Below are 129,695 nucleotides of genomic sequence, written 5' to 3'. Positions count from 1 at the left end.
ACAGAGACCGATGTTTCCTGCAGGCGTGTGGCAGAAGGAGGGGGTCACGAGGGTAACGCAGTGGCTGAGGAACTGTACCCTTCCTAACCCGTTACCGTTGGAGGGCCAATAAGGGAAGCACTGAATTACACCAGACATCAGTTAACATATTCATCTGGGACTGCTGTTGCAGTGAAAGACACCTATGCTCTCATGTCGTCACAGGGTTTTAGAGGGAAAAAAACAAAAACATCTCTTCTAGTAACTTCTGGGTCTTTGTGTCGACATCTCCAATTGGCTGATTTGCTGAGACGGTTGTAAAATTTCCTCCTCCCTAATTCTAGTTCCTATATTTTGAAACCACCCACTACAGCTCCCACCCACAAACTGATGCAATTTGGTGTCATATTCTGAGCTGAGGAGACGACTTGCTGTATAGAAGGACACACCCCCATCCCCCCTTTCCAATTTGGAGACGGGAAATCTAAACTCCACAAGATTCTCCCTGTGATAGTTACAGACTCTCCCAGTGGGACTTCGGTCTTTGCACACATTCATGGACTTACTCCAACTGTGACCTTAATCTATGTCACAAAAATAAGAGCACATGAGTTTAGGGCATATCCTTTTAGAGCCATATAGAATTATAACAGTCTGGGATAATTATAAGCACGTCAAAATTCAGTGTCGTGACAAATCTGAATACTGCGCACAAAGAAGCTGCAAAGATTTCTTCAATAGATGTCATGTAAGAAATCTCTGGGGGGGAAAAAAAGAGCAGCGTAAATGACTAAATAATTACCTTAAATTATGTTTTGCTCCGAGATCAATGCTTTCTGCCCAATTACAAATAACCAGAATGACTTTGGCTTTTGTCATTATCCCTTTGTATGATATCCCCATTTATGCTGTTGGTAAGAAACTCACTTTAATGGTTATCTAGAATTTCATGTTCAGGGAATAATGGTTTAATTTTGTGATACTTTTCCCCAGCAGTCATTCCCACAATTAGTCCTGGGCAGCTGTCAAAGACAGATGCTCTCACGACTTCCTAATTTTGAATTGCTAATCAGGCAAAGAGGAGGAGAACAAAAGTTTAGTCATCTCACTCTTATGCAATCCCACTTAGTCCCATCACGTCTGAGTTTCGGAGCACGAGCCACAACCATCGCATCCAACACAGCCCCACAGGTCGCATCCTCCCATTATGCTCACTCTTACAGGAGATGATAAATCTAACAAACTGGATGAATATAAAAAATGTTTAATTGAAAAAAGAAAAAAAGCTGCCACCACATGAATTATCGGCCCCAACTGTGCGCCACGTCATCTCACATTTGGGTGGTTGCTAAGGAGAATTTGGTACCATCTGAGGACAAATTACAGTGGCTATACAAAAGTAGTATTCACCATCCCTCTAGTTTAGCATTTTGTTTTTGAGACTCAAAACTAAAATCACAATGGTGTATTATTTTCATATTAATTGGAGAGGACCAATCAATGCCAAAGTGAAAACAATGCTCCACAATAGTTAAGGACGAGAGCAAAACAAAATGGATTGGTTGCGCAGGTTCTAACCCCATTTTCCGTTATGTAAATGGCCATTGATGTGGGCAGCTGCACTGTAATCAAGGTGTCAAGGAAAAGAGGAGCATTCAAGGCAAGCCAAATTTAGGCTCGTCTTCAACACAACGATTACACAATTAAATTCATCTGAAAGCCCTAATTGCTTTCCGAGAGGTGCTTCTGCTACATATTGAACAGGTAAACACACATGTAACCTGCAGGATAAATGGGATTTCAGTATGGGTTATCTGCATGAAGCATCTCACAGCCCGAGTTGGTTTTTGAGGCTCTTTACATCTTTGAATCATCAGCATTCACGATTGCGTCCATTCTTTGGCAACGTCTCACTCAATTTTTCAACAGATTGACATTAAATGGGGAAAAAAAAATATTGCATCACAGTTCTTTCGGAACAAACAAAAAGTCAAGTCCATTGCAATTTCAGTGATTTATTTGTACAATAGGAATTTCAATGTACAAATACCCCAGCTCAGATGTAAAGGCAAGAACATAAGAGCATCCATTCTGCCTGACCTGAACATCCCTCAAACTTCACTGTGAGGTTTAGACCCATGAAAACAAGAAAAAAAAAAAAAATTAAAAAAGAAAACCGCTTAAAAAAAAATAAAAACGGCTACCTGCCATACACACAGGGCTAGGAGACACTTTCTATAGGTCAAAACATAATGAAAGCAATGAAGTTTTAAAAAAAAAAAAAAAAGAAAAAGAAATAAAAACTCAAACCAAATATTTTGTCCAACCTGTACGGCAGTGGAGTGGTTATGGCCTCAGTTTCAATGGCATGTAAAAAATGGAATTCATGTTGGACACGTACACTAAAGGCATATGGTGATATCGCTATCAAGTCCATGTGCCTATGCCACTTACACACCATCCACGGACAATGTTGCGAGCTTTTACACAGTCGACAGGACACTGGTTTTAAAAAAAAAAAAGAAAAGAAAAAATGGTGGATGTAGTTTCTCTCTCCAAGCAATATCAGTTTACATTCACTCATAACGCCCATTGGCAATTCCCTAATATTACCATGGTAACTCAAAATGTTGTATAAAAATATAACAGACTGAAAACTGATGCACTCAACAAAAATATATCTACACAGTCTCAAATGTAGGAGGGGGGCTGAGCAACATGGCCAAGAACAGCTCAAATTTCCAACTGATCATTTCATTTCTGCATAATGAGCCACAAATCAAGTCTGAGTCGCAGCACTCTTTCCCCTCTCAGCAACAGTGATGCTGTGAAAGCCACGGGTCCCATCGGGACCCCGTGGCAGCCTCATTACTCCTGGCGGCAGCCCGTCGGCATTCTGGATCTTTCTACCCAGCATGGGGCTGCCGACTGGACTGCTCTCCTGAGATGCCACCTGTTTGCGCCGCTGAACCCACGGGCTCCCTGAAGGGGTGAGGCTACTGTCTGAGGAGTAGTCTGCCCAGCGACGCCCAGGCTCAGGGCTCAGTCTGCCCTCACTGGCTAATGGAGACTTGTGGGAATGGGGTGATTTGCGCTGCTGGCAAGGACTGGCACGGGGGCTTGACCACGGGCTGTTTCTCGGGGACATACCAGGGCTTAGGTGATTGTTCTGGAAGCTGATGCCGGCAGTGGTGGGGCTGAGCTTGTTGCAGGATTGGGACTTTCTAGCCAGCCTAGGTGACGTGGGGGTGCTTTCCGTGTCCGAGGAGCTGCAGGCCGAGTCATCCCCGTGGTACTGAAGCTCTCGTACTCTGCTGTTGAGAGAGCGACTTTTGCGCATGCCTCCCTCCTCACGAGGTCTCTCTTTGGGTACCTTCCTCTTTGGCGGCTTGGTTCCAATCAGGACAACTTTCAAACCGAGCGAACCGGTTCCCCCATCCTCGCTCCCCACAGCTTCATTTGCTTTAACAGCAGCCTCCACCTCCTCGAACTCCACAATGGCACATTCCTCAACGCCTAGCTGTGTATAGCGCCCACTCAGCCTCTTGAGGTCTGCCGGCAGGTCCTTCCCTGGCTTCAGGACTCGAACAGAAGCAATGGTGCCATACGTTCCAAACGCATTCAACAACAGCTTCATCAGCTGCTCCTGCTGTGTGGGTCCTCCCTCACCATTTCCATTCTCTTTAGTGAGAGCAGCCAGCTCCGGCCATTTCTGCAAGTCGCTTAACAGCAGCATCCGGCTGGGCAGCGACTCGCTGGCAAAGACCGGCACTGCCAGTTTACGCCGCACCTTGCGCCCTTCATCGTTCAGCTCAAGTATCTTTGAGTGTTTCAAGGCATAAGCAGTTGTTCTCCAGTCACGGGTTAAGTGTTTCACCTGCAACGAAACAAAGCTGTGTCACTATGGTGACAAACAAAGCCTTTTAAGAGGACTAATCCATGACCATGAGGTCAGTAACTTAATTCAGGTTAAAAACAAACAAACATACGATTAATTACAAGTACTGTGTTCCTGAATCATTGTGGCAACTCAAATGGAGCCAAACATCTTGGTTTAATTTGCTCATTTTAATGACAAGTTCACATTTGAATTCTTGTTTAGATCAAAAATCACCATGTTTGGAAAGATTTGTAACTGTGGTGCAAACAGATGCAAATAAAAAAAAAAAATAAAAAAACCCAAAAACAAATCACAAGCATACAAATCTGCATGCATGAGCCTGAAGTAGCACCTGCTGTTGTGAATCAATGTGAGAACATCTTCACACAGCAACAGCTAGTCATTCTGACACTAGAAACATCCAGTCATTGCTATTCTAATCTCATAAACCTCCACGTCACAGGGAATTACACCGATTTATCAAGGTTCTCATGTTAAAACTTTGTTTCCCCCCAGAATAGATTTAGATTTATTTGTTCACAAATTCAAATGGTGCCTGGACAATGAGCTCAGCTGAATAGCTGCCCGAGATTATCACACCGTATCATTATAAGCCTACACAATAAGCCTTCTGCGGACTACTCAGCGTGTGGTATGTGCACTATATTTTAGCTAATTACAGCAGAGACTGTAGGCAATTTACCTTTGCAGGTCAGCTAACAATGTGTTGCAGTGTTTCTAGACAGTAACCAAGTGAGTTGCAGCCATGGTTACCTTTTTGAATGATGTGAGCAACTTGACGCTGACAAACCCGAGTTTGTTGCGCCTGACATGTTTTAGCAGGAAGGCGTCGTGCTCCAGGTTCTCGTCCGACAGGTAGTACTCAATCTGGGCGACCAGCTTCTGGGTGAGCTCCGGATCTGGGGGCTGCCAGCTCTCCTCTTCCAACTCTCCTCCGCTGGTGCCCGCACCACTACGCGTGTGTGGGAAGACAATGCGGTTCATGGTCAGCAGAGACTTCTCTAGTAGTTAAAAGGCTGAATGTTTCATATTTTAAGCCATCAACATTGCATAACAGTTGCACGTTTCACTCTCATTAATACAATAAGCCAGGGGCTTCCAAGCTGTTGGCAGAGAAACACCGGAGTCCTGGCACTTCACAAAGCACAACGATTGACCTGCTTGCTTCCCCTCCTTTCAGATTTTCCTCGCAGCTGTCAACAGGCTGGGTGTGCAGCCACAGTCACTTTGCCTAAGTGTCCAAATCGTCCTGAAACTGCCAAGACATCTCCATCTGAAAAGCACAGACCCTTCCTCCCACAGAGAATATGGTGGCCAACCAAAACCCAACACAATTAAAAAAAAAATAAAATAATAAAACTTCTCCCTACACTTCATCTGAGGAGTTCAGGCTCAGGTTGACAGACCTGTGAGGCAGCGCACTCAAACGGGTAGCTTTGCAGATAGGAGTGTGGGTCTGAATGAAATTTTAGTGGATGACTCATCACCTCCTCCCACACTCAACAGCTTTCCAGCCGGCTGACCACACAGCTGGCACAAGCCCAAATCATCCCCAGGAGGTCTGACAGATACAACAACGGGCAATGCGAAGAGCACACCGCCATTCCTCGTGTGTAACAAAAGTTTATACCCCATTTACCTTTTGGGTATATGCCCTTTGAAAATAAATTTTAAAATGTTGAGTAGCTACTACGCGCAGACTTGACCCTCTAAGCTCCAAGAGTGCTTCCGACATGTTTAGGAGCATTAAAAACGTGCTAAGAGTTGTCACAGAAGCCCTTTAGTTGTCACCTACAAGGAAAACAAACGCTCAGTTTGAAGAGATTTGTTTCCCCTTTATCACTGACTCACGCTGTGCTCGCGTAGTCCGACCAGGGACCTCAGAGGCCAGAGGATAAAAATAGCCCGCCGTGACGCAGGGGAATTAGATTAAAAGAGAGTGCCGTCCTTCGCTCGTCTCAGGTGTCTGGTTTTTCAAGCCCCGGTGCTGCATACAGGTGGTTAAACACATCCCACCCACACCAGAAGAATATCTCTCGCGTGTCTGTGTGTGCGCGTGGACACACTCGCAGTCGTTAGCATCTATTGGCAGCCTCGCGCATTCCAGCGTTGTTTAGAGCCCTTTGTGATCACAGGGATAGGCAGCACCTGTCGGAATTTACCTTCCTTTTAGCTAGTGGGCCATTATGCGAGTGAAACAGACACAAATATCCTAGTGTATCTGCTGCTAATGTTCTGCCACTTCACCGGTTTGTGGTAATTAGCCAGCAATGAAGAGAGGGGTGGGCTAAAAGCTAACATTAAGAGGGGACGTTTATTTCACCTACAGCTTCAATTAACGTGGGGTTTTTTTTTCGGTGGGGAAGGACCCACGAGGGAAAAAGTTCGTGCTGTTTTTATATTTTTAAACTGCCTAAATTCCTTCATATGCCCCAGTCACGCCGCCGGCTGTTCAGACAATCTAAAAGTAGCAAATAACGCACCTTGATTTGTCGTGTCTTCCGACATCGTCCTCGCTACAGCTGCCTCCGAGGAAGATCATATTATTGGAGGACACATCCTCCGGTTCTTCGTCCTCCGCCGCCTGAATGGCCACAGTTATCGTCACCGTCCCCATCTCCTGCAAGTGCTGGTCCACGGTGATGACTTCATCGATGCCCTGGTCCGCTGACGCATCCGAGGCGCACTCCGCCGGGTTCAAATCGGGCATCTCCTCGGACATTCCACTCATGATCCTCGAATAAGTCAAGGTGGCCCCACCTGGTCCCTTCCAGCCCTTGGTTACAGCAGCAGCAGCAGCGCCGCCCTGGAAGCTTTTAGTCTGGCTCGACTCGAAGGTACGGACAGGATACGGGGTGCGCAAAGCTGCTTGCTTCTTCGGGCACCAGTGGTGGCGGAGAATGACCCAGGGGGCTCCGAAGACGCGCTCCACGGCTCGCCAGAGACCCCCGATCCAGATTCGACCCGACGGAGGGTCCTGAGGAGCGGCGGGGGTTGTAGCGGCCAGCGAGACACAGCCTGGACCTGGTGAGACCGACGGACTGGGACCTCCTTGTGCTTCTGCTGCCGCTACTGCTGCTACTTCCTCATATGTAAGAGGCTTTGTGCTTTTGAAACGAGCTCTGGGATTGGGCCGCTGCAGCGTCTCCTCGCAGTCATTCCCAACCCACAAGCAAAATCTGACACAAAGCCAAGAAGGGGGCAAGAGAAAGGAGAGGCAGCGCATGAAGGCGTTTACTAAAGCGTGCATATTTCTGGCTTTCTTGTTTCTCGCACAGACCTTTTACACACAGGGTGTCGTCTTTTTCTGCGAAGACACGAATACCCCATTTGCTCGTCTCTAAGTAGGGGAGCGAATTCACGTGTTCCTTTCTAATTGGGAAACTGCTGTGCCAAGGACGACCCCTTGGCTAACGCCTCTAATTGGATAATAGGCTTCCAGCTCCTGATAGTAAGCAGGAGGCAAGTGGCGCATATATATGCCAAAACAATTTTATTTTACTATAAAAAAAAAATAGATCCATCGTTTGAATTTTTAGTTAACTTTTATATTTTGCAAGCTAAGTTTTTTATTCATAAACAAAAATGGCATAAAAATCAGCCTTTCTTTAATGTTTTTGTGTTAGAAATGTCCGCTCTTTTCAAGTCTCTTAAGTTTGTAAATAATAAGAAAAATGAAAGACTTTTGAATGTTCTTTAATGTATTCCTCTAGTTTTGTTTATTGTTTGTTTTTCTTTTAGTTGTTTAATGTAGCCTAACCTAATCTAAATTGTCCTTTACATTGTTATATCCTTGTTTTGCCTTATTGTCATACCATGTCTCTGTCATTGTTCTTTAATTGCAATAAAAAAATATTAAAAAAAAAAATATGCCAAAACAAGGAAGAAACACAACCAAACCGAAGGTAGTCTATTTATTATTGTCAAATCAGAGATTGTTCACCGTTGATAGAGTTTTAAAACTCTGTCTTAATTTGACTTTTCTGTGAGTTAGTTCAATCAAATTAAGGTGTACTCAAGTGAGGACTTGATATTGTTGTCGCTAAGTTCTCTCGTGTGGATATTAAAAATCCTGAGGGCCTTCCATTATCCCGTATTTTGTCTTTCGGTTTGTGTCAAGCTTTTTAAAAGGTACTTTATTTAAACTGAGTAACCCAGAACAATATAATTTTTTTTTTTAATCAGCCCAATAAAAAGTTTCCAGGTGCAATTTTTGTGCAATTTAAATACTAGACTCGCTTTTAGGTGAGATCATGCACCCAGAGTACTAACCAGTGGCTTTGAACCTGCTTTTGGTGTGAAAATGGGCCAGTGAAAACATGATGAAGTAGTTTTTCTGAGAATTAATATCCCTAATCACTAAATTTCTTGATGTTTATTTGTAGCCCAAATGCATGTGAGTGCGATTTGAACACTTCCCTGTAGACGATACCTCAATTCCAATTCTGCAGTTTGGCATTGGCCTCCATCCTAATACCCCTGTAAATCACCCACACCGATGTAGTTGGATGTTGCCAGCCCTGTGTGAAATATCTTTTCCCCATTGGCAAGGCAGGCTCACAGCTGGTGGGCAGTCTGACTCATTTTCTTCACCACATGCCATACAGTGCTTCAGTCTGTGTACAATGCAACATAGGGAGAAAGAAAGAGGGAAAGAAAGGGGGAGTGAGGCACTGCCAGTGAATAATCTGAAGGATTTCAGTAGTTTATCATACTTATCCTCTTAACCAAGTGACAGACTGCCAGCTTGTTTGAAGACTCTTCTAGCATCACTTCTCGTGTCTTGTACTGTTTAGCTGGATTAATGTAAAAGGAACCAGCAGAATCACTATGATGATTGTGATGAAACTGAAAGGGAACTTGGGCAGCGCTGTCACAGTGGCACCAGGAACCTGTCAAAAAATCTTGCAGGCCACTTCCTCTGATCAGTGGTTGTTGTCTGTTCATCTGACCGCAACGAGTTACATAAATACTATCCAAAAATGTGCAGATAATATGTACTGAAAGGTGTGTTTCCTTCCGTTTTATTCACCCTTTTGAATTTGGCTGGCGGGTCACATGAGATAAAAGTACAGGATGATGCAATACAGTTCACCTCAGTCAGAATGTTTTGTTTTACAAGTCTGTTGGATTGGATTGGATTTTCATGACCTTAGTTAGTTAGACTGTGGTTAATATGCTTTACAGGTCCATTCTGAAATCGTAGCATTTTTCCCGAACTGCACCTCACCTCGTTCCTCTTTTTTTTTAACAGTTATCGTTTGACATTTATTGCAATATGCAATTTTCAAGGAGAGCTTTCTTGAAATCGCCTCTCTTATGGGTTCCTCTTCACAGCTTGTTCCGGTTTTTCTTTCTTCCTTATTTTCCACCTTATGAGTTAAACCTCTTATACAGACAGTCTGTGAAGCCTGTGGCTGTGCAGATGTCCAAGGACTTGTTTGCAGAACAAAGGTGACGTCATGCTAAACTGAAAAACACTCACAAATATGGTCGAAGATCAATTATGACCAGAATGTTAAGACCACTTTCTGTTTGGTCAAATATTCCGATTTTTGGGTGGATTGTCATTCGGTTTCTTACAAACATGGTTCCCACATGATTCCAAATGACTTGATTTTTCAACTTTTTTGTCTGCGAACACAGTGCTGCTAGTTTTGAGTGAAGTGTCTCAAATACTGTCTGAATTCAGTACTTTGGTTTGTGAGTAAAAACTTTGAAAACTGATGACGTTCTCATCAACCTCTACTGTCTATAGCTGTGTGTTGCTGGCATGCTAAATTCATTTGCATAACATTTACGGCAAAGGATAAAATTACATTTTATTGGTGTAAAAAGTGGACAGTAACCATAGAAATAACTGATAGAAAACCATGAATGAAACATAGTGCCATGCTTACTTATGAAATCAAACCCATTTCACATCCCAACAAGGGCTTTTATTTGTGGAGTTTTCATGTTCTCCCAGTGTGGGTTCTCTCCATGTACTCAGGGCCTCCTCCGACAGTCCATAAACATGCATGTTAGGTTCGTTGGTGACTCTAAATTGACCATAGAAATTCAGACTTCTTACATCTTTCTGACTAAATAGGTCAGAAGTTTGACTTAGTGTGTCATTATTCTGATCTATTATCTTAAAATCCCGACTTCTGACATGGTACGTCAAAATCCTGATTTCTGACACGGTTTCTCAGTTTTCCGACTTACTATCTCAAAAGTCTGATACACTCTTGATATACTAAATTCTAAATTTGAATCGGAACATTTTGTGACTCTGAAGTCCAAATTCTGAGTAAGAGGACATATATTTTGAAACACAGTAGCAGAAATCGTCACGATTGTAACTAATATGTGAGATCAGAATAGCTTAAGATAGCTTCATAAGAGAGCTGTATGAAGACATTAAATCAAAATCTGTTACACAAAAGTGGAAATTTTTCAGCTGTACACAATCCAGTTTCCTGACAAATAGACAAATAGTGAAATGATATACCAATTCAAACACTATGAATCACTGTGGTTTCAAGGTTTTTCTAAATTAAAGTCTGCAGAGACGAGGTCCGTATTTGACAGCATTTTGAGAGTTTCTAATGTGTGAGCAGTTCTTATATAAAGGAGAAGTAAGAAGTTCCATAGGTTAAGAGCAGCCACTGCAATCTTAAAAATATCTAAAAGCATGTGATTAGTTGACCTCAGTGTTGTATAATAACATCAATTTTCCCTTTTTCTAGGGTGGAGCAAGACAATTTTAAAGCCATAAAAACCAGCCATTAAATCTTACATCAATTCCATAATGAACCCAACAGAAGAAACCAGTAGAGTGAGGGCAACACCGGTGTTATATGATAAAACGTTCTTTTTCCTGCTGAAATTTGAGTCTCTGGGCTTAATGCAGTGTGGGTGAGTTTGAGGCGAGGATTAAACGAGCATTTTGCTTTTTTGCATTGATCTCATTCTTGCATCCATATATCGCCATGTAGACTCCCAGGTCCTTCCAGCTCCTGCTTGATGAAGTCAACAGCTTGCCCACTGTCGATACTGTTTGAATTTTGAATGTCTCTTACTAACCGTGACATTGTGCTTAGCTGCAAAACATTACAGGATGATTATAACTAATGCCAAGATTAAATAAAATGAGATTCGGTCAAACGTAATAGCACCTCATGCGTGTTATGTTACAGCCATGGAGGTTGCCCAATGTTGTGTGTGCAACAAAATCAGCCATCCACAATTTAGCATCCCATGGCCACGCTTTAATGATCTCATTCCCATGCATGAGTAACACATGGCCGCACAATATTTCTCCCACCAGACGAGCTTAATGCCTATTTTGTGGGACTCTGAACTTGCTATTGAATAAACCATACATTTTGTCAGTGTGTAGAGAAAATCAGCACAGTTTTTGAAGAAATCAATGATCATTCGTTTTCTTCAATACACAACGGTTTGCATAAATAAATAACTGAAGCTTGAAATCATTAACCCAAAGCTGTCAAGTGAGTTGTTTTCTTTCAGAGTATGACGCGGCATAAATCTTTTCAACTCATGTGGGGCGACAAAAAGCTCCATGACTGACAGGAAAAACCACAGCTCGCTCCCTCCCTCTATGTTTCCATCATTTCCAAAGACATCACACAGATTTTTTAAATTTCTTGGAGACTAAGCGTAACCATTAACCTCTCATCAGACGAGCCTTTTCTTGACCTCAGAAGATTTGCTTCGTCTCTCCCAAACTGGACGCCTATCCCAACAATGGGACTGTATATGTTTATTTGTGGCCATATAGCGTGAGTCATACAAGCAAACTCACATCAAGTCAGGCACATGTTTCAGCAATTTGGCTTTTTATTTTTCACTTTTGAATATGTTTATAAATATTGTTCTAATTTCTACACCTAAATTACTGCAATCAGACATGGCGAGGACCCGGCTGGGCTGTTGCCAACAAATCACTCCTGCCGGTGCTATTAGAGCGTATTTATATTTACAGTCCTATGATGAAAAAGAAGTCCTTGCGTGTATAGTCTTATTTTTCCAGCAGGAATTTGTATATCACTGGGTCTGAAAATGTGTTGCATGATACTCATATTGTTTGGCTCTGCAATACTGTAATATGGCGCCAAAGATAAGAATTATGAAAATTCACAGGAGATAAGATTATAGAGATATTATAAAGACATAATCTCGGAGGGGCAACAAAGGAAACCTCATACAATTAAAAGGTGACAATTACTGGATTAACACCTTTTATTGGCTCTATATCTGTTTTGGAAAGAGCTGTATGAAATAAAATGTAAAATATCTGAATAAATTGACTGGAATTTACATTTCACTTTATTAACATGCCCTGTCACTCAAACTGTTGATGATCACCTCCCATCATATGTGTCAGCCTGTGCTTCACGAATAGACTGTGACAGGCAGTGTGTGGGATGTCCCTTTGATGGATCTGCACTTGTCTTTTCTCAGCAACTGCTTATTACTGCCAGGGTAAAAAAAAGGCTGGAAATACACTACACAATTCATCTTATCATATTTAGTGCTCCGTGGGGCTGTTGTCTGATCATCACCTGGGGGACAGAGTCTTTAGAGAAGAGAAAGGGAACCAAAAATGTGGAAACGGATCAGGTCCAGCGACATTGTGTAATAATTTTCTGATTATTTTAGAATGCATTAATGCACATTCTTGACATTAGGCCTTTAGACATACTGCATAAAGTGCCACTGAAGGTTAAGAAATTTGGACAGTAATACATCCACAGGTAGACTGAATTTGACATTCAAACGTCAAAAAATGCTCAGTGTGCATTTCAAGTTATAGGGTACAGGAAGCTAATTGCTGAGATGAATCTGCATTTGGAGAAGTTCCAGAAGTGCAATTGACTCACTGTTGTGAGTTACTGTAAGACCTGACTAAACCAGAGCTGTCATCACCTTTTCCCTGTGATGCCAAAATCTCCACTCTTGGAAATCAGTGTACTTTTGGTCATTATCATAGCCATTTCTTTCCTTAGGAAAGCATACATTTTATCAGATTTGCAGAAAACTGTCATTATAAATGAGTCATTCAAATTTAGTTCCATGTTTGTTTGTTTTTTTTTTAATTTTAATTCATATTGTAGAATGTTTGAAGTTACAATGCTAAAAGTTCATACAATACTCCACCAATTTGTTCTGTTCACATTCCCACTAATACTGAAAATTACACCAGTTGGTCAATGGATTTTGGGATTAGGATTTTTCTGACCATAATGTTTTTTTCCGACTTTTCAATAAATGGCTACTTGTTTAGCCTTTTTAACATGCTTATAAATCCTAATATGGTAAAAAAAAAAAAAAAAAAAGTGAAATGTGCCAGGCATAGGCAGCTAATGGTGCGAGAATGTGTTATTTGTTTTGTTTGCTCTGAAATAGATTTATTGTTGGAGGACACAGCTGATTCTCACACCTCCTCATCGGTCCCAATGCTTGATGTTGTGTGTATGTTTTTGCTTTTTTTGTACTGAGGTTTTTTGCAATCTCAGACTCCTAGTAAGGGTAAAGTGTGAAATATGATTTTTTTTCTCCTCCTCTCACCTAACGTGGTACCTTTTTCTTGGCAGCGCTCTTCAATGAGCTGCATGGCCTCGGTCACCTGTCTCCCTTGTTTTTGTTTTTTATGTTGTCTGTCTGGATGGGTGTACTGGAACTGCTTGTAATTTCCCCCTCGGGGATTAATAAAGTATTTTGAATTTAATTGAATTGAATTGATTGGCTGAAATCTACCTTTGGTCTGTTTAAATAAGAATGATCCTCAGTGTGGAGGAAAATACAGTGCCATATAGTGCCTTTACACCCCTCTGGGAAAATGCTAACAAGACTCAGTGCTTTGTAAACACAGATAGCCTACCGACAATGACCTGTGGGCCCCTTTTGACCCTCATTCTGCTTATCTTATGGACGTTCAATAGAAAGCTTATCACATTAACCACACTGAAGAAGTCCAGAACCAAACTAGGCAGCATAAAGAGGCTGTGTTACAATGACATATCAGTTATCTTGTGGGTTTACGTCAAATAACAAAATATTCAAGTTATATGGTATTGACATAATGACCCTATTCTTCAAAGCAACGCCACACTCTTAAGCTGTAATAACTGATAACTAATAAAACAACAAAACCGTGAAAACACCAATTACGAAAATGGCTTGTTTCCCTACGGAGCGCTTTAAAGTGACACAGGAAGTCTGTGTCGCTAAGCAACGCCGTCGTTGCCATAGTAATAGCGCCTACCCCCGAGGAAGTTTGTAGCTCCTGAAGAAGATGGGCAGCGGTTTTAACGAGCAATAAATCTAAGCTGGACGACACTGTAGCGGTTGAGTACACATATTTATTTTAGGATATTATTCAGATAGATTTGAATACTAAAACAGAGGTTTTCTCCTATTTTTTCTTACTTGTTAACTTTAGGATACGTTGTCTAAATGGAGTCGGAGCAAACTGAGGGTAAAAGCGCGAGCTCTAACAAACGCCACACCAGTCTCGGCAATAAATGGGAGGTTCTTGCCCCGATGGTAAATACTACATTTAACACCTTTACCACATTCAATGATAGATATAAAGCGGCACGAGATCCGTTTGGTGTCTGACTCAAATCTCATATCCTTACTCTTAAGTAATGTAACACAGTCGACCTTTTCTGTAGATCAACAGCTGTAAATTGCACCTTGCGACTGTGAAGTCAGTGGTGCCCGGGAGAATGCAAACAACGGTGAGTCTTGCCAGAATACCAGTGAAAGAATAGCCTACCATGCACATTTCTTGTCAGAATTTCTGTGTTAACAACATCACAAATAAATGTTATGATAAATGTAAAAAATGTAATTTTATAAATTACAAAACTTGTTTGACAACAACAAAATGAGACTTCACATGGTGAAATAAACAAAAACAAAGACCGAGAATCAGAAAACGAATGCCAGATGACGTTATTCTCACAGTTGGAATTAATTTGAATTAGGAATCCAAAAGGAAAACATCCCCCTGCCTCCCAACAGTATCAAATGCTGTTGGTTTTATCATGCTGTAGGGCTGTTTTGCTGCCTTTGTCACTTGAGACACTAACATCATATCAATTAGGAAATCATTAGGAATTTAGAAGGTTAAGAATATTTAGTCAAAGGTAAGAGAACTGGGTTTGCGGCATACATATTTCAGCCATCTCTGTCAAGACACATCTAACAGCACAGAATAATTGTTGGAAAGGAAACAGCAGATTTTTAAACATGAATCTTGACCTAAAGATTCATGTTTCACTAAAGTTTTTTTTTTCTTCCAGTGAGAAGCCTCTAGATTTGGTGCCAAGAATTGTGACTTGGGTGTGAACTTCACTTTAATTGAGTTTCATATGCTTTCATGCCAGCTTTATAAAAGCATTTTTGTTGTTTTTCTTCCATGACTTTAGACATTTTCTAGAGACATTTTGATCATACAAAACTGGCTTATGTGCATTCATTTCTGATGTGTACAACCGTAATTAATTGCTGGCTTCTGGTGCGTGCTTCACTTATTATACTTCCTGTTTATAGATTGACTCTCGAGACTTCATGAAGGAAACCAGCGTAAAGATCACCCAAACAACGAATAATTCTAACCCAGGTATGCTTGAGCCACTTCACTCAATCTCTCACCTGCCAATTGCCTAAGAGGATTTTGTGTGATTCAGCATTGTGTTGTACAATAATGGCTATCTATGGTGTGCCAACAATTTCACGTTGGGTTTGCACGGATTGTTCCATTATACCATATCATCTGTAGAAAGCAGGTTGCGTGCATGCAGTCGGACCAGAGTTGCCAGTGACAACCGTGCAGATTTTTCTGCAGAGAGTGTAGTACTACTAGCAGGTGGTGCTCCAGTTTCACAAGCTGCAAGTGAAACTGGAGACAAACCAAGGAGACCAACTCACAGTGCAGGGGCCTCGTATCGTCATGCTGCTTTGAAAACTCCTAAACCAGCAGGTAAATATGGTAATATCAATATTGTGGAACAGACAAAATGATTTTAATGCTTATCTTGAGATTCCCAGTTTGTAAACTGCTAACATGGTGTTCATTTTCATGCTGGAATACTTTGTGCATCAGGTTGTAATTTCTGTGTTAGGTGGCTCTGCTGGATATAACCATCATGCTGCAGCTGGCTTCTCCTTCACTCGGTTGCCTTTTTCTTCCACTTTTCAGCGAATTGACTTGGACAGGTACCCTTTGTTTTCTTATTCATTCTCCAACAGATTTGAAGTGAATCTGTTGCACTGCAGAATATGGAGTTTTAGCTAAAAGTCACTAAAAGACACATCACATGTCTCTGCGGTTGTATGTGTCATTGCCAGCAATTCTTTCTTATTCTTGTTCCATCCCCATCATTCCTGAATTTTATAAGCACAGCCTGACCTGCATGTCATTTGCAGTAGAAATGAAGAGGCGGTCAACCAAAAAGGCAAATATTCTAAATGTCCACCAGGGAGCAGCAAAGGGTCTTTGAATACCCAGCCCTTGCCTTAAGCAAGGAGTTACGCTGACAAAGAATTCATCTGATCAGTGTGTACTTAGCAGAAGTTTTTCAATCAATACATACAGAGAGACACTATATTAATCATTTGAATGTTTCAAATTAAATGAGTGGGAGTTAAATTGAGTTGTTAGTTCATGAAAATTTGAACCTCATGTATAAATCCATTTGAAACCTTTCAAAATGTTTCTTTCAACTTTCCAGACGCTCTCTGGAGGAATTCCCCCAGCTGGACGTCATTAAAGAGCTGCAGTTTCTTAACCTCCAGCACAATCTGATCACAAGGATCCAGCATCTGTCACAGCTGCAGCAGCTCATCCTTTTGAACTTACATGACAATTGCATCTCTGATATGACTGGCATTGAGGCTCTAAGGTCTCTAAGAATTCTCATGCTTGGGAAGAACAGGTTTGTTGTCACAAGCAAACAAATATTACTCTACCTGAATTTTTTTATGGCTAGATAGTACTGTTACTTTCATATTTGTGCGAGTATGGTATAACCTTGTTAATTTAAAATCTTTCATGGAGATCTGTGGTTTGATGTGAAAAGCAACTGATGCTGTTTGGTTGTGCAGAATCTCTTGGTTACATTTAGTGTGTGGCACTTTTTGTCCACTTGGTGTTGCTACGTTGTAAGCTTCAGAGGTCTGTGCTTTCAAAGCCCAGGGTTATTAGAAAATCTCTCATCACAGAGTGATTCTTACTTTAAAAGGTCAGCAGGAAGAAGATTAATGTCACAACTTTGTGGATGACATTAAGATCTTACAGCTGAACTTTCTTTGCTCCAACTTCTGTGAAGCATGACATTTGCTTTTTTAGATCTACTGTATGTCTCAGGTCAAGTATAGTTTCAGAAAATTGATGAATACCTCTCATCCACTTTCATCCAAAAGTGTAATCTGATCCAAATATGTCCAATTGTGAATAAGACACTTGTATGTCTTCTGTCGCAGTTCAGTGGAATTTTAAAAACGTCTTAAGATTTTCTTCAAAACCTCTTTTAGTATTAGTGAACGCTTTTTTGAAATAATCTGCATCAGCGTCTGTAATTCCACTCCCCTTATCAGTCGACCACTAATTAATGCATTAAGAAATTGACGAAAATATCTTCAGAATTATTAGAATATTTTGTGACAATTTACATGTCATGCTTATTTCATGATGTAATGTCGCTTTTATCTCACCTCTTTATGATCATTTTCAGAATCCAGAAAATTTGCTGCCTGGAAAACTTGTCCAAACTGAACATCCTGGATCTGCACGGCAATCAGGTGCTCCTCCTTTACTGTCCTTGGACCTACAACGTGTGTACTTGACAAGTCAGCAAAGTTCAGCCGGGGTTTGGTTTATGTGAGCTTTGAAAAAGGCTGGAGTCAAGCAGACATGACCACAGAAGGCTTGGCATGTTAACTCAGGCTCATTCTGAACCCTGTAACATGACCAAATGATGCATATTCTGGACAGAAAATGGAGCTCTACTTTTAATGGTCAAAAAAAAAAGAAGAGAAAGAACACAATTTCAAAAACAGATTTGAATACAATATTTGAACAAAAAACATTTTCCCTTTTCAATCAAAGAAAATGGTGTTTTTAAAGGACTGTTAACTTAAGTATTTGTCTATGTTAACAGTGGTCTTAGGCAACAAATAATTAGACCATCAGAATTCTCTTGTTTCGGATCTACTCCTACGTTCATTTTCTCAGTGATCTGGGCACAATAGATTCTGCAGGCATGCCTTTTTCCGTGTTTTCAGCATCGGTACTGGCTTTGAGCCGCCACATGTTATAGTCTTTCATCTATTAATTTAGCTCTCAGGCTGTTATTGGTTACTGTTTGTGCAGCTTCCACAGGAGAGCCCGGCTCACTTACACTAAAAGCCTGAGAAATAAAATTATGTCAGATGAGAATTTAAACAGCTCCTGGAAAAGGAAGAGAGAACAGAAAGGCATCCCTTGGTCAAATTAGCATTTTGCCAGCGCAACGCCCACACTCCTCCTCAGAGAGCTACTCCAGAGCTCTGGTAGGACTTCCTCCCTTCCTGGTGTTGGCTGCTCTTTACATGAGCAGGCATCCCAATTAGTGTTCAATGACTGCGAGAGTGTTGTATTATTTCTCCTGACAGAGAATGCTTTGTTGTCTCAGGCCCTGCCGACTTGTGTGTCCTAATTAAATCTCTGCAGTACATTTGAGCAGTTTTTATAAAGGTAATATTGAATAGGCAACTTTAGAATTGATGAATGAATGGACTCTTTTGTTCTATTCCTGTTGGTAATAAGAGCACATTACATTCAGACATCGCTATTTGTTGGCGGACATGTATTGTGGAGCAGATGAAAAATCTATTGTTCTCACCAGACCTCGTGTGCTTTTAGTCAGCCACAGGCCTCAAATCCTCCTATTTTGTGCATTCAAATTGCTGTTCATCACAATAATTAGGCATCTTTCAAACTGAGTGCTCAAATGTAATTTGAATTGCTGCTCAGGAGCTGATAGAAGTTTATGAATCGAGCCATAAAACATTAGTTGCTGGTGCTCTTTTCATCTGTAAGGGATGCTTTGAACCCGGATCTGTACATCCCCGTCATCTTTTCTTCCTCCCTTGAGCGGGGGCTCACACGGCAATGAAACTACATATTGCCCATTTGTTTTAATTTAGCAAAATGTAGTTTCATTTCAACTTTGCTGGAATTTTTCAAAAGGCTATACTCTCTTTGGGAGTGTGCATCCAACCCACACTCTGTAACCAAGTGTTGGGGTTAGTATGTGACATTGTTGAGTAACCAACACTTCATTCAGGCTCTGATGTGTTCCACTTGAACGATCTAACTTAGATGCTCTTAGGAAATAATCAAGAATGCCTTACAGGTTCTGTGAGCTGATGAAATTATGAAATGGAATCATCCAGTGAAATAGGGTTTCGGGTAAAGTTCAGGAAGGGACTCCCCACAAGAATGCTCTTGGCTTTTTGCGTGTCTGATGATACTGTACGGCTCACGTTCTTTCCTTTATATTGTTTACAAGGAACATGCCAAGAGCTGATGTTACGGCACCATCTTCCCTTTAGGCTTCTGTTCTGTCTTGTGCTGAAAAAGAAATATTGACATTTCATAATGTCATTATGACATATTCTACACGCTCATACCTCAGTAATGATGGTAAGCGGCATATCATGGTTGAGCCATTTTACCCCTTTCATGCTACTAACCAACTCCACAGCTGCTTACTGTCTAAGGTAGATGCTTTTAAATGTTGTGTGATTTTGTCATATAAATCACCAGGTAAGACTGCCACACGGGCTGTGTTTTGATGGACTAAATGCATGTGGTTTATTGTTATTTCCCTTTACACAGTGGTTAATTTAAACACATTGTGAAACCACTTGACAGTGGCCACAGACACTCCATGGAGAAGCTGGTACTCAGATCAGATAAACCTTTATTTGTCCCACTCATTTGTCACATTCATATCATTAGTAATAGTCAATATATATAATATATGCAATATATGTAGCCATAATTGTTCAGTGAGCGTGTTGGGGTTACATACAACACACAACTGACACTTGTAGTGCAGAGCATGCGCTGCCTTTTGTGCACTTAACCAGGCTAACCCTGCCAGAAAAGTCTCCTTCAATTAGAAATGACACATTTTGGACCATGTTTTTGGGCTTTTTATGCTGATTTAAACTGTTTTTCCTTTTGTTTTGTTTTTTAAATTCCATGTTATCTACTATATATTCTTAGTTTTGTCAAATGACAAAGAGTGTGTTACTGGTAAATTTAACATTTGGCTGTCTGAGGTTCTTAGGTTAAGAGAAATACCAGTTTTTGTGAAAATGCTTGATCATTTTATAAACATTGTCTCAATGAGTTACAAGTTGCAGAATGAGTTCCTCTCTGTGCAGCTCTGGTCTGCACTCCCAAAAAGAGTGGAAGCGGGAAAGCATAGTATTACTGCTCCCCCTTCTGTGTTTCTTTGTAGGTTTGTGTATGGTTCTTTTTAAAATCTTTTTATTTTAATATATGTGAACTATTTATGGAAGTGCCATATTTAACGATCCAAAGACTAGAAACTTTCACAGAAACAATTTTCCAAAACAATTTCATACCTTTTCAGTTTATGTTTTTTAAACTTCAGCTAACCCACCCCCCCGTCCTTAAGTTTAAGTATCTTGTACTTGTTAATGCAGCTGCAATAATCTTAAGGCTTTGTGTTTTGACAGAATCGTTGAACTCTCGATGCCCCTTTAACTAGTTCCTCACATGTACTGGTGCACTGTAGGGAGCAAACACATCATCTCACAGTAACAGCCACTGGGTATTACAGTGAAGTATTTAAAATGTCACAGGTACTCCTAAATATTATTTCCCAGACACAGAGGGTGGAGAAGCAGCATAAGATTTCACCATTGACTCTCCCTTAGCTACACGTTTGTTTTTATAATTTGTAGGTTCAAACAGGAGTCACGGGGTGATAAACAGTAGCTGGCCCACAATAAGTTATTTGAAACGTTCAACAGTGGTACAAGTTGTTGCTTCGTTATAATTGGCTCTGCGGTTACATGGGAGATATGAAAATGCCAATGGTTATTTCTCTTCCGTGACATCTGACAGGAAGAAGAAAATGGAGTGCACCACTTTTTGGGCCTTTTTGCACCCACAAGATATTTCTCTGTCCATAGTCTAAGGTATTCTAAATGGCTTTAAGACATCTGGTGATCATTAGATACACCACTTCAGTGCAAGAGTGAGCTCTGAATGTGTGGCTCATCCAGTCTCTTTCTGCATTTCTCTGTATGGTCAAAACCTTTAGTCCAGAGGATACATCATCCATTATATCCAAAAAGGATTTTAAATCTGGATTAATCTGACCAAATAACCTTTTTTCACTCAATGGAGTCCATTGTGACATTTTTTTATGAGCTTTGGCCCAGAGAAGATGATGGCTTCTTCTTTACATCATAGAGCTTCAACCAGCATTTGTGTATGTCACAGTGAAAGGTGTTCACAAACAATGATTTCTGGCAGTGTTTCTGAGCCAATGCAGTGATTTCCAGGACAGAATCATGTACATCATGGGCACAGAGATATCTCCAGATTCATTCAGTCTTTTGATGATATTATTTAATGTAGATGATGGACTATTCCAAGTCTTCTCAATGTTATGTTGAAGAACAATATTATGCAATTTAGTTACTTTTCCAGCCTTTTGTTGCCCTGAAAAAACTTTTTTTTAGATGTTGCTGCCATCAAAGTCAAGATGAGCTAATATCATCTATGTAGTAGGAAAATGTCTCACTTACAATATTTCATACATTTTTTATGTTCCATCAGGAATAAAATATTGTTTTTAAACATTTACAAATCATTGCATTGTGTTTTATTTACATTACATACTGCTTCCCAACCTTTTTTTAATTGGGGTTGTAGAATTTGATTAACTTTATCGCTGCTTTACTTTATCGCTGCTTTATTTTTTTTGTAATGTCTTCCTCTCACTGTGCTTTCATTTAGATCTGCAGGATCGAGAACATCTCTCACCTGAGCGAGCTTCGAGTGTTGAACCTGTCAGGAAACTCCATCGCAAAAGTGGAAAACCTGCAGGGACTGAGCTCTTTGACTGAACTTAACCTGCAGCACAACTGCATCTCCGCTTTGGTGAGCAGCCCCTTTGACAATGAGCGACAGCTTTCAGTGTTTAGCTCACTGCATGTCTGCTATTCTCCTCCTGCAGGTAAAAGGAAAGTCACCATCTGTTCACAGTGAAAAAAAAAAATTTTTTGATGAACAGTGAGGTTTTTGTCCTTACCTTTTTTTTATTTTTTATATTCAGTCTACTTTTGTTTATAACATTTTGAAAGTGGGGAAAAAGGTTCCCAACACCTTACAAGATGGAGCTTTTTTTTCTCTTGCAACAACTTGAAAGGTAAAAGTTGAAAGGGCTGTTAATTATACTTAGGACAGCTGCAGAGTCGGGAGGTTTCCGGCAGCTCTCATAGCTGAGTATAGCTGGTTTGCTGCAGCTTTGCTGTGTCTGATCCGTAGACCTTTGTTTACTGCCGCATGCAGATGTGTTGACTCAGGGCTGTAATTACCCCAACCTGGTTCCACACTGTGAACACAACAACTACCATATGAGTTTTTAAAGGTTCCTGCAGCTACTGAAGAAAATAAACAGTATTTTGATCAACAACAATAAAAAAAAGAAACAACAGAGACATCTTTCTTTTTTAGGAGATATGAATGCTTTTAACACTATGAAGGGGCTTGTAGCATCCTTCATCTTTCATGTTCATGTCCCTGCTTTTGGAACCCTCAGACGGATTCAGTTTTCTCTGCTCTGATCACACGTAGCACTTTTTTTTTTTACCGTTACAAGATAACAAACACAGAAATTGTATCAATAGAATCTTTGTAAGACAGTCCATGCTGAAACATATCTTGTTTGTGTTACCCAGGGAGACATAGCTCATTACCCATAACCTCCCACTGACTCTCCGCCATACTGAGAGAGAAACTGGATATTCTAAACATGGAAATTCACTTCCCCCTTTTATATAGTTTTAATCTGATAAACAGAGCAGTGCATGCCAAAACAGGCCCTCTCATTTGTATGCAAATCCCCTAAGACCTTCCCTGCTTTTTGGGGTAGAAAATAAATAAAAAAAACAACACCGACCCTGTGATTCAACTGAAAGCCTTTCCCATCAGTCACCCTGCCCTCTGCCTGCAAGCCCTGAGCTCCTAATTATTGGATGTTGGCTAATGTTTTATTTGACACACAGGAGAGAAAGAAATGCTACCCATCAGCAGTTTCTCTATCTCTGTCATTAGTGGTTCTCACTGCCAAGCATTTCTAACAGACAGAGTAAATAACCAGCTTCCAGGTGCTCATTTTTGTCCCTTTTTTTTTCTTAAAAAAAAGAAAAAAGAAAATGGCTACCGTTGGCTTCGAAAACGAGTTGCAGACTTGATAACTTGGACTCAATTGTCCAGTACTTATCAGCTTTATTGTTGTGTAATTCATGTAGGTGTTCACATTATTGGCGCACGGGCAGGCATTCTGTCTCGGTTTGGGGGGGACACTGTAGCATCATTAGCTTGATCATCATTCAGTGTGCTCTTGATAAAACTTATCAGAAACTCTCTACCTCTCTCTGACTGTCCCACCTCTGCTCTCTGTGTTGCTTTCTCCTGATGGCACAGTTCTTCACTCCCTTCATAGACTCCCTTCAGAGACAATTCACTTTCTAACCATTTTGGTGCCAGATGTTTATTTTTGTTTTCTCTGATAAGTCAGATGAACTGGCTGAACAAATGCACATTCCAAAAAAAAAAAAAGACATTCAGAGACACGAAAAGCAACATTTTTATCAGAGCTACAACAAATCTCTATTTTTTTTGTAAAGGTTCAGAACATTAAGAAACAAACCTTATGTAGTATTTTTGTCACTAAGATTTTTTTGAGATTGTCTTTCATGGGAGTATTTATTTCATAATTCATAAACAAAATAACAGAATGGCATAAAATGCAATAAGAAAAAATAATGTGCTTAAAACCTGAAAATTAAGGGTAAGTTGATGTAAAGATTATGCGAGAGAAATATTATTATCATCGTCAGTGAAATACAAAGTTTTGGGATTGAAAACACACGTTTGATTCAACCAAACATGCAATATCGTAGATAAAAGTCTGGCTTTTCTAACCAAGTGAAAATACGGATGACACATTCTTTGTCTTAACTTGGTCTTTACAAAGTAGCTACTTACAGCTGGAAATGGTTGAGGCTGAGCAGCAGAGATGGAGCTGCAGGAGGAGTGGGGAGTGGAACAAACTACAGAAATACTACAATCACAATATCTGCATTTGAAATGGAACATCTTGTAATCGAATACCAGATGCTCATGTATTTCAAATGAACTCTTTCTGGTTTGGTAAACTCTACAGCTGCAGTCTCAGTCTTTTTTTAAACGCATTTTTTAAAAGTGTTGCTAATTAAATCTACCACATCTAATTTCTCTTATAAGAGATACCACAGTTATGATTTATCCTTTTGTCATTTATGGTTTTCTTTTTACACTTCCTCTTAGATGCGCCTTTCTTTTGTGCCAACCTTTGTCAATGAGTAAGTGCAGCAATTTTTGGCAGCAGCAGCTATGATTTGTTTCCAAGAGAGGAGCGGTTTGCATTAAAGTTTGCGATGGGCTTGTCTTTGTCTTAAGGGCTTAATAGCATCAGAGAGGGGAATGTAAAACCATCTGAAATGCACTTTTGGTAGTCTTATTATAAATCGATTAGTTCAAAACATGTGTTAGGTCAGCTTTAAAGTAACCTAAAGTGCCCGATTCACATTTATCTAGGCCTCTAAAATGGATTAAATCAAAATGTTGAAGTGTGACTTTGTAACTGTTGATTGTTACAGAGAGAAACCGCACTTCAAAAGCACACAGAAGATCACAATCCCTGCACAGATTATTTAGACAATAGCAAAACATTTCAACTGACATGTGAAATGAAGTGCAAAAATTGTAATGTGCATTTAATGCTAGAGCATCTGCAGTCCCAGTGTACAATAGTGGAGGCCAGATATGTGCCAGCAAAGATCACACTTCAAGTCCACTCAACTGAAAGAAATACCACAAAACTCAACAGCTTCCAGTCAGAGAAAACCCATCAGTGTTCACATGTCTGTGTTTACTTGAGTAGCTTTCACACCCCGATGTGGTGTCCATTGTTGCATGCGACACAGAAAGCTTTGATGAGAGCTTTTTCTGTGTTTTTTAAGTAATGCCTTTGCTGGAGCTCAACGTGAGTGTGAAAAATTGAAGACACGCAAGCTGTCAGTGAGAAGAGGGCGGGGCTGGGATAAAGAGGTGAAGGCACGGGCACAAAGATAAATACACACCCGCAGGCATTCTTGCGCAAACACACACACAGAAGCAGCAGCAGCAGCACAGCTGCATCCGGCCTCACAACAAATCCTGATTGGTTCTGATCGATCAGGTTGTCCCAAAAAGAGACCACATTGGTTGGCGATTGTTATGTAGCTCATCAGCTCAGTGATGACATCATTCTGTCTGAGACAGGGGTGCTATATTTAGACTAAGACTGTGTGCAGTGGCTGCTGTGATGCAGCATCCATACAGAGGTCTCTGGGAATGTGGTAGATTGTCAGTACTGGTTAACAATGGATTTCGTGACTTGCAGGTTTTTCGGAATCCTGTCTCTGTAATGCGACAAAGAACAGGAATCAAAATATGAAATACACACATTCTTCAATTGAAGGCTTTTGGCTTTTTGATATAGGTAGGCTGTTCTCATAAATAATAATAATAAAAAATAATAAATAACAAAAAAAAAGATGTTGAGGGTTTTGAGGGCTGAAGCCTATCACACTGACATAATGGAGGTTATTTGTTGAAATCTAACTTCAAATATAGACTTGATATATATTTATATATAAAACAGATATATGGCGCACTTTCCCTCTTGTATTTTTGTTTTTCTTGTCCCCTTTTTGACATTTCATTATGTCACAGAGGAAGGAGTGCAATAGAACTAATGTAAATTGCAAAAAAACCTTTTCGACTATTTCACCGTAACAGATTACCTTCAGAAAAAAAGGGAAAGAAGTACCTTAAAGGAGTTTTGACACAGAAAAAATTTGCTTAACTGACAAAGATCTGAGACTTTCATTAGGTTTTTGCAGCTGTGGTATGTTTACGGTCATTGTCAAGAAAGACCAGGTGGTGCAAATTACAAAGCATTATAAGTCCTCAGATTCCTTAAAGTTTCACCTTGCAGGATTAAATTGGCTCTTCTCCACAGCTGCTTAGAACTATGGTCATTTGAATAATTGATCCCCACAAAGCAGGAGATGGCTATAAGAAGATAACAAAGCATTTTCTTTAGTTTGCAATGTGATAAAGAAATAGGATTGCTAGATAGGTAAATCAAAAAGCCATGTCTGACAGGGAAAAACCTCCAGGGAGTTCTAGCTTGAATATCTGGATATGACCTTGCATGTCCTGCGTCCTCCTCTCAAAATCCAATGTCAGAAGTATGTGAATGAACATTTAAACAATCCTTTTTATACTATGGAAACACTCCTCCAATTGTTAAACACAGAGGTGGGTCGATCATGCTATGGGCTTGTGTGGCACCTAGTGGTACTGCAAACCTTTTACTGATAGGAAATATGTACTCTTTTAAATATTTGTAAACAAACAAAGCTAAATATGGAAAAAAGAATGACTCTAACAAAAATGATAAAAGCTGTGTGGACCTGAAGCATTATTATAGACTCTGTTATGGCTGTGTTGCAGTGGATGGACTGCTACCCGTCCTACACTGAGAAATTTAACACAGCGTCCTACTTTCCTCTGAAAAGCTGACATTTCTGATATTTTGTATTGTCAGGTTATTAGTCTTCCTAGCTAATAATCAGGATGATCTCACTTGTAAAATTAATTTATTTACCAAATTTCATTATTGATTTCATTATTGAGCACCAGTGTTACACTTCCAAACATAAATCTGCCACTGTTTCTGTGTAGATACTCACTCAAACACATATGGCGAGACAAGCACTGCTTCTGATGCTTACTGTGCAATAGTACAAGTAGAAATATGGTAAACTTGTTGGAAATGACAACACAAAGTTGGTTATATGTCTATGCTATACTTCTATTTCTATGGATGTGGGCTGTGTGGATTTTTCAGAAATACGATACGGTATTGTTTTCTGCAGAGGAGCTAGCACAACCTAAATGCTAATGTGTTATTCAAGCAGAGACTGGCAGAAACACTGAAGGAGGATGCAAGGCGTTGGCTGCAATATGGGTGGATGCTGACGCAGCTCATTCAGACTGCTGCTGGGTGGGTCCTCTTTGCTTCCAGCATGTGCAACACTGGCCACTCACACAAACACACGCACGGCCCAGATCTTGATGTAACTGAACTTAATATACCCCTACTCTGGCATATGATTAGTTGCTATGGTTATGACATTGTCTTTGTCCCTGTGTGTCCAGCTGGCCAGCTGCTGCTCTTCACCCCACCCCCTCACTGAAGTCTGCATTGATTTTGAAGCTGAGTTCGTCTGCTGCTAAAAGCTTTCCCTCACTCCAGTACGATTTACCCCAGCTAGCGTTCTTGCTTGATGAGCTGTAGCACTGTGGCTATCTGCTTGCTGTTTGTGCTGCTGGATGTGTTTGTGTTCCGGTTAGCATTTGAAGTTAGCCTCCTGCTGCAGGATATCACTGCATTAGCGCAGCACACACTCTGTGCTCGCCCTCCCCTCCCCCTGATCTCCTCATGCTCTCTCTCTCCCATATTCTCTCTCTCTCTGTTGCCCCTCCTCTCCATGTGCAGAAAAGGCAGCGTGCAGTGTGTGTGTGTGTGTGTGTGTGTGCATGCACAGGGTGGATGGGGATGCTGAATGCTGGAGCAGAGAGCTGCAAGGTGACTGAGGGAATGGAGAGGGATCCAGAGCTGTGACGATGCAGTGGCCTCTTCCTGAGCATCTTCTTCTCTTCACATCCATCTCTCTATTTTTCCTCTCCCTCTTTGCAGACTGAGGTGGACCACCTGCCCTGCTTGCAGCGCCTGTTTCTCAGCTGCAACAACATCATCAGGTAAGAGTTTTTACTGCTTAACTCCCTCCTTCCCGCAGGGCAGGGACAGGGAGGTGGCAGGACAGTGCCACGTCCCCTCCTCTGGGTATTGGCAGCTTCTGGCACAACAGGCGGAACACACACAAACACTTACAGACACACACACAGACAGATTTGCTAGCGTGGGCAGTCTCTGTAACCTAGAAAACACCAACCTGATGGGTTCTTTGCTGTCAGTATTTAACATGTTGTTATGAATGTTATGAAAACGTAATATTGGTATTAATTACATAATTGAAGGCTTAATTCATGGGCTGCCAAGCTAGGCAAGTGTGCATTTTGTTTGAGTACAAATATTAACCAGCTTTACACATTTTTTCCTAAATCTACTCTGTATTTTTTCATTGCTTTCTTCTCTCTTAGCCTAGCAATAGAAATGTCATAGAGTTAATTTGTTAAAGCAGAACTGCCTCCTCACTGAGTAAAACTAGGTGAGATTTAGGGTGATACAGCCCCCATGCCCATGGTCACCTTGTGCTGTGATAGATCTGACCTGACATTTTATGCCAGCCTCCCTGTTCAAGTGTCTGTGTGATTTTGCATCTGATGCACCATCACACACAGAATTGTGAGGAAAAATAAACGGCATCAAATGATCATTTTGCCTTTTGCTTTTGAACTCTCCAGAACTTTACAGCGTAGCATCTAGCTCCAAGTGTAATATTCATCAAGCTTGTTGTCATCATTTGTTTGTGTTTATTCTTTATTCTAAACTACTCTTCTGAATGTCTGCCCTCGATAGCAATTTAGAAAGCTTGGTACATTTATCTGTTCAGTGTAGTCAGCTTATCCAGCAGAGGACCTTGGAGTAAAACTCCCCTGTGAAATATTAGTTTAACAAACCATGAGAATGCATTTTCAGGATTCCTGTCTGAATCAAGTTAGACATCTATAAGATAGAAGCTAAACAGTACGAGTAGTGAGAAGTTGCAGTGAGTTGTGGCACCACATGATTAAGCTATGCAATTTTCAACCACATCCCAGCCTGTACTCGCAGCTCACATATGGCCTTTACATTTACTTCGTATTGGAACTTTTCATCCTGGGAAAGTTTGATGTCCACTTATAATTACTGTATTATTGCACACCTTTATTATGGTAACCATATCCAAGAGGGTGCTGGTCATTGTAAATAGCAGATGATAGATAGTGTCAAATGCCTTTCTTTATTATTTCTTGCATACATTTGTCTCTATTCTCAGTTGTTATACGATGAGAATTCATAAAAAAAACTGTGTTAGAATTTAAGCCTCATGGTATCTACTCAAAGCCATTAACTCCACATGATGACTGTCACTTTTAGGTGGGGAACTTGCTCTAATCTGAAAAAGAGAAAACTAAATGCGACCATTTCCAAGGCGAACTGTAAACATTTGCTCTAACTGTGTTCACACTGAGCCTCCCTACCATTCAAAGAAATCTCAGGCTAATAGCAGACGCAGTGTGGTGGGTCCACATGTATTTGCAGGCAACTGATTAATCAAGGTTATTATTACAAATTAGTAATGATACAATCTTCTCTGCCTCACCTGCCATTGCTCTGCTTTTTCTCCTGTTGCCCAGGGGGATGTCATAAAAGCGTAGAAGATTTTTTTTCTGTCTTATTGCCCCAGGAGCAATTGTAGGCGGTTAAATTGCCAGATAAATTACCAGTTTATCAGGGCTTCCTTTGGCTCAAGTAGCTCAATTCTTTTTTCAGCACAAGTCTGGGCAAAAGGGTGAGACTGTCTTATGATTGATTTGTGGAATGACTTTGACATCAGAGTACTTCATCATAATGTATTATTGTGAAGCATGCAGTTTAGTTGAATGAAAATGCATAGCTTTAAATCACAAGTTCCTCCGCAATGCTGTTTTTTTTTTTTTTTGGTCTAGTTTTGATCAGCTAGCCTGCCTTGGAGAGTCACGCTCCCTTTCTGAGCTCACCCTGGATGGGAATTCTGTAGCCCTGGAGACATGGTACAAGCAGGCCGTCCTGCGCTGTGTGCTTCATCTGAGACAGCTGGACATGAAGCGCATCACGGTAAGACAAGCCTACTTAAGTTTGTCTGTGTGAGTTTTAAATAGATACATTTGCCACTGGCCAAATGCGGCCAAAATTGATTTTTCTGGGGATTTTATGTGAAAAACCTACAAGAAATAGTCCAAATTGGAAAAGTGAAAAAAAAAAACATGTATCTTAAAAAATTCTAAAAAGTAAAAAAAAGAAAAAGTGGTATGTGCATTTGTATTCACTCACGTTACTATGAAGCCCCTAAATATGATCTGGTGCTACCAGTTACCTTCAGAAATCACATAAGGTCACATCAAGGTCAACCTGATATCTGTTGATCACCAGTATTGTTACTAATCCGCAACAGAAATCAGGTGAAGCACATGAACAGAAGTAAAACTCAACAGAAAAAAATAAAGGGGGAAACCCTTCAAAACAAATCAAGAAGCCACCAAAACACAAAAAAAAATCCAAGATCATGACAGGAAAGGCTTAGTTACAGCCAATACCTCAATCCAATTAAGGGTTAGGGTTCGGGTTATCTGTTATGTTAGCTAATCTGTGGCGTGACCTATAGATTGTTGTACTCTATCAGAGCACCATCCAACTTGAAGGAGCTGGTGCAGGTTTATTTTAATTGCTGCAAAAGGTGGCTGTTACAAAGTAGTGACTTTTTCTTTTTTTCAGAAAATTCTTGGAGTGTTTTTTTCTATATTTTTTGACATAACTCCCCCAGCTGCTGACATTTCTTTTCATTGTGCTTTATCTGAGATGAGGAATCAAGTCATATAATAGTCATATATTTGTCCTCTGTTAACGAAACAAACCAGCTTTACATGTCCCTATGTAAAACAGCGTTACATAGAGACTAACTGTTAGCCGGAGTAATCTCAAGTTAAATGAAGTCTTTATTTGTGGTAACAAATGGAGTATATCAGCGCTGGACCCAGTATGACAGACCTCTCGCAGGAAATCCGTCAGACAGAGCCCCGATTTCCGGTAACATTTTGTATTTATATGCCTCATTGTTTCACATAGGTTGGACTCATTGTCGACCAAAAATGATTGGATATGAGTAGGTTCAACATGCTTCGTCATATTCTCTGAATAAGCCAAATAATGTGTGTGTGAATCTTGCACCTGCTTTCCCAGGCTATTCCTGGATCACTTAAGGTCATGTATCGTGTCCATCGTGGAAAAGTATAGCATTTAACAAAGCCAATTTTAACACTAACCTATGACAACAAGATGAGCATTTGCATTATACATGATCTGAATGAAATTTGACAAGACAGTGATTTTGACAATGAACACATGAGGTCATTGTTTTTGAATGGTGTGTGCTGCAGTTAAATATCAGCATGCTTTCAGAAGCTGTCAAGCAGGGAGCACCCAGGTCTGAGCTTGTATTTTAAAGGAATCTCTGAGTACCACACACCTTGCCCCCAAAACATAGTTCTGATATGGTGAAAAAAAAATTTCCACTCCAATTTCAGCCATATTTCATGTTTTTACTTGATAATCAACACCCATGTGATCAGGTTTCAGGTTTTGCAGGTTTCTTGATCTTCAGGGTCTGTTTAAAGGTAGGGTAGGAGATCCTGGATTTTGAGTTCAGCGAAGCTGCATTTTGAAAATACACAGGTCAAAAGTCCCAACCCTTTTCTTCACTTTACCCCCGAAGCCACGCCTCTAGAGTACATGAACACGCACGAGCACGAAGGTGCACGAGCGCTGTTCTTACACCAAGCATCGATCGTTGCCGTATTTAGTATTTAGTATATGCTAACTATACGTTTAATAATGCTAGGTGCTAGCCAAGCTGGCTCTAGTTTAGCTTCCTGCCAAGCTTCTGGACGCGTAATTCGTTCACGGAGCAGGGTACGCGCACAGGGGGAAGGAGGGGGAGGGAGGAGCAGATTGCAGTTTGATAGACGGCATCAGAATCCAATCATCGTTAACGGTCCGTTCAGTATGATTGGATAGTGTTTTTCCTAGATTGTACTAGAGGCCACTAAAACTTTTCATTTTTGTGTCAAAACTTTTAATTAATTGGTTGCAATGGGGGTGTAAAGAGTATTTCAAGCAATATGTAAAAAAATGCTCCAGAAAAAGAACCCCTACCCCACCTTTAACCTCCTCAGCTGTTGTTGTTGTTGTTTTTTTTTGTCCACTGACCTTTTTATCAAGGGCGTACTTGCCTTTGGAGCTATACCTCTTGTAGAACTTTGCATGTTTGAAATTAACTAAGCTGAAAGTACTTTAGTTGCTTAAAACCTTCAATGACAAAAAAAAAAAAGGAAGTAAATCTATGTAAATCTCTCCCATCTAAGTGAAATCATTGCATTCAATCCAGTGTGGCTCGCATTTAGTCTCTGTTGATCTGACTGAAGCATCGTCTCTGATAGCTCGTCACAGACAGCTGAATGTCCCCCTGTGCTTAGCCGGCATATGCAGATTGTGTTGGCAGCATTGCATTCTGGGAGTTATGGCTTTCACCAACAGCTGGGCTCAGTTTATCTGAGACTGAAAATCAGACCGTTAATCCTGTGATGCAGCTAGCTGGTGTGAGAATCTCTCCCAGCCTCTGCAGTGGTCGATTCCTGGCTAAGAGAGAAGTCATCCAGACAGCCTCTTTTGTTGCCCCCCCCCCCCCCCCCCCCTCTCGATTGAATAATTCAGAACTCATGAATGGAGCAACACTCTGATTGCATCAGCTATCCTTTTCAGGACGAGGATCGGCGCATGGCAGGTGTACAAGCTCGAAAAGAGGAGGAAAAGAAGAAGGAGAGTTACAAGCAGACCATTCATAAGGTACCACTCGGATCTGCTTTGCTTTGGTTGTCTTTGTCTGCCTGGATGCAGTAAACACGACACAGTAAATAATGAATAGACATCACCGCCTACATTTCAGATGAATAAGTGGGAACAAAAAAGCATCAGAGCCTTTTTTAAAAGCTGCAGCTGACATATTTAAGTTGTTTTTTTTGAAGACTGAGTAAGTTGTCGGAGAGATTCAAACTACTTGATGGAGCTTTGATAACATCACGTGCTCGAATATTCCAAAGTCACAACATATTTGTAATTAGATCTGATTTGTGTTAAATCTTGCTTATGATTTCAATCCAGTTGATATTACAGCATTTGGCACTGATTATGATGGTATCCAGGTTCAGGGGTGTTTATTTGGAAAGCCACTAACATTTTTTGGCCTCTTGACAGTGAACGATGTTCCACATTTATTTTCCTTTGTTTTGTTCGACTTGCTGTAAAATATTAATGTAAAACTTAAGAGTTTTTTATTTCAACTTTTGTGTTTTATTGGGTCATTAAATATACTTTTTGAATGCTTCACAGACCCATTTTTTTTATTTTTTTATTATTAATGTATCATCAAGTCTACATTACAAAGCAGCCCTTTGGGAAGAAGGCACCAGGGAGGGGTAATCTGTCTACAGGGGCACTCTATATGTATATGTGTCCATAAATTTATTTCTTTAAGTGCTTTAGGATATTTTGTCTTGCACATGCATCTGTTTTGCAGGATGTGTGATATCATATGTGTGCCAAAGCACCTGCTGTGTCTTTTACTGAGAGATGTACGGAGCTCATTGTCCCTTAGTAACCTAACTCTTGCTAATCCCCTGTGCTGAGAAAATGTTATATTGAATGTCTTAACCATGGGTTCATGAAGGTAAAGGCTCTCACTATTAATTGATACTGACTCAGCTCTGTATCGAGGAGTGGCGCATTCCATAGTTAAGCATATCGAAACTACACCTGAGCCAAAAAAATAAATAAATCATAGAAATACAGCTCAAACGAAGAAATGTTCTCTCTTGTGGAGTAGTTTAATTAGTAACTACTGTTATTAATGTAGAAAAAGGAGCTAATGAATTATAAAATACAATATACAGTTTCAGATTATATATTTGCATATGTTAGTAAAGATCTATTAGTTAGCTTTCATACTATCTCTGTTTTCCTGTGGCGACGTCAAAACACACATAGAGATCCTATTTGCTTATTTTAAACTCTCTCTGTGTGTGCATGTGTTCTTTCCATCAAGGAGAAGCGGCGTTTAGCAATCCGTAATGCAGCACAGCAGTGGGAGGGCGTCAGGGCCAGCTTGGAGCTGCCACAGACAAATGGCACCAAGGAGGATGTCAGTCCAGAGAACAGCCCTGCTCACAGCCCCGCACAGACCAATGGCCTTGCGCAGGAGCCTTCTCCAGATGAACCAAGGTACACACCACATGACCCCTGAGTTATATGTCGCATTTTTGTGAACACTTGTGGAGCCACGATTTGGCCAAAGCAAATTGTAATCCAGGGCTGATGGGGTTGTATGAGAGCTGTATAATCTGGTTTATATGGCATGGCTTTAGACGTTGTAGCAGCTTATCTCTGGGGAGGGGAATGCCTTGTTTTGGTGCAGAGGCAAATATCAAACAAGGAGGAAATGCCATGAATGAGCGTCTAAATTTCTTTAAAAATAAATTCAAATAAAATGGGATTTTATCAGTTTGATTCTAGTTAATACAAAACGTTTTGGCTTTATAGGCTATATTTTTTCTCCATGTGCAAGCTTTGTGAAAGGAATGATTTGTATTGCTGCTGAGGACTTTTGTATGTTTTTAACAGACGGGTAAGCCCAGGTTCAGGACCGGAGCGACCATCAGGGGGAACGGAGAACAGACTTCGCACCAACAGCCGTCCAAACAGCCCACGAGATCCCAAGTAAGGCAAAATGCTCTAATGGTCCACTCTGTCCGTTAGATCAGAGGTTCTTGCTGCACGCAGTAGATTCTCATTATGTCATAAAGTGTTTGGTTCCACTCCCACCTGCTCAAGAGACATTTTATCTCCACTCATGCAGTATTTCTAGCAGCTTCATTTCTCTTTTGATTTCTCAACAGATGTTAGAATGGTCGAGATAAAACATGTTGTGAGATCATCCCAGTAAGAGACTCAGCCCCTGCAACAGCTCATCTTGAAATATTCTTGAGCAACACAGTGACCTCTTTACATACTTCAGGGGCCTGGGCATTAATTGCTCATTCTGTGAGCTCTCTGATAAGCGGCACATGCATGTCTGAGATGTCTGGCGACAGTTTTGATCTGCCAGGGTTTATAACAAGATGTTGGAAGGGCTCTATTTTGAACTTCTAGGTCTGATATTCTCTCCTACACAAATTGTGATCCAGGTCTGGATGAGTAATGAGAGAGAGGGCTGAGATAAAAATGTGGGCTGTGTCAAGAACTATTATTATATGTTTAAAAGATGGCTTTTCCTTCCTGCACCAGGATATGAAAACTGGCCCGAAAAAAAATCCTTCAGTGGCAATAGCTTTCCTTTAGAGGTCCTATTGTAACTACAGTGCTGTTGCTTAACAGGTTGAGGTGAAAAACGAGGATTCAGTCCAGTACTCTCTAATGATTTGTAAGTTTTATTACTTTGGCTTGTATTGTATGACAAAATACCGGGTGACTTTACAATGCTTGGCAGCACTAACTTGAAATAGAAGCAAGATCTTTGACTGAAAGGTCAAAGGGTTAAATTCTAAAAGTGATCAGTGGGTGGGAAATGTAGAAGTTGTTTTGTTGAACAGTGTGTGGGTTTATAGGACGGTTGTAACACTTGCACAGTGTTGTCCAACTCAGATGGCTGCTGAAGTACTATATGCAAGGAGAAATTGCACCATTTTCCCCCATAGAGAGCATAAAGGGTGATGATATATGAACTTTTCTCTTTTTTGAGTTCATCGTTCTTTGTTGATGATCTCACAGCATTGAACGTCAGTGGCCAGATGCATTAAACTGTGTGTAGTTTCCTGACTAAGACTGTGTATGCACACAGGCAGAAATTTGCATACATATTCTTTTTGCTCGAGTTATAAAGCTTTGTGTGAGTATGGGTCCCTTTTATTCATCTCAATAATCGGGAATTATACACATTGTGAGCATATTGTGATATTGTTGTCTCACAACTAAATAGGCATGATTTATGCATCTGTCCATCCATTTTCTATACCTGCTTAATACAATTCAGGGTTGCGGGGGCGGTGTCAGTGTCAATTTTATTTGGTTAAAATGTGCATCACCTCCCGACAACTCCTGTTTTATCTGCAGCAAACGAGCACGCAGCCTGTACACTATACAGTCTGTGTGGGGATGAACAGGAGGGAGACAAAGATGTATAGATGGATTATGGTTTGTCTGCTGTCTTCTTAAGCAGCCCTGTGGAAGCCTATGGGACAATCTTGTGCCTGAGTGATCTCTAAATATTTGTTTTCTTCCTAAAATCTCATGAGGGAGGTCTTCCACAGCTATTAGGCACGATGCACAGGTGCAGTTATTTACAGCAAGAATTGACAATGATAAACAAAATCAGAGTTCACCATTATAATGAGCTGTTTTGTTTTTATGGTAAATTAAATGGCCTCTTTCTCATATCAGGGTTAAAGAAAATCATCCGTGTCACAAGTGGGTAAAAAAGAGTTAGCGCTAAATGTAGGTCACAGCTTTGTGCAGAATGCTAGAAATAGTACTGGTTCACAACAACGTTTAAAATGATGAGGAATGGAGGAAAATGTGTTTAAATAAAGTCAGTTTTCAGAAAACGTGATATCAGCCGCTCTGAACTGTGTCTGTTTGAAGTTACATCCCTGGCTGGTGTTTTACTATTACACCACATTACAGTTATTGTATTGTGTTACACTTACCTGGTTTCATGTTAAAACTCGTAATATTGGCGAAGTTTACCACCTTTCAGTTTCAGTTTGACAACTCAAACATTGCATGTCACTTTGGACGGGAGGAAACAGACTTTTGTGATTTCATGTTTCTTGCGTGGGTATTTCTTTCCCATTTCTATTTTTGCTCCGTTACTCTTTTCCACAACTAAGCGATCAACCCTCTGCCCCCATTTTACCGTGGAACATGCAGGCCCAGTGTACGCAAATAGTCAGGTTTTCAAGCTTTTTACTTTAGACAGAAACTTAAACTTTTCTGGAAGGAAGTTTATTTCTTTAAAAAAACTTCTAGAAAATGAAAACTGTATTAATGCTCAGCTTCCATTGAAAGGAATCGCAGGATTTATTGCTTTGGTGTCTCTGTATAGAGAAAAAACATGATGTCATCTCTGCTTGATATTAGCAGCCGCAGCTTGCTAACCAATTGGAATGAGAGTGAAGTCAATGTTTACGCCAATTTAAGCTCGCTGAAGTTTCTTTGTTCCTAAAGATTAATGGGATCATAACTTGTGCCATTGCCAAGGTGTGACTGCGATGCAGATCCAAGTTAATCCATTCACAAGCAATTAATTTAACCTTACATCCTTTCGAGATTCAAGAGGGGATGCACAGCAGTAGAAGAGCAATTAACCAGAAACCCAATACTGGTATTGGTCACCATGTGAGGAGATGGACTGGCCTTTTATACTTAAGTAAAGAGAGACTTGCTTACTTGGTTTTCAGGCAAATACATTCTGAGCACTGGTGAGAAATAAATAAAACATGAAATCCAAAACCAACACAGGGTGTAGAAACACTTCATATTTACAGTCTACAGGGTTCTGCACTCGTTTTCACTTTTAATGAAATGATGGAATGCTGTGTTGTAACGACAGCTCAGACAGTGTGACTGCCTCACATTGTTTAGGCAATTGTAGACATGTGCACAAACTATGTCCTTGGGGGGGGGGGGAATTAAGTTTTTGAGAGATGACAGATGTCATTTATAATTGCCCTGTAGGATTAAGTAAGATATTCCTCACTGAATTACATTCATAGGCTGATGCTGCCAGAGCAAGATCCCTATAGCTGTGGCAGATTCCTCACTTCATCATCCCCACCTTGTTCCCGTCTTCTTTCAGCACTTGTTGGTGGGCTCGTGCCTTAATGGAGTTGAGGGCTGCCTGGTAACCTTTCAGCTCTAATTATGGAGGAACAATATGTGTCACGCTACAGAGTGCATTGATGGCACAGTTCCAGGCGCAGAAATTGCTCTCATTCTTTATGTGACTTATCTCCATCTCCTGCACCACTCTCCACCTCCTTCTGATTTACTACCTTTGACAATTCTTTATCTTGGAGGCATGGCATATCCTGACTTTTTAAGTGCCTCTCAGTGTCTGCCGGTCTTGTTCCAGGTTTTTGTTCGCGTGTGGACACACTTGGGCTCGGCAGCTCAGAAATGTATTCACAGCCAGGTGAAGAATTTAAACTTTAAGGAACTTCCTTGTTGTCAGTCTGTGCCGTTTCCATTTCAACGCATTTGGACTTCACATCAGTTGCTACTCTCACTTTTGTGAAGTCAGTTGTAGCTGCGTTCACAAAAATAATCTTGTGTTCTTAGTGCGTTGCCTTGTCTTTCAGTGTCCGCTTCGATTTTATGACAGTACCAAGGAACAAGACTAGTACTTGATCTTGTTGTTGTTTCAGGTAACCTGTCTGCACTGCACACTGGGTGTTTATGTTATAATTATGATCTTTAGATAAATGCTTAGTTCCTTCAGGCATCAGCAGTTGGTAAAAAAATACGCTTTATATCGGATCCTTTATACTTCCGATAATATTCTGAAGAACATGTGTCTGCCCCCAAGCTCTGCAAACCACTTGTGATTGAAAAGTGATTTATAAATCTAGTTGCTGAGTTGTCTGAATAAACAAAATGACTTTGTCTAATCTTTCATCAGACCAAAATTAACCGAAGACCAGACCTGATTCCCTTTATTCAAGAATGATGTAGAATCCCCAAGTTGGGGCTGTGAAACTATATCTGATTCACCATCTGGGAAATCCAACTTGTTCAGGTGTTTTCTTTGATTTTTCTCCAGTGGGAGATCAGATATTTCAAATACAGCCCCACCCCAACCCAATTCTTGTTTTAACCCTCTAAACAACCACATGCAGGTCATATACAGATGGCCATGTCTAAGGGGTGAGAACAGCTCATTGGTTTTTCAAAATACCCTCTTGTATTGAGAAACACTAAAAAGTTCTGCTGTCTCATTGTGTGGCCCTGTGATGGACAGGCGACCTGTTCAGGGTGTACCCAGCCTCTCGCCCAATGACAGCTGGGGTAGGCTCCAGCCCCCCCTAAATTGGAATAAGTGGATATAGAAAATGGATGGATGGGTGAAAAGTTCTGCACATCACTGAGCTGTTTGTTGTAAAGTTTTCAGGCCAGTTAGATGAATAATTTGTTTGTTGTGTTTTACTGAAAAGCGTAATGTGTGGTTAATGTTTGTAAGAAAACAGGAGAACCTTGACCCTAATCTTCTAGAGCACACGCACCATTTACTTAAAGAGACCACACACAGAAAATTTCCCACTTTATGGTCTAACCTTGTCGTGCACTTTGCCATCTCCCGAGGCACATTGACCATCCACATTTTTAGACAAGAATGAATATGTTAGAATAAGTTGAGGCCAATCCAGTACCCATAACCACAGTTTACACATGTGTTGTGGTCTGGTGGAATATTCCATAAGGATCACTGGTGAGTGAGCACACAAGCCATCAATGTCCTTATTTATCAAAACAGTCAGTTGGTTGCTCTGTTATTAAAGTTCTCAATCATTTATTTCTTTTTTTCTCCACATGAGTTTGGATCTTGGACATAAAAATGTGTTTAGTTCTACAAGTCTTTGATTGGCTTTTTGCCAGAAAGAAACCTTTTCTGCAGGACCCTACAGTGTTTAGTGTGCTTGTCCTCTGCGCCTGGTTCACTCATTCAAGCAGACACGCTCTCAAAATCAGTTTCAACAAGAATCTTAGATTAAACTTCTGTAATCAAAGGATTAGTCTTCTAACCATTTTGGTTTTCAGTTACAGAGGGATTGGGTGAGTTTGAAATATGAATAGGGGTAATAACTTTGTTGGTGGGAAGTTAAGTAGCGTGCAGCCAGTTGCCATCTGATGCCCTGCTATGCTTAAAAGTCCCCTGAGTGTCAGCAGACCAAGAAGGCTGGGCACATGGGCTCAAGCAGGGAGATTATGTCTCCTTGAGGCTTTCCTAGTTTCTCTACTCTCACGACTCTCTTATCAGGAAAGGGCACTTCAGCTGTTGTGTAGGAGAATAGAGAGAAACAATTAGGCAAGGCAGACAGGACACTGACTGGGCCCGTGACTGTTCTCTACCTTTTCTTTCAAGCAGCTGTATGCTCAGCACTTATGGCTCAAGTCTTCAAGTTTCACAAGACAACAATTTCTGTGCATTCAAGACTTACCTACACGTGTGTTTTTGTGTGAACGTGTGCTCGCTTTTCAGGCTGGTGGAGTCAGGGAGCAGCAGTGTTCAGAGCTTGTCCTTGTCTGACAATCACCTGGCAGAGCTGGATGGAGACACCTTGCGTTTATTCGGACTTGGAGCCCTGGAGGCCCTGGAGAGGGGCTGGGGTGTTCAAACCGCCAGTGCCGTAACTATCATAACCTTTCGCTACATCAACTATGACGCCATTGTACCTACACTGCCGAGAATAAGGGTCAAGTTCCCAAATCTGTCGGTGAGGCCCAGTGATAACATAAATTCATCCAAAAGCAAGTTATATTTTTCATTTAAAGGGCAGGGTACTGTTTAAAATCCTCAGTGATTTTAGGTGCAGAAACATGTACCAAGAACTAGGTGTGAAAAAATCTTTTTATACCGTATATTGACTCAGAATAACCATAAGACTTGTTTTAGTGCCAGAGTTTTGTACATGTTAAACAACACAGCTTGAGTTTTGGGTAGGATGAGAGAGCAGCCATGCGAGGGCTAGTTTGAAAATAGAAAATATAGATCCCCAATACCTTGTCAGCCTTGTCCTTTGTAAGTCTTTGTATTTGCCTAATCAATAGTGACTCACAGGCATAAAGAGTTATAGCTTGATGTACCTGGACTACAACTTGTTACTTTCTCTGTAGCATCTGATTTTCCTGGAAACCAACATCAGCCGTCTCCTGCAGCTGGCGGCCCTGGCTCAGGTGAGGCGTCTGGACCAGCTGACCGTCCACCCAGAGGGCAACCCCGTGGTCAGTCTGGCTCTGTGGCGCTCATTTGTCATCTACCGCCTCTATCACTTTAACCTCCAGAGGATCAACGGCCAGGAGGTGTGGACCAGTTTAACTTTTAATGCAACCTCCTACTGTGTTATGTACTATGTAGTGAATTGCACTTGTTGTCACAAGTTGTAAGATGACACAGAGTTTGTTTGGTGGCTGGGGGTGGCAGGTGCTCATATATTTGCTGGAATGTATTCATTTAAGATGAGAGGATGGATACTTCTCTCCTGGCCTGAGTGCAACAGGTTATCTTAGCTCACTTTAGAAACGACAAGGGAAAAAGAAACAACTCGTAAAATTCTCCTATTAGATTCCCAAAAATGTCAACTTAAGTATATTTTAAATGCACATTATAAAGTAGTAAGTCATATATGACTTGCAGACATATATTAGATTTTTACTTATTAGATCACTTTTTTTGTCTAATTCAACTCAAGAAAGTTAAAGTATGTACTCCTCAGAGTTCCTACAATTTGACATACAGTCTGTGTATCCTGGAATGTCTTACTTGGAGATATTAATCAGAATATGACCTTAATAACTATTAAGGTACCTAAACATAAAAACAAGTTGAGGATGTATTACATTGAACTTTACGTACATCTTACATGAGTACTGTATATTTTAACATGGCAGAAAACACATTATAATGGATATAAACAGCAACTCTAAGAAGGAAATGTTATCACTAATATTTACAGTAGGACTTTAATCCTCTATCAATCTCGACCAACAAACAATATTTTGTGTTTTGGTTTTGGAAAGCTCCTATTGTGCATAATCTCTATATGCAGAAAGCCACTCTTCATAATGAGACGATGCATGCAGGGGTTTCCAACGATAAGCTAGCTCTTATGGCTGCTTTGAAACCAGCAGGCATTAGAAGTTTGTCATTTGTGTTTAGCTCCAAGGAGGATGTATCATTATGTAACATCATATATGGTGTGTAAGGATAAGCTCTCTGAGTCATGTTAAATATAATACTACAGACTTTTTGCCTTATTATTATCATCCTTATTTTACAGTAGATCATTTTGTGGATTGAGAGATATATACAGTACATTAGATCATACAACAAAGAATTCCTTTTAGACTTGAAAAGGGATCTTTAGATTAGCTCAGACCTGCTGTCAGCTTATGTTTTAGTGCCTTAATCCTACTTGTTTCTGTTAAATGTCCCTAAAACACCACAGGAGACACAGTTTCACACTTTTGGCTCTTGTGTTGAGATCCACTTGAAAAAGCAGCTATCAGTAAAGTATCCTGTGCTGTGTGTGTGTGTCTGTGCCTGTTTATGTGTCGATCCTCAGGTGACCATGAACGACGTGATCGCAGCAGAGCGAGTGTTTGGGACTCTTGGCCACATAGCAGCCACCGAAACTCCACGTTGCCGGCTCCTCCTGCTGCTGGAGGAGTCCAGGTGAGAACTCGATCGTGCTCAGTGTCAGCTGTGTTTTGGACTGCGTGTGGTGTTTGTTTAGATGTATCAAGAATGTTCCACCTTCTGAATATGTAGGCTTCTGTACATGTGTTTGCTTGCCTGTGTGCAGCATTGTGCGTGTATACATTTGTGTGTGGAACACTGAGACAGAGCCTGGCACCGAGGAGCCAAGGGAATTAGACTGTGTTTCAGGTTAAGGGTGGGTACTTGGCACTTGGACACAAACATTCCTCTGACTCCCCAAGCCAAAAAAACTCTAGCGATCTGTCACTCTGGGTCATTAAAAAAAAGAAAAGAAAAAAATTCGTACAAAGCAAAAGTCAGCTGAACTTGTCACGCACAAGACAAGACAATTTTCTGGCTATAAAGAACCCCTTTGTAAAAGACAAAGACAAAATTCCTTTTACCATATTGTAAACACGAATGATCGGACTCATCACAAACACTGGACTGTGCATCTCTGGTCTGTTCGATTAGGATGAGTGAAAGAAATTAACTGCTCTGCAGAAATTATTCAGTTATTTCCATGTCACGTGGACACTGACAGTACTGTGTAGATGTAAATTAGGCCAAACTTTAGTGGAGTGGAATAAAGTGAATCTTTAATGAAAAAAAATCCCCAAAATCTCTGAAGAACTTTTCGGTTAGCACTATAGCGTTATGTCCACATGTCTGTGGGTCATCCTAAGGTTCCCTTTCAGAGTTATTTTGAAAATGAACTACATCTGGCTCTGAGCTGCATCCCATCCTTTTATTCGTGCACATCCCGTTAAGGAGAGATAATACCAAACTGCCCAAGGCCTGTCATTATTTTCATATCATCATCACCGAAACACTATTATCTGGATTTAGAATCTTTACTGCATGCATCATTTGCACCCATTTGTTACAGCAAATGGTAGGCTTGAGGTCTGATTTCAGAAAACCTCAGTGCTGTAGATGGTATTTCACACAGTAAAGAGTATTCAGGTTGTTTTTTGTCTGTCTTTTTTTTGCACAAGTGCTTAAAAAGAATCACTGTGAAAAAGAAATCTCAGTAGGCCACCACAATGAATAGAATATGACAAAGTCTTGAAGAGTTCATGTTCCATGTTTCTATTTTTGGCGTGGTGTGCTTCTGCATTGTTTAGTGGGTTGAAACCTTGTTGAGGTGTCAAGTTTCCTGCACAGGTCAGTGAGTAGAGAAAGGCCACAACATTCCCATGGTTCCCACTGGGATACAACTACTGCAAGGTGTCCTGGATATTGCCCAGTCTGTGGCTGCTGTTAAAAGCTTCCACAATTTAAAATTGATAATCTAGTTAAATTATTTTAGATTAGACAAATGAACACAATCATCTTTAAAAACTGAACATTATGTCTGCGAGATCTTTCCTTCTGTGTCTTGTGTCAGACTGGCTGAATGTCGGAGGGGCACTACCACCAGTCAGTGTAAAGTATGTTCTTCATTTTAAAACACGTTAAAATCCTCCCTTCATTCCCCTTGTTTCTCCTCTCGCTCCACCTGCAAGACTGTATATTACTTGCCACCAGCATTAAGCATTTTGTGCAGCTTATGAGGTGTTTATAGGATACGGATATAACTGATGTTACTCATCTACTTTCATAGACTGTATATTTACAATCTTGAATTGTTCCCGAGATGCCTGCTGGGAAAAGTTTCTCTTCGTAACTTTTAAAAAGTTTTGTATCTTAAAATGTATTTGCTCTGTGGGATTTTAAATAGACGTTGTTGGTCCTTTAATGGTGAAACTACATCATAAGCTAAAGCAGTGTTTCCCAACCGGGGGTACGCGTACCCCTAGTGGTACGCGGAAGTACTGCAGGGGGTACGCGGCGCAAGGGGAGTTTTTTTTATTTTTATTTTTTTTTATTTATTAAGGCGTCACACTTTTATGGAGGACTGTTTATGAAGGAGACTCCAGTTTTGTGATGAATGTTACATGAGTTAGGCCTGTTAATGTATTCTTAAAAAAAAGAGAAATGTTACTTGTTTAAGTTAGATAACAAAGGAAGATTATTTTGATTTAGTATTTATACTATTTTGGTTAATTATTTATATTTCAAGAAAATGTTTTTTATTCTTATTTTGAATTCAACTGAGGTTAAAAAAAGAGAGAGAAAGCCTGAGAATTTTATGTTCAGGTTAAGGATATTAAATAAAATGATTTTCATGTAATAACCACTGTGTTGCTCTACTTTTGGAGAATCATCGCACGCGTTGTATGTGTGAGGGGGTACTCAGGCCAAAAAAGGTTGGGAAACACTGAGCTAAAGGATCATGTTAACTTTTGGCACAAACCCAAAATATTGACATGTGTTTTTCCTCATTTTCTTGTACAATAACCATTATGCTCACTTTGGCTTCTGCTAAACATTTTTACTTTAATCTCTCAAATAATTTTTACACGCAATATTTTTCATCAAATCCATTTTTTAAAATTTTGCTGTTACAAACATTCACACACACACACACACACGTCTTCACAAACGACATCATCGTGTGTGGAATGTTTGCCTCCAGCCTCCTCCAGCATCCTGGCACTGACCTGTTGAACATGTTGATGCAGAAGTGTATCACTTCTTACTGATAGGCAGCTACATTTGAGGTAGTTTACATCACTTTTAAAGACTCACATTTTGCTTGTGTGATACAAGAATTAAACCAAAAACCATATTAACAATTGGGCTGATAGAAGTTTGAGAGCAGTTTCTGCTGTCAATAACAATGGGTTTCTCAGAATTGAGTTGCTATTATGTCTCAATTTAATAATAATAAGGAGACTTATTAATTAAGTGTTTTTTGATGGATTGGACATTGGCTTCACCCACTTGCTGCCCATGTTTCTTCACTCTGCCACACTCACTCTTCTCTCCTCTCTGTTCTCACCCCGAAGGAAGCGGCAGCTGCAGTTTCTGTTGGAAGGGCGTGGCCGGCGGGCAGGGCTGAGTCCAGAGGAGCTGCGAGATAATGGGAAGCTCCTGGGCGAAAGCCTGAGCAGAGCACTGTTTAACTACCCAAGCAAGGACTGCAGTGCAGAGAGCCCCGAGGTTAGTCCTGTTTGCTTCACAAAGGTTCTCCGACACCACCGTTGTTTGATTAAACTTAATCTAAGTTTGAATGACACTTCGAACGTCAGCATCTGTCTTCAGACAGCCAGCAAGACCTTGTTGAGCTGCAGAGTATGTGCTCACTGTATTTTAGCTGTGTGGTGTGTCATATTATATACTGCCGGTTGCAAAAAGAGGGCTAAAACAAAACACATGCAGTAATCAGAGAAGGAATCAGGTTCTGGTACTGATTAATTCCACGAACACACAGGCCATCAGACACTGTCAGAGAGGATTCATCACATAACATCTACTCTCACAGTTGGAGTAGTGGCACTGGATCTCAAAGGTGTTACCGTGTGTGTTGTGTGATGTTTTGTGAAATGAGCGATGTCAAGACAACATGTGACCTGATTTTCTACTATAGTGGGATTTCTAGTAAAAAAAAAAAGAAGCTTTTCTTCACCGCAGTGAAGTGTACCCGAGTTCATGTGTTCATTGCTAAATGAGACCTAAATCTACATTCATATATACTTTGCATATAGGAGAGGTAGCTCTTTAAGTTCAGCCTGTGCTGGTACCACGTGCATTAACAGAGAGTTAATGTGTGTTTACTGCATGGCATGTAGTATAAACCCCACATTACATCTGAAATATTTTGGGGTTCACCCTCTTTCTGGAACGCAACTAAGATGATTACAGTTGGACTTACGCATTACTTAAATCTTTGCTCACTCATTAATTCAACAGTAATAAATAAATGGGATTGGATGTGACAGCTCACTCTGGAGCTGAGAGGATAAATCTTATAGCTACTGTGAAAAAATGATACTAATGCAGTTTCATCCTGTTCCATATGGAGGCAAACTGACTTCCATCCTCTGTGGATGGAATGGAGCAACTGATGAGTTCATGCAGATGGGACACTAGTTTCCGTTGTGACATGAGATCCGTTGCTTTCGCCGTACTTCCCCCTGTTCAGGTCTCCTCTTACACTTTGATTACTTGCTTTCACCAAGTTGTGAGTGCACATATTTTAAATGATAGACTTTTTGAGCCACGTAAAAGACCAAAATCTATTTAAATCAGGGGGTCAGGATGGGATTCTTTGATCCCTTTTTCCAATAGACCATAAAAATAGACCATATAAACCATATACATTATTATATGCTAGTATCAAGTAGTGTTTGTGTAATAGAACCCTGAGAAACACAATATGCTGTGCAATAAACTTTGTGCCCCCTAAACTGATTATGCAGCTGGCTGACAGACTTTGAAATTGCTGTGAAGGTGGAAAGATTTTGTTCATGAAGATGCACAGCAGATACATCATGGCTGGAGATATTGACAACTCCAAAATTAGTTTTTCCCTCTATTTGTCAAATATAAAAGCAGTGATGAGCAACATGACAATTGCTAGCATTTATGTGAAAATTTGTGATAAAAATCTTTGTTAGATAAATGAATGACAATCCGTTTTAACTGACTACACACTTAATGTTGCCTTGCTTTTGCCCATATTAAATGCAATCAAATGTCAACAGGAAAAGGTATGTGAGTCCTCAACTAATGGCATCAACAAAAGCTAACTGGAGTAAGTCCAAGATGACAGTAAGCCTGAACTAAACCTGCTAAAGGAGGACTTTGGAAAAGGACAGACTACCTTTCAGAGTGGCTCAGTCAGAGTCCAGACCATGATCCATAGAGCTAGGAAGGAATGAGCTCAAGAGAGCTTTGCATACCACACATCTTAACAGTGTGGCAGAGTTGAAGCAGTTGTAGTTAGAAGAAAGGTACAGAACTCCATGAGAAGATTTCACTGACGTTTTTCTATAAGCAATATAAAAATGTAATGATTGCGTTGCTACTTTTGACTTAACATCAATACGATTCTGTTATCTTTGCAGGAGGGCTCTGAAGAGTCATCAGAGCGTGCTACCACGATAGAGCAGTACCTCCAGGAGTTGGTCCAAAGGGCATCAGACACCAATCTGAAGGGCGAGGCTTTACACAAACTCTGGCCGTCCATGTTTGCAGAGATGGTGAGAGACTGTGTGCTGGAGATGAAGGACCAAGCGGCCTTCCGCCAAGCCAGTCTAGCAAAGCTCTCTGAGGCCAAATGAAAAGGACCAAAGGTTCGCTCATAGACCACACACACATGCACACACGTGGATCCTGCTTACCACTGCTTTTTCCATTCAAAGCTCCATCTATAACATCATCACCAAGAGATTTGATCAGTGGAGGCGCTTTCTTGAGATGGATCTAGACTATTTTAAAGATGTCTGAGGAATTGTCATGACAAGACATCTTGACTGAATGTAGATTTTCACTGAAAACACACAGTTTGATTCTTCAGAGCTTGGACCTGTCGTACTTTATCAAAGTTAAAGGGACTTATTGACTTGTGGTGCGTTGTCATCGCTAGGGATCATCCTCTGCACTTTAAAAGCCTTTCGATTAACTCCTTCTAATGTCTCTATCATCAGCCCAAAATGACCAGTGTCTCTTTTCTGGTCTCTTTTTGTTTACCACTGATTTTCTGTATTGTACTTAGTATTAAAAGATTCTGCATTAACACAGTGTTGGTGTGCATTGTTTGAATGATTCTTTTCTTTGGTAATGTTGCTGCAGGAGTAAAGGTGTCTTGTCTTTCAGGTTGTTTTCATCTAATGCACAAACATTCTCCTGTCAATGAACATGAATCCACCTCTTAAGTCTGTCGTGTCCTTAAGGCGGCCTACAGTCCGACATGGAAGACAGCATTATCCACGCCTCATAGATCGCAGCTCCTCTGTAAGGCAGAGGCTGTGTGTGTGTGTGTGTGTGTGTGTGTGTGTGTGTGTGTGTGTGTGTGTGTGTGTGTGTGTGTGTGTGTGTGTGTGTGTGTGTGTGTGAGTGTGTGTGTGTGCTTAGAAGGGCCTGAAAGCTATGAAGGGTCCTCTGGGTGGTGTGAACTCTGAAGACTGGAATGCCCCTGGAGGTGTAGATGCTTCACCTGTTTTCTCACATGTTTCTGCTCCCCTTTCTAAAACCATTTCACAAAAATGGTTTTAACCCTTATTTGATTAGGCACATCGGCAGAGAACACAGAACCAGCCCAGAGGAGTGACTGCAGGAGGACGGAGTGTCAGACGGCTCTGCAAACACACCAAGGACTTGACAGGTACTGCTGTCTCATGCCATCCATCCCACTGGAAATCAGAACGTTGCTCACCTTGCTCAACATTTGGCTTGAAGTCGACACAAACATCAGGTTATACTCTAAATGAGCTTTTATGTTCTCAGTGAGTTGTTGTTTCCTTATTTTCAGCAGATCTGCTGACCAGTAGCTACGGGAGGATTTTTATTACTGTCTGTCTGTGAATGTAAATGAGAATCGAATACAATCATCACTCTGGTACAGTTATTCTGATCTTTACTTCTACCTAAAGTACAATTAAATATCTACACCAATCTGCAATTTAAACTGAATTAGAACACAAATGTCTAAACATGTTGTGCAGGAAGTGTTGTTTTCTTTCTTTTAGGGGGGCTATTTACCCTAAGTATCTCATGTGAAAGACTCGCATTTTCCTTTGACAGGAAACCACTCGGTGCAAACGTCTGCTGTGAGAAAGCTTCAGCTGGTTTCTTTTCGACAACTCTGATAACACCACTGCTTTGTGCTGACACACTTTGACTGTTTATGGGACTACAGCTGCCAACACTACAAGAGACGTTTCGTCCCAAAGGACTGACAGAACTTCAGGACTAGTGACAGCATGCAGACACACAGACTGAGCACCAGCTATGTCTCATTCCACACAGAGCACTCATTACTCATCTCCATGCGCCTGACGCAGCTAAAGCCATTAACGAGAAGTCAGAATGTCTTGGTCATTACTAACACATAATAAGTCAACTGCTACAAAGAAAAGAAGACTGTGGGAAAATAGTTCAGCAGTTTTTTAAAAATAACATTTCTCAAAATAAAACTGCAAAGATTAGAAGGATAGGGGTTAGTGAGTATTCATCACGTTGCAAATAGCAATTTAAGCCTCCAGACTTCACTTCATTATCGGATGGAAAACATTACTAAAAAAAACAAACAAATAAATTGTCAGTAAACACAGTTCATCTCCATCCACAAATGGATACATACACGATTTTTTTGTGATCTGCAAAATCAAAAATGGAAGATATAAAGCAGCACAGTGGTTGATATTTAACTGTCCCAACTCTTTCAAAGTTTAATGCTTGCATCAAACCCCATAATGAACATTTCTTAAAACAGATGATTAAATTCAACAATTGGTATCTTTGTGGTACGTTTTACAAAATGTTTGGCAATGCAGTCACCGCAGTATGTTTTTGCTTTTTTTTTTTTAATCCTGTACACAAGATTTGCAACAGTGCACAATGACATCCACAGTTGTACTTGGTTTTTGTAGCTTGTTACTGACTTGGCGCAGGTTAGCAGCAAAAAAGGGAGAATCCACAAACTGATGAATTTAGAAAGCCAATTTGTGTTTTATTTTCAATCACAAAACAAACTGGGATGGGATGTGGACATGTAGAACATCAGCAGTCGACTGCACATGTGAATGGTTGTAAGTGCGTGTGAAAAATGTTATATATAAATACTAAAACAACAAACTAACAAACTGTTTTACCTGCGTGAAGGAGAGAGAGCAATCTGATTAAGCTGGTTTTTAAAACAGTAACTCCTGCCTCCTCTCATGTGCAGCCACATATTTACAATCCAAGGTTATTTTCAAGGAAAGCAGGGCAAGAGCTATTGAGAGCTATCTGAGCTATTGCCAGAAAAGTAGTACATTTGACTGTTCTCTGAAATGAAACCATATTAGTATAATTACTTTATACCCAAAATCTGGTGGGGCAGCAGCATCAGAGCCAGAGACTCAAAGAAACTGAAGGAACTGTTACAGAAGGCTGGCTCTGTGTGGAGGATTGCTCCGGAGCCTGTGGAGCTAATTTGCAAAAGTTGCTCAACTTCATGGACAATTCTGCACACACTCCACATAACATAGTGATCAAACAACAAAGTGGGTTCAGTCAGTACACAATGTCTTTTGTTTATAATTACAGATGACTAATGATTATTTTTTATTATTTTCTGAGAATAATAAAGAGTTATTCATTTCACTTTTATTCAAGTTCTTTACGTATTGAGGGAATTTTTTTTATGTTAAACTTTGTGAATGGGATAGAAATTTCACCTGTTTATAAGTGACTGTAAATTGTAAATGACTTCCTGTAGTGTATGTCAACAAACTGTATTTAATCTCACTGAGCAAACTAAACTCTAAGATCTCAGTTTAGAGTAACATGGTAAATCGAAACTGTCTTTTTAAAAATCTTTTTTTAATGTCACAGTTGCTGCACACAGCCAGGATCATCCAGGAAGGCCTCAGGTAATGAAAAGGAAAATATTTCAAGTGTTGGTGTGAATAATAAGCTACATATTTGTCGGATGCACTTTCTTTAGGTCAGCTTTATCCCTGTCTCAGTTAGTCAACATTACCCAGAATGCTTCTTGCCCCTGGGCTACATGTGAACTCAGCCGTAAACTTTACAGTTGTTTGATTATAAGTGGAATGTAACTGTATTTCTGAGCATACAGAGGAGCTTAAAGTGTTTCCAGAAAGTTTCAGTGGTGTGAGAGTGAACTTGCTGACAAAAATCATGCAACATTAGCGACACAATCTGCGTTTGGGTGAATGGTGGGCAATAAAGAGTTAGGGTAAAGCACTGTTTTTGGAGGCTGCAGTGTCGATGTGCCCAACCCTCTGATGGATTTGTGTGTTCTCTGAAGAAATGGTTGCCAATTCGTTCCACCTCACAGGAGCAGCTATTACTTTCTCCTGGAATGAACTGAGTGTATTGTTTATTGTTAGCCATGTCCTGCAAAGAGGCATTTTTTAAATGACAATGATTATTCTTGTTGGTGAATCAACCAGACTTGGGAGTTACAGTTAATCGGTTTACGATGATTTAAATGAGTTTTTCCAGTGAGGTGTATCTTCAGAGGAAAGTCATTGCAGGTTTCTGTCGCGTGTGAGACAGCAGTGGCTACATTCTTTACACTTCATGTCCAGGGAGGTCATCAGTCGGTGATCTGGTTCACTAATGCTAAGGCTTGTTTGCCTTCAAAAAGTTTGGAAACTGAGTTAAAGGAAAATTCTTGAGCAGTATCAGCTTCTCCATCCCAGTGAGAAAAGTAAGTGGGGCAACAACAAAACTGGTATCCCATACTGTAAAGACATGGAGTACTATATAAACTCACGTAAAGTGGAATAGCGCATTGATGAGAACAACCACGCTAAAGACAACATCTCACCAGAATTTTCACTTGATAGATATCAGAAGTTCAGCAATTTCAAAACTCTTCTCTGTCTTTGTTTTGGAGTGCAGAGGGTACTTTTTGACTCTGTTGTGGCCTCAGCCATTTGTTTATCGTCACAGAGTACTCTGCAGGTGGTGAGAGACAGGAGGCTGCTGGACAGGGGTGATGCCCCTGTCTCTCACCCCTTGCATGGCATCATAATAGACCAGGAAAGCTCCTTCAATCAGAGGCTGCTGCACCCTAAATGTGTTAAGGAGTGATATCGCAGGTCATTCCTTCCTGCGACTCTTTTGCAGTTTTACAGCCAAAATGACTACATGCACACTAAAAAAGACTTCAGCCGCTTTACATCCCATTGCACAACATACATTTACTGTTTAGCCAACAATTGCTCATAGTATTAGTATTAGTATTCCTTTTGTTTGCCATCTGTCGTTTTCCTGCCATGAGACTAAAGGCTTACCTTACTTATTGTATGCTTTAAACGTTCAAAAAGCTTCATGAAAAATCATGAAACCATTGACCATTGAAATCATTGGCTGAAATATTTGATAGTATTTGATTTTTGAAGTGAAAGAGTTTGTTTTAAGTGTGACAGCAGGAGCAAGAACATTCATCTGGCTTTCTGGGTTTCTGATGCTTTTTTTTTTTAAATTTTGGTGCCTTTCGTCTGAGTTTATCAGCTTCTCTCTCCAGCATGTTGACAGAGCGCCACTGTGCCGTAGCTTAAGAAAAACTTCACATCCTCTCTTTCTCTTTCACGCCCAGGCAAACCCAAGCGCGCCAACACCACACACGGAGTGGGGAGAAAGGAGGAGACTTTCACCTCCATTCTTACATGACAGCCCACGCGTAAAGTCAAAGCGGAGTGGTTGCTGCAGGGGGTGCGCAGCAGAGGGTGTTTTCCGTCTGTCGTGTCGATTCTCGGCTCCTTCTCATTTGCAGTGTTTACGCGTAAAAGCAAAAACCGTCTGAATCACCATGCGGAGCAGGGAGTGTTGCGGTTGATTCACAACTATGGGTAAGGATTCACTGATTTCCATGGCTCAGTATCAACTCACCAGAGGGAAACCCCACATTTCTACCTGGATTCATATTTCGACCATGCGGATACGTGCGCTTGGATAGGATACCCTGTTAAGAACCACAGTGAAGCAGCAAACACTTCACCATATCTACATTAGTGACCTACAGGTACGTAGACTTGAGGAAATGTGTGCTCTCATTGTTTGTACTATTTATCCTCTCACCGTTGCGGCATTAATGACAATTCTATTCACATGCTAATTTAAGAAGTTTGCTGGTAATAATCCCCTGCTTTCCCCAAAATAAGAGTTTTCTTTTTCTGACCACCCTGTTTGGTTCAATGAATTTCATTTAGGCAAGGTGCAAAGTGGGACAGTGTTATGTGGTACCGGGTGAAAGGTGAAACCATTTCTCGAGCTGGACCTCAGACCTGCTGTCTATTAGGGAGGGGGGTTCACGGGGGCTGCCTCATTAAGGGCCAAGGAGGTCAAAGGTCAACTCACATGGTCAAGTGGGTAGAAGTCTTAACTTTTTTTGATCAGGTCAGTGTCTGAGACTGTCAGGCAGAGTACTTTTGCCAAAAAAAAAAAAAAAAGGTTGAGTTTTAACATTTGGGTATTTATCAGTAAAGTAATATATCAGCATTTCTTAAAAATGAAATAAATGTTTTTCACTTAGGGAAGTCTGCATTTATTTCATGGCAAAGATGAGTTAACGATGGTAACACACACAGCAGTATTATAAATGTTACCGTCATTCAGTTGTATGCATGATAAGTCTCTCTCTTTACACTCAAAGTAACTGTGAGGAGCTGGTGGCCATGCAGCGAGCCTGTTTCTGGATTGTCAGGTAATTTCAAAGTTTGTGCATTGGTTTGGGGTTAAAATTCAGATTCATACACTGCCTGGCCAATAAGAAAGAAAGTCACTATCAGGATTTAACTCAGCATTGAGATTAAGGGAGGCTAAGCAGTATCTCTTTCCTTTTAAGAACGTGTTAGAAGACACATCCTGTGGTTGTTGGAAAGATGTTACTCTGTATTTAAGGATCCAGCACAAAGAACAACAAAGGAGATTGCTGAAACTTATATTGAGTTAGAAACCGTTTGTAGAGTTTCTGGTGTCGAGCCATCCTTTTCAAGGAAGATTTGTGGTTGGATTTAAATCTTGAATGATCCAGATTGGAGATCACTTAGAAGTCTGTTGAAACCAAAACAAAGAAAATCATGCACGATGCCAAATTAACTTGATAGATGCCTTAAAAAAAAAAAACTGATCTGTGTGGCTAATTTAAAAAAAGGCTTACATATTGCTAGATAGCATAAATATTGGACTCTGGAGTATTGGAAAAAGGTAATCAGGATTCATTTGGCTGAAATAACAAAAGAGAGGTGCTGGGAGCACGAGACTTAATTTCACACAGGGATTGGCCACCACAGAGTCCAGACCGTGACAGCATTAAGAGCCTTTGGGATGTGCTTGAAAAGTCTTTACCCAGCAGTCACAATCTTGGCAAAAGATGAGTGCAAGTCTGGGCAGAAATGAATGTTGGGACATTGCATAAGATTATCAAAACAATGCCACGGTGAATGCGATTAAAGTTAAAGGTGGTCCAACAACATATTAGAGTGTGTGACTCATTGTGGCCAGGCAGTGTATGCTTTCTTTTCTGTGTATGTCTGGTTCATTCTCTGACCCAATGAATATTTGAGTAGCATCACTATATTCTAATTTATTACCAGATAACTCCATAACCAGTAACCTTCTCTCCCTGTTGTCTGCAGAGTTTCTGTTCTGCTGCTGCTTTGGTCACACCCGCTGAACAGCCAGCACGCAACAGACCATAGGAAGGTGAGCAGCAGGTGGTGCAGCCTGAAATTGAAAACCTGCGTTCTGATATGATATCCTCGCTCTCACAATGGCTCAGATATTTCTAGGCATATTTATTTTAGTTTTTTTGTCACTTTAATTGCTTATTCGGTGCAGGCAAGAGGAATTCTCACCCCAAAGATGGCTTCTGTGATTGTGTCAGGTCAGCTTAGTCGAATGCCACCCTGAGCAGCAAATGAGAGTATTCCCAGGGGGGGGAGCCTGACCAGGGTGATAATCCGTGAACTTGTGGTGAGGTAGAGTGAAAGCTTCTGATGAGTGCAGCAAAACAGAGAGGGCGGATGTCAGCTGCCAGCAAACTACCACTTGAACCTTGCAACCACAGGAGCCACATGGAAGAAACTTGTGGATGAGGCTGAGTGACAGATAAACAACCCTCCTCTGTTAGACAGGGGGTCGCTGTGAGTTGGCTCCACGTGTTTCCACTTGGAGTCCAGCTGTGTGACCTGTTGCTGACCCGGAGATGACAGTGGCATTGAGTTACAAAAGCTGGAGCAGTAGAGGAGGCCAGGGGGAGGTCTGAGGTCTCTCTGAATAGCTGCCCGGGCTGATTGACAGCAGAGGAGCTCCATGCCAAACTGTCCCCACTGCTTCTGTATTCTCTTTCCATCCGCCAACACTCAACGACAGCTGAGTTTTTACTACGGCCATGTGTTTGCCCAGAGAGGTTGCTATGAACGGAGACAAAGTGCTTCTTAAAGAGCAGGATTTCCACGCGGCTCCACGGATAAAGCCAGCTTGGCACGGGGCTGCTGTTGGCAGGTTCCTCAAGCAAAGAGTGCCGGGATTTCTGCAAAGATGTCCCTGCTGCAGTTGCACAGAGGGGCAGAGTCAACAGTGAGAAATTCATGTAGCCAATGGGGGACAGGCTACTAACAGACACAGAATAATCAGCCAAAAGAGGCTTTACTGTGAACAGAGGTTTGTTTCATGAAAAGTGGAAGAGTGGCTGTGATGGGATGAGGTCACTGACTTAGGCTTTTATACAAAGCAATGATCTGTGGAGATTAAAGTCTCGTTAATAGAGGCTTTCCATCAGTCCTCGGCATTCATATTTAATAGCACCATCCAACGTTTTGCTCCTGTAGCATTGCCAATCCAGGCTGCTTTATCTCCATGCAGGTTCCTCAGAGGGTAGAGCCTCAACAGGATCTTAGGGTTGGACAAGGAGAAGTCCAGGGCTCCTGGGGCACCTGGGGAGCCTGGTCTTCCTGCTCCAGAACCTGTGGAAAAGGAGTACAAGAAAAGACCAGGCCCTGTCTGCCTGTGTACACTCAGTATCCCTCCAATGGAGCTGGTGTTCAGCCTCAGCAGCCTGGCCATGTAGTTTCAGCCCTGAGGCCTTCAGCTTCTCGACTCGATAATGGAGTCAGAGGCTTCAACAGCAGCAGCAGGGGAGAGCTGAGGAGGGAGAAGCAGACCAGGCCTGGTGGACGCAGGTACAGTACGCACTGGATGGAGGTGTCATCCTGGACACAGTTATGGATTTAGCAGCGAGCCTAAAAAAATCTGCTGCCTGCATTAATCATTTAAATTTTATTGGAGGTTTAAGAAACCCTGCTGAAGAAACAGATGACTGAAAAGAGAAAAAGCCTGATTAACTAAGAGAAATATCAGTGTGAATATCAGACTGCAGGATGCAGGAGGCTATAGCTGCCTGATGCGAGACCATTCACAGATGAAACAGTGCTCAGCAGATGTTGGCTTTACTCCTCGTAGTATGTCACAGTGAAAAAGTTGGGGGATCAAAAAGTGTTTTCACTGATCAGCTCCAACTTATATAGAAAATATAAACAAATTTAAAATCTTACAAGGTCATGATTTGTCCTGCTTGTGCAGCCACTTACCTTTCTGTAAAGGTTACCTTAGCAGAAGTCTCTGCATCAATGGTATATTCATACTTATACAAGCCATCCAAATGATGTAAATATATGCACCACCATGTCATCACAAACAATGTTCTCATGTTCGGCACATAAATATGGAGGACTGAAACGGTCATAATCGGAAATAAATGCAACTATATATAAATACTCAAAAAATTGTATTTTAATGAAGTAATTTTTCTATTATTTTCCATTTATTTGTTCTATTTAGATTTATCTTCTTTTGTTTTCACATTCTTGAATTAACACAAAACTGAAGCTGAAAAATACATACATTTGATATTCAGTTAATTGTTTTTGCATGAATATGTTTAGCTTGATTACAGCAGCATATATCAGCATATTGATTTATTTATTGGGCCATCAATGGATTTTTCTATTTATTTTTGATTTTGACAGTTTCAGCCACTGAACACTACAAAAACCTGTGTTGTCTCTGGCACCTTGTTGATCAACCATGTGCATCACACAAATTGTGAAACATCAAAGGGAAGTTTGCCATGAATTTATGACACACTGACATTATGATTGCCTAATGTGAGACTCTTAAATGAAATAAGTGTAAAAAAGTATTTTTATGGAACTTCACAGATTAAATTTAAGAACTTAAAAATATTGTCAGAAACCTTTTTAAAAATGTAGATAATTTTACATTTTTCTTTCAACACGAGGAGCATTTAGTATTTTTTTTCCATTTTGTAGCTCTTGCCTTTGTCGAGAAATGTGCTGCATGCTGAGCTGCCTGATGTAAAAGTGACTCCTTGGAGCCATCACTGTGGGCCATCTGACTGCCCTCCAGTCTTTTATGGTTGGAGTCAAAGGCTCGGCTTGTGCTTGGCAGCTCTGTGACCTCCTTCCTGTTGTGCTTTCCTTAAAACAAATAGAACTGACAGTTGAGCGTTTGGCGGGGGGGTGGAGTGGGAGGGGGTGTTTGAGTTGGACTTAAAGGAGCCAAATAACAACAAAAGTTCCCAGAATTCTGCTGCTGGCATACTTGTATATCTCAAAAGCTGTAGCTCAGATGAAAGACCATTAAAGTTTCCTTGTTTAATAAGTAAATTGACCTAAAAGCATGCTAAATAAAAAAGAAACAAATCCGTTTATACCGAATGCCCCATTATGAATAGCTGGGGTTGTTTTTTGTTGGCATCTAAATAGTATTTTTCGTTATAATGGATGACTGGATTAATTTTTGTGCCACTTTTCAGTGACATGTCATCTGGAGATGGTGAAGATAATTACTGTTCACTGTGAGTGTCAGTCTCTGCATGTTTGTGTTTCCAGGAGGGTCTCTCACATTGTCCCAGGGAGGTATGGCTATGGGAGAGCGCCTTATGTTGCTCCATTGCAGACAGATACCGGCCGGGGTTCGAAGACACCTCGCCTCCGCAGGCAGAGACGGTCAGCTGCAGCTGTTTCCCACTACCCCACTGCTAGAGTCCATAGTGCTCAAAGGTCAAACAACCTGGACACCTTGAACAACGTTCATCGCTTCAGCAAACCGTACATACATCCCAGTTTACCACATACCAGAAACAACCAAGTCTGGGCCCCCCTTTACCAGCCTACTTCTACTAACCAGGCTGAGCCCCAGCAGGAGATGGCATCAAGCAGCCAGACCTACGGCCATCCGCTGCATCAAGAGAGACCTTACGACCCGCTGCCCTCCTCCTCCTGCACAGGCGAGCATGCTTACTACAGGATCTGCAACAGTAATGTACGCAAGTTTGTATTTTTTTCTCCTTACTCTCAGTCGTTGTTGCTTCAACAATTTCATATGATCCAACTACAACATTGTCCTTACATTTTTTTTTAAATTGACAAATCAAATCTGAAATAAACCTGAGAAAATACAAGTTATTTCTGATGAATTCATGGGTGTTCTTACCATGGCGCCATCATTTGAGTTGGAGAAACATCCCATCGTGAGGTAGCACCCAACTTCATTGGCTTAACATGGAGTCATCAGACATCGTATTGACCAATTTTATACGTTTCGATGCCATTTTATGTTTATTAGTTTTGATAAAAAACTAGTTTGTGTTGTCTATTGTAGTGTGATGATTGTATCAAATTTGGGTGGAATTGTACGAACTGCAATCTACAAAAGAAAATACTTTCGGCCAAAATTGTGTAACTACATCCTTAGACAACCAACAGATGACATATTACACTGTGTCATTATTAATTTAATGAAAACTAAATGCAGAACCACTGAGTGAAAAACAGTGCAATCTGTTTCATTAGGAATTAAGGTGCTGCTAATTAAATGTACTGTACCTCTATAGACACAAACACATCTATAAAAGTAGAAGTTTTGCTGGTCTGGAACATTAAGCTGTGACAATGTCCTTTGGACCGACCAAGTGAAGATGTTTGGTCATAATGCCCAGCACTACATTTGGAGAAAACCAAACACAGTATATCAGCACAAACACCTCATACCAACTGTCAAGCACGGTGGTGGACGGCTGATGATTTCGGCCTGTTTTGCAGCCACAGAACCTGAGCACCTTGCAGTCGTTGAGTTGAAGTCCTCTGTAAACCTAAGTATTCCAGAGTCAAATACGAGGCCACCTATCTAAAAGCTTAAGCTTGCTTGAAATTAGTTCATACAACAGGACAATGAACACAAACACAGCAGCAAATCTACAACAGAATGTCATTATGAAAAAAAAATCAATATCTTGCAACGACCCAGTCAAAGACCAAACCTCAACACGATTATAAAGCTGTGGGGAGACCTTAAGAAATCCATGCAGAAATGCCCGCAAACCTCAATAGACTGAAGCAATGTTGTAAATAAGAGCGAGCCAAATTCCTCCACAGTGATGTGAGAGGCTGATAACGCCATCCAGAAAGCCATTACTTTAAGTTATTGCTTCTAAAGGTAGTCCTGGAAACCATTGAATCACAGTTTTTCACTCACTGGTTCTGCATTGTGGATTATTTTTTTATTTAAATAGATAATGACACAGTTTGATATGTCGTGTCGTTGCTCATCTGAGCTTCTATTTACCTTATTAAAGTCACATGACAGTACATTCTAATTCTAACAGCGTACAGTTTTAACAACATACTGTACAAAGCATATTAAATGCTTACGTGGGAAATCAAGAAAATGTATAAGATGTAAAAGAGTGAACTGAAACTTCAATTTGACGGACACCATTTGTTTGTTTAACATGATCCCAGTTTCTTCTGTGGGTTTCCAGCTGTGAGCAGCATCTCTGTTTCCTTTGTTCATTGACTGGTTTGACTATATTTCATTTTGTCACTATTCCAGTCTGAACTGCACCCTCACAGTGCGTGTTGAGGGGCCTTTCTAGTTCAAGCCAAGTGTACCTGAACCTGTGTGTTTTTAACCAACATTTTTCCTCTCAGCTCACCGTTCTGCACTTAATCATCCATCGTAAATAACACCAGTCAAGTAAGCTGTCTACAGAAGCTTTTGGGATATTTTTTCTTCTTCTTTTTTTTTCGGCTCATATCATGACAGAGCCAGAGTTATGCTCAAACCTTATATTAGACTCTTAACTTCCTATTCAGCCTCTGGACATATGGCTAAACATTTTGCTATGAAATCAAAGCCCACTCCAGTGCTGCAGCTCACCAATCTGCCAGTGTTCCTGCTGCTCAGGCTGCTGCAAAGCAAAGAAAATGTGCCGTTATCCAGCTACATATTAGTCAGCTTTGTAATTAGAAGGAGAAATATTTACTTTTCAAGGCCCAGAAGGAAAGTTGGAAGACTTTCTTTGATTATTATTGGATAAGGGTAATTAAAAGGTGGGTTAAATTACCTTAGGTGTGGTTTAATCTGCTCTCCTGAATAGACATATGCTTGTTTGAGCTTTCTTTGCTAGAGCCAACGTTATAGAATCGTTTCTGTGCATTAAAAATAACAAAGTGTCCGGGGCTGTATATTATCTCCCTGGTGAGCAAAGATATTCATGCAAAGCCAAGCAGACCAGAGGCTTGTTTAGACAAAGGATATATGAAGAGACTTCAGCGTGGTTGGGTTTCACTGGAGAGACTTTACAACTACTGAAATCTAACTCCTTCTGTCACGAAAAGGATGACTTCAAGTTGAGTGGCGGAAGCCGTTAAAGCATCAAGGGTTGACTGCAGCAGTCATTCAGCGGCTAGAAAGCATGACAGCTGGAGTCTGCTGTGGTTCCAGACAAAAATGTTGTGTTTGGTTCTGTGTTTTGATGGAAATAAATGTGTGTGTTTGTGTTTCTCTGGTCCGTCCCCAGGCCTGTCCTCCAAACAGCAGACACATCAGAGCTGTCCAGTGTTCATCTTACAACAACCAGCCTTTCATGGGAAGATTGTACGAGTGGGAGCCTTTTAATGAGGGTAGGCAAGATGCTTATATTCTCTTATGTACAGTTTGTGCACATGTACAGTATATTAATGTAATACTTTTCTTCACTTTTATTGAAGTCTGAGGCCACAGTACTCAGTTGGAAAATGGGTGGATTACGCAACCTGAGTTGGGAGTGAGTTATTTAAGTATCTCAGGGTCTTGTTTACCAGTGAGGGGAGATCAGAGTGGGAGGCTGACAGGCAGAATGGGGCAGCATCTGCTGGGATGCGGATGTTCTACCGGTCTTTCGAGATGAAGAGAGAGCTGAGCTCTTGATATACCAGTCGATCTACATTCAGCCCTTCTCCTATTGTCAGGAGCTGTTGGTAATAACTTAAAGAATGAATTCTTAAATACACATGGCAGAAATGAGCTTAGTCACATGGGTGGCTGGTCTCATCCTTTGGCATAGTTTGATCATCCTGTAGTGGCTTGGAATAGAGTTGCTTCTCCTCTGCATTGAGAAAAAAAAAATTGTTTTTTTTTCAGCATCTGGTCAGGAGGAGGTGTTTCAGGTATTTTGGCAATGGATAGACTTTGACATATTCACATATTAACCTTAACAAAAGTAGCTATTGAAATAGTGAAAGTCTATGGAGATGCACAAGATTTTAGCAAAACTGTTTTATGCCTTGTCTTTTCTTACAGCGCACTTTTGCTCTTATGAAGCACAGTGTGGGATCATCTCGACAGAGAACAGAATAAAACCGACATCCAAAAAATAAATATACAATGTATTTCAAGAAGCCTAGAGAACTATTCCTGAGGACTACTTAAAGCAATGACAAGAAAGCTTGTCTAAGAGCTTTCTTCAAGCTCTTTAGAATTATTTAGACAGTATTATAGTATTATATTATATACTGTATTTCTATTTATGTTTGAAAATGTTTTGATAAATTTCTGCACCTATTGCTCATTTTGCTTAGCCTGGGAATTCCCATGCTGCTTTGCGCGCAATTTCATTCACACTGCAAAGGCAGCCTGGAAACCACCGCTCTTATTTTGCCTGAGTTAGGGAACCAGTCACAGAACGGGGGGGGGGGTTCTGTGACGGGACTCCATGTGCAGCCTTAGAAAGTGTTTTAAGTAGCTTAGAACGCAAGTTTACTTTTAAAAAAGAGCAACGCGTCTTCTTCTTCCTCGTCGAATTTCTGTCGCTCGTCATCTGGTATAAGTGATACAATTGGCTATGAATCGCGCGCAAAGCAGCATGGGAAGAACCAGACGCCATTTGATAGACATTCGTAGCGCCCAATAAACGGCTCTAGGCATTCGTAAACCACGCCACAAATACGAGAAAATGCACACCTAGTTCCCAGACCACCATCTCATCGAGATGTGGACGCGTCAGCCAGGCTACATTTTCCTGGCAATATATAAAGAAATAAGGGCTTACTCAAGACTTTTGCACAGTACTGTATGGTTCAGTTAATCCTGATGATGACTTAACGTTATTGGCAGCAACTGAAAATCTACAAAAACAAAACTCAAACTTGATTTTAAAAAACAGGAACAACCTCATAACATCAAAGTAAAGTTAAAACATAGATTTAGTCTGATAAATGTGTTTTGATAATCGTCAGATATGAGAAGCCACACGTGTTCTACTTAAACGTTTAACAATATCAGCATCCCAGCACTGAAAGTACATAAGGTCAATCCAAATTGATTGTAAACTTCACTTTCACAGTGTGTTATGACTTCACCTGCCTCATTCATGACCCATACAAACTACTTACGCGGTGCAGCCTCTCCCTGATGATCCATATAAACTCTGTGACCCGACTCACCTGTGGTATCCAGGCAACAGTCAAAACACCTGATGATCTGACTTTCGCCTAATGGAAACAGCAGCTTTTACATTAATATGCTGTCTAACCAATGTGTATTGAGTACCGTCTCAGTGCTGCAGCCTTAACTGATGGGTAACGCAGATATAAAGATTATGAATGTATGAGGTTCAGTCTTGATCATTCAACACACATCTTGGGCTTTTGATATGTCTAACTGATATACCACATGGACACAATCAAAAAAGACTAGTACTTTGTGGTCGCTTACTTCCTTTTTTGTAAGCCCACAAAATGAACCTTTGTTAAAGAATAAAAAGCTTCTCTCAAGCATGTTTTCACATGTTGATGATGCAGAAATACACACTGCTACTAAGCTATTATTATACCTCTATTTTGCCATCTTAGTGCTTTGATTGACTGATGTTAAATTTAGAAGAAAACAGCCTCAGGGTGAGAAGGCAGACACGACTGATTGTAGTGACTGCATGGGTAACATGGGAAAACAATGTTCTCCCTTGTTTAAGGAAATACCATACTGCGCTTGGGGGCATGAATATTACACTTATTTTAATATTATGCTGCAGACCTTACTGTGATAGATGCATCTTTTGAACGTGTTTTACGTGTTTCCTACAAAACCCTTTTAAAGTTCTTTATATTTCGTCACATGATGACATTATCAGGGTAGTTTTATACTGAATGTAAAGATGTAGACTCACCTGTATGATGCGGTGTCCATCATACTGAAAGCCTGTTAATGTAGTTTGTGCATCTCTGCTGCTCTTTTACTTTCTTTAATCACCGCATGTTGTGACACCAACATGCTCTCAAAATATGTGAATGCCACAAGATCTCTTGATGTCCTTTCAGTTCCTGGGGAGCAGCATTGTGAACTCAACTGCCGGGCCACAGGCTTCAGGTTCTACGTGCGGCTGTCAGAGACGGTGACTGATGGGACTCCATGTGGAAAGAACGATACTTCGCTCTGTGTGGCCGGGAAGTGTACGGTAGGCCTCAAACCTTTTTTTTTTTTTTTTTCAAAATTTTTCCTTCCCAGAGAGGGAGAAGGATTGAATGTCTTTTATGAAAAGCATAGATCGTTGTGTGAATACATGAGAACTTAATCCCTTCATTCATACATTTTTTTGTGACAATGTAGGCAAGAAAAAAAGGTTTTGTTGCTTTGTAAAACAAAGGTTGATATAAACTTTTATCAAGCTTTTTTTTTCTTGACATTGCTCCGTTGTTGCATCTTTTATGATCTTATAGTGGGTCACTTCTTTTGCTTGAATTTTTGTCATATTACTCTCGGGAAAATGGAGCTGCCTCCGGTGTACCATTAAAGTATAGGAGAGTGGATGATTTATCGTAAGTAAGAGCAGAATTGCACACATTGTCGAGTAAATTTGTATGTTGTGATGGCTGTGGACAGCAGGGGGCAGCATAGCCTAAGGGAGTGCTCTTGTTTTTTGTGATGTGGGAAAGTGAAGGTTAAAGTGGGTTGAAGTTATTCTATTCTATTGACCAAAGCCGGATACTGCCGCTCTTTTTGGTCTGCATATAACTGTTTTTGTATTTAAAGTGATGAACTCACGTTACTATGCTTTCGATCAGAGTTTAACTCTCAGAAATGTGTTGGAGAAAGAGCTCATTTCCATTTGATCATGGCCCTGACCCCATTCAGTAAACCCCGTGTATTTCCCATGCCCTATAATCCACAGTCTCTGCAACATTAAGATTTAATCGAGCTAGAAAGCCCTCTGATCTCTGAGTTTACCCGTAATCACATTTCCACTGCTACAGCATACATCATTCACATAGCTCCTTCTCATGGATTCTCCTAATTTAGCATCAGTGATGGAGCTAAAATTTAGATGAATGAGTTCAAATCAAGCTGTTGCCCAAACGTTATTGATCTGCAGAAGTTAATCATTCATTTTCATGCATGAGATCTTTTCTGGCTCATTATATAAAGATTCAAGCTCACCAGTGGGATTTTTTTTGCTTAATCTCTCTTTAAACTGAGATTTTCCACAGTTTTCCTTGCTCTTTGAAGAGGGCAGCAACAAACTGAGAAATTCTGTGCAAACACATTTATGTCTTTTCATGCTTGGAATCAAACATTATTGTGGGAACTTCTAAATGTTCACAGCTGGTAGTGCAGGCTTCCTCTCTTAAGAACAGCCTGCAGATACATATAATGACATGTGGAACATACATTACGCTCTAGTCAAAAAAAAAATGACATTGCAAGCACAGTTTTGTAATGAAAAAGAAGCCTTCAATAGAGGGAGGGTGGACTGGTCGCGGTATAAGCAGCAAAGCCATTCATCATCAGTGACACTAGCGTCATGCTGAAGGAAGGAAGCATAAGGAAGAAATGAGGACCTGGCTGCTTTAATCACATTGTTTCAGTCATGATAGGTGCCTTTTGGATCAGCTGATGGTCTCTGGTTTGGTGCCCTCTGCTTGAACATGTCACACCAATGATGCAAAAACACACAAAGATTTAAGGGACTATCTTGTATTGACAAGTTTGATCACATTTTAGACTGACTCTGAGGGACATCTCCATGACTCATAACTTCATTCAGCTCAGCTGAGATAACCTACTGCTAAAGCAGACACAAGTAAGCAGCATTGTTTTGCAGAGACCCACATAGACTTATTTACAGCAATCAAAGGACTTCAAATTGAATTAAACTGAGACATGGGTACAATATGCCCTCTATCTGTACTGTCTTTGTCAGTGAAAGGCCTGCGTCAGCATGTTGCTAACGTTTGCTGCTGACTCGTGGACTGTTTTGTAAAAAAATATTCTGCCTTGGCAGCTTCGTTGGAAGGCAGTTTCATGGATTTTTCTTCCTTTTCCACCGATGACAAGTCTGCAACATAGTTAGTATACTTGATCGAATGATGTCTCTTGATGTTACACATAAACACAGCAATACTCTCCTGACAGGTAAAACATACTGCCTGTGAACTGATACTTATGACAAAATATTTAGATGTCAGCTCTCTGTTAAAAAAGTGGCACGTTTAAAACCTGTTTTTTTTAAACATTCATCCTTAGTCAGGTTGTGCCAGCCCAACCGGGCCACTTCTGGCCCATGTCTGATGTAGAATATGTTCTCTGTTTGATGTGGCTCTTGCGGCTTTCTGCTCTGCCAGCTGTTATACTGTGCGGATGATGAAGTAGCTGCACTAAGTTGAGTGTGTTTGAAATTTAGCGGCACACACAGTGTTAACATGCTCACCGCTTTCCTCTTCAAATCCAAGCTTCATGAGTGAATGTTACAGCTGAGTCACGAACATATCAAACTGTATTTTACGCGGTGTTTCACTAACTCTTCATAAACTCACTGACGCAGAACGAAAGTCTGTTTTCTTCTTTTTTGCTGACAAAAAAAAAAAGTAAGAAGACAGTGATGTCAGGCCAAGATGAACATAGCTCCAAGGTCGGCATGAAAAAGTCAATAAACGAAACAGTTTTCCGTTAAAGCGCTCCCTCTAAACTGAAACACATCAACACCATATGGATCAGAATAAAATCGCACACACAGCTTCTGTACAAACTATTGAACTGTCCGCAAACATACTGTATCCTGGAGCTTTACCAAAGACTATGATTCATCTGATTTGGATATAAGCCACATTGTACAAAAATTGCACCAGTTATTCTAACTAAGCATATCTGACAGGTCAGAGCGTGTCTTCACTCAGAATGGAAACACTGCTGTGCATATTCCAACAGGCCCAAACACTTTGTGACCTTTTTCCAAGATCAAGCGGTTTCTGCAAAATGTGTACAATTCTCATAAAGAATAATCTTTATGTTAATAGCTTGCAAGGGTCAAATGTCTACAAGTATATCCTGTTCTCTAGTTAAATATTTGACGTATTCATCCTTTGGACAAGTTGCACCACCTGCTGCACAGTCTCTTTCCTCTTACTAGCAAAGCCGTGTCAAATGTGTCCCGTACACAACCTCAAAAAGAAATAGTTTGTTGTCTCATTAGCTTTATTTCTCTTGTTAATTTAATTTAATTTTTGCATCACAGACACTTAAAAGGCAGATTGGCAGATATTTTGTCCCATTCTTCCTACAGACTCATCTTAAGCTGTGCGACAGTACGAGGTCATCATCGTTGCGTAAATTCTCCACATATTCTCTTATTGGGGACACCTCGGGTCTGGAGGTCAGGACTCTTCCGCAGCAGCCTTTGTTATGTCCAGAATGTGGTTTTGCATCATCGTGTTCAAGATGTTGTCTTGTAGGCAGCATATGTTGCTCTAAAATCTCTATAATGCTAATTTAATAGAAGTGTAAAATACTTTTGCCAAGAGCACTTATACAACCCCATACCATCACAGAGCCTGGCTTCTGGACTCGCTGCCGATAACAGTGCAGATGGTTCTTTTGGTCTTTGGTCCAGAGCATATGCCCTCCATTTCTTTCAAAATAGATGGTGGATACTGATTGGTCTGAGCACAGTACTCTTTCCCACTGTGTGATGGTCCATCCCAGATGTCTCAGAGCCCAGAGAAGGCTTCTCTTTTTTTGCAGAGTAAAGTTTTTTAGTTGCATTTGTGAATGGAACTCCATATTTTAGTGCTTGACATAGGTTTCCCACAGTAATCCCATGTGGTTATATCAGCTATTGATGACTGACTTGATGCTGTGCCAAGATTAGCTCCCCCCCTCTGCCTTTGTGCATTGAAATTATTTTAGATTCCTTGAATGGTTTAATGATTGTCTCCACTGTAGAAAGAGAAATATGTAAATCTCTCCCAATTTTTCCTTTTGAAACAATTTTTTGCACATTTGTTGACAAACTGGAGATCATCTGTCCACCTTTGTGCCTCAGACTCAGACAATTGTGGATTATTGTGGATTGTGGATTCGTTATCACTGCTTGCAGTTCTTATTTTGGCCTTAACTTGCCCCATCTTTGGTTCATACTGTCTGCAACGAAGTAAAAGTCAATTTAAAAATGGCTGCATCTTTCAATTTTAACTTCCATTTGCATACCATCCCAATATTTTCTGATTTGGGGTTGTAAGGCAATATTTAACTTACGAAAAAATAACTAATATGCTACAAAAAAACACATATGGTAAAAACTATTGCCCAGCTAGTTGTCCCCTTGACTGATGATTTTAATGCAGTCTATCATTTTGTATATGAATTACATCATGTCCTCTGTTGCATTAAAACAAAGGTGGAAAGCACGACACCCATTTAATTAAGCTATTTATCTATTTATGGCCATGAATCACGCTGTGATCAGTCTCTTTTGGATCATTCTTTATGTTTTTACGTGGACTGTCTGATAATTTCTTAGAACTTAAATGAGTACATGTACACAGTCAGCTCTGAGGCCCTGAAAACCCCTTGAATGTGGCTCCTTGTGTCACACAAAGAGTGAAAGAAAGATCCCTTTATGGTGGGACCTTCACTCAACTGTGACTTCTCTCCTTTTATGCCAAGGAAGTCTATTTGAGAAGGGTGTGCGTTTTTTTTTAAAGGGCAATCACTGACCACACACTTCATTGCTGGTGATGGTGGACCTAGCTGAGGGTAAAAATCTATCTTTCCTGGAGTAATACAGATCCAGCAGGGGGTTTGCTGCACTTTCTCCTGATGAGCACAGTCAGGTGGGAGGCAGTTAGAGAATAAGAGGAAATCCATATATGAAGACTGATGTTTCAGTCCTGTTTTTCTCTGTGAATGATGACTTCTCTCTGGACAATGCTGTCTGATGAGATGACAGATTTCAGAATGAACATAGTGTTAACTCCCCATGAAGATGACACATCGAATGAGGTGTCTTCCAAACTATCGCAATGCTGAGTTCTCAGCTATAGTTTCCTTCTCTGATTGGCAATGTTCCCAGCACACAGAAAGTGTCAAACATCAGCCAAGACCACTCCTCAATTCTCTCCTCTGACAGCTGCATCTGTTTTGTGCATTCCCTGCCGTGGTGGACAGGCAGACTTGTTAAAAGGAGGATGAGTGCTCTGATATACAGCCTGCCTGGCACAGACTGGAAGAGATAGCTCAATCTCTGCCACGACAAGCCCCAGTTGCAGGTTCACAGGGTGTTCATCATTACTCGCTGCAGATGGTTATGTGTTCATGTCAGCAGAGCCTGTCCTCAGTCACTGGACATGCAGTAACAAATATGATTTGTTTCTTCTTCTCTATAGGCGTCTGTGATATTGATCTATGAATGAATTTGGCTCCAGCTGAGACTTTCTTCTTTTTTTTTCAACATTTGTGATGAACTCATAATTACTTGTCATAAGTAGTGTCTTACAGCAGAGCTGAAGAACCGAACACACTCTGTTTACTGTGTTTCATCACTGAGAGGGTGTGCAGTATTGTCTATGTGAATTTGATGTGACAGAAGGCCCCGAAACACCAAATCAATGTCAAGGGCCAGCATCAATGAAACATCCCCAGCTGTGTTTCCTCATTTTGTCGGTGTTCTGAGAAAAAGGTATCGCTTCGACGCACAGTGACGATGTTCAGCCAGATAGTACGATCTCAGATTGCTTAAAAAGGCTCAACTGCTCAGCTCCAAAGGAGGCAATACTCTGTGTACAATATATTTAATAAGGGAAACCAGAAGAACAAGCAGATTAAAACAAACAAAGAAAAAACATGAACAAAACGGTATTTTGTGAAATCAGTTCGTTATTAGTCCTGTTTTTAGTATCCAACATAGTTTTTGATCAGTTAGGTATGTTTAACCTCAAGAATCTGTGTTTCAGTTTAAACCAACATATCGTATTGTTTTGTACATTTATTCATTTCTTCAGTCATTTTTATTAAGGAAGTGGCAACATATCAATATCTGGTCTTTAATCAAGTTGTCAACTTCAGTGTCTTTACTAGTGAGAAATGCTGAAAAAGTAGTTGTTTATTTGCATTTCACATTGTACCCAGGATGTAATGTGTCCTCCTATATGAGCCCCTTTGATTAGTTCATATAAAACTACCACGTTGCACTTGAATCATGGGTTCACATAAAATGTGAAGGTGAACTGTGATAAGAATGTATGCTTTTTTCTAAAATACTCTTCCCTCTCAGTCCCATCAGACACCATGATTGGTTTGGTTCTGCAGTGATATACAGAAAAAACAAGACATTCACAGCCACTTCCAACGTTCCACACCAACTGTCTGCTGGCTTGTTGTGTTGCGGCCTTAATACAGACACCTGAAGGTGTCAGTTGGCCAGTTTTAGGTAGCTTTGCAGCAGCAGCTTGTCCTTTTGTGGTATTATTGAAGTAAACTATAAATGTTGCAGGTCTTTAGTCTTTCACTATTTTTTAACTTGATTTGATTAGAAACGTACAAAATTAATTAGAAAAGATATAGAAATTGATAAATGATTTTTATTTAGTTTAAAAACCATTCCAGAAACCCTTCAGAATATGTAGCTTTCTGCTTCCTACATCACAGTTTTATTTGACTTTACGTTCATCTCTGTGCCACTCAGCCCTGTTGACAGATTCTAAAGAAAAGATGAGAATGACTTCGAACTTATTATACCAGCAAAATATCAATATTTTGGCTGCAGGTAATATTAAAAGGTGTTCTTTGTTTTAAGACAAAGCCAAAATAATTGAGAACTGGCCTTAATTTACAGTGATCAAATTACAGTGTAAAATTTAAGAAAATGAATCTGAATAAAAGTATATCGATACATTGTGATATATGTTATGCTACATTTGGTATGCAAATTACGATACTATATCAAAAAGGGTTAGGGTTATTTGTTGCAAGTGAAAAATACCTTTTTCATAAAAGGGCAGGACTTTAAATTGTTGTGAAAAATTAGTCTAAAAATGTAACAGATGCAAAAAAAAAATCTTCTTCATGTTCATATATGTCTTTTATTGTACATTTACCTGTATTGTTAGCAAACGCTAAATTGAACAAAAATCTAGACTGTACGATAATGATCAGAGAAAAATTTGGATAGAGAAGCTGAGTCTCGCGATGCCCTCCACAGGGATTCAAAGGTCAGGTGCCATCATAGCACTATAGCCCTTTGGACCTACCAGAGATGTAGAGACACTTGTTGGGACACTTGCTGCTGTCAAGGAAGCTTGAATATAGCAATTCCAGTTGGAAGACAAATAGATGTGAAAATGTGAGGGAGATGACAGATTGATGTCTTCGTTTGGCCTCAACTTCCTGGACCTTAATAGGCCCCGGTGTCCCCCCGACTGGCTGTCAATGGCCCACATCGGCCTTTACTGGCTAAGTGTGACCTGCATTGCCCCAGCGAGATCAAGCACTTCGTGTTTGTGGGGTCAGACACTTGTCCTGCATCCCTCACCTCAGCTGGGCTCTGTTACAGCTCATAAAGTCTTTCTTCGGGGGACAGGGGAGTGTTTAACCGCGTGCGCGGGGCCTCTTTCAAGCTGTGAGAGAGCAATGTGTCAGCATTTGATGGGATCTCCATTTGATGTCTTTAACACTGTACCTCTGTCCATAAGAATGATGTAGATTAACAGCAGTCTCCTACTTTATATCGTAATAACTTATAATTAAACTGAGTGCAGTACACATCCCTCTATTATGAATTGATAGTTAATATATTCAGTTAATTTATCAAAAGAAGATAACCAAATTATGTCAATGTAAAAGAGGATTATTTGTCAATCGGAAAAAAGAATTGCATATAAGACTTTCCAGTCAGTTTTAATCTAGTTCTAATTAGTAGATGTCTTATCAGAGAATGTTTAATTAATGCATTTAACTTAAATTTCAAACATGGTGTACAGCATGCCCTCAATGCCTGAATATTTTTTGCCACGCTGTTTTGGTTTTCCTGTTACAGTACCATACACAGCAATATGACCACAGGAAGTGCAAAATTGTTTGAACTTCCGTTTCCTGAACATATTCTGGCAGCTCAGCTAAAACGACAGCTGGGGCATTCTTTTTAAAAAATTGGTATCAGCACAAACACTTTTCCTCTTGTGCAGATGTAGGAAGTTTTCCCCAAAAGCAATAAAAGACAGACGATTTATAAGCAGTCCGTGATGAACTCTCGATCCTCTTTAATACAGACTCTTTGTTTTGTTTCCACATACCCATTCCACATATTGGACTGCAGATGTGTCAACATTTTGTGTATCGTTTCCACACAATCTGTTCTCAGTCTGTGTTAATTCATATTAATTTATGATTGGCACTTCAGCCCCGCCTTGTCATGATCATATTTCTCCCTGGGTGCTGACTCATGATAAGATGAGCAACACACAATCAGCCAAGCTGTTGGCTCAACATGTGTGGTCAAACAGGAGACCAGGCAGATGGACAAAGGTGCTGACAGGAGACAGATGGATAAATGGCTGATAAGATAGATTGATGATAGCTAATGCATAATGTGTTTGGTGGCTGGTAAACTGCCGGCTGAGCTCTACTCTGGAGTGTGTTGTCAGAGCAGTGAGTCCCACTGTGCTGATTTCCCATTTAGATTTATGAGGGTATTCTGTACGGATATAGGGGTTGTATTTTTAACACCGAGTGGTCACACAGGGTCTTTCTCAGACAGACGGCTGTTGACAGCGATTGGCTTCTATCTGGGTGGCTGTTAATTGTGAAGGGACAGTTGAGCACATTTTATGCCTCATCGGTTTGTTTGGAATGTCAGCGGTCTGGAGCTCCCGATGTGTGGTCAGTGCTCGCTGGACGTCTGGAATTTATGGTCTTATTTGAGAGCAAGATAAGAACCGTAGGTGTGAAGGTGTGCGAGGAGATTATTCTTAAACACCAAGACTATTTTGTGAGACTGTATTTGTGCTTGTTAACTGTTTTTCCTCTTGTGAGTCCTACGCAGTGTGTGTGAGGGCTCTAAAAACCCCCTGCTGCTCAGGGTCAACCCCTCCATTGTTAATTAGACGCTTATCTGATGGCGTCTAACAGCTTTATTAGGAAAACGGCTCCAGCAGGTGTATGAAGTCATTAGCGAAGTCTTCTTCACCACGGGGCCTTCTTCATTCCAAGTTTTGGGCTTCACAAAAACCTCTTACAAGTCTAGACTGTATACTGAGGATGAAACTTGTAGTCTCAACAGGCCACAGTTTCTGAAAATGAAAGACTGAAGTTGTGATTATTTAGACTGAAAACATTTGGAAAACATGACACTGTTCGATGGGGAAAATTACGCCTTTAACAAATAAGTCACTGAACAAAAGAACAGCAAAAGTCTAATGGAAGTGAAATACACAATCATTTGATGTGAAATGATTACAACCTCTAAATTTGTCTTGCAGTATTTCACTTCTGGTATTTTTTATTTTTTATTTTGGAGGTTTACTTCTCTCAAATGTAAGATTTCTGAAGCTTTTGGTTTGGTTTGGCTAGTTTAACTTCGATTAAGTTTAATCGATCTTTTGTTTGATCGTTTGTATCTGCGCTTCGGGTTTTTTTACATTGCATAATACATTTCAGTTTAAAATGTCTCGATTATGGGGCGGTCGGTGGCGTAGTGGGTTAAGCAGCCGCCCCATGTACAGAGGCTATAGTCCTCGCTGCAGCCGCCCCCGGGTTCAAGGCCCGCACCGGATGGCCCTTTGCTGCATGTCTTCCCCCTCTCTCTGCCCCCTGCTTCCTGTCTCTCTCCAACTGCCCTATTCATTAAAGGCATAAAAAGCCCAAAAAAATATTTAAAAAAAAATGTCTCGATTATCCTCTTACTTCATCATTGTTTGTAAGGGGCAGGAAAACTTTTTTTTAAGTGTTGCTTTAGCAGAATGCTGATGATTGTTGTCAGCTGAAAGGCTTCAGTCTCAATTCTCCACAAAACTGAAACTGTGTTTCCTACGGAATTTGCCTGTATATAGCACCGTCCATAAGTCCTGAAACTAAAAACTCTCACTGCTAATGAAAAACATCCCCACAGCATGATGCTGCCATTACCATGCTTGGGTTTGCACCATATACACTTTTTCTTTGTGGCCACAAAGTTTAATTACAGTCTTGTCTGCTGTGGGTACCTTATTCCACATGTTTGGGGGGTTTCTTAGAACCACCGTGATGATCAAACATGTTTTTTTTTTTCTATAAGCATTGGCATCTTTTCCATGAAGGCCATTTTTGTAGAGTGTATGGTTTGTATACCCTTTTTTTTAATGCTAATCTGTACTTCTCTAGAAATTTGTCCCTGACTGTATGGCGAGCTTCTTGATGCTTTACATTGCAGGCAGACAGATTTAATTGAGCTAACTGTGAAAACATAACTTTAGACATGTTATATAAAATCCTAAAGCATATCCATTTAGACCAATGAAGGTTGAAAAACACTAAAGGGGGCATGAATATTTTAGCAAGGTAATGTAGATGTGTAAGGACGGATGTGCTGGAAAAATTAAGATCCGTACAGAATAAATTCATCTTTTACTGGAATGTTACAAGTGCGAGTTCCACGCTTATAATCTACAGTGAACAAGACTTGCATGCACGTACTATTGATGACCATGATGTTGCTCCAAACAGCACAGGCAGAGACGGAGGACCAATGTCTGACATGAATCGCTTTGATATTTTTAGAGATATCAAACTCCATATTCAGCACCTGTGTGCCTCACTTGAGGTGGCACGTGGAGGGAGACATCAGACGTGCAGTGACTGTTTTACATCTGACTGTCTTTCAGTCACAGGCCAAAGACAAATAGACACAGCAGCTTCCCTCGGCCACACCTTGCCTCTCCCAGTCCAGTTCCTCTTTCTCTCCCTGCTTTTTTCATTAACCCACCTTCTTCCACTCCTCTCCTGCCTTCTTCAAACACGTTGCTTGAAGGGAACAATCATGGGACCTACATGTCTGGCCTTGCTGACTAATATGTATCCCAGATGCACAGAAATCGCGTGGCTTCTCCTCTTCCTAATTTCTGCCTTTTCTTAGCTTTTGCTGATTTAGTTAGCATAGAATGTTTGAAAGAGCTACAAAGTTAAGAATGAACCTCAGGTGGAGTGTCTCCTGCTACCTCGAGCTGCACTTAATAAAAATCTTTGCAGTCATGTTTTTGCTACTGAGATTTAAAATGAAACATCCACCAAATAGCACGAAAAGCTAAAAACTTGGGAGAATATAGGAGCAGAAGGTGAATGTCATTATTGTATGAGCATGTGTCCGTCAGACTGTTACGTTTCACAGTAATGTTGAACCCACCTGCTGTACAGCACTACTCTGACGTGTGTGGGCTGGAGACTGGGGACTCAGGCACCTTCAGCCAAGGTTGCCTCAGGCTGATTCACTTGAAGACAGAGACACGGGCCCCGGGGTGTATTTGAGGGTCAGTCTGGCCTCCATAATGAGATCTATTCAGATCAGAGACACATCAGGGAAGGAGGAGATGATGTCAGTATTTTCATGGTGATGAATGGACTGCTGAACTGGGGCCACCCCCTCCTTCAAGTGTACAGCTGCGTTTGACGGGAAGAGATTGTTGTCACTTAGGAGCTTACTCTGCATACCACCGTAGTGTGTGTGTGTGTGTGTTTCAGCTGACACTGTTCCAGCACAAGCCAAGCCAGTTGCAGGTGTGGAGACTCTTCCTTCCTCCTTGCTCTCAGTGCCTCTGCTTGTGCTGTGAAACAGCTTTGCAGAGTTTTAGCAAAATGTGTAAGGTTGTGATTTATTAAGAAATTTGCTAACATTAAAATCCTCACCAAGGACATATTTGGCTCTCTGTTCAGGTCTCTTAATACCTGTGAGTGCACACATAAATTTGAAGTCCCAAGCTTCACAATTGCAAATTTATACATATTTATACTTTACCTGAGCTTCTATTTCATGCTATGTCATACCTTTACTCCACACATTTCAGAGAGAAATATTTTATTATGATTACTATTCATCTGCTTTGTTTGCCAGTTTAACGATGAGGGTTTATAGCCAATGAAAAATTTGTAACAAGCTTTTCTATTTCATAATACTGTTAAAAAAAAAAACTGTTTGAAACAGTGGATTAAAGCTTTTGTGGTTTCTGACATCTTAGAAAAAATCTTCTTACCCATGTTTGCAAGTTGAGAACAGATTGTTAGTTTCCCTCTTAACCCTTTACATGATTCTAAAGAAAGTATGTAATTATCTGATTAATAACAGAAAATCAAGAATGCACAAGAAAAGAGAAGACACAAACTAAAAACACATAAATTGTAATTTTGCTTTCATCTTCATTTTAATTTCTCTTTCATTTAGATATTAACGAGAATTTGTTGTTAAAGGAGTTTTTTACTTGGCCACATATCAACTGGGAAGAGCTGGCTTCGCTGTGAATACGAGCCCTAGCTGCTTGGCAACGCTGGTGTTCACGCTAGGCCAGCTTGACAAGCAAGAGGGGCACTTCTTATATTGTTGAAAGCGACAGAAAGTGTACGTATTACCATTCTAATGCTTTCACTTTTATGATTTAGCTTCCTTTTCTGGAGAATAACTTTATTTTTACTAGCTACAGGATAGCATAGCAGGGTCAGCGTGAACAAAAGAAAAGAGATGTGCAGTCATACCCAAGTCATTTTAATGCCAAGATTGTTTTTGTCATGGAAAAACAATTTTGAGGAACATAGAGAAGTTTTTAGGTAATTGATAACAGAGGTTACTTTAACAGTATATTAACAATTTTAATATGTTACAAAAAAACACAAGCTTGATTATATTATATGAGCGTCTTCATACATTTTCTTCTTTTACTTCCATTGTGTGTCCATCAGAGACGCAGCTGTACAGTGTATAAAAGACATGGTGTCTGTTGTGGTCTCTGTGTGCCGCTTCAGAATAGAAAAGTTTTCAATTATCTCCCTGTATGTGTATTCCAGGCCTGTCTTTGCAGAAGTCTCTTTGTGCAGGAACAGGCCCAGCCACAATGTCCCCAATGTCCTCAGTCTGTCTGTTTTACAGTATATCATGAGAAAACCAACTGTGAGATACGAGGATGAAGAGTGACTCCATAGCGCAGTATGTCTTGGTGAATTAGGATTTTATGTTGTGGAAACAATGGTGGAACGTCATATGATGAGTCAGGGCTTTATGGCAGCAACAGTTGGTTTTTTTTCAATATTGCTCCATGGCCTGTGCTTCAAGACCACTATAGAATTGTATGTTTTTTTTTATTTCGAGTTTGTGAATGGAAATAACATTTTTCATTCAGATATACTTAATTAATCCCTGGGGGAAATTTGCATCATTATAGTGCTCCGTCATACACCCAGGAGTAATAATAGTAATAGGATTTTTGTTGGACTATGCTGCAGTAGCATGCCAAACTGCCTGTTGGCCATACTGCTGTTAGTTCGACATAATTTTAGCTGTAGTGGTTTTGCTCATACCTTCAATTCAGCCCCTGTAGAGTTTCCTTCCTCTCCTTCATGTTACATTGAAAACATTCCCCAAATTTCCTCTTACTTCCAAATCACTGTCAGTAGTGACTGGCTAACTCCACTCCTTTCCTCCTTTCCCTCCCTTAATTCATTTTCTACCTCTCACTCTCCCTCCTCTAAAAAAAAAAAAAAAAACCCTCTTCTCCCCCAGCTGCACCTCCCCCAGCTCAGTTTACAGGGGGAGCTCATAGAGATCACTTCTGTAGTGAGAGGGTTTCTTTGGCTTTCTCAGAGTTATAGAGGCGAGGAAGAGGCTGACGGGAGCAGCCATCGGACTCGTGTGGAAGCCTGAGTGACTAGTCGAGCATTTCTGTGACCACATGAGAGAATGCTGTCAGGACCGGCTCTCCTGCTGCTCGTCTGCCTCCACGTGCGTGTGCAGGGGAAGCCGCGGTCACAGGTAGGATCACCTCTGCTGGGTCCAGGAGAAACCTGGGGGAGAGTGGGTTTTCCCACTGATACTAAATAGTTGCTTCACAAAATGCACTGCTCAGTGTGAGTTTGTTTTGGACTCTCTTTACAGTTAGGTTGGAATTTGTGGTGCTGCATATGTCACAAAATGAAATCTGTTATCATTTGTTTTACAAGGTGATAAAAGTTAGTCTTACGAAGACATCTACTTCATGTTTATGGATGTAAAAGTGAGTAAGGCTCCCCTCCAACCAGTTTTCCTGGGGTTGTATGCCGCGCTGGGCAGTGTCACTCAAATAACTTGGACTGTTTGTGCAGCCCTGTGATCCTGTGGTCCATCCACTGAGGGGAAGTATTTACAGTATTGCACTTTTCACTGTGGCTTTGCTTGCTGTCTGAGCTGTTTATTTTTCCACAGCACATTCACTGCCTGCTTGTGGGATTATATTTCTTCTCTATTGCAAGACGTGGTGACTCAAGCCTGTTCTGGGACTACAAAGATGTGCTTGGAACTCTATTAAGGGTATACTGTGATCCCAAATTAGCAGGTTGATGCTGCTGGCTTAGCTGGGCTTCAGATGACCAGCGTTTGCCAAAGATTAACGGGTCTGATGTGAATGAGGCCAAGGTTGTGAGTGTAAAAGTGCCAAGGTCTTAATGAGGATTTCACTGCTGGTTTTAATTTAGATAGACAATGTAATGTATCAATGCAAAGTGCAAGTTAAGTAGCTGGTTGAATGTTACAAGAGGTGTTTGTATCTTTGGGGAAGTGCAGTTTTTTTAATATATTTTGATATCCAGTATTGTTTACAAATCACACTGCTATATTTATAGAAAATATATTATTTGTAAAGTAAACCAGATTTGTGAACTAGTGCAGTATTGAGCAAAAATCCTCTTTTTTTTTTTTAAAAAAAGAAATCTTAAACAGGAAGATAGCTTAAAAATTAGTTTTTTTTTGTGTTTTCTAGAGGGCCTGGGGTCTCCTGACCCCTGAGCATTGGGGGATAACACACAGGAGATTTTTCATCCATACATGTAACCACTTGCACTAAGCACAAGTTTGACTGGGTCAGCACTGCCGTCTGTTCCCAGTAGGACTCCAACTCGTCACTTTAAGGTGCCAATGCCCAGCAGAGACTGTTCTGTCATTCATTCCCAAAACAGTCCATCCAAATCAGAGCCGTGACGTCAGGAGAAACCCTATGCGTCTTAATGGCTGTAGATTCACCGCACTCCATGCTATTTCTGAGTGTTTTACAAGCATGGGAGCCTTTAACGAAGACGCTGTGGCATGTGCTCAGGGCTGTGAGGGCAGTTTGTGGTGTGAACGAGGCCTCTTTTTATTGTTGGGATCAAAGGTCTTGCCACTCTCGCCGACATCTCTTATAAAGCTACAAATGCTTGTGCTTCTATCTTTGAGGATAACAGATAACAGCCTGCCAAGGCTTTGATTTTCTGACTTTTTAGATACTAATTTGAGGAATTAACTACACTTTTGAAAAGCAATTCTAATTTTGCTACTGTATTTCCACAGCTGCTCACGGTTCAGTTTTCTCTTGTAAACAGACCCAGCATGACTGTGTTCCTGCTTTAGTTTTTGACTTAAACAACACTCTGTTGTGAAAAGTGAAAGCCTAAGTGATTACTATCCAAAACATTAGAACTTGGGTTTGTATATGTTTTCACAGACCACCGTCAGGCTTGTTGTAAGTGTCCCAGTTATACCGGAGCCAGAAGTGAAATCTTAGGGAAAGATTGAATAAATGTGTGAGTTCTGAGCTACTGATGAAGTCATATCCACACTATTTTATGTTCATAACAAGACGACTGTTTGTTTCCTTTTCTAACCACGGACTGAAATACTGTGTCTTCATATGGAAGACGGTAGCATACGTCTTAAAAATGACAATAATGCAAGTCACCAATGCAATGGACAATGATGCCTCCGCCCTCCCAACAAAAACCATCGCTGATGCTGGATTTTGCCCTTTTTGCTGATAGCAGCTTGCATGGTCATTCTCCTCTTTGGCACGGAGAACTCGCTGTCCAATGTCTTTCTGTGCTTCTGAGATGAGCTTGTGTCCAGAACAATCTGCAGTGCTTTGGCACTTTGTTGATATATACTTCCTTCTTGCCTAATACAGTTTCAGTTTGTATTTCTGGATGCAGCATCAAGCTGTGTTGAGTGAAAACTCTGGCATCAGACTCCCCGATTCTTTTCACAATGTTAGGGTCTGCAGATGTGGAAATACACAAGTTTGATATAAAAGTACATATAAATTTCTTATTAAATTATATCGATCTTTTTCTTTACTGATCAATGATTCTCTGACAGTTTGGCACAAAGTGGTGAGCCACTATCCAGCCGTGCTTGGAGAGACTTGGAAATTAGGTAGATTCTACTTTTATACCCAGTTGTGACACCCTCGCCTTTCATCATTTAATCTGCTGATCGAAGGATTATCCACAATACTGTTATTTGAATGTTCTTTAAACTTTTTTATGTTTTTTTTTTGCCTACTACTTTAAAGCGTTTTGCCTCAAACTTCAGATTTTTTGAAAGATATATTTTCTTAGTACAATGAAATTGGTCAATTAAGACATTTAAGAAAATTCAAAACCATTGTGGCAAATGGGGTTTGCTTATCCCACACTGGTAAAAGAGCAACTAAGTCTTACTCGATGTTTTAGTCCCTTCAGCAGTCACAATGTTGACTCGATGGCAGTTTCGCTTCCACAGACACAGATGTGTTTGAAGTGCTGACTTAGGTAAAAGCACTGGTGTCTGCCCATGCTCATTAAAACCTGTTAAAGTTACACAGCATCCCAGCATGTGGGAGACAGATGCTGGCAGCTGTGGTCAGATTTTATTTCGTCCTAATCTAAATTAAATCTTAAAACCTGTTGCCAAATATCTGCTCAAATATAATTATAGTGTTTCCCACATATTGCACTTTGATAACTTCTTGTTTTAAATTAGCACTATTTCTATCACTTTAAGTGTAAAAATGAGATTTCTTTGATTTTTGGCTAAATGAATGTGCTGTAAGATCTTGGTAATGTTATTTCCAGACTCAGCGTCCTATCTTGAGGTTACTTACACTGTAAATTCTTTGTTGTTGGAATGATGTTGTCTCCGTATTCTCATCCTGGAAGCCAAGATCAGCCTGGATTGCATTTCCAGATGAGCTTGAGTGTCACAGCTGACCAAATCATGATAACTTCATTGGCCGTTTGCCAGTCAACTTTACAGCCTTTCTATGTATAAAGTTTTTGAAATACTGCACCTCTTCCATCCCAGGAAGCATTTTTACATAAGTCGAGCAAATCGCATCTATTCCAGCCTTTTTTTTCCCACAGTTTTACAGTAAGAAGATGTTGAATGACATAAAATCCCTCACGGCGTAACGGAACTCCAATTTGTTTAAGGAGTGTATTTCAAATGCTACACAGAAAAACAGTGAAAAACTTTTTTTGGAGCAGTCTGTGTCTCACAGTTTTCATTTATTTACTTTTTTTCGATGGTATGAAGAAAAGCAAAAGCTAAGAGAGAAGCTGCCAAGACACAGGTTTTAAGGTTCTGGTTGGAGTCCAATGTGGATTTGTGTGGATTAAGACTTGGTTTGGGGGGGGCTAACCACTGCACCATCTCCAGGCTAAGAAAACATCCTTATTCATAACCTCCGCAATTTCTATTTTTCTTTACTTTTTTTCTTCCGTAGCATTTGGCTCAGCAACATGTAGCCATGGGAGTTGTTTGTGGTCAGACAGTCCGGCCTGAGAGTTGTCATTTGTAACCCAGACTGCTACAAATGGGATACAGAGTGTGTCCAGGGAGATATCCAGGTGCTGTCTCAGTGCTTTATACTGACTCCTTACATGTTCCATAGGTGAGAAAGAGGCAATCACAAGATATGGGTAAAGTAGATTATGCTCTTGCATTTCTGTCAAACCTTCAGTTATATCTTATTCACAATGTGTTCTAGATCGAAAACACTTGAATGGAGTTCCCTTACCTACTTACTTGAGTCCGTAAGCATTTCTACTTTGTGTCATCTATAGTCACAAAACCTAAAAAGGAGGAGTCAGAGAGATGCATATTTTGAACCTTATTCATAATGGAGGACTCAGGTTTCCACTCTGGATGGTATAGTTTGTGTATATGGACCAGAACAGCTGCAAACATTTACATGCTGCTGATGCAGTGGATGCAGCATGCATCTGCTACTGCAAGTCTCTCTTTCAGCCCAGGACTGTTGCTGTCAGTGTCTGTCATTCGCAGATTATTCTGTCTGAGCACTTTGAAACACTAGCTGACAACATACAAATGTCAGCCGGTAGCTAAAGTTTAGGATACCAGAGCACTGGCATTTACCCAGTTGCATAAGGCGCATTTCGACCAACAGCACCCAGAACTTAAACGGCCCAGGGATTTTTCAAGGAGCTAATAGATTATTTCAGCTCAGGGTCATTTGCATTTCCAGTGAGGTCTAAGGTACATGGTACACTGGGCAAGTAAGTCAGTTGAGGTGTAAAAAGTCAGCAGCTCTGCTCAGAGTAGCGTACAGTACCCTAATAACTTAAAGTCTGCTTATATTACACATTTCAACGTGTTGTTCTGGATGTTTTTATTTGAGATTAACATTATATCGGTCTTGTCATGATCGTATCTCCCTTTCCTCATTTATTCTTGACCATCCCAGTTTGCATTGCAGTGCAGGCTGGGTCTTCTCAGCTGATTGAGGAAGGCATGAATGATTGAGTTTTGTTGCTGTGTTAACACAAATTTATAACCTTTCCTTAGCTGCAACCTAAATACAACAGATTTTGCAAACTCTGGTGGAAATTAAATGTGGCGTGACTGAGAGGAGGCAATAAGAGTCTGGGAATCAGGCATGAGAAGTGCAGCAAACTCCCACCCTGAAGAGTCCAGGTAATCTCCAACGTAGGACCTTGCCAGCAGGGTCACTTCAGGCGGAAAAATTTCACCCTCGGAATTCCCTTCATCCCCTGGTTCCTGTTGTGGAAATGAAGGGGCCAGAGGATAAGACCCCCTATATACCACTGGTTCCTGGAAAAGGTTCCTGCAGTGGAAATACTGCTTTAAATTAGCTTTCTATATTAAAATATGATTTCATTAAACATTGTTGACTGACTTCTGGCCTGTGCAACAAAGATCCATGTCGTCTGATATTACAGTCTACCCTATCACATGGGAATTGAACAAATAACAGAACGTCACAAGAGACTGAGCCGCTCCAAAAGTGACAGTATTCATTCACAGTCAAAAACTCCTTTTCTTAGAGAAGTCCCAGTACCAAGAAGTTTTCACCACGTAGCCAAACTGATTTACTACTGTTGAGGGAAGCTAAAAGCCTGCGTGTTGCTTCCGACCACTGCTCTTAATTTAAGCATGATGTCATTAACAATAAACTTTAATTCATATTTACATTCCTAGTGTGGAGCCACAAACCAGGCCTTCTGTCTAGATGAAAGCGCTAATATTGCAAGGCAGCCGTAATATTACACCGGAGCTTTTAGGAAGAAGCTTAGCTTCTTTGTAACTCTGTCTTGACATTGTGTATAGTTTGTGTTGAGCAATGACACAAAGGTTTCACACTTTCCTATAACAACATTTCACTGCCTCTAAATCTTTATTGCACTTTTATGCGTGCAGTTTTTGCACACATGGTTTGAATTTCCAGTTATATTCTGACAGCGATCAAGGAGACTGTCCAAAACATCATTTTTTCCCTACATTTCAACATGGGAATCGATTTTAAGTACAGTATGTGACAAATACAAGAATATAATGGTAAGTAATGATTGTTAAAGTCCCACTCCAGCACTCATCGGTGTTCTTCAGGATTGTACATTTCAAGTTTTTTGCCACGATAAACCTCTCAAGGCTTGGGTATAACTATTCACCTTTTTACCTCATCCCTATGAATGAGGATCTATGTCCTCTTTGTCCTCGTAGCTTTCGCTAGCTTCTCATTTAATTGGAACCTCACAACACATGCAAAATAGCCATGAAGCCCCATTCTGCAAGTATTGAGGATCGGTTCCTCTAATCGTCTACATGGAACATACAGGCTGACCTTTCTGAGACTGTAGGCGGTGTTCCGCAGATCAAGGCACAAATCCCACTTTTTTGGTACTTCATTTAGCAGAAAAAATTGCATTTGCTAATTCTTGTTTACTAGGCAAAGCAAGGCAAGGCAAGTTTATTTGTATAGCACAATTCAACAACAAGGTGATTCAAAGTGCTTTACAGATACATTAAAACAGTAGAAATAAAAAGCATTTTTTAAATTTTAAACAAAAAAGAAAGAAATAAGAACAATAGATCAAATCTGTAGTTAAAATGTGATTAAGTTTCGAAACTCAAGCTTCAGATTTGGAGCTTTATTCAAATGCAGCTGAAAATGCTAATACTACTAATATACTAATATACATGTCTGGCACACAATTGTTGTTGAAATACTAGTTAGTATATTGTCTTGTACAATGTCTTGTCACCAATGCGATAATTCTCACAACCATGCTGCAAGATAAATCTTTACAAATATTTAGGGCAAATGCTGTGGGTGAGTTGTGCTTAGAAAAAGTCTTCAGATTTCATATCTTCATCATGTGTGTAGTAGTTGGTCTGGCTTGTACCAGCTGAATTATTAAGGGATTCACCATGACATAAGAGTCAGTATAGCTGTACTTCATTCATTCTCTGCTTTGTTGTGGCTTCCTTCCTTCTTGTAAAAAACAAATGATTTCCAGATTATAGATCTGAAGGATGGATTATATACTGTGTCAGCATCTGTTGTCTGACATGTTGTATTTGTTTTCACTTCAGAAGTAAGCATAAACACCACTTTTTCCATCAGATCTGAGCAGGGCATCTAGCTGATATGCTGTTTAAATGGTGCGCAGACTTCACTCACTCTGCACACTGCTGGAGTAGTAATGGTTCAGCCCCTTTATGTTATATTGTGACAATGATGGGGAAATCTTACATCCATTTTCTGTGTGGAGCTTGCATGTGCTCCCTGTGTATGCGTGGGTTCTCTCCGGGTATTCCCACCGTCCATAAACATGCAATTTAGGTTAATTGGTGACTCTGAATTGACCCTAGGAGTGCGCGTGAGTGAGGATGGTTGTTTTTCTGCCCCTCCGTGACCCTGAGTTGGATGGATGGATGGATGGATAAAGTACCTTATGTTGCCTATGCCAACACCTCCAACTCACATTTGGCTGAAAACTTTCACTGTATAAAGCTGCACTACTCATTCAACGCCAGGACCCTGGACATCACTTCAACCCTAAAGTTTTGAGACTTCTCCAAGCCCTGCTACAAAGCTTTGCTACAGTGATTCATTTGCTCACCAGCCTCCTTTCCAAGCAGCTTTTGTTTACAATAAAGCTCTATTAAATTCACTGTTCATTACCTACCTGGTGCCAAAGTAAAGCACAAGAAAAACCCATTTCTAGCTGTTGAACATATGGCGCATTTCTACTAGCTCGGCACGGCTCGATAAATAGCGCGCCGAGCCGAAGCGAGCTAGTGGAAACGCGCCAATAGTGGAACATTAATCAGACTAAAGAGCCGAAAACTGCTACAAGTAGCATTTTGGTCACCTGAGATAAGACTCAAAATCAGTCTGTTCTTCCCTCTGTGTCTGTTGGATGTGAAAATTGGAAACTATTTACTGGCTTTCACCAAATAAACGTGTCCTATGTAGCTTGTTGGAAATTACAAGTGACCAAAAATCTTTTAATTCTAATTTTAAATACAGTTTTTGTTTAAAAAGTCAGGCCAGAACATGACTGAAGGATGGGTTTTCTAAGTCTAAGTCTGAAGACATATGGCGTCTCCCACAAGCCTTGAAGTGGAGGAAGGTAAAGACTGATTTAGTTAGTGGAAGTAATGTCTGTTTTTAATGTCCCCTGATTTAACGGTATATATATTTTTTAGATTCATCTCAAGATTTTTATGTTTTGCAATTAACATTTGGCTTCACAACCTACAGTTGTTCTACACTTTACTGCTAATAACTCCACCCCTGTGTGCCAGCGTCCAGGTGCTAGTGTCTCTGCCTTTTCTTTCAGTATTAAAGCTACTGGGTGTGGAGACCATCACTGAACTACAGGCAGCTGAGGACAAACCTATACTTGAATGGGACTAAAACTCACAGCGACTGTGTCTAATTCTAAATGTCTTGTTCTGTTTTTTTGTCTTGGAAGAGACGAAATCTCCAGTGACAAGTGCCTTTGGCTGTGTGTGCGTCCAGTTTCTTACAGCCACTCCACATCATGATGAGTTTAACTCGTCTGCATTGTGTGGGAAAATATTACCCGGATTTGCTTTAGGATGATGTTGTTTTCAGGGCTCACGACTTGACTGCGAGACGACTCCTCCATCCTGACGGATGTAACCATTTCCAGATGAAGGTTGGCTGTAGTGACACTATAAAAGTCCTGTTTTATTTTCAATTAAAACAGGGTGATTTCCCCCCACCACATGGCACAAGCCACCCACAGAGAATGGGTGAAAAAAAGCAGCATTGTGGTCTCAAAGTGAAGAAACTGCACCAGGACTGGAAAGCTGCCTCCTCAGCTATACTGATATTGCCGCTTACACTTTGCTGGGAAGAGCCAGCAAAATTCTGAGCTTGTAGCTGCATGCATTCATGTGTCCTGACACCAGCAACGCCTCATCTTGATGGGATCACGGTTAAGGTCACATATGTTGGAAACAGACTGGAGGATAGATGTGACAATCTGTGAGATTATTCAGGGACAGATTACAGTGTTAGTGCTTTTTTTGCAGCATGGCCCTTCAAAGCCGACAGGCTTGTCTTTACAGTTTGGGGATTTTAATAATGCAGCTGTCCAAATCAGTTGACATCAAGCAGTCATTTAAATTTCTAATGCTTCCTGCACTGTCGGAGTAAAATCCCTTGGCTCTTTCCTTCTCAGAGGAATGAAGATCCTGTGTTTTTATATGCACAGTCGGTGGATATTACTTTGATCTTTTTGATTTTGAGTCAAGATTGCACCTCCTTGTCTCCACTTCTGCATTAACATGCTTTGATCAAAACATTTTCCCATCCAAATAGCCATCGAGACAGAAACCTCTCTCCATGTCAGCGTCTCCTTTATGGGAGGAACATTTTCCCTTTTCAGGCAAAATGATGCTCAGCTTCTGTGATTGTGCCGGTTGAAGGCATTTATGGTGAAAATAGATACGCAGAGGAGATATTCGTTCATGAGTGGTAGTGAAAACAGGCCGCCCTCCTTGACTGCACTTTTATTTGTTTTTAATGGTAGACGCACTCTACCGTGGCCACTTAAAAAAAGGCTCTTAGCTTCTTAGTTATTGTGTTATGTTTAGAGCCTGTGATCCTGCTCCAAGCTGAGCTGCTTGTCATTTCAACTCTGATCTTAGAGGTGTTTGGCACTTTAATTTATTTATTTCATTTTGTTCAGCGCTTAGCTCGCTGTCCTCTCTTTCCATCACTTGCTATTTCCCATATGGAAGCAGGCACTTCATGTTTGTTTTGGCCCAGGCTGTGTTCTAGCTAAGAGCAGGGTGACTGGCTCATTCCACCTTTTCTGCCTCCACCTCTTCTTTCTACCTCTTTTCATCCTTTTCCTATACCTTTCTCCACCTGTTTATCCTCTTATTGCTGTGTGTCTGTCTTGCCACGGGCCTTTAGCTGCAGATTTATGACTGCTCGAGAGCTGCAAAATCCGTTGAGATGGCCAGATTTTTTACGAGTCATTATACACGTCCTGTAAATTTGTTTATGTCATTTATCTTTACAGTTAGGTTTGGCACCTCGTGACCACATGGAAAGGTCAACATCCAGGAATTAGTCTGTGTTGTTGAAGGACCTATATTCATTATTTTCTTGATAAAGTTGGTGTCCAGTATAAACATTAGCTCTGATGGAAGTATGTTTGTGTTACAACAAAGAGTAAGAGGGATGTCTCAGCTGCAGTCAGTTGGTCTGCATGGCAGGTGAGAGTATAAGTTTTGAACTTACCTTGGCACTGCGATGGCTTCAGTGCAGTGTTTGAGTGTACGGTAGCTTGCTGCAAGAAGTTTTGGCTCCTGGACCGCCTGTTTGCACAGCTTTTAGTGCTGGTTTGAGTGGATTTATGGACTACTGGTGTTAACCGTTCTATTTTTACTGTGTCGAGGTTTCCTGCAATTTATTACCACCAATGTGACACCGAAAACTCACAACCTAGAGAAATAGGAGGGAAAATCTGGGATAATTTCAAAGGCAGTCGCACCAAAGGGATGCGTTCTGAAAAGTAACAAAATACCAGCAAATTATTTGTTCTGTTATTGTAGTAAACAATGTGGATTTATGGAGTAAATTTACATGTGAAACTCGGATATCCCTTGTGAAAATACAGTCTTTTAAGCCTTGTTAGGTACTTCTTGAATAGCCCATACAATTCCACACATCCTGTAAACCTTAAACTATTTTATTGAACACTCTTAGAACATGCTTTGATATTTCATTTTGAAGTTTTCACTCTGCTGTGCTTATCGTTCAACTCCTCCTCACTCCCTCATTCCCTTTCTGTTCCTCAGAGTCTGGGCTGTGATGAGTATCTCGGATCGGGGAAGGCGATGGACAAGTGTGGAGTTTGTGGAGGCGACAACACAACCTGCAGGCTGGTTTCAGGGCTCTTCAGACACAGTTTATCCAAGGTCGGCTACCATAGGATAGTCGAGATCCCAGAGGGAGCCACTATGATCAACGTGACAGAGATGGTGAAGAGCAGAAACTACCTAGGTGGGCTATGAAAACACATGACTGCACTGCAGAGAAACCAGAGCTATGTAGAGCAGTGTGTTCAGTGTATCTCAAGGCTGGCTTTCTTGATTTTTGTCTATTTTGAATCATTAACACAACCTATTATGTTGGCGTCAGGATGTCCTTACTTTGCTGCAGCTTGCCTGGTGCTACACTGCTCACATAAAAGCTATGTTTTAGTTTATTACTCACGCACTCACGATGCAGTGTTCTCTGTAAAGAATACTCACTGGGAGACAGTGGTAACCACCTGCTGATGCATTTCAGACACTTCATAATTATGTGTTGGGTATTCTCATTTTTTCTGTCGCATAAACAAATCCAAATCTGAGGTGAGGAATAGCTGTTTCTTGTAAATGCACAACACTAACATAAAGCTTTGTGACACAAATCTATGCTCACTTGTAATTTTTTTTCTATCTATCTACTGTACATAACCATTGACTGCAACTAACTTTAATCATCTTTCCTATTGTTCAAACAGGAATCCTACCTACTCATCTTCCACTTTTCACGTCAAACCAGTTCTGTGATTAATTGTCCTCTTAATATATACAGTATATTTACTCTTTTAAACTTCTACCACCTTTAGTTTTTTGCACCTGAGCTTTTCAGGCCCTCATCACGTCTGCTCATTTTTGCCTTTTCACAACGCTTTTATCTCTTTGTAAAGGGAGTAATTAAAACTAACTGTGAAGCCATTGTCAGACTCTGTATGGCCTCTAGCACCTTTGACAGTTTGGGAGGGCGAACTGCTTCATTTGGCTGGTGGCGTCATGTCCAACTCACTCATCAGTGTGAAAATTGAGACATTTATGTGGTACAGATTGACTAGTATGATAGCAAAAGTAGTATTTCTCTAGCAGAAAAATGATCAGCAGAGTGCTGCGGAGCACAATAAGCTTGCAACTTAAACGGTGATGAAACCACACCAATCAGCAGCAACACCAGTCTCTGGACAATCTGAGCTCCCGCTTTTCTGTGCTCGCCATAATTTCTGTTTTACAGATCACACAAAATGACAGTTGAACTCAGGATGGATAGCTAGAGAAGCTTCTCAGCCATGTTATTGGTTTTCTGAAAAGTAGTTACAATAATGATACCTTAACCCGTCTGAAAAGTTCAGAGATTTCAACTTAAAAGTGCTGGCAGTGGCCATGTAAAAAGAAGCAGAGCTCTGTTAGGAAGAAGGGGTTCGCAGTTATTTTCTGTTGGCAGCTGCATACACTTTGGGAATAAAGTGGAAAAAATATGATAACTTTTTTTTTTTAAAAGAAAGGAAAAAAAAACACTAGGTGAACACAAACTTTTTTTTTATGATTGGAACCCATCTCCACAGAACTATTAATTTGGAACAACATGCTGGAATGCATCTGAGCCTAAAACTGTGTCATTAAGTCCTCTGATAACCCCTGTGCCAAGTCTAGAGCACCTCTCAAGTAGGATTGTTCAATACTTACTGATTAGTTTTACAACTCCAAAGATTTTTAGCTGGTCAGCAATCTTCCTGTAATTTTTTTCTGTTTGGTCTGTGTGGGTAGTCTCACTGGTCATTCTTTTGACTGTGGAGCCATGATTCAGACATGCTGATAGACGCAGTGCAGAGGTCCAAAACTGAGAACTTTCGGTGTTGATGGATTTTTTTCTCTCTTTGTCTTTGGTAACCCTGCTCCTGCAGTTAAGCAAATTGGAAATCCTTGGTTTTCTAAATTTTATACGAATGATCTCATGAGTTTTTTTCACTTTAGTTCAGCAAGCCTCTATTTTTGGGCCTTTCTTTTCAGTATAACCTGTATATATCTTTATTGGTATATCAGTTTGCCAGACAGTATCATGCCAGTAATGGAACAGTACTGTTTTAGCCTATATTCATTTCTTTAGAACAGGCACTTATGCTTGTAAAGGGTGAGAACAGTATGGTGATGCTTGAACCGTTTCCATTGACAGTATCACTCAGAAGTTTCGACACTTCTCATTCACATTGCATGGGAGTGTCTAAACATTCAAGTAGTACAGTTAGCGTAGGTATTGAAAGTGTTGGAGAACTTGTCTCCCCTAACAGCTCATTTTCATGTCTCAGTGCAAATTGACCATTTTATTTTCCATCTTGGTTCATAGTTTCATTCATTGCAGCCTCCCTCAAAGCTCTGCTTTAATTCTGGCCCAAAATATACAGAGAAACTTGGAATCTCCTTCCACCACATGCAGTAATACGTTAAAGATTAAATGTAAGAAGAACGTTATGTGAGATTATTAAAAGCTGTTTATAAGAAGTCTTTTTATTTGATACATTGACATGGGACTAGTCCGAAACTTAGCAATGCTTGATTTCCCTGGTGCAATTGAAAGGTAAATCAATGTGTAGTTTTATATTTTTCATGTTTTCTCCAGTGTGCAGTTGCCACGACTATTCATTACTGTGAGTCGGCCTTTCAACGCATCCTTTGGGAAACACTCTACATAAATAATAGTGATGTTTTTACAGAGGTGACTTATTTTTTTAAGTGACTGTTCTTATGTCAGACAGTGTTTAATGTGTGTCCCAAATGAGCAGTAGATTCAGACGAAGAGGGGCACGGCCCTAAACTCCAATACGGCTGCTTTCCTGGAGGAAGGCGCATAAACACGTTCTCATTAGAGTACCCTCAAACCTCACCCTTCATTTGAAGGAATTCAGTAGCTACCTTTCAAATCCCACCAACATGGATGCCAAGCAGGTATCAAATAATGCACTGGCTTTACTTTCTCAGTAAAGAAATTGGGAAACTTCCCGGGGGATAAACGACACACAAGTTATCTGAAAATGCAGATTAGGAGGTTACAAAATCCCAGGCAGCATCACCAACAGTATCCTCACTCTTCTCAATAGGTCTCTGTTTGAGGCTGTGCATGTCTAATAGTGCTTTTAGTTGTCCAAACACTCTTTTACAGGCCCGTCTAATGTTACACTCCTAATGCTTTTCTAATGGCCTTTTATTTAATCCACGAAATCGGTGGAAAACATCTTGAGAGATTTGGTTGCAGGATTTGCATGAAAGCTTTGTCCGCCCAAACAGTTTGTCACCTCAGTTAAAAGCATTGCTTTGAAACTTTACGTGACAGCATATACTCAGTTAGCAAATACTCATTTTAGAGAAAATCAACTTCGGAGCATTTTCTTTCCCTTCCAGCAGATGTCTTTATGTTAACATGGTTTTACATTAAACAAACATTATGTGCAAGATTCAGCCTTTTGCTTGAGCTTGTGGTGATTATGTGATCATTCCCTGTGCCTCTTCCAGCTCTGCGAAGCCGTTCGGGGAGATCCATTATTAATGGGAACTGGGCCATTGACCGACCAGGGAAGTACGAGGGTGGAGGGACCATGTTCACCTACCGCAGACCCAATGAGATCAGTAATACAGCCGGGGAGTCCTTTCTCGCTGAAGGGCCCACCAATGAAATCCTGGATGTTTATGTGAGTAAAAACAGAAAATGAGTTTGGACGTCCAAATGAATGTCAGTAAGTCTTCTCATTTAATAAAAAGCTTACGTTTGAGCTGAGACAGCAGATATCGCATGCTGGAAGGACAAATATTTAAATAAAGTGAATAAACAGCAAGTTATTTTGGGATTGTTTAAAAAGTCTCCTCCACTTTCCTTTAGATGATCTTCCAGCAGCCAAACCCTGGTGTTCATTATGAGTACATTCTCCCCTCTGAGGAAATGATTGCACCTCAGCAACCAAACCACAGAACAGAAGGTAAATTAGACCCACTTACAGGAGAAAGTAGCTGTCGGACTAATCATTAAAGGAGACATTTTATGCCCTTTTTGTTTTTTTTTATAAGTTGGCAGAATATCCTGATGCCTTAATGTTTGTGACATGCTATGGCCAAAAATACCACGGGGATACAGTACAGCATTTCCATTTTTAATCATGAATTTACAGTTACTGAAGGTATTTGCAGTATGATGGACTTAAGATAGTTTGGAAAGGGCCTAACATCTCTTCCCAGATTGATGGGCCGCAGTAATTACTTCTCAAAGATCATTGCTGATGTCTTTCCTCTTTTGTATTGTGTCCACACACATGAATGCTACAGAACAGAAAACTGTAGGGTAAAAAAAAAAAAGGTAGAAGAGTTTTAACTTCCTATTTCTAAGGCCCCAGTGAATGCAGCATGATTTGAAGTTGAGTTGAGATAAAAATAGAGATCTTTCTGGATTTTTCTTCTACGAACAAGATGTCTACTTTTAGAAAAAGAATAATCAATACTTGCAGTCCTACACATGTCCAACTCGTCCTATAATCACCTATTCAACCCAACATTTAAACTACCTAATCTTTACCCATTTGTTACTATTGCTATATTTCTGTGTGAGTCTAAACTTTGAATCTGTGTCTTAGGGAATGGACAGGATGGAAACGGGCAACACATCAACACTCAACAGGAAAACTTTAATTCAGCAGGTGGGGAGAGGTATCCAGTTCATCACCCTGACAACCAGGTACCTGTTGTACAACCACCGAAACGTGAGCGAGAGTACAACTGGAAACTGACTGGTGCTACAGAATGCAGTGCCTCTTGTGGAAAAGGTTTGACAACATTGTTTTGTGTAAAATGTTTTTTTTTGTTTTACATGATAGACACACTTGTAACTAATGCCGTATGACTGGCCAATTTACATTAAGTCAAAATTGTCTTTGTTTTCAGGTTTCAGATATTCTGTCTTTCACTGCGTCCACCGGCTGAACCACGTTCAGGTGTCGGACTCTTTATGTGACAGCAGCACCCGACCAGCCCCTCAAGAGGAGGCCTGCAACCTGCAGCCCTGCCCGGCATTGTGAGAGATCACTCTTCTATTCTCATTCTTAGGCAAATTACTGAGTACAGCTACATTTAAAGGCCTTTCTGCTCAAAATACAGTTTAACCTTATAGTATACAGACTACTGTTATGTAATGATGTCTTTTTATAAGCTGTAGGAAATTTGTATCCAACATTTAGACAGTCGGTGAGTGGTGGGGATTTGTTCAAGGATTTGCCTTTACGTTATCTCAACCTGTCCCTCACATAGACAGACAAAGCACATCTCCAAGAGACTAATTACATCTACAAAAAGCAACAAAATGAAAGCAACGTTACCAACATTCATTTCTTTCATGATTAGCTGGGATATTGGAGAGTGGTCTGAGTGCAGCAAGACCTGCGGCCTGGGAATGCAGCACAGGCAGGTCCTGTGTCGCCAGGTTTACGCCAACCGCACCCTCAATGTCCAGACGAGCCACTGCCGACACCTGGAGCAACCGGAAACAGCCAGTACCTGCCAGTTGAAGATCTGCAGTGAGTGGCAGATCCGCTCCGAGTGGACCTCTGTGAGTGGCAGCAGTCAGCCACATCGTGACTGACACTTTGTCCTTTTCGGTTATTGTACAGCATCCCTTGGATGATATAACGCTTGAGAGAATAGATAGGGATGTGTACCATAAATGTTTCTAAAATCATCGACAAATGTTTTAGTTTTTGTTTAGTTTGACACTCAAAATATGATGGACAAACATTTTGACTCCCTTTACTTTGACACTGTCCCACAAAGTGATGGTAAATACAGTGTAGTTCTCATATACTTGTTCACTAACCAAAGCTAGGGCACACACACTCATGAAATATACAGTCTTTCTAGCTGTGCTGTATTAATCAAGTAGCATGTGTCTCCATAGTGCTCAGTGCCATGTGGGCTGGGTCAGAGGTCAAGAGAGGTACGCTGTGTGAGCAATGTGGGCGACTTTGTTCCTGATGAGGAGTGCAACATGAATCTGCAGCCTGTCAATGTGGAGAACTGCGACATGGGAGCCTGTGCCAAGAGCTGGTTCTACACAGAGTGGGGCAACAGGGTAGGTGTCAGAGTCAGTGGGACACAGTATCTTTCATTCATTACCAATAACAGTGGCACTTGTTGTACCCTGTAGGTGTGTCTTCGTCAATCAAGTATCTATTCTCGATAACTGATACAAAGCTATTCTTTTGAAGGAAATTTGAACAACTAAAAACACGTATCAGAGAGAAAAGTGTGAGAACTGGGAAGAAGTAAAATAAAAAAACACCATTTCATTATTCCTGCAGCAGGACCGGTCAGACTGCACAGTGATCATTAAGCGACTGAAGACAAAAATAAACAGCGTGGGACAGATTTAGTTTGCTTGCTTGTTTAGATTAACTTTTTTTTTTTAAAGAAAACAGTGTGGTTCAAACAGGGAAATGAATCATTCTGATTTTAATAAATGGACTTCAGACTTGAAACATGCAAACCACAAAGCTTACTTGGATGTGAATTGTTAAAGAAACTGAAAAATAAAAATCTAATTCTTTCCCCCTTTTGTTTGTGCAGTATATAAAAAAATGGGCTTTCTGTTTAAAGCGATCGTGGCTTGTTTGTTTGCCATTTTACCCAAAACGTTTGATGTAGTTTTCTAAAAGAGGAAGGATGCTTTGGTTGCCAGGTTGCTGATTGATGAAACGGATTGATTGTGGGCCTTTTTTTCCCCACAGTGCTCTGCAGAATGTGGGATGGGTGTGCGAACCCGGGGAGTTCTCTGCCTGACCAACCACGTCAGCAGTCTCCCTCTGGAAGGATGTGGCAGCGAGCGGCCTGCAGACTCTCAGGTCTGCAACAGCGGCCCCTGTGAGAATCGCATTGAGTGGTTCACGGGCCCTTGGAGCCAGGTATGAGGATGACAGAAGGCTACACTGGGCTGCAGGAGAGGTCTTCTATTACCTGGGTTATTGCTTTAACAACAGTGCTGCCTTTTTTTTTTTTTTTTACCTTGTCTCTATTTAGCTTTCACTAACTGCATCCAAATGCCTTTTAATTTCTGATGCAGTGCTCTGCAGAGTGTGGCTCAGGCAGCCAGCAGAGGTCAGTTGTGTGTCTAATGAAGTCAGAGGAAGGACTGACAGCCATGCCGCCTTATGAGTGCTCATCCCTGGATCGGCCGCTCGGTCAGCAGAGCTGCCACCTGAAGGCCTGCGGAGCCAAGTGGTACCACACTGACTGGAGTGCTGTGAGTAGGATGGGAAGCTCTCCCTGCTTTCAGTATTTAGATGTTTAGAAAATTTCCATTAGAAATATAGCTAGATTTTAAGCCCTTTTTTAACTGAACCTTAACCTTGGCGAAGTCAATCCACTTTAAAGAGCAAAATATAATCTCTATAAGCAGATATCAGCATCTGAATATGCTGAACTTTTAGGCAAGGTTGGAAGTTTTTTTGTTTTAGAAGCTTTATGGATTCCGTTTGTTGTCCAAGTAGTTTTTTAATATAAAAGTTCAGTTTATAAGTCACATGAACCAGTTGACTTGTGGTGCCCCCTTCTGGTGCTTACACAATAGTAAGAGGAAGAATGTTAGCTGCAGCAAAAGAGCCAACAGGCTAGATATTTATTAATGTCGAGCTGACTGCTGTCCCTGACTCTTGCCCCTCCAGTGTTCAAAAACATGTGAGGGAGGTTTCCGTGTGCGGGAGGTGCGCTGTCTGTCTGACGACACGATGTCCAGTGAGGGTTGTGAAGAGCAGCTGAAACCAGCAGAGAGGGAAGACTGCAACCCAGAGCCCTGCATACCTCATATAGGTCAGTCAACTTTTATCATGTTGTCTGGAATACGACTGACTCAGAATGTTTCCTGATGATTTTAGCATGCTCACGAGGACACAGTGCCTGGAATGTCCAGCCCACTTCACAGCAACCCTTCATTCTCATTTGTACTCATTTAGTTTTCATCCTTGACTACAGTGAAATGAAAACATCTTTAGCCTTTAGTCTTTGCCCCTCATTTCTTTATGTTTTGCCAGAAAAACAGGAAATAGGTGCAGCGACTTGTTAAAGAAAATTTTTAAGTACACACTACACATAATGTAGAGATATGCCAAGTTCTCAGTTAACACCTTTTTTTCGGCAACCCGTGGGTGTTATATTTGGAATTTTTCATAGATGAAACCAAAAAAAAGGGAACAAATTCAATCTTTCAAAAAGGCTTCTACCAGCAAAGTGCCTGAAGATATTATTGAGATTTGGCTCTTTGTGTGTAGAAACAACACATACGCATCCCTTGAATTAGGTGTCTTGGTTATGATTGAATTATTCATAGATCAGTGTTAAGCAGCTTATGAAACAAGGGGGAAAAAAAACAACGTTCCTCTGAACATGGTCATTCCTCAGAAAATGCTCTGGACTGAAAATGAGTTAAAAAAAAAGCAGCTAATATCCAAAGGAAAACTTTAAGAAATTCCGACAGCCTACTGATAAAGCCACCTTAAAAGATTGCAAGAAAGTCTGGCTCCTTGGAAGCCAAATATAAAGAAATGAGGGGTGGCTCAAGATTTTTAAGCAGAACTATAAGTATTATGTATTTGCTGGAACCTGATGATGTAAGATCAAACTTCCTTTTTTTGTTTCAGATGAGAACTGCAGAGACAAGTACTTTAACTGTAATGTGGTGGTCCAGGCTCGTCTCTGCGTGTACGATTACTACAAGACAACATGCTGTGCTTCATGCTCACGAGGGGCCCACAAACATATTATCCATCGGGGCCGCAGCTAGCACTCTCTACAAGGGTCCCTCAGCTCCATGGTGGGCCAGACTTTATACCCACTAAAAGCCTCTGGCTCTGGGCCTACCTGAAGAACTAAACTGGCAAGGCCTTGCCTAGAATGGACACTTAGGTTGCCAAGGATGGAAACTGAAGGAATCTTTTTGTTGGTTCGTTTGGATGCAGCTGTTTGGAGAAAATAACAGCTATGAAATGCAGATGACAGGAATCCAGTTGCTGGATAAACAGAGCCCTGGTGGGATGGGGGAGATCAGTAGCAAACTGGGGGATCCGAACACTTCTTGGGTCCTTTGCTTCAAGGGAAAAGTTTGCAGCTGTTTTTCACCAATAAAGTTTCTTATGGATTACTTACGAAGAGTAAAGCACCAGTAAAACCATTCGTCAACCATATATATACAAAGTGTATATTCTAGTATGGTTCTTTTCACCGTAATACTCAGATTCATGGCATGATATCATATGAAGTTGATGCTGCTTCACCAATAATCAACTATTTAAATTTCACCATTGACCAAAGATGTTTGACCTCATCTTATATGACAACTATTGCACATTAACACCCTTTCCTTAAGAAACAAATACCTTGCCTCAAATCCTCCACGATACTCGTTATGTATTATTTCCTCACAAAAAAATATCTAAATTTGTCTTTTTTGGCAACCCACCTGTTTTCCCTCCTATGGAGCCATGAGGTGTAAAAGCAGCTTATGTAATATGTGCATATATGTATATATGTATGTCTGACAGAATGAATGATTAAGGTTGTTTAGCCTTTAATGGTTCTCAGTTCTTCCACCGAGACTGAAGAGTAAAAGAGCTCTCTTTATTTATGTATGTGGCTCCCGAGGGAGGACGCTGGTTTATCGACCACTGGTGGCTTCTTTCTTTCTGGCTGTGCTGCCTCTAAGCCAATCACAACCTCTGAACAGAATGTAGGCATTCCACAGCCTGCTGGATGACAGAAGCAGATGCTCAGAAACCCAAATGGCTTTTTTTGGAGAGTTGAAAAAAAAATGTTTTTTTGTTTTTTTTCCCCCTGTGGCATATAAACTGTACAATCCCTGATAATCCATAATTAGCCAGAAAATATTAACATTTAAATGTAATACCAGTATTTTACAGATCTTGATTTGTTGTAGTGCACCTGAGGTTTACATTCATAGTGAATCCTTGTTTATGAACCACCTTTTCGTGCCATAACAGAGCTTTTTCCAGCTTTATACAAAACTTCATACAGTACCTCTCACATGTATAGCATTTATTGCAATATAACTGGGATTAATTCCATCCAAGCACTACAGACTTAGATGTAATTTACAAGTACCTATATGAATCAGGATTTAAATTAAAAAAAATTCAAGTATGCAGCCAAATATGTCCCCATTCTTTTTCAGAAATCAGTCAAGGAGTGTGAAACTAAACTAAATATTCAACATTTGACTGTGACTTGTTATTCGTGTATTTTCCTCTAAGAATTCAAGTGTCCAGCAGTTGATTTTCACGAGGAGCGTTCCAGAGAGTTAATGAAATAAACATAGTCAAACTTAATTTTTGCATTAAACAGCAGCTTTTCCGTGTGTGATTCCTTCAGATGAAGACAAAATAATGTTTTCGTGACATCCATCTAGAGGTTAAAGTTGGTATTACAACATATTGAACATGCTGCTTCTTGGAATAATAGAAAATTGTGATGCGACGAAAGACATGCCGTCACATGAACCATAAAAATTGAGCGAAAAAACTGCGAAACAAAACTTGTCAAATGATTCACCATTCCTATTATCTATGAGTGGCAAAAGTCTCTGAACTTTTTGTTTTAATTTTGGGTGTGACCCCCCCTCCCGCTGCAAAGAAATAACTGCATTTAAATATTTCTTGTAATTGCTGATCAGTCCTGAAACTGGACCGGGAACATGTTCGTCTGTACAGAATGAGTCCCTCCTTCAGGTCCATCCACAAACATTTCTTTTGGAGAAAGTCCAAAGCATAATCTTTATTCTTCCTTAATGATTTTTTGGAGAATTATTTGTGTTATGGATGTGATATTGCAAGACAGAGTTTATATAAAAGTCATGTAAAAGTAAAACAACCAAAAAAATGGTCTTAAGAATTCTTGGTGCCAATTTTCCACCTTTTCCTCATTAAGTGAACGGGAAGCTATGTCTACGCCCTCATACCTGCCTGTCAGCAGCTGACACTGGCCTTTTCTCTTTACTAACCTCTGTTTAGCACTTCTAATGTTGGGGTAAATCAGCTGTAAATGTTTGAACCAGATATCAATTCTCAAGGAGAGGAAGTTAGATTATACAATCACATGCAGGTGGAAGTATCAGAATGTCATATATTCATGTTATATGACAGCCAATGAATGGTAAAGGCATAGCGTGCCGACCGATATTTATGGCAAAGGAGCTCCTGGGTTAGGCGGCCAGAAAACCTCGCTCTGGATCCCAGCTGGTTAGTTCGTAAGTTCCTAGTTGAGAGCTCGGTTCAGATGCCCTGGCTCGTTCGGCTTCTAGCTCAGCTACCTCACGAGTTCCAGGTCAAGCACCCATGAGAGCTCAGATCCTGGATCATTCAGTAAACAGCTAGTTCGTCTAGTTCCTGATTCATGGACAAGCGACCTTCCAGCTAATTCTTGGCCAAGGTTGTTGTTGCTGGGCTATTACCAGAGGGATCCTAAGTCAGCAAGTTTCTTAATCAGCTCCAGGCCCATTGCTGGCCAAGCTTCAGCCATCTTCCTCATCTAACTTGTGCTAACATCCTTAACTTCCTAGTTTCCTTAGTTCCTCAGGGCACATGCATATCAGCTGTACAGTCCCATCCCTGAAGAGGTCCAGATTGGTTCCTTAAAACAACCTGTCTGACTTTGTCTTTTAGAGGATGTAGGTGGTGTTAACTAGATTCAGAAATTCTCAGCCGCAGCATTGGTGGCTGATTTAGCTCAAGATAAAAGAAACACCTTATAGACAGATTAATAATGTTGGAAACTTTATTTTTAGCACAGGGAGACATTAAAATTGATTTAATTTTGATATAATTCAGAATTGATAGTTGCATCAGAGATCGTAAGACATCATGCCCTGAATACATAAACATACATACTACCACCATCAAGGTTGGTTCGCTGGATTGCAGCATTTTCTTTCTTTCTTTCCAATTCCAAATGCTTCATATTTAAATTCAAAACTTATTTTGGTCTCATTCATCCACAGATAACGTTATAGCAGTATTCTGGCTTGTACAGATGCTTTTTTGCAAAACCCAAATGGACATTAATGCCTTGAAGAGCTCTTTGTCCTTGAGACCCTGTCATCCAGACCATTGTGGCTCAGTGTTGTCCTGATGGTGGACTCAGGAACTATCAGCAACATTGGATAAAAGTTGCTGCAAGTCACGCGAGTTGCTGTGAGTTGCTGTGACTGAATTATTAACATTCCTTGCTTCTGGAGTGATCTCAAGTTGGTCAGTTCCTTGGGAGTGTATCAAAAGTCTTGAATTCCCTCCATCTGCACACAATCTGACTGTGGATTGGTGTAGTTTGAATACTTAAGAAAAGGTTCTGTAGATTTTTCTAGCTTAATGAGCACGAACATCTATTTCTGACATTGTCAGAAATGCCATGTACCGTATCTGTGCATTTGAAGGTCAGAATTAGATCAATTTCTGTTCTTTGGATAAACCAGAGAGCACATTCACCCCTGATTGTTTTTCCACTGCTTGAAAATACCAGTCCAGCTTCACGTTCATGTTAACTGCTTGTCGTGGAGGTTCACATACTTTTGTTACCCACGGATGTTATTTCAGATCCTTTTCCGAAATAAATTTTAAAATGATAAAATGTTTAATTGAGTTCTGTTTATCTGCTTCTGGCACTTGAGTGGAATATCTTATGATGTTTAAGGTCCATTTCAGGCAGAACTATAAGACAAAAAGGCTCCACAGACTTTCAACACTGCTAATGTTTGTACAGCATACAGAGCACTAAATCAGTGCACCTTAATGCCAGAATGATTGGTATTGTTTTTGTGTGTATATTACCATCTAATTAAACCCCCAAAACACAGTTTAACCCTTAAAACTGACGGTCAAGGAAACAAAGGCAGCACTTGCTTGTTTGCAGGACTGGCCAGGCCCTGTTTCAGGAGGTAGATAATTAAGTAAAGGCCAGGCTCCACAAGGAGAACCATTTCAACAGCACCCAGAGGCTCAGGTCAATACTTATGACATATACTGACACGTTTTTTTTTTTAAATGTATTGACTGTTTCTTTTGCTTCTTGCACAAAAGCATAGTTTTAATCCGATTTTTGCCTTGGATTTAGGTCCATTTTGCAAGCCTTTTAATCCATAATAATAATAATAATAATGTCCTGTTTAGGAACATATTAAAACAAGGAAACATTGTAATAAGGTTAAAAAACTTAACTTAGAGAAGAACAGGTGTGTTGATTTTAGCCCCCACAGAAAAGATGATGAAGTTTGAACCATATGAGCTACTAATCCAATTGTTGGCCTCTAAATTAATGGTGTAATATACCCTTTGTACACTGGGGGATATTAAGCTAAGGCAGGGCTGCATTCATACAAGGGGGATTATGAGGCCAGCTGTGTTACATGCCAAGGGCCCAAAGGTGTCTGTGGATAATTTAGCAGGGGAGTAAATTTGTTCATGCTCCATAACTGTGATTGATGACGGTACCTGGATTTAAGGTCAGCCATTCTTAAGTGATACACGATTCAGCATAGACCAAAGATGAATGTCTGGACATTGTATTTAGCTATGAATGTTACAGAATAATTGTTCATGTTAAATATTAAGTGAGTTGGCTGACAAGCAGCACATCACTTATTGGAGAGCCAGTGCATAAATTGATGGTTGTTAAGGTAAACCTTGTTAGCCATGTGATGCACTGTGAGTGAACCTACATTTTGGTGATGCTGTAGCTCAGCAGAAGAACAGGGTGCATGGTCGTCTGGCCATAAAATTTGCAAGGCCACAAGTCAAAGTGTTTGTGGACAAGACATGCAACCCTCCTTTTCCTTTGATGTGTTCATCGGCTTGTGAGCGTCTGTGCATTCTTTGATGAAGAATATATATGGAGTCGACAATCCTCAGTCAGTAAACAACATCCACAACTTACCTGTGAACAGAGATCAGAAGAGGAAAGCTAGCAATGCTAATGCTAATGCCAATGCTAGCAAACCTAATCAAAGCCATTGGCTGACAGGATCCATGAATTCCCTTTACACACACATATGGAAACCACTCTCAATAAAGCAAAGGAACCGTAGTATGATATTGATGATACAATGTACCCTTTTACATGTATTCTGCAAATTGATGAATATAATTATTTACTGTATTTCTCTCAATACTACTCAATCTAGTCATTCTTGACTATCTGAACAAATCATTCAGAACACTACTGCAAGCTCAGCAAACATGTTTGGAGAGAGAAAAAGCACAATTTACTGTATCGACTACAGTTGTAGTGACATAAAAAATGGAAAAATGTACAAAGAGCAACTTGTTTCCAAATCATTCTACTAATACTTAAGTATAAGAAAAACTTCCATAGGAGTTTCCAAGAGCTCAGCTGGGAACACAGAGGCTCTGGAGATCCGAGCTCATTCAACCAGAAGCTAGTCTGGCAAGGTCCTGAGCATGGCTCAGTTTAAGGGATGATATTTAACTGTACATTTTTGTACTTATTACTAATCTCAAGGAAGTGCATATAACACAGATATTATTAAATCTAAAATAAGAGCACATTTAGTATCAGTGTCTAAAACCATCTCACGTGTAATGATGCTACAGGGTGAGGGCAAAAATGCTCACATCCCACAGAAGCATGGGTGCACGGTGTGACTCGTCCTTAAGACACAGAATAATGTTGAAACACGCTGAATGGGAGAAAAAGTAAAATACTAGGAAAAAAAAGATTTTGCAACGCAGTGAACAGATCATTTCTGAAGAATTTTCATTGTCTTATAACTGACTCCGTTCTTTAAAAGAAATCCTAATACACTCCATCTTTAATCACCACACTGCAACACTGAATCATTTTGATGGCTCTAACAGCGATGCAGGTGGAACACCAAGTCCACATTTTATGATGCTTCCACTTTGGAGTGCATCCCACGATTATCATACTCCATTTTTCCAGACTTCACCTGCTAAACGACCTACAGAGAAAAGAATAGTGAGTGTTGTATCGTACAGAACATGACTACTGATCCAAACTTTACCACTCCCATCCTTTTAAATGAGTCAGTGAGTGATGCTGTTATTTCTGGTTAATGCATAATTTTAAGCAGCTTTATAGATTAGCTGTAAGAACAACCTTTGGCTGGAAACTTCTAATCCATCAGAGGTGCAGCTTTTGTCTTTTTTAGCCACTGCTTTAATTTGTAACCTGAACTCTCCAATGTTCTGTTTGGTTCACCTCTGGAAAGGAAATCCATTTATTAACAGATTACTGACATTTACACCTGATGATTTAATGTGTTACAGAACCAATCATTTGTTAAAGTGTCCTACTGTGTGTTACAGAGCAAAGTCCCGTAATGAATGGCTTACCAGAATTCGTCGCTGCATTGTAACTGAGGAGATTCTTTATTTAAACAAGTGAACTGGACCTTCTTGGTTTAAAAAATGTGAGCTCTTACCATAACTACTATACATTTACCAGATTCTTTCTACACTGTACATTTCAAAGTCTCTTGGTTGCATTTAAGTCTAAATGGCCTTTGGGCTTGATTTTGTATTGTATTTCTAGAGTGTAAGTGATCAAACAGTCCACTGGTTGGCTCTGAAGAATTGTAGAAGTGACATGGTGTAAGTATTTGAAAGCACTGTTCCTATCTATTTATATGATGTAACATAAACTTATTTCATATCATCATTATTCATTTTGGCACATGTTGCTTTAGTTGCATGCATTGACGTCTACTCTGATGTAATCCCTAAAACTGCCATGTGATGGCAACAGTGTCTCAGCAACTCCACACTGCAGTTAAAATATCTCTCACACACACAACATAAATGTGAAGGTTTGGTGTATCATTTTCCAAATTTTATCAGAGTTTGAACATGTTGGGAAACTCACTGACTACAATAAAATGCTTTTAGCCATTATTTTTTCTCCTTCTAACCTGTTGAGCTGTTGACTCTGAACTAAACTTGAGGAGTTTTGAGCAAAGTGTTCACAGAGAAAAATGAGACAGCCCCTACGGCACTTGCTCATGAGGAGTTTTCACAGTACACCTCCATGTGGGGATATCTGAACATCTGTGTGACAGCACTGCAAATCTATGACTTTAATGTTGCGCTAACTGCTAGCCTCTTATCTGTTGTCTGAAGTTAAAATCAATAGCACTTTAAAGTGTTTTTCAGCCTCAGAGGATCCTGGTATATTGATGTGTCGTACAAGTTTAAACTCAGTAAGGTTCCCAGTATTTTTAGAGGTGTTCAAACAAAATGATGGTTTTTCACAGTATCCCAGTTGTGAAGATTACTTGGATTAGATTTTTGAGGATTTGAATATTATGACAGATGTACAAAAAAAAAAAGAAGTAATAAAATGGATGCAATGTGACCTTCTAATGCAGATGGACCTTGGACAAACCCAGCATTCGTCTTTTGAGGCAATCAACATTTTGCCCTAAGGTGCAAATGAGAAGCATGATTAGAGGCACAGCTATTTGTAGTTCTCTGCAGACAGAGCAGGAGACACCCTCAGGTTGTTATTACCAGCCTGTAGACAGGTCTTAAAGGGCAAGGGCATGAGATTAGTAGGAGCATAATGAAAAAGCGGTTGGAGAAGAAAGCCTCGTTGGTTTCCATTCTGTACGGAGAGGGCAAATTCAAATGATGGCCCATGTTCCCATCAAGCTAATCAACTGTGACTAAGGGAGGTGAGATTTAGCATATGGCCCACATTGCAACAAACTGGCTCCACAGCACTAATCAGCACCGAACTGGGAGGTTGATATTTAGATGTGGGGAGAAAATTATAAATAGTGTTATTTTACAAAGTGCTTTAGGAAGTTACCCATGTCTGCAAGGGTCAGCCTCAGGGAAACTGAGGCTAAATCATTTGAATATTGAAGAAAATTAAACTGTCAACGCTGACGATCAGAGAAACTATAGAGAAACCCCTTTATATCTCAAATATAGACCCAATGAGAATCTGCCAGCAGTTTTTCCAAGTGTCCTTGTTTTCACATCATACATGTCGGTATGACAAATATGCTTTTATACAAACAAACTAGATCAAAAATCTCTAGATCATGATATGATGTCAATTAAAACGTTCATTTTATTCAAAATCACAGCTTTTTTTGCAAGAATAAATGTTTACAAAGAGAAACTTGTTAGAATAAAAAATACTTTTTTCATAAAATTAAAAAATCATCAGTCTAAGGAGGCATAAAAAAAGTCAATTCATCAAGGCAGAGACCATCCTTTAAAGTAAGTACTGTGTATGAGAATCAAATCCCAATGAAAGTTGCATGATTATACTGTAAGAGGCTTATCAAGTAATAATAATCTTGACTGTATTTGCAAATGAATAATCTCAGTTTTATTGAAGAAAATCCTAGATAATTAATGGCATTGCAGCGTACTGCCCAGACTTTGTGGACATTTGTCATCCAGAATTCTTCATACGACTGGGCTGAAAGGTTTTGCAGAGTCGGCCATGAAAGCTTCAATCTCCTCCACCGTGCGAGGGACGCAGGTCAGCAGCTCCACACCACTCGCTGTTACTGCTATATCATCTTCAATGCGAACCTGCACACAGCAGACACACAGCGGTCAGCGGAACTCAGTAGAACCAAAAGCAGATGTTCAAAGGCAAACTTAATGCAAATATTCAATATGAGCAGGATCTGTCGGTCATATATATACATTTTTTAGTTTTTAAACTTCAAATTCTCCTTTGAAACATTTTATGACGTGTGCCTTAGGATTTATACAAATGAAGAACTTCCCATGTCTGAAGAAATAACTTAAAATGTCTTTCATTTTGCATGGCTTTCTCTAGGTCTAAAAGTGTCTTACACATACACAGCTCTGTCGTGCTGTGGACCAACTTAGAGCTGCACTGCACGCTCCATTATACATAGTGCTGTTAGTCGCCGCTACTCTCCTGTTAAATCCAAACAAAAATCCAAACAAAAACAAAAAAATAAAACTGTCCAAGCACACTGACCCCTCCAAAGCCTCGGAAGCGAGCCAGCACTTGGTTGTTGATGAAGCAGCTCTGAGCAGGGTTGGCCAGGGCCTGGTCCAGCAGGTGGTTGATGAAGTATATTCCAGGCTCCACAGTGAGGACCATCCGCTCCTGTACCGGGCGGCCCATACGGAGACTCCTCAGTCCAGGCTCATCGATGCGCTCAACTCCCTTCATCACATCAGAACAGGATTTTTATGATCACTTATATAATTATCACTGATAAAAATTGCCTTGTAACTTACAGGATAGTCCCTCTAGCACGGACATTACAACCCGAACCCACAACTAAATCAGATTTTAGAGTTTCCATCCAGACAAGAAGAAAATCATGGTAAAACCGTCATGATGACCAAAGCTGCTTGAAGGTAAAGTGAACACTGAGCAGTGACACTGAAAACCCTGTGGGTTAACTGTTCCCACTATTGTTTTGTCAGAATTGCAGAACTGAAATTATAAATTCCCCCACCACAAAATGAAACCATCAATGTTCAGAGTTCAGACAACATTGGTCTCCTGCCCTCATCCTGAACTTCTTCTTCCGGCAGCTTGACCTCTCCGTGTTCCCTTCTCACTTCTGCACCCACAGTCTCTTTATTATTGATGACACATCAATATTCAAGCAACAGGAACGTGTTTCCATCTTCTGTCTCAATACTTTGACAGTTTCAGCCCAAACTGCAGACAACTGGTTTGTGTTCTCACCTCAGGATAACCTCCCACATCGTGAACGTCGATGCCAAGCAGGTGTCCGAGGCCGTGGGGCATGAAGACGGAGCCCAGGTGGACCTTCAGCATTTCCTCGACGCTGCCATGCAGGATGCCGATCTTCACAAGCTCCTCCAGGTGAACCTTGTCAGCAAGGCGGTGCATGTCAGTCCACTTCACACCTTCAAAATACATTTTTAATTGAGGAATAGAAGTTTTTTTTTCAACTGCACTGTAAACCATTAACATTTTAAACTTTTAGACTTTCAATCAAATGTGACGTCATTTGGTTCCGCAAGAACACATTGTCAAATAGTAGCAGTTTAAAGTTTGGACACACCAACTTGTGTGTAGGTTTTTTTTTTTTTTTTTTTTTTTTTTTTTTAATCATTTTCTACAATGTAGGGTGATCCTAAAAGCATTTGAAAGCATTGGTTATATGTCAACTTCTTCCAATTGGGTGCCTTTTGCTTTGGTGATAACCATGGTAACCATAGTTTCTGCCTGCTATCACCTGGAATGTTTAGCAGTTAAGCAGAACATGTCTTCAAGTACAGCTGCATTTGACTTTAGAAAATGGAGTCAGTCTGGACTTGGAGTATCCCATAGTACCGAAACAGTGGTTTTGTCTCTGCGTTGGTCCCGTTAGCTCTCAGAGATGCATTCGAAGCCACAGACCGAAACATCTCATTACAAAGACAACAACAGGCTCACTGGGATCAAGGGAGGTGTTATGGTCTGGTTTAAGTCTTATTTATCGGATAGAACTTTGTTTGTACATGCAAATGATGTTTCTTCAACACACCCAAAGTTAGTTATGGCGTTCCAGACAAAGTTTATTCTCTCTTTGGCAGTACCATCATGAAACATGGCGTTTCCACAGTTAACCCAGGTCTATAGCCACAAAGCCTGATGAAAATGATCAGTTACTGAAATTACAGGCTTTGAGATATAAAGGCCTGGATGACCTTTAATTATCTACTTTCTAATTCAGGCAAAACCAAGATAATTGCTTTTTTGGTGCTAAAAACCTCACAGATTCACTTCCTATCCATATAATTACTATAAATGGCATTACCCTTGCCAACAGCTCTACTCTTGGAATCTTGGGAGTGATTTTTGATCAGGATTTGTTCTTAGAATTCAAGCATTAAACGGATTCAAATAGCCTTCTTTAATCTGTGTATCATTATGAAAACAGTGACATAGTGTCTCAAAGTGATGCTGAAAAACTGGTCCAAACATTTATTACACATGTCCAAATAATTCACTGACTATCTTTCAGTAGATCCAAGAAGCTGCAGCCACAGTACTGACAGCTATCACCACGAAAGATCACATCGCTCCCGTTTTAACCGCCACACTGGCTCCCAGTAAAGTCTAGAACTGAGTTTGAAATGTATTTTTATGACTTAAAATGTCCTCAGCGGTCACCAGCCAGCCTCAAAGATCTCAATATTCGCAATTGTCCCACAAGAGCTCTTCACACTAAATGCAGTCCTACTTGTAGTTCTAAAAATGACTTTTCCCAGACACCCACTCAGCTAAGTTCCAGCCAATAACCACCTTATTTGATCGAGCTTATAATTATAGTGCTTCCATTTTTGTGCCAGTTTTACCTGACTCATCAACAGCCTGCCGCTTAATTGTTTCATGAATAGAATTTCTGTGCTACAGTATTATGGTTTTAATGTTATCTTCCAAAAAACACGATTTTTGTCCAGTCTTCTCTGCTTTTCTTTTCTTTTTTTTATGTTTTACACTTGTGTGTTTTGTTTCTTTTGCAGCAGTAAGACACCAAGATGCTTTTCTCTGTGCATGACTGTTTTATACAAGATACTGTTTTATACTAGTGTTGGAAGTTTATTAAAAACTGAGGGGACACTCACAGTTGCTTGCAAAGGAATTCACCTCTTGGCATTTTTCCTATTTTGTCTCCTTACTTGAAATAAAATGGATATTTGGTGGGTTTTTATAGTTTGATTTACACAGCATGCCAACAATCTTGGAAATACAAAATATTTGCGATTGTAAAGCAAACGGCAAACTTTAGCGTGCATAACTATTTAACCACCAAAGTCATTAATTTGTAGAGCAATTACAGCTGCAAGTCGTTTTGGGTATGCCTCCATGAGCTTGGCACGTCGAGCCACTGGGATCTTTGCCCATTCTATAAAGTAAAACTGCTCCGGCTCCTTAGATGGATTGGCTGGGTTCTGCCGGTGTACAGCAATCTTGAAGTCATGCCACAGACTGTCAATTGGACTGAGGTCTGGACTTTGACAAGACCATTACAACACATTTACACCACTTGACTGTTGCTTTAACAGTATGCTTGTATGGTATGACCTGCTGGAAGGTGAACCTCTGTCTCAGTCTCAAATCTATGAGAGACTGAAACGAGTTTTCTTTAAAAAAGTCCCTGTATTGAGCGCAATCCGTTACTCCCTCAATTCTGACCCACTTCCCAGTCCTACTTGTCTTCAATGTGCTTCTTGGAAGCCAGTAACGCCTCATTATTTAAACTGAAGATGATAACCTGGTTTGATGGCAGCCATGACAGTGAGGGAGGATTTCAGGACAGCCTCATAGATGGCCCTCTGGTCTGGAGTGAATTTGCCGTTGGCTGGGAAGGAGCAGGTGATGTCTGAAGAGTAGCAGTAGTACTCTCCGCCCATGTCAAACAGACTGCAGGCAACAAAACATCAGGACTGATTGGGTCAATTTTTTTCCAAAATGCTTTGGGCATACACGTTCCATGTTGTTTAAAGTTTTTAGTAACGAAAAGAGCCCATTGTGTTACACAACAGAACAATTTAAGCAGTTCATGACTCACGAGTTGGTACCAAGGTGTCCTAAAAGGTTGAAAACAGCTTAAAGCTACTCACCACATGTCTCCCTCTTCAATTTGTTTATCATTGGGAGCCCCAGCATGACCATAGTGGAGGATAGAAGAATTATTGCCCCTGATGGGAATAATAATTTAAAAAAAGCATTAAAAACATATGAATAATTTCTTAAATACACTGTGGAAATGGTGCCGAACAACTTCCGTCTCATGTTTCAAACATAATAATTTGCACCCACCAATCGTGACTACTAAAACAAAAGGTCAGGAAGTGATTAACAAATATCATATTCATCCACAACAATGCTGCTTTATTTAGAATGTAAACATGGAGAACAAAGTAACTAAACAGGTTAAAGGAAGATGGATTGTTAAAGCCTTACGTTCCACAGATACAGGTGTATGAGGTGTGGCGCATCCCTCCTTTGTTGTAGCAATAATGCTGGAACAGACTGTGAAGAAACAAAAAAAAGCTAAGATCAGAGCGAACACACAATAGCTGAAATACACTCTGCACTCTGCCTGACTCCATGCGTTTTAGGAATCCATTCAGAACTAATTATATTTGACCATTGTGATATCGGAGGGTCTTAGATTCGATCCCCGGCCTAAACCAGTCCACGTGTTGAAGTATCCTTGGAAAATACCCTCAACCCAACATTGCCCCAAATATGTTCATTGGTGTGCGAGTGTGTATGCACGATAAAAAAGCATTTAATTAGCATAAACAACTTTATCTAAAGTGTGTGAATGAAGCTTGAAATGTAAATAGTTTGGTATAAATGTAGTTTTTTAACCATTCGCCATATACTGACTCAGTCTTTACGGTGACTACATCAGCAGGAAGTCTGCTCAAAGTAAGGAGGTGAAGAGTGTCCAGCTGCCTTAACCTTTTATATAATTAGTCTATTTGAATATGATCTCAAATAAGAACTCCTTAAATTCCCACATAACTGTAAATGTAACCTACAGCAAAGAGCCAAGAGGCCTTTGATTCCAAAGTCTTGTGCCCAAACATGGAGCTATACATCTGATTACTATTCATGCAGCTTACCTCTCCATTTCATATTCTTTCTGTCCAGGTTTCACATGCTTCATGATCTGCAAAAAAAGTGATCAATTGATTACAAAACTGAAAGACATTAATTGGTAAAACTAAAACTCTTCTGTTTGCACAAAAGCACCCAACCCTCTGCTGTTGTCTTTGTTTAGCCGACTGTAAAACCGCACTGTAATCCCTCACAAATTAAAAAAATAGAAAGTCCAATAATTCATAAATCGACAACCTATGGGTACTTTGGCTTCAGCAAGTATAAAACATTCGCTGACTTTTTAAATCACTTAAATTTTTTCCCTTTCACTTGGCCAAATGTTCAGACATGCTCTGCTGTCCAAAAATCTGACACCAACTGAATGTGTCTGCTTCATGTCTGAAAGACCACGCTGGTCTCATCTCCCTCAGCCTCAGTAAACTCAGACCCCTTTACATTTAAACACACGCAAGTTTTCACATGGCTATAGTCTGATCCGCATGCAGTCATAATAACTGACAAGGATGGGTAATGTAAAATATCTTTGGCTTATGCACTGCAGTGAATGTCCTTCACATACACATACATACAAGGCCTGAGGCTGGGGTGGATCGTTCTCACTACTCACTATTTTGTGGATTATACTGTGTGTAATATATGTGTGTATATATATATATATATATATATATATATATATGTGTGTAAACACACACATATTCCTCCAATACATCTAAGTACTCCCTAAGTGTTTTTTTTTTTAAACAGCGTCTGTTAGGGACTGGATAGTGTAGTGGTAAGATTGCCACCTTTCGTGTAGGTGACCTGGGTTCAAATCCCCAGCATGAAAGGTACTATCTCCAGTAGGGGTCCTTAGGCAAGAACCCCCTTACCCTACCTGCCAAATGCATTAACATAAACAGAAATGAACTAACATGTATGCAGCATCTCCTCACTCAACACGGTCACATGCACGGTTGAGTCGGCTCTCTTTGACCATGAACTGGGTCACTGGTCGTACTGGTACGTTTACAGGCAAATTTAAAGAAAAACTGGATTTGGTTGGACGAAGACAATTATTTGCTTTTTTTTCTTTCGTGTGTGTATGTGTGCGTCATGTAAACAGACAACAGCAAAGAAGCAGCATGGTGACAGCAAGATGAGGATATTTCATGATAAAAACAAATGTGTGAAAAGATTTGTAGTCTTCGAGGTTCTAGAACTCCACTGATACTTTTGTTGCATTGTGATTCATTTCATGCTATGAAGTTTTAATTTGCCAGGATCTGTTTTACTGAGAAAGATTTTACCATTTTGTGGGCTTCACTGGAAATCCTGTTGGTGTAGCGCAGGACCTCCAGCTCCATGTCAGTCTTAACAAGACGGCTGCAAACACAGACAGAGAAATGAGGAACCAGCTGTGTCTTAGACTGGGGATATGGTCACTCAGTTTAATGGATGCATAGTTTAACAGTATGTATAGTTCACATCTCACTTAAAGCAAAACTAATACAATATATCTGTTGCACTGACTTAAACAGATATTATTTTTAAGTAATCTCTCCGATATTTGGTATCATTGAAGTGGCCACAATAGTAATCAAATCTAAAGCAGCTTGTTGATAAACATTTTCAGTAAGGTTTTATATCTCATCCCGTCTCATTTGAACTTGATAAGATGACAAGGGAGAGGAGGGAATTCAACAAGCAGAAAAAAAAAAAAATCAAACCAAATTTTCAAGAATAAAAAAGCCCATTGAAAGAGAGCCCTGTTAGCTCTGGCTTGAAGAGGGAGCAGAGGGTTCAATCAAACTCTACTCTCCTGGAGATGTGCCTGAAAAGCTTTCCTCCTAATTTCAAGAAAAGTCAATTCAGCTGGAGGGTGCAAACTCTAATGCCAAAGACAACCAGGCAAGCACGGAGTCCATTAAATCCAGACTGCAGACTGATTTCTGACTGAGAGGGGATATGACAACTAAAAAAAAAACATAATTACCTCACTGAGCAGGTGGAATTGCTGGGGTTTGTGGAAATGTGACTGAAAAGTATTTTTAACCCTAAAGTGAACTTTTTCCATAATATAATGACAGAGGTTTTGCTCACCATTCCACAATGACTGGGTGTAAAAGAGTGTTGTTGACTTTGAAGCTGATGACAAAAGGAACAAGAGGGTGAAGCATTAATCATACAAAATACAATGTGGTGTAAATGGTTTATGGTCCAAGTCTTTGAAAAAGCACTTGAGGGCAGTGGGAGAAGATAAAAATGGCAAATATATTCAGTTAGGGAAAAGAACAAAGACCAGTGCTAAGAAAACATTACTGTCAATTGGTGGCTAACAATTGCTTGCTTAAGTAAATTATATTCAGAACCAGGTTAATCAGCAACAATCAGTATGCATAACAGTCAGCTGCATCTGTGGTTATAAATAGAAAATAGCCAACCTCCTCAAACAAAGTATCATTACATTAATGCAATCGATGCCAATTCAACGTACCGACTAATGCCTTCAAAGGAGGCTTCGCGGCAGATGCTCCCACTATCTGTGTTCTGTCCTCGCTGCAGGGAAAAAACAAGAATACACAAATATCACAAAAACTAATCAGTACACCATTACTAAGAGATTTCAAATGTTAGTACTGTATACCACTGTAATCTGAATTTAGAGCTATTCTCACTCGACTTAGCAGTAGATCAGCAAACCATCAAGTTTTCCTTCAACAGATCTTTTATGGCAACTTAATCAACATCCGTCTGTGAGGAATCAGTTGTTTTATTTTTGATAAGATGAGCAAGCTGGAGGCTAGCAGAGAGTAAGGTGTTGTGAGGTGATTGGGGTGAGGCTGATTCTGCCAAATACTCCCAACACATAACTTTAGGTGTTAGTCCTATGATCAATCCTCAAGTATCCAGTAAATCTAAACATCATCAACTATAATCAGGTACGATTAAAGGATATTTACCAGTGTTAGGAGGACTGCAGGTTTCAGGTTGGACAAGACATCAGCAATCTGCAGGGATGCAGACAGAGAATAATTAGGAGGTAGACTCTCAGCAAAGTTGCACAAACATTTTACTCTGCTTCATGTCAGCAGAATAAAGGTCATTCTGGCAGGCACCATTGTGCCGCTGTGGCCTTTGCAGTAGTAAACCGCACATTGAATGACAAAACTCAAGAGACTTTCATACTCCTCTGCCAACAGCCTTAAAGTCACATAACAGCTCTCAGATATGATGCTCACTGTTATCATGGTGCGATTTCAGCCCTGCTGATGAAACTATTAAAATGTCAGACTCAGTAAAAAAGACAGACTCCCTCCATTCTGACAACCTGAAATCTAAATATGAATTGAACTTGTTTTATATGGACTGGGATGACTGAACAATTCAATGTGAACATGGCTGAAGCTTAAAAGTTGGTCAAAGAACAGAATTGAGAGTTTGCAGTCTACACAGAATGATAGTCTACCATCGTTATTAGAAAAATACAGTTGCACAGTTCTGTCATAATATCAGTTGTGTTATATAGGCCTCTTGCAGCATTGCTGTGCTAATCGTACTCTATACATCCTGCTTTGTGGGTGCTTTGGCAGCAGTGGCGGAGGGGAGGAGTGGCAGGGGTTGGCCATGGCCACCTCACGCTGAATCCTGGCCACCCTATTGGCCACCCTGGCGTGACCCCAACCACGCATCACTACTTTCATCATTACTGTCACTAGTTTCCGGCGGGCGGAACCTTTCCTGGACTGCGACGGCACTACCAGACACTTCGATGCGAGCACATCCTGTGTTTTGCGGCGAGAAGGCACGACCAGACATAGACATAATCTTCACTTGGCAAGTCACCGCTGAGTGCCGTAAGTCCTCTATGCATCATACTTAAACTGTTAAAGGATAAATTCCGTTTTTTTTCAACCTGGACTTTATTTCTAGCATTAGATACGTTAATTTATTCACCCATAACATTTTGGTGTATGTACCCCACAGAAAATACAGTGAGTAGACATCAGGTCATGCTCTGAATTTGATGGATTTAAACATTTTTGAATCACAACTAATTCGGTGAACCACTTGGGACATTTTCATCCACATCTAACCTCCACAACCCTCAAGACACACGGTCAACCAAGCTAGTCGGCCAGTGATTAACGAGGCACAGTTAACTTTGTCCTCTAACTTAGAGTGATAAAAGAATCATTAAGTCTGTGGAAAACCTTCCTAGCTAAGCATCTATGGACTTATTCAGTCGTAGAGAACACCTTGAAGTGGTGGTACAATCCGCTCCCATCTCAAAGTCACATGAAAAATGGCCATACCTGCGCTGTACACCCAAACTAACTGCCAGGTAAAGGACTGAGGCTGCATGCGATATGTGGCAACTGACTGACTCGTTTGCAACATACAGAAAGTAAAGCACTGAGGTGGGTCACTCAGACAGTTGCACTATAAAGATGCAGAGCTTTATATTAAAACCAAATGTCTGATTTGAGAAACATTAAATAAAAGGGGAGTTTTGACTGATTTTATTCATCGGTGCAACAGCACCCACGTGCACTGCCAGACACTGATGTGTCTAAAGACGCCATCTTAAGTGGATCTCATCAAATCTTGAGTCCACTAAAGATTCCCACTTTTAAATTTAGATTCATAGTTATGGCCTGGTGTTAATAAGAGGAAAAGACTGACCTGTACATCCTTCTTCGGACAGATAACATCTTAATGATGAAAACCAACAACAACTTTCTTTGTTTTAGCGGATGAGAGATCGAGCTGTTTGTGGAAGCTAACACAATTTCATTTTTTCTGATATGATCCTTTGGGGTTGAGCTGCTTATATTTAAAATGCAGAACTGGCTGATTATCTGTGTCTTAAAATGTGTTTATTTAAGAAATCTCACACATCACGCAGGTGCCGAGATTTAAAAATACCAGAAGCATCAGAGGATGAATCATTAAAAGGATCGAGTGTAGACATGGAAATGAATATGGAAATATTTCTAATATTAACTACCTATTGATTTTTTGGCTGACGAAAGCTCTTCCGTGTTGTCTGAATACATAATTTCTAATATGTCTCCAAAATAGCTCTGGAGCTGTACACACACCACTATTGCTCCCCTGGGCATCTACTGTCGACATCAATAAACATTTCCCTAAAATCTCAGAACAGTCTGAAAATGAGGGTATTTTCCAGAATGGGTTGATAATACGATGCAAATGGAGCTGCAGGTTTCAAATTAAAGTCTCATCACATTATTGATGTTTGATACCTGTCAAAGTTGTTTACAAAATATAAAATGCAATTGGTAAAATAATCATTTATAATAATTATAATATGCTAATAAAAATTCAAATGCTGTCTACATCTTTTCTGATAATAGCCAACAACGTCACAGACTGCCCCACAGAGATTTTATAACCTCTCATAAAAAATGGCAAACATGGCTCCTCATTTTTAGAGACCTGCTGCGGTCATCAAATTCAACATGAGCTAATCATTTTATTGACGTAGTCAAATGTCTCCCTGTCTTAATTCGATATGTTTTCTATGCTCTATTGTGAAGAAGATATTCACTTTTTAGAAAATCATTGCATTTTAATTTTATTCACACTTTTTGGGATTGTGGCTGTATAATAACTCCTTTCTAAACGACAAGGCTCCACATTACCTGCAGTAACAATGACTGTAATCCTGCTTTATGTTTTAAAGTGGTCATATGATCTTGGACCACAAATATCAATTTCTGCCTGAACTGCAAATAAAACAATGTTGACCTTTGTCATTAAAACATCACACAAAGCCATGAAACTATCCTGTTTTGAGTCACGTTGTGACACAAATGTCACACAAGTGAAGGTTCAAATACTGCACGGACAAGGTCACGTCAGAATGGCCGTAAAGACATGCGCAGACAGACTTACGTCAGGGGTGTATTGCACCTCATCGACAGCATATTTGGCCATGAAGTGCTCTTTAGAAAAGATCCTGTAAACAGATGCAAAACACACAGTTCATAAATACAAGTGAAATAAACACAGATACACATGAGGGGTTCTTACACAATAATTTAGTTTGGGTTGGTAGAATCAGGTGTTGAGGTTTTTAGCAGCTGCCATTACATGAGACAACATGAGGTTTGCCCATGAGACGTGCCGTCTATACTGGGGACAGTCTGAAGCCTGAGTGGAGCATATGTGGAGCAACAGCAGGACAGGATGCAAAAGTAAACTGTGGAAATCTGTTTAGAAGACCATATCAGGAATGGCAGATTAGGGTACAGACTAATGATGGTCGTGACAATTTATGTAGATATGATGCATCCACAACTTAAGAAAAAAAAAAGAAGTGGGAACATTATATACAAAGTAATAAACATTATCTGCAGGAACACTAGCGCCAACGCTAAACATCCTCTGAACAACTATTTGCTATCTTCACCAACCAGACTTTGTACAAGGAACATAGCAGAATGAACAGTCTTTGTGATTCGCAAATCTGAAGTATTTAGGATGCAGCTATGAGATAAAAAAAAAAAAAAAATCTAAAAGTAATCATTACATTAAAGGTGGGGTAGGGGATCTTTTTCTGGAACATTTTTTTACATATTGCTTGAAATACTCTTCACACCCCCATTGCAACCAATTAATTAAAAGTTTTGACACAAATATGAAAAGTTTTAGTGGCCTCTAGAACGTACAATCTAGGAAAAACACTATCCAATCATACTGAACGGACCGTTAACAATGATTGGATTCTGATGCCGTCTATCAAACTGCAATTTGCTCCTCCCCATGAGATGCTAAAGAGGGTTTCCATACCAAAGAGTTAACTTGGTTTACACACAGACCCACAATATTAGGCGAGTCTGGAACATATATATATTCTACTTCAGCAATCAGCTTTCTTTTAGCTTTCAAAGTGAGCGGCCAAATGCATTAATCAAGATTGTGCATGAGCAATTTCACCACATGTGTACCATTTAAATTGTGTGTTATAAATGCTGTTCATCTGAGAAATTTCCTCTGTGTGGCATTACCGGAGCAGGTTTTTTATGTTTTTGTAGCCAAACATGTTTTTGCCACCCTAAAACATGACAACCCAGGGTTCAGACCAGGATGCAGAGTTGTAGTCTTACACACTTCTCTGCAGCTTCCCACCTGCTGCTACCCACCCAATCAATTAAGACAAAAGGAGCAAATCCTCTTGTGCAAAAAGAAATTATTAAAACAAAAACTTTAACTAAACAAAAACATCAAACTATTAAATGTGGTTTGCTGAATATCAGATCTCTCCTTTCGAAGTCTCTGTTAGTGAATGAGTTGATTTGTGATCATCATATTGATATATTTTGTCTTACAGAAACCTGGCTGCAGCAGGAGGATCATGTTAGCATTAATGAAGCAACTCCCTCTGACTGTTTAAATGTTCACGTTCCTCGAACCACAGGCAGAGGAGGAGGAGTGGCAGCTATTTTCAGATCAGGGTTACTCATCAGTCCCAGACCCAAGATTAGTTTGAGCTCTTTTGAATATCTGATTCTCAGTTTTTCCCACGCAAAGTGGAAATCCCAGAAACCTCTTGTGTTTGTTGTTGTGTATCGTCCACCTGGCCCTTATTCTGAGTTTCTGTCTGAATTCTCAGAGTTTTTATCCCAGTTAGTGCTGAGTACAGATAAAGTCATTGTAGTGGGTGACTTTAATATTCATGTAGATGTTGAAAATGACAGCCTGAATATGAACTTTAATTCTATATTGGACTCTATTGGATTTTCTCAGAGTGTTCACAGACCGACTCACTGCCTTAATCACACCCTTGATCTTGTGCTGACTTATGGCATTGAGAGTGAACAGTTAACAGTGTTCCCTCATAACCCTGTCTTATCTGACCATTTTCTGATAACCTTTGAGTTTACATTACTTGACTATACAGTTTCTGAGAAGAAATTTACGTATAGAAGGTGTCTATCAGAGGATGCTGTAACCAGATTTAAAGACTTAATTCCATCATCCTTTTCTTCACTGCCATATGCAGATATGACAGAGGACGACTACCTAAACTTTACTCCAGCAGCACTTGACTCTCTTGTTGACAGCACTATAGTTTCAATGCGTACAGCACTGGACAATGTTGCCCCTCTGAAAAGGAAGGTAATCAGTCAGAAGAGGTTGGCTCCTTGGTATAATTCACAGCTGCGTGCTTTAAAGCAGACTGCAAGAAAGCTGGAGAGACAGTGGCGTTCCTCTAATTTAGAAGAGTCTCAGTTAGTCTGGAAAGATAGTTTAACAATGTATAAGAAAGCCCTTCGTAAAGCTAGAACTGCTTATTTTTCATCATTGATAGAAGAGAATAAGAATAATCCCAGGTTTCTTTTCAGCACTGTAGCCAGTCTGACTAAGAGTCCGAGCTCTGCTGAGCCAGTTATTCCTTTAACTCTGAGCAGTGATGATTTCATGAGCTTCTTTATCAATAAAATTGTTTCTATCAGAGAGAAGATTGATGGAGTCCTTCCCACTATTATTAGTGATGTATCATCAAGTACAGCAGCTTTAGAAGTATCTTTAGAACCTGATTTGTATTTAGACGGCTTCTGCCCAGTTGATCTCTCTGATCTAACAACAGCAATAGTCTCTTCTAAACCATCAACTTGTGTTTTAGACCCAATCCCAACCAGACTGTTCAAGGAGGTTTTCCCATTAATTGACACTTCCATATTGGATTTGATCAATCTGTCTTTGTTGACAAGATATGTACCTCAGACTTTTAAGGTTGCTGTAATTAAACCTTTACTTAAAAAACCTACTCTTGATTCAGAAGTGTTGGCTCATTATAGACCTATATCCAATCTCCCTTTTATGTCTAAAGTTCTTGAAAAAATAGTTGCAGCTCAGCTTTGTGATCACTTACACAGAAATAATCTGTTTGAAGAGTTTCAGTCAGGATTCAGAGTGCATCATAGCACAGAAACTGCACTGCTGAAAGTTACCAATGATCTCCTCTTAGCCTCTGATAGCGGACTTGTGTCTGTGCTTGTCCTGTTGGATCTCAGTGCTGCATTTGATACGGTCGATCACAGTATCTTATTACACAGACTTGAACATGTTATTGGGATTAAAGGAACTGCATTAGGCTGGTTTAAATCATATTTATCTGATAGATTTCAGTTTGTTCTTGTAAATGAAGAATCTTCCTCACACACCAGAGTAAGTCATGGAGTTCCCCAGGGTTCTGTGCTTGGACCGATTCTTTTTACTTTATACATGCTTCCATTAGGTAACATTATTAGACAGCATGTCTTAAAGACATAAAGACCTGGATGACTCAGAACTGTCTGCTGCTAAATTCAGACAAAACTGAAGTCGTTATCTTTGGACCTGAGCGTTTCAAGGAGAAATTGTCTAGCTATATAGTTACTCTAGATGGTATTTCCTTGGCTTCTAGTTCTACAGTGAGGAACCTTGGAGTTATTTTTGACCAGAACTTATCATTTGACTCGCATATAAAACAGGTTTCTAGGACTGCCTTCTTTCACCTTCGTAATATTGTTAAAATCAGGAACATCCTGTCTCAGAGTGATGCAGAAAAACTAATTCATGCATTTGTTACTTCAAGATTGGACTACTGTAATTCTTTATTATTGGGCTGTCCCACATATTCTCTGAAAAGCCTTCAGTTGATCCAAAATGCTGCAGCCAGAGTTTTGACGAGAACTAACAGGAGAGATCATATTTCTCCAGTTTTAGCTTCTCTTCATTGGCTCCCTGTTAAATTCAGAATAGAATTTAAGATTCTTCTCCTTACATATAAAGCTCTTAATGACCGAGCTCCATCATATCTTAAAGATCTCATTGTAAGATATTTTCCTAACAGAGCACTTCGTTCCCAAACTGCAGGTTTACTTGAGGTTCCCAGAGTTTCTAAAAGTAGAATGGGAGGCAGAGCCTTCAGTTATCAGGCCCCTCTATTGTGGAATAAGCTGCCAGTAAATGTCCGGGAAGCAGACACCCTTTCCACTTTTAAGACCAGGCTTAAAACTTTCCTTTTTGATAAAGCTTATAGTTAGGGATGGCTCAGGTGATCCTGAAACATCCCATAGTTAAGCTGCTATAGGCCTAGACTGCTGGGGGGCCTCATCTGACACACCTTTCCTCACTTTACTCTCTTTATGTATATGTGATATTATTGTGGTCATTAACTCGTGTTTCCCTGTTCCAACAGATATCCTTTGAATGGTGTTACAGTGCCGCCGTCGCGGTGGCCCCCTGCCCCCCCCCCCCCCTTTTCTGTCTTCTCAAACCCCAGCTGGTCGAGGCGGATGGCCACCCTTCCTGAGTCTGGTTCTGCCAGAGGTTTCTTCCTGTTAAAAGGGAGTCGTTTCTCTCCACAGTCGCCTCAGGCACGCTCAGGCCGGGAGATTGGACCGAAAAACAAAAAGTTTTCAGTGCAATCTGTTGGTTTTCTTAGCTAGGAAATTGTTTTTGAATTGGCTCTATATGAACGAATTGGATTATTTTATGAATTATGATTATTATTAATTAATTGAATTCCAATTGGCTTGAATTGGACTTACTATCTAAGTGCCTTGAGATGACATTTGTTGTATTTGGCGCTATATAAATAAAAATGAATTGAATTGAATTGAGATGTTTGGGTGATGACAAAAAAATAAAAAATCTAAAAGGATTCTTGGCTGTATTTTCAATAAATTAAATTCAAACAGTATCTAAAGGTGGAGAACACAAGTGTTAAATTCACAGCTTAGAACCATGAATGAGCCGATGATGAGTGGTGGCAGTGTACGCGGCCCTTTGAGGATTAGTGTGACTTACTCTCCCATCCAAGTAGCATAGCTTTCAGGCAGTTTGGGAACAAAAAGAATGGACTTCCCAGAGTCAACATCAATGGCTCCGTAGCAGTCAGGCTCAGTCACTCCAAAAGCCCAGTGGAAGTAAGACTCCTGCACAGTTGAACGAGTTAGACATTTCATTAGAGAGGCAATGTGAGAAATCTAAGATATTTCTTTGATTGGGCCATTTAGCGAAAGAAATGTGAATCTATAGCTCAACGTCATATCAAAATCTTGCTAGTGACTAAATCTATAGTTCTAAATTTATGTGATAATGCCAGAAAAACAAAGATACAGGGCTCTAGGTACCATGACAGGATGGCCTACACATGTGAGACAAGGTGAAGAGATCATGAGTGCCAGAGAAACTTCTAACTTGAGGTTTTTTTTGGGATACATTGATCAAATGCCCTCTGGCCACTTTTCCAAAGTGATCAGGCACAGCAAACTGACGGGAGACTGAGCCAGGACATGCAGAGGGGACATAAACAAGCTTATGGAACATGGATGGGTATATATAAAAATTAAAAAAAAGTCAATTTACAGCCAACCTACCTGCCTGAAGAGAACGTCTGTGTCCGTGCAGTACCTCTGCTTCTGCTCTCCACCCTGCAGCACCACAACAGACTTTGACTCAACACCATCTTTGGCTTTCAGCCCCTGGCACAATCTTCGACGGTTCTCAGCAAAAAGAGCAGCCGACACCCTCAGGGTGTCATTGCCCAGCCAGTAGACAGGTCTAAAAGGACAGGGAGACAGGGAGTATTTCAGGGGGATCAGAGCGGAGCCTGACAGCTAATAAGTGGGCATAAAAAGCTACACCATGTAAACACTGGGAAAATAATCTGCACAACATGAAGTTAAATAACAGACATTCCTTTCCATATTTTAAGCAAGATTCTTTTGTTTTTCCTTTTTAAAATCAACACATTTTACATTTTAAAATGCCTAAAAATGAAAACTATCAACAAAAAAGCTTGGCTCCAAAAAAAAGAATCATTCACAAAACAATGACCATGGAAGTAGTTCGTACTTGGCAAGTATCATAGCTTTTAAAAGCTAGCATCAAGGTTTTAAGGCATTTGTTTTCCCCCAAAAACTTTACACTGTTCTTATAAGTCCTTCATCAAAAAGTTACCAGTTCTGTATTTAATTTTGTTGAGGGGGGAGCGGACTGTAATGGCCACTGCAAAACTTTTAGCTTGTACCGGTTGAGGTAGTCTAATGTGGATTTTGAGATTATCATCCTATTGTAGAAGTCAACTTCTTATCAATCTCTTTCTATTTTCTTTTTTTCCAATCAAATCCATATTATGCTGTTAGCTTCCAGAAAAGTAATCCATGCTAACCTCTTCCAGTGCAATGTTCCCAGTACAACTAGCTGCAACACAAGCCCAAAAGTACCACCATGCCTAACAGCTGTGCTCGTGTTTCTTTCATTGAATTCTGCACATTTCTTTCTCCAAACAGACTTTTCCCCGATTGTGGCCCAAAAACTGGATTATTAACCAAATCCATCCACATGGCTTGTTTCCAACATGTAAACGTAATGGAGGCTTGTGTATATATTCATTTGGAAACTTTTGAGACTAAATTTTCTGGCCATAAAACTAAAGATTTCCACGTGATGAAGATTCAGAAACATTTCTCACAAAACTATAGAGGTGCCAGAGCAGAAAAATTAAATGTAGCCTATACTCTTCTGAGTTAAGCTTGCCTTTAACCAACTCCAGACACCAAACCACCACACACTGTTAGGTTTATATTGCACTACAAATCATACTTGAAAAACAGCCCATAAATGACGGGCACAACACACCTTAAAGTAACTCTTTATTAAATAGCCTGACAGTGATGCAACTCTCAGATGAAAATTCAAAGATTCCTGGGCTGGGCAAAGCAACAAATGTTTTAAGATGCTAACAATGATCCTGCTCAAAGCGGTTTTTGCCTTTTTTCCAAAAAAAGAAAAAAAAAAAAGAGTCTACGTGCTTAAGAGCAGATGCAACTCGGTCATATCCCTCACATGACTGATCAGCTCTTCCTGCTTCAAGAGAAAAACAAAAGCTTGTTAAATCTTGCTGACGTGGAAGAAAAGAAAAAAAACAACATGTCCAGTTACAAAGAATTTCCAAAGACCTTTGGCATTCTCCCCCTCAAACTGGTACCAGCAAAATTATACTGTGTTACTGACACTCGCTGATGGCACCAAGTAATCTAGTTTAGTTTCTCCAAACCAGTGAATGAAAACGGGTCTTAATTTAGAAAGAACAGCCAATTCCTTGAAAAAGAAAGGAGAAAAGTCATGATATTTGGTCGTTCTGGAGGTAATTCTCAGGATTTGTTTGGCTGATTTTATCCTGAAGAGGTGAGTGAACTGCAGCTTAACCTCCCATAAGGAGCAGTTCAGTCTCAAGATACAGACAGATAGACAACATTGAACTGATGAGTTTTAGATGTAAATCTTGTTCTCTGGCTCTACTGATAAGATAAAGAAAACATGTCATATCTCATTTAACTGGGCTGTACCAAAGGTTAAACCACAACCTCGCCGACTTTTATGGCTCAAGGAGTTCTGTGTCATTCTGGGTTTTACGGGTATATCTGTGTTTTTGTGGGACTGATCCACTTTATCACTGGGGTGGCAAATGATGCTCTTATTGACAGCAGTAGATGTGATAATACATCAGCTATAATATCCAAGCAACTGTCCAGTAATAGTCCGGGACTCAGAAAAATTTATTGCGAAATGCATTAATGTGTCAGTAAGTTATGGATTAAACTATGTCCCTTCTCATCATGTGATCAAGATTGAGGGTTACACCCAAAAAGTTTTTTTATTAACTTCTTGATCTGTTTAATGCATAATACTCGTTTTAAACACTGTATTACATATAAAAGCTCTCATTGGTTTGAATTAATTACTGAAGGGTGTAACATTATTTCTAGTTTCAGAGACAGATCAGCAATAAGTCAGTCTTTCAATGGGATAAACTGTACTTTAGATGGAAGTATTCCTCTTAGAAACAAATTAACAAAAAAAAAAAAAAACATCTGTAGGCTAATGTATTTACCAGAGGTTAACGTTTCGAGCAGTTAAATTGCATGCAGAGCAACTTAACTCTGTTCTGGTCTTAACTCGGTTAATATTACAACGAAAATAAAACTGACATTATAAATGCATTTAATTTAATGTTCATTACTTAGAGGAACCATTAATAACGTACCAAACTGTTAAATTGTCCACAGTCGAAGCCAAATGGACAGGCACGTCGTAAACCACGTACTCGAGAATTTACATAAGCTCGTGCGCTCGGCTAACTGACACGCAAGTGGCTTTTGGATGACAGTTAAAACGAATGCATGTTATTATTTTTATCAATTCACATTTTCAAGTGTTTTCAAATCATAAAACAGTGAGCTCACCGTTGTGCTGCGGCCATGATGATATCTGGGTCCAGACTGTCATGCGTCGATAGAAGTCACGTGATCTCTGGCGCTGAATCAGCTGATGTGTCGCTTTGCTGCATTCACGTCTTCGGGACATACCAACTTCGAAAGTGAAATTTCATCCACAGACTCCTCCCGGGTTGTTATCTTGACTTTCTCAGAGGACAACAATCCGTTCAGTCGAATCAAAGACCATTACACGCAGACGGAAAACGTTTTTCTTTCCATTTTTTGTAAAACGGAATGGTGTTGGTGGAACATGGCGACGAGTTCTTGGGCAACAAATTGGGAAAACCCATGATGCTTCGCTAAAAATGTAAAAAGGAATATAAAATCTAAAATAGATTAGTCGAACAAATAAAGGTAAACAGACATAACACACATACTTTTGATTGAAATAAGTTGTTTTTGTTTATGTATTTATTTTTTACATCACGTGCTCAGGAAGTGAAACTGCTGTCATGAAAGTATAGATCTACATCCAGAGAAGAATCTGTGTTTTATCTTTATTTTGACTGGGAACATAATCATAAATTCTGCTTTGCTGAAACACAACCAAGGATGTTTGTGTACAAAATACCATTGTTAGAGCTTATCACCAAAAGCAGCTTTTAAATCTGTGATAAAATGTATTAGTTTTCAGTAACATCAAGCTATTTAATACACATAGAAGTGTTGATAAGCATTTTCTAGCCAGCAATTTTTATCTTAAAGAGAAAAAAAAATTCTGTGCTTCTCAAAAGCACAAAAAACGTTTCAGATGTTACAATCAGCTATACTGGTCCTTTAAACTCTGTCATGGTGCATTTACAGTAACTCTAGGTGGAGATGCAACTCATTTGAACAATATTCTGGAGGAGTCGTAGAAACAATTCTTTATTATAGGTGACCGTAGATACATGAGGCAGGGAACTTCAAAGAATGTGTCATGACAAACTACACTCTGGGTGACTGTCAGGAAGGCTGGTGCTGTGGAATGATATAGATGCCACAGAAAAACAAAGCGTTTTTAAAAGCGATGGAAAATGAAAATTAATTGAAAAAAAGGATTTTTTTTTTTATTTTTTTTTTTTTTATTTCTGATTTTGAGTGATATATTTTTTCTCAATTGTTTGCTTTTTAAAATTTCTTTTCGTTTCTGCTGTTGATTTTATTTATTTTTCTTCAACAATTTTTGTATTTGTATTTGCTATTAGCAGGTTCTAAAGAAAAGTATCTCTTATCTATCTGCATGGAAAAATGATCTTCGGTCAGACATTACAGAGGACTGGGAGTAGGCACGCATTCTGGCTCAAACTCAAACTATAAACACAAGATACAAACTCCTACAGTATAAATGGTTGCTTAGAACTTATATCCCACCTGTTAAATTGCACCACTTTGATCCCAATATTCCCGATTACTGCACCAAATGTATGGAAGAAGTTGGTACCCAGCTGTCAAAAACTGAAGATATTCTGGAAAGAGGTTCTCAACTTAATTTCTAAACTCATATATATCCTAAGAATTTCCCAGTGACTGTCAAAAAAACGTTAACTAATTAACTTCTGTCTATTGCAAGCTAATGTGATTGCCTTAAAATGGAAGGAGATTCAGGGACCTATCTCGGGCCAATGGATTACAGAGCTGTCACCTAATTTGGCAACTGGAAAAACTGACTTCCGTGGCAAGAGGAAAACTTGACGACTTTAACAAGATGTGGTCGTCTTTCCTAACCTTCATGTATAACCCGAATGTGAAACCAAGAACTGGACAAGATCTGTTGCCACCACCTTTATGACTTTAAAATGGCTCAATAGTAGTTCCATAGCTGGAGTATTAGTAATGTTGTTTTGAATAAATGTTTTTGTGCATATTGATGTTCATTGGAATGTATGCAGGCTGAATATGTAATGCACCTTTTGATACTATGATCAAAACTTTATTTAGCATTGATCTTATTGTGGGTGGGAGGAGGGTGGGTTAGAAGGTGTGATGTATCAAACTTTGAGTTTTGTATTTTGCGACTTTGGTTGTGCCGTAGTTGTCAGTGTACCAGGGAATGCTGGGATATGATTATTGAGTTCCGGTTTTTGCCACGAGCCAAGTAAAGGTGCCATGTACAGTAAGAGTGACTGCGTCCGGGGAATACACCAGAGAAGGGTTACCATTACTGTTTCTGTTTTTGTGTTACGTTGTTGCTCTTATGTGTATGAATGTATGTTCATTAAAATGGACAATCAATAAAGAAATTGTGAAAAAAGAAGAAATTGTATTATTAATTTTAAAAAATAAAATTTTTTCAGTAGCTTTTGCCATTTCATATTGGTTTCACTTTTTCTATTACTTTAGTATTTATGATTTGTTAATTTCTTATGCTTTTCTCCAATTTACTTTTTCTAGTTCTATGTTTATGCATTTGGCAGACGCTTTTATCCAAAGCTCGTTCTCTTCTCTATGTGCTACTCTGAAATATCACAGTTAATTTTCAAGCCACTGGTCTTGAATCTCCAACCACAAACGTACAGGTCTGAAGAGCTAACCATTAGACTACAAAGTGCAGAGATATGGTGCACTAAAGGGCATTCATTGAGAGTGTAAAGCACCCGGCAGTGGCTACTAACCTGTAACATGAGGCTCTATCTCTGCTAAAGCCAGCCACATAACCAACCAATGATAAACTGGCACTAGTAAATGTGCAGCTGACGGTCGCAAATGACAAGGCAGCAACTCATTTGGATTTGAATTAATTTGATTAGATTATGATTGTATTACAATGAATTGGACTATATTTGGCTTGAACTGGACTGTATCTTTGAAGTGCCTTGAGATGGCATTTGTTGTGATTTGGCGCTGTGTAAATTAACTGATTGCTGCTTACCTAAATTAATTTCCATTAGGTAATTATTTTCTTAATACCCAAAGAAATTATCAGTGGGTCTGAGATGACAGAAGCAGTTAAATACCTCCAAAACAGCAGGGTTCCGGTGGTCACTGAAGATTTGCCTGAGTTTCTTCATACCCTGGATGGTTTTTGGCTGTCTCAGTTGACACCCCTGTGCAACTATGCAAGGAGGTGGGAGACAGTGCCTCTGGATTAGCAGACCAGGGAGGCAGTCAGCCAAGAGTGTATTCTGACTAAAGGGAAACTCCTTAGTCTTCCTGGGAAAGTCTATGCCAGGATGCTGGAGAGATGAGTTTGGTTCCTGTACAATCGGAGTGAGAACTTGGTTAGCATCGCTGTCAGTAAGTCAGACTCTATTTCGGATTCTGTTGGAATCCATCAGGGGTGCCCTTTGTCTCTGACTCTGTTGATAACATTTATGGGCAGAAATTTAAAGCATAGCCAATGGCAAAAGGATTTATAGTTTGGTTAGCTTATGATTACATCTTTGCTTTTTTGAGGATGATATGGTCCTGGTAACTTCATCGAGTGGAGACATCCAGCAGTCACTGTGTGTGAAGCAGCAAGTGTAAAGCTGCAGGGGTGGTAATGATCACCTTCGCATCTGAAGCCAGGGTCCTCAGATGGAAAAGGGTGGGAGCGGTTGAAAATGGATGGATGGGTATTGAAACATCTCGTTCAAAAGAAGGCTACAGGATTTTGGCTGAAAACCTTACATTCCACAGACAAATGGGTATGAAGGTGTGACACATTCTGTGGAGCTGGAAATGTGTTGAAACATGCAGAATAAGGGAAGAAAGCAAAACACCAAAATGATGAAAAAGGAAACTAAACATCATCAAAGTGGTGATTGGAGAAAACAATTAGTTTGAAGAATGTCCATTATCTTCTAATTAACTCCATTCTTTAAAAAAAAAATCAATGATCTTTAATCACCTCACTGCAACATTTCTCATGTTGATGGCTCTTGACAGCGATGCAAATGGAATGAGAAGTTCAGGTTTTCTGGTGATACCATAATTTGGGAGTGTATCCCACATACCTCTCATTATAATACCTTTTTATCCAGACTTCACCTGCTTAACTACCTACAGTGAAAAGAATAGTAAGTGTTGTATCTTACAAAACATGACTACTGATCCAAACATTACCATTCTCCCCATGAGTCAGTGAGTGATGCTGTTATTTCTGGTTAATGCGTAATTTTAAGCAGCTTTATAGATTAGCTGTAAGAACAACCTTTGGCTGGAAACTTCTAATCCATCAGAGGTGCAGCGTTTGTCTTTTTTAGCCACTGCTTTAATTTGTAACCTGAACTCTCCAATGTTCTGTTTGGTTCACCTCTGGAAAAGAAATCCATTTATTACCTGAGTACTGACATTTACACCTGATGATTTAATGTGTTACAGAACCAATCATTTGTTAAAGTGTCCTACTGTGTGTTACAGAGAAAAGTCCCGTAATGAATGGCTTTCCAGCATTCATTACTGCATTGTAACCGAG

General features: G+C 40.2%; 4 protein-coding genes across 6 annotated transcripts; 2 read left to right on the top strand and 2 right to left on the bottom strand.

Moving 5' to 3' along the window:
* Positions 1 to 1,978: 1,978 nt before the first annotated feature.
* larp6a (La ribonucleoprotein 6, translational regulator a) lies at positions 1,979 to 7,130 on the bottom strand. Its single transcript, XM_075465289.1, has 3 exons — positions 6,364 to 7,130; positions 4,634 to 4,832; positions 1,979 to 3,856 (listed from the first exon to the last, which is right to left on the bottom strand). The coding sequence occupies exons 1-3, from the start codon at positions 7,128 to 7,130 to the stop codon at positions 2,759 to 2,761; spliced, it is 2,064 nt and encodes a 687-aa protein (XP_075321404.1). The 3' UTR covers positions 1,979 to 2,758.
* Positions 7,131 to 14,158: 7,028 nt separating this feature from the next.
* lrrc49 (leucine rich repeat containing 49) lies at positions 14,159 to 48,215 on the top strand. 3 transcript variants are annotated; one of them, XM_075465272.1, is made up of 19 exons: positions 14,159 to 14,235; positions 14,331 to 14,434; positions 14,566 to 14,631; positions 15,449 to 15,518; positions 15,678 to 15,878; positions 16,021 to 16,114; positions 16,630 to 16,833; positions 17,632 to 17,698; positions 21,942 to 22,085; positions 28,003 to 28,064; positions 29,979 to 30,126; positions 32,827 to 32,910; positions 34,169 to 34,341; positions 34,741 to 34,836; positions 40,373 to 40,607; positions 41,008 to 41,193; positions 42,456 to 42,565; positions 45,484 to 45,637; positions 47,545 to 48,215. In XM_075465272.1, the coding sequence occupies exons 2-19, from the start codon at positions 14,345 to 14,347 to the stop codon at positions 47,758 to 47,760; spliced, it is 2,400 nt and encodes a 799-aa protein (XP_075321387.1). In that variant the 5' UTR covers positions 14,159 to 14,235; positions 14,331 to 14,344; the 3' UTR covers positions 47,761 to 48,215. The 3 variants fall into 3 exon arrangements, with proteins under 3 accessions (XP_075321387.1, XP_075321379.1, XP_075321395.1); XM_075465264.1 differs by having other exon boundaries at positions 34,166 to 34,341; XM_075465280.1 differs by lacking the exons at positions 14,159 to 14,235; positions 14,331 to 14,434; positions 14,566 to 14,631; ... (4 more) ...; positions 17,632 to 17,698; positions 21,942 to 22,085 and adding an exon at positions 27,559 to 27,891 and having other exon boundaries at positions 34,166 to 34,341.
* A 4,647-nt stretch (positions 48,216 to 52,862) lies between these two features.
* Positions 52,863 to 101,014, top strand: thsd4 (thrombospondin type 1 domain containing 4). Its single transcript, XM_075465238.1, has 18 exons — positions 52,863 to 53,180; positions 53,811 to 53,861; positions 54,796 to 54,862; positions 56,024 to 56,340; positions 58,072 to 58,504; positions 61,044 to 61,146; positions 63,820 to 63,956; positions 88,377 to 88,581; positions 91,884 to 92,059; positions 92,248 to 92,344; positions 92,993 to 93,181; positions 93,300 to 93,429; positions 93,756 to 93,960; positions 94,306 to 94,479; positions 95,135 to 95,308; positions 95,467 to 95,646; positions 96,068 to 96,212; positions 97,040 to 101,014. Exons 2-18 carry the CDS (start codon positions 53,833 to 53,835, stop codon positions 97,180 to 97,182), a joined length of 2,904 nt encoding a protein of 967 aa, XP_075321353.1. The 5' UTR covers positions 52,863 to 53,180; positions 53,811 to 53,832; the 3' UTR covers positions 97,183 to 101,014.
* A 4,483-nt stretch (positions 101,015 to 105,497) lies between these two features.
* LOC142379878 (xaa-Pro dipeptidase-like) lies at positions 105,498 to 125,363 on the bottom strand. Its single transcript, XM_075465252.1, has 15 exons — positions 125,285 to 125,363; positions 122,414 to 122,597; positions 121,842 to 121,969; positions 116,937 to 117,000; positions 113,978 to 114,025; positions 113,512 to 113,573; positions 113,118 to 113,162; positions 112,325 to 112,400; positions 111,041 to 111,087; positions 110,370 to 110,438; positions 110,027 to 110,104; positions 109,678 to 109,826; positions 107,136 to 107,320; positions 106,410 to 106,601; positions 105,498 to 105,988 (listed from the first exon to the last, which is right to left on the bottom strand). The coding sequence occupies exons 1-15, from the start codon at positions 125,299 to 125,301 to the stop codon at positions 105,860 to 105,862; spliced, it is 1,473 nt and encodes a 490-aa protein (XP_075321367.1). The 5' UTR covers positions 125,302 to 125,363; the 3' UTR covers positions 105,498 to 105,859.
* Between the last annotated feature and the right edge of the window lie 4,332 nt (positions 125,364 to 129,695).

This window comes from Odontesthes bonariensis, chromosome 1, assembly GCF_027942865.1.
Source record: "Odontesthes bonariensis isolate fOdoBon6 chromosome 1, fOdoBon6.hap1, whole genome shotgun sequence".
Lineage (NCBI taxonomy): Eukaryota > Metazoa > Chordata > Actinopteri > Atheriniformes > Atherinopsidae > Odontesthes > Odontesthes bonariensis.
The sequence above is the reverse complement of the archived record's forward strand: the minus strand, read 5'-3'. Positions and strand labels throughout refer to the sequence as shown.

Bases quoted from the DNA above. Each gene is read 5' to 3' on its own strand.
- larp6a (XM_075465289.1), bottom strand. From the start codon at position 7,130: ATGCACGCTTTAGTAAACGCCTTCATGCGCTGCCTCTCCTTTCTCTTG. The intron at 4,833-6,363 runs GTGCGTTATTTG...ACACACGCGTAG, and splicing joins GGAAGACACGACAAATCAAG to TGGTGCGGGCACCAGCGGAG. The intron at 3,857-4,633 runs GTAACCATGGCT...GTTTCGTTGCAG, and splicing joins TGCTCACATCATTCAAAAAG to GTGAAACACTTAACCCGTGA.
- lrrc49 (XM_075465264.1), top strand. From the start codon at position 14,345: ATGGAGTCGGAGCAAACTGAGGGTAAAAGCGCGAGCTCTAACAAACGC. The intron at 16,834-17,631 runs GTTTGTTGTCAC...GATCATTTTCAG, and splicing joins CTCATGCTTGGGAAGAACAG to AATCCAGAAAATTTGCTGCC. The intron at 17,699-21,941 runs GTGCTCCTCCTT...GCTTTCATTTAG, and splicing joins TGGATCTGCACGGCAATCAG to ATCTGCAGGATCGAGAACAT.
- LOC142379878 (XM_075465252.1), bottom strand. The intron at 110,105-110,369 runs GTAAGGCTTTAA...TATTCCCATCAG, and splicing joins TACACCTGTATCTGTGGAAC to GGGCAATAATTCTTCTATCC. The intron at 107,321-109,677 runs GTTATCATCTTC...TGTATTTTGAAG, and splicing joins CATGGCTGCCATCAAACCAG to GTGTGAAGTGGACTGACATG.
- thsd4 (XM_075465238.1), top strand. From the start codon at position 53,833: ATGCAGCGAGCCTGTTTCTGGATTGTCAG. The intron at 92,345-92,992 runs GTAAATTAGACC...TCTGTGTCTTAG, and splicing joins ACCAAACCACAGAACAGAAG to GGAATGGACAGGATGGAAAC. The intron at 93,430-93,755 runs GTGAGAGATCAC...TTTCATGATTAG, and splicing joins CTGCAGCCCTGCCCGGCATT to CTGGGATATTGGAGAGTGGT.